Below are 142,950 nucleotides of genomic sequence, written 5' to 3' on the forward strand. Positions count from 1 at the left end.
AGGTTCAAGTTTTTAAAGCAGCTATCAACATACTAGAAAGCAGGCAGGACCCTTTTTGTTTATCAGCTGACCCCAAGTTGGGTCGTAACCCTTTGGTTGAGACACTGTGAGAAGCTGAATGCCTGGTAATTAAAAATTAAACTTAAGCCTAAATGTTTTCATTGAATTAGAAACGGTTTTGTGAACTTTGAATCTAAAGTGTCTACAACAAACTGGTTTGTAGTAACAATGTATGAACGAAACATTGATTTATAATGAAGTTAAGCTCTGAGTGTGTTATTGTTGCCAGGAAGAGTAAGGCAGACAGATGGAGGAGAAGGTTTGGGGGGTAAAGACAGAGATGTGTCACAAAGGAGATTCATCAGGTGGGCATCAGGTGCTTTCCCGCAGAGCTGGTCTGCCTCTTCTCTCCCTCTCTGTAACTGTAACTAGTTTCTCTCATTTCACAGTTCATACATCCTCTATTTGTGTCCTTGCCTCCTCTCTTCACGTTTGTTCCTCCTAAAGATCTGAAAGGAGGACGAGCCACAAGAAGAGAGGAGATGAGGCAACAGGCATTTTAACCAACTGAGACCTCCTCACCTCATTTCAAAGTGATATCAGTTAAACATGTGTGACTCTGATAGTCAAAGTCCAGAAGAGGTGATGCAGAGGCAGTTTGAAGGGTAACTTAAGTTTAGAGCTTAAGTCTTTCCTGCAAACAGGACTGTTTTAGCAAAACGTGCTAAGTGGAGGTTGTGCTGACATCAGAGCGCTGCTCAGCTTCACAACAAAGACTCGATAAGCAGGAATCCAAAGACGGCCGTTGAGCTTTGTGTTTTCTACCTTTAAAAGGATTCAAAATGAACAAAGGGGAGAAACAGAACTTCTGAAAGTAGACTCAAGGGAACTCGTAGCCATGGGGGGCTCCCTCAGCGGCGGCTGGGCTCTGAAGCTCCGCCTTTTGTTTGCCATTTGTTTACCTTTGGCCGGCCGAGGTGTGGAGGAGAGGACAATGAGCTGGTAGATCAACAGCTCGGCCTGAATGAGGCGGCACTCCTTTATCTGCTGCCCCCTGAACGCAGCGCACCTCAGAGGGCCGGTGATTAAGAGCCCAACAGGCCACCTCAGGCTCCAAGGCACAAAGGAAGCCGCTCCACTTATCCAATAAAAAAAAGTGTCCCACACAATGAGCGCAGGCGACGTCCTGCTGACATCACACTCCAGTGATCAGTGGAAGGACGGAGGATAAAGAGGGAGCACTCGAACCGACAGACTCTCCTCCTTTCAGGCCGAGGAGGGTGGGGGGTCAGCTTGTTAACTCCTCACTGAGGATACTGAGAAGCTTCAAGTGTGTCGAAGCTTTTTAACTGGCTGTTAGAGGACGAGGAGCAGAGTCAGAGCGGTTTACAGACCGAGGAGGAGGATACGCACCCATGTATCTAACATGTTAGCTCATTTAAATCCTCAATTTAACAATCACTCCCACCATGAAAATGCATCTTAATGGCATCGTTACTGTCCCTGTGAGAGGAAGGAGAACTTTAGGGAAGCATTAAAAGGACAAGGAGGCACAAGAGGGAAAGAAGGGGTCATGAGCACAGACTGTATATAAAAGATGGATGAAGCCATCCATTGGTTTGTGAAGCTTGAATTGTGATGTTGGCCACCTCTGAACTGCTTTCTTTTTTAAGGCAGAAATGACCATGTCCAACAAGGTGGAGTGCAAAGTTAAAAACACCTGCTAATTATGCAAAGAATCCAATCCAAAGAAAATCCTACAATTCACTGCACAGAAACCAGAAATCCATCCACCTGTTCACCTGTCTTCCCACCTGGGTCCTGCTATACCAGGACAGTTTTTCCTCGTCAGTCAGGCAGTTGCATGAAGGATGTTATCCTCTCTATAACTCAAGCCTTTATTTCTAAATCTAGCTACAAGTGCATTAATATGAAAGTTGATCAATGTGGATGGGTCGAAGCTTTACAAAGGAAACAAAAATCCAGAGAGCTTAAACACTTAAAATACTTTTGGATTGTAGCTGTGATGCTTTCAGTGTATGGATTTGTGACAGAAAAAGAGGCTTTCAAAAAACGAGACCTTCTGTGGTCAGGAAGAAACGATCGGCAATGACGCAACCAGAGACTGTGACACGTCAGTGAAGTTTAGCGACTTGCAGGGCTGGCAAGCCAAGTAACCATTGGGAACATGAAAAATTCAAACAGGTAAGTCATCTTTAGTGGCAGGCTGGCAAATCAGGACATTTCCTGGTGGCTTGAGGGTAATTTTGGATTGTCACGAATTTAAGCAATGTTATAAAAGCAGGGATGAGCAGAAGGACGCTCATGCTCTCCGATAGACTCCGAGCTCTCAATGCAGTATCCCCAACACCTTCAGCTCAGGCCAGGATTATACTTTCCAGCATCTGCAAGTCTGTGCGGATGTCCATGTGCCTGCCTGTTTTTAGTGTATAATTGAGGCCTTAGAGCTACACCTGCTGGTGTGGGGTGATCAGACTAGCTGGTGTTTAAGGCACGATGGCCACATTCAACTACACCCAAGATGCTACATCCCTTTGTTGAGTTTGCTTAAGTTTATCCTCCCAAACACCCTTCATCTCACAATGCTAACACACCCACATTTACACCGCTGCTATTACATACAAACACGTTATATTTAAAATAATGTTTCTGTTTTAAATCAAAGTTTTCACAATAAATGTTCAAATTTACGCTGCTGTGTCTTCTTCTATCTTTCTCACAGCCTGGAGGTTTTTAACCACGTAGGGAAAATCAGTAGATTATTTAACTATTTGCATACAATAATTTAGAGAAAAGAGAAAGAAAATGAATCATCAACAAGTTAAAAAGTCAGAAAAATGTTAGATACATAATATTTTTCCATGCTAACCTGTAAGTTTAGAAATTATAGGAAATTATAGGAAACATAAAACGATGAACGATCACATGCTGACAGTTAATTTGGCCCGAATTGTGTGGAACAAATGAAGTTTAAAACAACCGGGCTTTCTTTGTATTACCTGGCTCAACAAAGCCTGAAGCCCCAGTCAGAGATAACGGGTATCACAATGGTGCTTATTAACTTTCTGTTAACCCAGGTTCTCTGCTTCAGGCTCGGTGCACACTCACATAAAAGAGAGTGTTTCACGATCCCTATGAGTGCCACCTACTCCAATCAGAGACACAGTCAGATGATAATGATAAAATTGTGACTAAACTCTATTAAAAAAATAAATAAATAAAGTAAAATGCAGCACTGTTGCAAATAAGATGATAATAAAAATGCATTAAGCATAAGAAAATTATTAATTTGTTGATTTTGCACAAACAGCTACAAAATAAACATTTTAACTCCAGTTAATTAATCCCTGAGTTCACTCTCTACCTTTCTAACATGATGGTTGCACTTCAGTGCTCTCAAACTTTAAACTGGACCCATTTAAACATTAAAGCTTTCGGTCTCACAGCCTCATAACAGAGACGTGGAAATCTTCAACAAGTTTCATGTCTAGTCACCTATGTTCCCTACGTCTTCCCAGTTACTGTGTTAAGCTTGTGTGTCCTGAGTTTCCGTCTGTGTTTCCTGTTTTATTTTGATAATCCATGTCCTGTGTGCTCTGTGTCTGGTTTTGCTTCTCTTGTCTCGTTAGGTCTGATTTGTCCCAGCTGTGTTACTACCTGTTCCCCATCCTCTCGATGTCCTGCTAATGTATTTAAGGCCTGTGATTCTCTCTGTTAGTTGTTGTGTCATACCCTTACTCTGCTATGTTTCTTCCCTCCTTGTTCTATGTAATTCCTGGTTCCCAGTTCGTGGTTTGTCTTCTAGTGTCTTAGTTTAAGTTTCGAGTTTTGTTTTGTATTTGTAGTAGATATTTCCAGCAATAAAGTGAATGTCAGAGTCTTTAAAAACTTGTACCCTCATGCCATTTGCACACTGAGGCTGAAGGTTCTTCCAGGAGGACAGAGGAGGAGGAGTTTTCCAGCGAATCAGGCAGCAGTGACATGCCTGTTAATCTCCAGAGCAGGTTACGTAAACCAGCGAGACAGAAAAAACTGAACTGAAATGAAGTTAGTCCAGTAACCATTCTCATCCCCGCAGCACTGATGATGATGATGATGATAATGTGAACTGAGGTGAAGTTCAGAGGAGGATGAAGACCTAAAGGCGTGTCCTGGTCTTCTTGTCCTGGGTGTAATCCTGAATTGGTGGGGGAGGAGGGGGAGGCTCTGCCAGCTGCATGGCAAAATCAAAGCCCCTCCCCTTCCTGCTCAGTGCCACAAAGGATGAAAGAGCTGAGTCCCGCTGGGTGGCACCAGCTCCAGGTGACCACAGCAACCTGACCAGCTCACTGAGCTGCTCCCTAATGTGTAAAACCATCTCCCGTCGTTGTATAGAGCCCATTTAAAGTGCGGGGGTGGGAGGATTGGAGGGCGGGGGGCTCTTTCTCTTGTTTTCTAACCTGACGACATAATCTCAGCCTTGGAGCGTCCACACAATGGAGCCGGTGTGAAGGTGGCACCTCAGAGGCTGGGCTCTAACTAGCAGTTTGAGTTGTCCAGGTTCGATAATAATACGGCGGGCTCGAGTTACATATCGGGCTGAATGGGGGGTCGCCTCGCAGGACATTTCAGACCTGCTTTTTATTCTGTGTCTGTTTTCACAGGACCAATTAGAAAGGACTGAGGACGGAGGGGGGGGGAATCAGATTTACACCTCAGCATGTTGGCTTTCATTTGATTTATGCACACGCATAGCAGAATCATTCATATGCTCTTGTTCTTTGGCCACATGTTAAAGTTTTTATTTTAAAACAATTAATAACGGCTCAAAGTCACACAGATGATACGTAATGGAGCCTTTTTTTCTGCAGATCTTTTAAATCAATGAGATATTCCAGAAGCTTTCCTTCAGGAAGATCAAAAACCATTAAAAAGTAAGAGCTCATTTAAATAATTTGATTTTAATGAGTTTGATCTGTACAGTGCTCCCTCATTATAATGCAGTTAACCTTTCACGGCCTCGCTGCATGCTTTTTTTAAACCTTTTTTTTTATTGTGCCCTGTGTCCTGATTGGTTGTAGACCATTGTCAATCACTCTCCTGCCGTGTCTCCTGTACAGTACAGAATGTGTTCAGCTTGTCAAATTTGCATAAATCTTCGATCCCTAGCAGTGTGACTCTGAAGTGCTGCACTGTATGTTTGTAAGTTTGCTCCCCAACAAACACAACAATGTTGACGAAATGTTTTGCACCGTCAAAGGCAACTGCGGTAGCACCCAAACGGCAGAGGAAGATTCTAACCATCACACAAAAAATTGGACTTCCTGACATCCTTAAGGAAGGTAGAAGTTACTGTATTTTTCGGATTATAAGGCGCATTAAGCGAAACAAAACAGTCAGATAAGTCAAACTTTACTCAACTCATTCATCTTGCTTCCTCAACTTCCGTACCATTGATTCATTAATGTTGAATTCTCTCGCAGCTGCTCTATTCCCATGTTCTGGAACTGAAAAAAGGATTGAACTTTGGTTTCATTCATTAAGACCGGATTTATTTTCTACGAAGGTCTGAACTTTGAGGGTGTTTAAACAAAAGAGAAAAGTGTGAAAATGTGCATGCCTGTCTGCGAAAAGTGTATAAAGTGTGTAGTGAGGGGTTTTATGGCCTTAAATTGTAAAAAAATGAAGTTGTGGCACTATCCTGCCACAAGTGCACTGTGCCACCTACCAACAGCAAGGAAAAAATAATGTGCATATTTCCATGACAGAAATCCCACACCTGGACCGTCGTTGACCGCCGCCATGATTCTAGCCTACGTCACAGCGTCATGTGCACTTTTTACATCCAACACAAAAACTGCAGTCGTGGTGCTTTCGATTGTACTCAGAACTCAGAAATTCTGCCTTCTGAATAGGAAGATGTAGGTAACACCAGACTGCAGATGAGCTGCATACAGCGCTGGACTGGGACAAAAAATTGGCCCGGGCATTTTGACTAGAGACCGGCCCACCATTATAGGAAAAATCATAAAGCCTTTGAATGAAAACAAACGCTGTTGTGACAGTGATGTACACTGTTTTGATGGTATATATGCATTAATCTATCAATCGTTTGTTGTAAGATTCAGATAATTATTTTTTAAAAGCTAGACATTTTAAATGAGAATAAGAAAGAAAAGTATATCTTTGTGTCCCCCTCTCCCTGTTAATGCCCTACCTGCCCCCCCCCTGGCAAAACTTTGCTAGACCCGCCCCTGCACAGTTACCAGCTGTCATCTATGTAAAAAAAGGATTCTGGTGTTATTTGTCTCTCAGAAACAGTTCATAACTTCCGTTCAACTCATTCATGTCACCTAAAAGGTAAACCTGTTTCTCCATCACCTGTTCAGCTCTGAGGATTCAGTAAGAACATTTCCTGGTTTTATCTTCATGTTTCCCTCTCACCAGATAACCAAGCCGACATCATGACCAGCAGCTTTACAGCTGTGGCTCCAGCAAACATCAGCTGATACTAGAAAGTAATATTAAATAAATTCTAACAACAGCTGATCAAGCTTAAACGTGCTGCTGTTGTTTAGCGCACATTCACTGGTTTCCTCTTTCTGGCGCAAAGTGGGCGGTAAACAAACAAGAGAGAAAAGCCGATCAGCTGATCACTGATCAGTTTCATGATTGAAGCAGCAACAGGAGAGGGAGGGGAGAGAATGAGAGAAGAAGAGGCAGCTGACAGCATAAAGACAGAATAAATCCAGCTTTGTGTCTTTTATCATTCTAGCTGAAGTACGGGACAAACTGTGTTCCTTTTCAGCTCAATACGAAACGCGTAATATTTTCTCTGAATACGAGACAATTACGTTTTTTACGGGACGGCAACTCTACTAACTAACCGTATGAACAAAATAAAGTTCACTATCAGTAACATCATAGCACCCACCCAGCTGTATAGAAACTCCGTCATGCTAGTACGCAGTACGAAAAAGTCAGCACAACGAAAATAAACTCCACCTAAACTTGGTTTATATCTGACCCAGATAGACTGCAGGTCATAACTTCTTACCTGAAGTTCAGTTAACCTGACACTCGGACCGGCGGCCGCCTCGGGACTCTCCTCCTCCTGCCTCCCCTTTCCCTCATCCACCTGCTTGCCTCCACCACTTGCTAATGTTACTGAATCTGTGGAAGCTCCGCGATAGCCACCACACAAAGTAACGAATAACGAGCCTATCTAAATCCCAGTTATGATTAACGTGTTCCTGATTTCGGCATAATAACTAGTTACCGTGCTCGTTACCACAATAATAACGTAGTTACTGTAACGCATTACCTAATAACGCGACAGTCCCTACACTAACCATAGCTAACAAACGCCCTTATGGTGACATCAGCATAGACATAACGGCTAGCTAACGTGATGTCACCTGCTGATTCTGAATTTGTGTTTTGCAGCATCTATCATATTTTCATGGTACAAAAAAACTGATGTGATGGGGAAGGACAGGTCACAGTGTGAGATGTTCATTGGCTAATGATTGCGACTGGCATGTCGTCAGCCAATAAGCATGCAACTCCCTACTACAGATATCCCACCAATGTGAAACATCATATGACCAGGCTGATTCTTTAAACTCGACAGAAAGTCATATTCCCGCAGACTTTTTTTTGTAGCCATGGCTATCGCCATCTGCTGGCCTGCAGATAGAACACAGGTTCAAGGTCTCACAGCAGTTCATAAAGTAGTAAGAAATGTCATCTGTTTGTTTCTGGACACAAATTTCTCTGGGTTTTCTTAATGCTCATCCACTACTTTTGTGTCTGTATAAATACAGACATGTTACTTCCCAGAACATCCCAGATCGGCACTAGGCAAAATGAAGAAGGCGGGACATCAGAAAGAGGATCTGGTATAGTCTAAGGAGCTTGGAAAGAAAAGCGTCTGGACTTCTTTAAGTTGCTTGAAGACGTTTCACCTCTCATCCGAGAAGCTTCTTCAGTTCTTCAGATCTAAAACAGAACTGAAGAAGCTTCTCGGATGACCTGGATGACTGAGAACCTTCACAGACAGGAGCTGGTATATTTTCAAAATAAAAAACCCTGAGCAGACTAAACATCTGAAATGCTCTCAAATGTATACCTGTCTAATATTTACATTTTTTAATGATCTAAAACATTTATGTTTGACAAACATACAAAAAAAAAGAAAAGAAAGAAAATTGGGGGTGAACACTTTTTCACACCACTGTTGATGTGATAATCCTGGTATTCCAGGCAGTTTCAATGTGTCTAGCAGGAGTAACATGAATACATGCATACACTGTGATAATTAGGACATATAAATGTAATTTTGTGAAAACCGCTGTTTAACACTTGAGTCGTTTAGAAACTGTCTGACAGATCATATCCTTGAGAACAGTTAAAGACATTTTTCCTGCTTATTTAATTTATTTTGATAAATTCAGTTTTGTGAATCCTTGTTTTCTTCCATGAGTGCTAATCAGTGACACACTTTCCCTCTGTCCTTCAGTATTTTTTGTCTCCTCTGTTGCTCAAATATCAAGACAACACACTCTGAAACGGCCTCTCACTGAAGCCCTTAAACAGTAAAATGAGCCTCATTGCTTAGGCCACCAACAGTGAAAAGGTCAGAGGTCGGAGGTCGCAGCAGCCTGTGGAAGAAATATTCCTGCCCGCCCCACAATGACCATGAAAGGAGGGAAAGTTTTTGTTGTTGTTGTTGTCCTTGTAGGTCATCATTACCACCCGAGTCTAATAACTCACCATCTATAAAAACAAAAAGGCTCGTTTCATTGGCGGCTCCCCACGGGGTCGTGGGGGTGGAGCCAGCGGGAGAATTTGGCTCACCTGTCAGGCGTAAACTCTGCATCCAGCTCGCTTCACCTTCACTTTGAGCTGCTGGTCAGTTCTGATGACACAGTTCATTAGACATTTAAAACATCTAACACAGCACACCTTTACCTGAGCAAAAAAAAAAAACTGGAGAAGGAGAATATACTTAAAATAAAGGCGACACCCTCTACTAAGTATGAATAAGACAACGAGCATTACAAAAGGTGTTTCAGCACATGCTCTGAAGAGGTTTACTTTGAATTATTTGGTACTTTTAACTTTACTGAACTGTAATATTATGTAATTGCTTTTATAAATTATAAAACCACAGTAATAAAGGAAATATTCGTTTTTCATGCTCTAGTCAACATGCACGAGGTCTTTTTTGTACTGATGCAGTTTCTTTATCTTTTTCTGCTTAGTTTTGTTCAACATTAACTGGGATTTCTAAATAAACCACTCTAAAACCAGTGAAAGTGTTGACTCACATTTAAAGATCCCCTGCTTGTCCTCCAGCTGTGGGAGGAAGCTCCCTGCAGCACCATGCTGCCCTTAAAACAACTGACTTTCAAATGCATTTGAAGTCAGTCTGTTAGTGATGAAGGAGAAAGAAAAGAAGAGCGTTTAAAGATGCAAAGTGATGCCTCGTCGATCATCTCCAGCCGCCTCTTTCACATTCACGCCGTCCCTGCTGCTGCACCTCAGAGCGTCTTCAGCACAGCACTCTTCATCGTTGGCTTTTTTCGTTTTAATATATTATGTCCCACCTGACCCTGTAGAATCAGCAGATTTTTTACTAGACAGTATCTGATCAACTTGTACAAAAGTTAACCTTCATACTCCGAGTTATTTCTCTCAAATCACACAAGTGGATCAATATTTTGCAACCTGGAAACCTCAGTATTTTTCCAGCATGCTTGAGCTCTCGTCACTTTAGAAATACAGCAAATAGCCACATTCATTTTTCAGGGCAGAAAAACTACAACCAAATCAGCTTTTCTCCTACTGTAGGTATCACAAACAAAACCTAAAACATGGTTTCTGTTGAGCATGATTTTTTTTCCCTCTCTAACCGACTCTGAGCATCAGTGTGATGGGAAACTCCGTAGTTTCAGTGAACTGCACCAGTGTATTTGATGAATAGAGAAACAGTAACAGAATCACTTTTAATCTTGTTTGATTTTTGATTTGTTTTCTGATAATTCACTAGAGAAAACTTCAAAAAGTTTCTCTAAATCTCAGGAGTTTGCTTGCTGATCTGACTAACTCAACAGCTTTAAAATCGGAGTCATGATATTTTTCTTCTTTAAGGTTTGTTAAAATCATAGGTCCCCTCAGCTCAGCCAGGTCAGTCGAACAGTTAATGTTTAAAATCGTGTAGCTTGTTATGTATTAATAATCTGAATACAGACACAGAATGTGGAGTTTCATTCAGAGGCAGAAGAGCACAAGTTGTCTAAAATCACAGATCCCACAACCTCTTCTCTCTCCCCTCTGTCTCCCCTCTTCTGCCCCTCACCTTCTTCTCCTTTGGCTTTTTGCCCCCACCCTCCCTCCTTTTGGCCCGCCAGCATCACAGAACTTGCAATTACAGGCGATTTCCAGCTCCCAGTGGAACTAATGTGATAAAATCTCAGAAAAAGACACACTGGACAAAGAGACAGAGATGTAGCCGGGGGCACAAGGGGGGGTTTTGTAAGGGGGGAGGCTCAGCCAAGGCAACAAGTGCCTTTTTTGGGTTTTGGGGGGACCTAATGGGATTTTCCAAGGAGCTTTGCCAGATCTCCTGCCTACCCATTCAGAATCAGCCTTTTGGCTGCCAGGCGACACACTTCAGCCCACTGAAGGCCTCGCGTCACCCCCTCCAGACCCACCCATCACTTAGTTGTATGACCCCCCTCAGATCCCCTCAGTGTGATGGACTGCAGGCTGCAGATGAGCCAGGTGTCAGAGGTGAGATCCTGAGGAGATCTGGGATCTGTTTAGCTCCTTAATCCTTCACTTTTCCTTCCTTTGACAGAGGATTGTTGTACCTGTACGAAGGAGTATTAGGGCCACACTAAGAAAAAAAATTATCGATCATTTTGAGAATGAAGTTGACATTTCGAGATTGAAATCCTAATTCTATTACGAGAAAAAAGTTGAAATTGTATTTGGAGAAAAAATGTGGCGACTACCACTGTTGCTGTTCTTTCTGAGTGAAATCGTACTTCAGAAGGAAGGAAATTGTTTTTTTCCCCACACATAAACATATTGTGGTGACAAGCATAAGGATGTTGAAAACAAAACTCGGAAGAGTGGATTTGTTCAAAATGAAATGGCCGGACAGGTTATTGATGATTACATCCTCATGCAATAAAGAGGATGCATGCTGTTACGTGAGTTTCACAAAAAGTCAACTACGCGACGCATTTTGTAGAGCGTACAGTAACTGTGGCAGTTTGTCTTGACAACAACTGGAATCTTCGCATTTTGACTTTTTTCTCAAAATAGATTTTCAGCTTTGATCTGAAAATTTCAAATTTGACCAACTTATATTATATATTTTTTCTTGACATGGCGCTAATACTCCATCTTATACCTGATGTGCAGCTCACTGTTGTTATTTTTTAACCAGCAAACAGGAGCAGATCAGTCTGGTTCAATTAAGCTTTCAATTAACTGTCAGCTTTAATTCTGAGGCAGAAAACAGCAAGAAAGCAGGCTGGCAAGTAAGGCGGTATCTAATTAATAATTTAAGAATTATTTATTTACAATAAAACTTGTTAAAAAAACAGTGATTAAATAAAAGATTTCATAAAAAATATTTTAAATGAATAAAACAGCTGTGGGGCTAACTGTCAGCTACAGCTGAACTAAAAACCTTGAATGTACTAACTGGAACAACAGCCTCTAAATCCCTTGAGTCAGGATTCCTGAGTGGGCTTCGGTCCGAGTGACAAAAATGTCATCATAAAATGGTGAATGTGTCTGTGTAGATGTTGCAGTCTCTGTATCTTGGGACATTACAGTGCATCATCTTCGCATGCAACCAAGATGGCAAATTTCAGTGAAATAAAACAGAAAAGTGCTGGGCCTCCAGCTGTATGTGTTCTGAATATAAACTCAGCACACTGACTTTAGAAACATCCATTTGCTGCCTCTCCGTGCTGTTTACTTACTGTGCAGCGTTTTGTCCCAGTGTTGGGCTCATGTCTCTTCTTCTGACACAGGTAGGCTCTGCAAATGTAGTTCATTTTGTTAACTGGGAGATGTGGGTAGTAAATAAAATAAAGGTTGTGTTCTCATCCATAGCCTTCTCTTAAATCTGCATATAATCTTTAAATTGCGATCAGCCTGCGCCTTGATTTTCTAGAGATTTGTGGCCCTTATTGATCAGCCACGTTAGTGTGTAATGCATTTATAGCTGATATAATATATGAAGTCATAATATTAATAGGGAGCATTGTTTGTAGATTAAAACTTTTATTTTTCATACTTTAAGTAAAATGTGCCAATAACACACAGTTTATTTGTAGAGAGGTGTTTCTCTAGAATTTTATTACTATTTTTATTGAATAGTTCTTCCAGTTCCTCCAAATTCCTCCAGAACTCAGTATTGTCCGCTAAAGGTAAATATTTTGGTGACAACTACACAATTGAACATTTTTACAGTCCTTATGCCAGGAAGATGTGCAGAAAAGTGAAGAGAACCACGCATGGGGCAGCAAGATGAAGGAGGCCTTCAGCGTACATAAAAGAATCAAAGACAGTGTTGGAGGGGAGCTGCAGGGCTGAGTTTCTCAGTCCTGTAAACGTGTAAAGCATTCTCTGGAGAGTGCCGCCTTTTCTGGTTTTATTTGTTGATCTGGAGCTGAACGGTTCCCCGCTGAGGACCAATTAAAGCCTCAGTTTACCAGCAGCAGCAGGTGTCAGGTGTCTCTGAATCGATGTAGTGATTTGAGCTCGTGTTTCAGAGGTCTGAGTGATGCTCTAGGCAGCTTCTGTTGGCTGTTTCTCTTCTGTTACAATCACAGAGCTCTGCAGGAAGAAGCCTATCCCAGCTGTCATAGGGCGAGAGGCAGGGTACACCCTGGACAGGTCGCCAGTCTGACGCAAGGCTAACACACAGACAACCATTCGCACTAATAGAACAACCTTCATCTGATTTTTATTGGCACTGACCTCCTACCTAATCATTTTCTGTTCCTTGCCTGTGCAAACTCTGGTTTCAAGCATCCATCCTTCTGTGTCAGTCTGAGAGCTTCGTGTTCACGGAGCTGTGGTGCAGGATATTTACCCTTGAGCATTTAAAAGACTGAGCTCATGCTGTCACTTCACAATGATGCCAAAAGTCTAACATCCTTATATTTTTATGGCCAATTTGAGATGGTTGGATGGGAAGTATTTCAGTTTGTCCTCAAGATGCATATTTAATATTTTTCCTGTTAATCCTTCAATTGCAGTGCACTCTGAGGTACTGTGGTACCTTTACTTTAGCACAGCATGTACAGAGTATGTCCCGCAGCGCTGTCCCAGCTGCAGTCGGACTCTCAACGAAAGGCGATACTCACAGCAGTAGCTGCAGGTCAGAGAAGCGCGACCACTGCCAGTTGTTGCGTTGACCTCCGACCTCTGTGGGGAAGGGATAGGAGGGGAGGAGGAGAGTCTTTTGTTGCAGAACCACATACAGTTTTACTGCCTGGATGAATATAGCCTATAAAGGGCTCAGAGGCACGTCAGCAGCAGCTCAAGAGGAAATGACTTTATAGAATATCATTTAATCATTAATAAACATCAAAATACTCAAAGTTCTTCTCTGAAATATCGATCACCTGCTTGATTCAAGAATGAAATGTATTATATATGTTTTATTCAATAAAGGTTTTGGAACATCCTGTGTTAAGGTAACAACTGTAAATAAAACCAGCAATATAAATAAATAAAATGAATAAATCAATAAAACAAAAATAAAGATATAATAAAGTAAATATAACAAGAATTATAAATAAAATAACAAAGGAATGGTAAAAAAAAAAAAAAGTTAAATGGAAGCATAATAACTGAAAAAAATAAACAAAATACTGAAAAACAAACAACAACAAATACTAACAACATAAATAAATTAAAGCTATATTAAAGGCATAATAATAAAACAATTAAAATATTAAACAAACTGCACAAAACTAATTATTATTAATTAATTATAACAAAGGAAAATAAATAAAATGCAAAATATTGATGAAAAGAAATACACACAAAAATAATAAAAACTATTTTTTAAAAAGCACATCAGTAAGTGAAACAATAACAACAAATAAAATAAATAAATAATAATAATAACATAATAAATAAATAATGGAGTAACAATAAATTAATAAGTATGTGGAAGAGGATGTATAATAAAAATAAACATAAATAAACTGAGTTTTTCTACTCCTGCCTCATGTCTGGAGAGAAGTCCAGATTTAATAATCTGGGCTGATGGTTAATCCAGTTACTGAATCAGGTGCATCAGTGTGGTGGCTGTCAGTGTGCGCTGCCTTCAGGTTCCCTAAACTCTGACCTTTGACCTGCAGGAGGTCACACTTAGCAGGAATTGACTGTGTGGGTTCAAACGGACATGACCGCCGCTCCCTGAAGTGAGACAATTTTTATTTTTTTTTCTGTTTGAAGAGTTTGATGTCCACAGGCGACCTCCTCTTTTTCATCCTCCGTAAAACACTGTTTGTATTCTTCCCTCCACCCCATCACCCTGACCTGCAGGCCACTGTGAGCTGGTCCCTTTTAGAGCAGAGAAGAAGAATAGAGTCACTGTAGGACACTGATCTGCAGCAGGACAGTCAAAGGTCTGTGGTTGGTTCCTAAACTTCCCAGCATGCACTTTAAACTGACCAATATTCTCACACAGCCTCTGAAAAATGAAAAAGTATCTTTTATTGTCCATTGTTGAGCCGCTCAGTGAAAACGCTTACACCAAACTGCTTTTAATTGAGTCCACCACACATTAATTTATTTAATAAACCCATGAATGGATTCCTATTACAGAGGAGTTGGAAAATTATGAAGGAATCTAACAAACAGAAGCTTTTGCCTCGTACCTGATGGTTACAGCAACTACAAAAAAATCACAGTATAAATAAAGACACCTGTCCTCCATATTGATCAGTGACACACACAGGTGTGTCAAACGCAGGTGTAGCAGGAAATCCATCATCCTTTACCTGATGTAGCTGCTCTGAGGTCAGTTTATCTTATTTACACAGAGAGATAAAAGTCTGCAGCACCTGCTGAATCCTGCAGCATCACTCAAAGCACGCTGACAGTCCAAACCTGAGTGTGTGTGTGTGTGTGTGTGTGTGTGTGTGTGGTTGCTGTATCAGAGCACCCTTGTCTCCTGCACAGGTTTGGGATCTCTACAAATTATTATTACACTTTGTATCCAGTTGGTGTTTTTAAAGAAATATGTCTCAGGTTGTCATGAACCTGGGGTTTTGCTTAAAATAATATTTTAATTTTTTTAAATACTTTTATGCCCTCGCTGTTTGATGGGTGTCCTGTGTTTTTGTCTCAATAAATCTATCCTCCTGTGCTTCATTGTCTCCAGGTCTCCAGATCTGAATATCCAGTTATAAACTGGACGTCACTCATGACTTGTGTCCATCATATCAACTATCCCATTCATTCTAATTGCATCAGAAAGCTGGTATCGGCCAACAGCCAGCGGAGCACAGAGTCCACAGAGCTCACATAGTGAGTTTCCTCCTGCACAGAAGTAAGACCTCCATGTTGTAGTGGATATAACGTGACAGGAAGTGTTCAATCACATCTAGCCTGTACACCTTACTGAACCCATTAGAAGTGATGTAAGTGGTGAACAAACTGCTACGCTGTTCAGGCACCTTTAAATAATTAATTACACAGATAAATATGACTGAAATCTTCCGTAGTGGGCAGATGTGCATGCTGTTCAGGGTGATGCTGGCAAAGTCCGAAATCTGAAAAGGCATCTGCTTGAGACAGATTTGCTCAGTTCTTTTTATAAAATGGGTCATTGTATGTGAAGTCAATCAGATTTTGATAAAAAGGTCATCATCTGTCCCCCTCAAAAACATTTGATTTTTATTTGTTTGTTTGTTTGTTTGTTTGTTTGGTTGGTTGGTTGGTTGGTTGGTTGGTTGGTGCAAACTTTAACCCTCACACTATAAAAACAGAGTTGCAGGCTGATGGTCACACGTCATTGGAAATTTTCAGAGCGGAAAAACTGCAAACAAATCACTTTTGCATCCACTCAAAGCATCACAATTTAAAGTAATTATTTTATTTCAGACTAATAACTTTTTTTATAACCAACTCTGAGTATCAGTATCATGGGATATCTGCAGCAGATTAATGTTTGTGATCAGAAACCAGCATTCACCGGAGGAAACTTGAGCTAGGAGTCCCTGGATTTCAGATTCAGGGATGAGGGGCCCCGACTCCTAATCCTGTGTGTATGTGAGGATTAGATTCACCCTCCTCCTCCTCTTTGTATCTGCAGCCTGTTGATCTGACATGTTGTCGAGTCACGTGCTGTTGAACTTCTGCAGCGTGCACGAGAGCTTCAGACACATGTAGTCACACAAAAAGTGGACACACAAATAAAGAAGGGACTGCCTTTGCAGAGAGGTTTTATGGAATATCCTCTGATGAAGTGTGAGAGTAAAGGAACATCAGAGATGCTCCAGTGAAAGTGGTTTGTTTCCAGCTCGTGGATTAAATGTTCTTTGGATTTCAGGTGCAGAAAAAAACAAATGCCTACATCATCATCAAACATTAAAAACCTGCAGTTCCTCTAACGTCCACTAGAGGCTCTAGTAGTTAATTATGTTAAACATGTTTACAGCTACAGAAACACTGTTTTGGTCGGTAAGTTGTGTTTATGGCTGAATTGTTTAAGTTACTGGGGGCGTGGTCTCTTTGACTAACAGCTGGATGGTGACACAGGCAGTTGTAGTTGCTAGCTGTCTGTTAGGCTTCTCTTCAGCTAAATTGGACATCTGCACCATGTTTTTGCTGTTGGAGCCTATTGAATCATTTTTAATGAGATTATCTGACCAAAAATATGGCTGCTGTGAGGTTACTGTACTACCTGTTCAAGAGGTCCAGTTTTGGCGAGTGAAATTCTGGGATTGTGTTGCATGTTAGTGCTAATTTGCAGGTGCAGTTACTACTGGATCCAAAAAATAAAAAATGGAGGTGGGCTAAATGTTGAAGTTGAGGTTCGAATTTGAAGTGAAGAAGCTGAAGGACTCGTGTATGAATGAATGTCAACATGTGGCCTGGATGCTCTGTTGATCCAACCAGCAGATGACCTCTGCAAACACACATACTGCATGTTTATCGCTTTTTCATGTTTGACAGATCTCGTCTCTGTCTGCTTGGGAGTTGACCTCTGTGTCTCTGCACCTCCTTTAAATGGGAGCGAAAGGGTTAAAGTGTCTTCGGACGGGAGACACAAATGCACTTCTGCAGCATTAATGCTTCACGTGTGCGTTCCTTTGTTTCAGAGAAAGAAAATTTAACGTGGAGACAAACACTCAGATCTGCATCAGAAATGCTGTTAATGCATGAGTGCACATGCACAGGCATTCACTCTCCCCCCCCAACCCATCCTCCTCCTCCTCCTCCATCGACACAACAACACACTCTCAGCCTCTCATGTATTTGTGAGCATCGGATCTGATTTCAAGCCCACAGCCTCTCGTCGCTCCTCGTCTCCCTTTTGACAACTTTTTCTGTATTTCTTTCTCTTTCTGCTCTCGCGTCGTGGAGAGCTGTTAGCCGTGAAAGGAGGGCAAAGAAAACAGCGTAACGCAGTGAAAAAGCCATTAAAAGAATATTTTCCCTGCTCTTCTTTTGTGCGGCCTCTCCTCCGCCTCGCTGCAGCTCCAAACCACACAAACAAATGCAAATGGATGTGAAACCTTTCCACAGAGAGAGAGGGACCCCCGTTTGAGAGAGGAGCTGAATGGGCTCTAAAGGAGAGCCTAATTAATCTAAGTACAGCACCAATAGGCCCACTTGGAATTTTTTTTTACCCCCTTTATCTGAATGGGAGGGCAGAGGACGGGGGGAGGGGGGAATAAAGAAAAAGAGAAAGAAAGGAAAAGAAAGAAAAGAGAGAGAGGGGATCAGGCCTCCACCTTTTCTATCCAGAGACCCGCCTCATTGAGCCCCTCCATGTTTAACAGCAGCAACCCCTCCACCCGCTGGAATCAATCACAGATCACATAAGTTCATTTTTTTCCCCTCTTTTTTTCCACCCTCCTCCGAGCATCGTCGTGCAGCTTCACCTCCCTTTTTCTTTTCTTTTTTTTTCCTTTTTGCACAAAAACTTTTTCCCCCTCACGTAAGAAGAAAGTGTGCAAGTGTGTGTCGGCCCTGCGGTTGTAGCTGGTGTTGTCAGGTGCAGGGGTGGCTGCAGCAGAACAATGGCAGCAGAAGGCTGCAGATGAATGCTCCGGGTAAATCAGTAATGGAGCTAAAGGGCATACGCCTGTGGGGAATTTGCCGGCTTATAAAGGAGCTTTAAGAGGGGCCTTCATTCATATGGGCCCAAAGAGATTTGAATTGCCCCCTTCACAATCACTTGAAAGGATGAGCTCAGGGTGTTCCGAAACAAAGTGGAAATCACTCTGCCTTTCAGCGCTTCTAATAAGCTTTTAACTATTTTACATTATGGCGCTCCCCTCGTCCTCGCCCTCCTCGCCGCCATTGTGGCCCCTGCCTGGCGAGCCAGGGCCGACTTAAATGTCTGATTTATACTTTTCTTCATGGTGAATTTTGATGTTTTTTTTCTCCAGGATCTAAAAGAGAAATCCCACTGAAAGCTTTATTATTATACGTCTGGAAAAACAGAAGCTTATTATTCAGTCGGCGACCAGGACGAGAGCAGGCGAGCGGCGCTCCCCACGGGACGCGGCGTGCAAATGTTTGTTTATGTGCAGATATGATGGCTGACGGTGACTTTTTTGCATTTTAGTATTGTTTTTACTGACCTTTAGAGAATCCCTCGTCACCCTTGCTTCCACGCCAGTGACATTGCGAAAGCGTCAGCGCTCGTTGCCAAAGAAACGGTTTATTGCTCTGGAAATTGCTTCAGTCTTTTCGGAGCATCAGAGGTCAGAAGGTCAACCGGGACACGACGGGCAGAGCTGAACCCTGAAACTCTGCAGCAGCAGGAGGGAGGGATGAGGCTCGGAGCTGTGTGGGTGGAGGTTAGTGGCGGTGGTGGGGCGGGCACAGCCAGGAGCCCTCTCGCCCTCTGGATGACTCGAGTCTGAGCGAGCTGTGTGGACATTAAGAATTTCATGGTAATTGTGGAAAACAAGGAGGGAGGCTGGAGGAGGGGGACTCCTGCACTCTGCAGCCCTGATTAAGTTCTCATAACTCCTGCCCCCCCACCCCACCCCCCCACCCCAAAACATCATCACCCACACACACACACGTACAGGCAGCTCTGCAGTAATGGAAGAAGGCGTGAGGAGGAAGAGTCCAGCGATCAGCATGTGCAGACATGGCCATACTTCCTGCTACCGCTACAACGTGAAAGGAATTGCATCCAAATTCTTGTGTATTCACACTGACATCACGGATCAAAGCTATCTCAAAAAGTCATAATAACTCTAATCTATCGCATTTATGTTCCGGGAGAGGATTTTTCATCTTTCTAGCTTCATACGGACTGATTTGTGTCTGATTTGTGTCTGATTTATGTCGGATTTTATTTTTCCAGAGTGAGAGGTTGGAGGGGGGAGACCTAATATCAAATTTTACATTACAGGTCTTTTTGAAAATCAGTCCAAGCTTCAAAGGTATCGACTCCAGCAGGAGTGAACAGATCTCACATCCTGGTCTCTAAAAACATTCCTATTCAGGTTTTGAAGAAGCTCACAGATTGGTTGCTGCTTCTTTTGATGTCTTGGTTGCGTTGAAGTATCCCCACTTTGCCTGAACAGCATGAAATATTCACAAGGCCTACGCCCTCCTGATGTAAACCTTGTGTCCCCTTCAGAAGCAGAGATTTTTCATTGGGCGAATCAACTACAGAGCCAGTAATAATTATTAAAACATTACACTTTATGTTTATATAAAAATAAGTTTAAAAACCAAAGGTACATTTTATTTTATTTTTCCATAGGTTAAAATGTCTTATGTTTTATTTATTTATTTATTCATTTATTTATTGTGTTTCTCTTAACTTTTTTTTTTTTTTTACTTATACACTGTGTGCACAATTATTAGGCAAGCGAATATTTTGGCCATATCATAATTTTTATGCATATTTTCCAATTGCAAGCTGTAGAAACTTGAGTGCTTATTGGATTTAAGCATATTAGGTGATGTGTATTTGCATAATGAGGGTGAGGGAGTGGTCTAAGGAGATCAACACTCTAAATAGCAAACAGGGTCACAAGAAACTTATTGAGAAAAAAAAGATGCTAATTAACTGCCAAAGATTTGAGAAGAATCAAACGTGAAGCTACCAGGAACCCATTATCCTCCACTGCTGCCATATTCCAGAACTGCAACCTGCCTGGAGTGTCCAGAAGTACAAGGTGTTCAGTGCTTAGAGACATGGCCAAGGTAAGGGAGGCTGAAACCTGGCCACCGCTGAACAAAACACACAAGTTGACTGGGCCAAGAAATATCTGAACACAGAATGTTCAAAGGTTTTATGACTGTTGAGATGAGAGGGCCTCTTGATGGACGAGATGGATGGGACTGTGGCTGGATCAGCAATGGACACAGAGCTCCACTTCGACTCAGATGCCAGCATGGTGGAGGTGGAGTACTGGTATGGGCTGGTATTACTAAAGATGAGCTGGTTGGACCTTTTCGGGTTGAAGATGGCCTCAAAATCAACTCCAAAACCTACTGCCAGTTTTTAGAAGACACTTTCTTCAAGCAGTGGTACAGGAAAAAGTCTGCATCTTTCAAGAAGACCTTGATTTTTATGGTAAATGGTAAATGGCCACTCCATGGCTAGCCAGTAAAGGCCTTCCTCACCTGACCTAAACCCTATTGAGAGCCTGTGGGCCCTGCTTAAACAGGAGATTCACAGTGTAGGAAAACAGTACACCTCTCTGAACAGTGTCTGGGAGGCCATGGTGGCTGCTGCACAAAAAGCTGATCGTCAACAGATCAAGAAACTCACAGCCTCTGTGAATGGAAGGCTTGTGACAGTTATTGAAAAGAAGGGTGGCTATATTGGTGACTGATTTATTTTTTTTGACATGTCACAAATGTTAATATGTACTTTTTGAGTTGTTTTATTATTCTCACTGTAACAGATGAAAATAAACAAGTGAGATGGGAAAATGTTCATTTTTTCATTAAGTTGCATAATAATTTTGCACACTAATAGTTGCCTAATGATTGTGCTCATATATATATTCTCTTAAGAAAGACAAAACCTAATCTTTACTTTCTTAAACATTTAGGTTTAGGTTCATTAACATTTTTGATTGCCCGAGAGCACTGTAGTTGTTCAATAATGAAATGAATCCTCACAAATACAACTTCTCTAACAATTGTGCACACAGTGTATTATTTTTGTTGCAATGTAAATATTATAATCCTACTTCTCTTATAAACTTTATAAACTGCAAAACTTTTACTGTGAAAAGACAACACAGGAAGAAGGCTTTTTTTCCAGCAACCCACAATTCCTTTCTCTCCGGGGACACAAAATAGCCATAAATGCTGAAGTTGAGGTTTGAGCCCATCAGCTTACCAAATATTGGAAAGGCTGTCTGCTCTGCACCCTGCGGAGATGAATGAACCAGTTACAGAGGTCTGCTGAGGGTGAACAGGACGAAACTCTATTCTGCCCTGGGGTGAGGACAACAGTGAGGGGGTTACAGGTGCAATCAGTGGCACAAGGAGGAAGGAGGAGAAGCTGGAAGGGGGAGTCAGAGGTTATCATGTAGAGCAGAGAGAGCAGAGGGCAGAAAAACTCCCATCTGTTTACCTGAACAGCAGCAGCTCGCAGGCTCAGTTTCCAGATCTGTATCTGAGGAGGGAGGGGGCCATCCCCACATCTGACCCCAGCAACTCCACCTGAGCATCACTGCAGGTACATCATGTGTTCATTTCACCACAGTTAAGACAGGCAAACACTTCTTTTCCTTCCACTTAAGTTTTATCTTAGCTTAAGACCAACGAGTGTCTTCAGATCACGCACACAACCAGCCAAAATAACACAACAGTCACACAGCAGAAAACCCGGAGCACAATTTTTCATCTTTTTGGTCTCATTTGTAATGATTTATGTCCACAATGTGCAAAAAGTTATTTATGTTATGGTTTAAAATGGTGAAAAAGTCAACATTTTTGGAGGTTGGCGGAGTAAGTGGTGAAGCTGTTGACACCAGAGACCAGTTTTACATCAGGCCATGTTTAATGTTTTGGCTGCTGAAATGTTTTTAACTTCCAAAACAGCATGCATCTTCATCTTCATCTCAAGCTGTCCTATAGGTGCAGTCGATGCAACACAAACACCTGGAGTTAATAATAGAACATTCTGGTTATGGAGGAATCGCTCAGACCTTCAGTTAAACAAAGGTAGTAAGACGAATTCTGAGTTCACAGAGCCGGGAAAAAAATCGGTGGCGTGTAATCAGGTGAAAAACCTCACGGTCGCGTCTTGTAAATGCAGAATTTTCCTGCTGGGCTCAAGGTTGGAGCTTTTTCAGAGAAGTTGCGACCAACCCTGAGTTCACAGTCCAGGTTCACAGCAGTGTGTGAAAAAATAAAGGAGTAAAACCATAAAACTTGTGTTTGTTTACTAAATGAGCCACACGCAGAGCTCTGACCAGGCTCTGAATGTGCTGCAAACACAAAATCAATGAGGTTAAACTTCATGTGATAGTGTTTGCAATTCAGTTCGAAGCTAGGCATCAGAAACTGCCTTTCGTGATCCATTTGTTTCATCATGGCCTTCAGCTTCCGCACAGTAACAGCACCGGCATGAAGGAAAACATTTCTGATGATGCTTGAATGACTCTGACTTGCTGAGCAATGAACCAAAGTCTCAAACTACGTCTGGTTTCCTTCTTTTTCCAAACGCACCGCTGAAACGAGGTGAACTCGGGAGCGACATCACTCACATCTCTGAGGTTCCTCGTTAAAGTCGTCTCTGTGCAACTCCCCTGTGAAGCCACGTCAGTGTTTTTGTCCTCATGTGGAGTTTGGTGATATTCGTGATGGACTCCATTTTTAAGCTAACGTTAGCCAGTGCTGTTCAATGATAAAGACTTCGGTTAATGAACAGCTTCCTTCACAGCTTGTGTCCACACGCACCAGGTGACAGTGCACTTTATCCCTCTGTACCCCACAGCACCTGAAGCTGGCAGGTAAGTTTCTACTATAGTTTACTATTTGAAAAACATGAGAACTTGATGGTAAATCTGGAATCTGTATCTATGAAGCGCCTTGAGGCGACATTTGTTGTGATTTGGCGCTATATAAATAAAATTGAATTGAATTGAATTAAAAAATAAATAAAACTCTTTCCCCCATGAAGACGACTTTTCACGACCTGCTCTGGATGCTTAATGGAGGGTTTTAGCACCTCAGTACATATCAATAAAGGCATCCACAGTGAGATCCCTCCCACTGCCTTGATGGACACTCAGTGAATTTGCTCTGGACTGAAATATGACAAAAATGTACCTCCACTATGAAGCATCCACGTCTGTTCACAAGAGGCAGGTCAGATGTGTCCGATCTGCTTACAGTAGTAACTGCGACAGTATCTGGAATAAATTATCTTGTTTATGCACGTTTTCTTATGTCAGAGGCCTGACTTCAGTTTAGGTGAGGAGAAAACATAAATGTTTGTAAATGGTAAATGGCCTGTATTTGTATAGCACTTTACACATCCAGTCATCCACCCATTCACACACACATTCACACATGGTGGTATTTAAATTACAACAACCCTACAATAGCGACTTTTTTTTTTGAAAATCTAAATGTCAGTGTTTAGAGTCTGCGTCCGATTTCTTTCCCAGATTCCCAGGAATCTGGAGAATCCTAATGGAGTCCTGTCATGGCACAGAGGTTAAATGCTCTTTGTATGTTTTTAATTTAAAAATATTCTTCTTTTAAATAATAATAATAATAATAATAATAATAATAATAATAAAGGTGTAATAACTTCAGGTGAGGTAGAAACAAAGTCCTCTCCCCACTGGATGAAGTTTAAATCAGTGCACCTCATAAGGTGGTGTGTGTGTGGTTGTGTGTGTGTGTGTGTGTGTGTGTGTGTGTGTGTGTGTGTGTGTGTGTGTGTTCATGCTGCTTGCTCTCTTGATTGACACTTTCCTGTGACTCTGTTCTGCCTCTGTGGGCTTTTAAAGGGAAACTGACTGCCCCTCCACCACCGCCAATTACCTCCGCGACATGCCCCAGAGCAGAATGTGTGTGTGTCCTCTCAGCTGCACTCAGCCTTCCTGCATGTCTCCACTCAGAGATAATTAGCGCTCTCTTCACTCCTCTCTGAGAGCCCTTCATCGGCCACTTCTACCTGTCGACCCGCTCACCTCCGACCCTCAGCGCTGAAGAGCTGATCAGACGCCTCAAACTCGTTTCCGATCATGAAAACAGCAGTAACACACCTCAGTGTGTCCCCACATACTGTGAAATATGGACCAATAAACTTGGTGAGACTTTAATTAGGCTTTACGGTTATAGTGCCTGCTGAGTCATGGGCTACAGCCGTCAGATGGTATATAAAAAAATAACGTCTTCTTCTTCTCTGGTTTGGTTTCCATCAGGTCAGGAGTGCTCTGACAGGAGGTAGATCCCACTGTCTGTCTGTATGAAGATTTCAATAAAGCTTCAGTGAAACAAACTGTGCGTTCCTCTGTGAGCCAGCACGGCTCACTGAATGTGCGATGGCGTGAACAAGCATCTGTATAAGTGTGTGTTGAACCGCGAGGCTATGTGTGTGTGTGTTTCCTTTACAAATGAAGACAACATATCTTTACATCGCGGAGGTCAGCAAGGAGAGCTTTCTGCCTCAGGCCAGCGCGCCTCTTCTCCTTCTTTTTCAGTTTCCTTTTTCACCTTCAGATCCCTCCTGTCTTTGTTCCTTCATTCCTCCCTCTGTTATTGAACATGATTTTTCATGCATTAAAATGCCTCTTTCTGCCAGTAGATTATGATGATACTTAAAAAATGGACCTTTAGTTTTTATTTTCTTTTTTTTTTTTTAAGCTTTGTTTTCAAATCACTTTAGTGTCACTAAGTTTCCAAAGTGGGTTTTCCTATTTTAGTTTTAGTTTTCACTGATATTTTAGTCTTTTTAAATCTCATGTTACAGGGTATATTTCTCAGAACATGTTCAGTTCAGAGGATGTATAATGATCATAACTATCACGGTCCTGGGCCACTGACCCAGTATTTTGAGTTTGTTCTTGGCATATGATAAAGTTCCTCAGAAAGCAGTATTACTTATTACTGTATTACTTTCTATGAAGCTGATTTTATTTATAGTTAGTGATTTCTTATTTCATCGTGTTAGTTGTCCTTTCATGTCATGTCTGTTCTAGTCTCGTCTTCCTGTTGGTCACGTGTCTGTGTTCTGCATCTACTTTGTGTGCCTGGGTTTCCGTCTGTTGGTTTCCTGTCTTATTTTGAAAGTCTCTCATCCCGTGTGTGTTGTGTTTAGTTCTGCTTCCTCTGTCTCGTTACTCTAATCTAGGTCCGCTGGTGTGTTCTCTCTCCCTGATTACCTCATGTGTGTATTTAAGCCTTAGCGTACTTGTTGTGATTTCCCTGAAGCTGTGGAAAGGTTTCCTGTGGTTAGTATTTCTGAGTGTCTGCTTCGTGCACTTCCTAGTTTCTATTTAGTTCGTGTGTTTATTACAAGTTCAGCAGTAAAGCTGTTTTGAGCTCAGTCCTGCATATTGGGTCAGAAACTGTGCCTTCCACACAACATAAATATGACATAAACATATGTGTGTTTGTATGTGCTCTTCCAAACTAATCCTAGACGACTACCTAAGGCACCAAGATTCATTCTACATGTTGATTGTTTCAATTAAATTCTGTTTTATCTATATAGCCCCAAATCACAACAATTTGCCTCAAGGTGTTTTTTTTTTTTCGATAGAAAGCAAAACAGAGAAAACCCCAATCATCAGACGACCCAATATGAGCAAGTCCTTGGTGACAGTGGGAAGAAAAACTCCCTTTTAACAGGAAGAAACTTGCAGCAGAATCACTGGTTAAAATATTAGCCTGTTTTTAATCCTTTTTACACAAAAAAAATACAGCATAAAAGTTTGCACGTTGAAATATGCGCTACACGTTACACGTCTGTTTTAACGGTTACCAGAGCGTTTCAGTTTTAATGAGTGACCAGTTTTTATTTCCTTCCTGGTGCACCTTTAGCGTTCAATGGTGAGAGGGGAATCTCTCCAGACGTTTGCATCCCACATCCAAAGAACAATAGTCGAGGTAAAAGGCTGCAAGTACTCAGCGCAAACAGCAGGCGTGGCCATTCAACTATCGTCTTTCCTCTGAAGTAATTTCTATTTTAATTGCAATGTTTAAATTAAAAGTCCCTATTATTGATATTCACATGAGGATTGAATGTTTGACCAGTAGCAAAATGCTCAAAGTCATGTCCTTTCCCCCCTTTAAACACTGTTCAAAATCCTATTTAATAGTAATTTAGTGGTAATTAAGCTATTGAGGCTCATGATTTATAGGGAATTTCCAAAAAACTGAAAAGATATGTTGACAATCAACATAAATAGCTGGCGATAAAAGGAGCTGTGGCCATGTTCCTATTACACTTCTAATTGTTCCATATTGTTAATGATTAACCCTTTCATGCATAGCGGTCACTACAGTGGACAGCTATTCTTATATTTGTGCCAGTGTTGCTGGTATACCTGCACATAAACCACTACATTGGACACTGATGTGTCACTCCATACCAAATTCATAAGTCAAAACATGTGTTGTCCACCTAAGTGGGCATGTAAAAACTCATTGAAAAGTACATGTTTAAAAAAACAAAGTTAAAAAAATCTTTTTTTCATGCCTAAAGATGAACAAAATCCGATTGAGGTTGTCATAATTCATGCATAAAAGAGTTAAATAATGAATGTCTTCTTTAAAATTCTCAAGCGTCTCCCAAGTGTGACGGTACACATCCCAGTGTGCAGTGTTGGAGAGTAACGGAATACATGTACCGCCATTACGTATTTAAAATACAAAATATGTGCAGTGTTGGTCAAGTTACTTGAAAAAAGTAATCAGTAACTAATTACTGATTACTTCCCCCCAAAAGTAATCCCGTTACTTTACTGATTACTTATTTTCAAAAGTAATTAATTACTTAGTTACTTTTTAAAAACACGATTTACAACCTGAATAGGTGATAAAGCGATAGATCTTTCAGCCCAATTCTACTTTTTCTACATAATCCATCATACAAAATGTAATCAAATGGAAAAGTCCCTTTTTAAAACTTGTTTTATTAGTTTTAACCTTTTAACTTTATGCATCAAGCAAAAATTTAATTATATGCAACATTCTCTGACTGGAAGAAATTTGTTTAATATTTAAACCTATTTTCTGCACATTCCAGCACATAAAATAAAATATTTTTTGTGTTTACACTCACTCTTTCAAATAGATGCAAGTAAAACACAGCAGAAAATAAATAAAGTCAAAGACTCAGCGGTCCTTTTGCTCTATTTTCACCTGTAGAGCAGGTGGGCGGAGGTTTACCTTGGTGCAGGTGTGCCGCAGCGGTCAGTGGAAGAATCCGCGAGTTTCTCTGTGACTTTCCCATTACGTCATAGCGCACTCGGCGTTTGCACGGAAGTTTAGGGGTTTTTTTCGCTGTAAAAAGAAGTTTTCTTCCCACGCACAACGGACACTAATTTTTATGTCACTTTTTATGGAATCAAACTCAAAGTAAGGTCAGTACTTCCACGCTTTAAACGCTGCACGCTCATACTCTCTCCCGCACTCGATATATTATCCATTGTTGCTCTGTACACAGCTGTTTTCACAAACGTCGCACTTGCTTACGTGACTGTCATGAGACATTCTCACAAAAAATCATGGTTTTAGTAACGCAGCGTTCCTATGGGACAGTAACGGTAATCCAATTACCGTTTTTGCAATAGTAATCCCTTACTTTACTCGTTACTTGAAAAAAGTAATCGGATTACAGTAACGCGTTACAAGTACCCCGTTACTGCCCATCTCTGAATATGAGTAACTGTATTCCGTTACAGTTGTCATTTAAAAAGGTGGTATTTAGAATACAGTTACTTTGTTGAAATAAATGGATTACACGGCGATATTTTCCTGTTTCATATTGTCACGGGTCAGGATTGTTTGGGTTTTGTTTGACAGCTATGGTCTGTTGTTCCAGGCGGCAGCGTTACGGTTGCCATGGTTACAGGGTGACGCTCTCTCTCTCTGTGTTTCCTGGGTGAGAGAGCGCCTTTTTGTTGTTGTTGTGCTAAGCTAATAGGCAGAATACTACAGGCATCCTAAAGCTACATGGCTACATATGTAGCTTCATGGGCAGTGTAGTCCGTGCTGCAGGGAGAATGGACGGCCATACCCGTTATGTGTCTGTGACCGGGAGGAGGGAGAAAAAGGTGAGTGGAAAAGTACGAGCTGTCATCGAGCAGAAACGGGAGCTGGAAGCATGTAAATATAATAATAACCACTGCAGCCAAGAAGAGTGCCTGATGAGCCCAGTTGTAAGTAAGCTATTAAGACTCGACTGTACACCGTGTTCGTGTTTTCCTCCGAAACAATAAGTTCCGTTGGAGCAGCCTTTCAGCCCTCTCTCTGTCTCTTGCTAGCAAAGTTGACCCAGACAACAAAGTAAAGCTAGTTTTCGGCTACGAGCCTGACATGAACCCTACCTATTAGCCAGGGGTCCCTTTACTACGGTTCGGAGCCGCGGACCTTCAGTAATAGTAGTAACTCACACAGCAATAGTTCATTCACGTAGTTGTAAACAGCATGATAATATATTAAGTAATCCAAAGTATTCAGAATACGCTACTCTCATTGAGTAACGTAACGGAATACGTTACAAAATACTTTTTGGGGCATGTATTCTGTAATCTGTAGTGGAATACATTTTAAAAGTAACCTTCCCAACACTGGCAGTGTGTTCATTAACAATGACTAAAGACATTTCTTTTCCTTTATTTAGTCAGTATTTTAAGTACAACGTGTGTGTTAGTTTTCTGAGAAGTCTGGCTTTTAATTTGACTTCAGTTTATTACTTTGGCATCTAGTTTTGGTTTCCAGCTGTCACACAGCAGTCCCGCCTGTCTGTGTCTTCATTTAATCCTCACTCACTCAAAACACAGCAGCTGCTGCATATCTCAGAGGTTTCTGCTGAGGTGCACGCCAGGTCCCCAAAATCCAAGAAGAGTCAAGCCTTTTCACTGCTTCACCTGCTGAAAGGTGGAGTGAGGTGATCAGGTGGATTCAGCTCACCTGCTGCCTGCTCTGGATGATCCTGAGCTCTGTTTGTCGTTGAGTTTTTGCATTTTTCCGTAAAACTCAACCAAACACAGTGAAAGACACGTTTTTATATTCTTATTTTTTCTTTAAAAATGTGGATCTCAGAGACTTTCCTGTTAGCCGATAACAGAAAAAGCGAATATTCCTCGTTTTAACGTGGCTCTTTATTTTAAATATACCCGTTTATTAAAATGAGATTCAGGTGTAATTTGCTGATCACTTAATCTGCATAAATGAAATGAAGTTCTCTGTGTAACATGAACTCATCATGTAAAAGGCCCCACACATGCACAGGAAAACCTCAGTGTGTGTGTGTGCTGTTACAGGGTGGTGATTGGTGCACTTCCTGGGCTGCAGACGGACAGGTGAGTGAATGGAGGGCGGAGCAGCCTCAGGGTGGAGGCCGACCGTCTGAATGGAGGAAGTCAAGAGAAACCAAGTGGAAGTGAAGTCCTGTCATTTTCTGAAAGTTCTCTGTGCTCACAGAAACGCCACAAACAAAAGCCGAACTCTTCCTCTTCCTCCTCCTCTGTTGTCTCCCAACAATGCTCTTCAGCTTCTTCCTCGAGTGGCTGATGGAGCGTTCGAGCTTTCTCCTTCCACGCTCCGCTCACTCTGGTTTCAACATGATCCATTTTGATAAAAACAACGTTTCACATGAGCACAGATCAATAATCAACCTCCAGGTCTGAAAAGTGAAGCCAACACTGAGGCACCAAAACATGCAGTTCTTCAATGTCCAGCAGCCTGTACTGTCCTGTAATTTAGCCATTTAAATCAGCTGTGTTGGATCAAGGACACATCTCAAACCTGCAGGACACTGGCCTTTGAGGTGTGGAGTTGGAGACCCCTGCCTTAAATGTTTATGTACAGCAGTAAAAGTCTAACAGATTTAACACAAGCAGTAAGTAGTTTTAGAGGTTTCAAGCTTTATACCGAGTCACAAGAAAAGAAGTTTGATTTGGGATCAAGATGCACGTTTGGGTAGGCCACAGGTGTCGAACTCCAGGCTTCGAGGGCCGTTGTCCTGCACGTTTTAGATGTGTCCTTAATCCAACACAGCTGATTCAAATGGCTAAATTACAGGACAGCACAGGCTCACTGCTGGATCATTTGATTCAGGTGTGTTGAAACAGGGTGATATCTAAAACCTGCAGGACACCGGCCCTCGAGGCCTGGAGTTCGACACCCCTGGGGTAGGCTGAATAGACTTCTGCTCTGAAGTCTAGAGGTGACCGTGGCTACACCTGATTTGTGGAATAACCTTCCTATTGCTATCCATGTGTCTGATTCTATCCCATCATTTAAATCACGGTTAAAAACCTATTTATTTAACCTTGCCTTTCCTGTTAGTTAATGCCTGTATCTGATTTCTAGACTAGAATTTCTCTTCTATACATATCTTTTTGGCCTTGAGCTTTTACTATGTTTTTATTTGATATGCATTTCATGCTATTTCTGTGTATTAGTGACATTGACCTGTTAGCATATTTGGTACGTTGTCATGGTCTTATAATATTTATGTTCTATTTTCTGTCTTTTTTGTTAAGCACTTTGCTATGCCATTGGTTTTCAAATGTGCTCTATAAATAAAGTTGTATTGTATTGTACTTATAAGTTATGAGGGCTCAGAAATTCTGAAGGGCCAGTTTCTTCCAGGGTCTGTAACTCTGGTAAAATTTAGATTTTTTTAATTAAATTTTTTATTATTATTTTATTTTTTATTAAATATGAAATTAAATTATTGTACTTTTTTTTTTTTTTTAAAACAATCGTCTCATTCTGAATAAGTTTGGGGTGAGATGGAAACCTTTTGCAGTGCTTTTGCGTGAAAGGACTCACCTGCATCGTTACGGATGACCAGGATCTGATCAAACTCCAGAGAAATCAGGACAAGGAAGAGAAGGAGAGTGGAGTCCGTGAGGCTTTGACTGCAGGAATTCTTCCTCCAGCATTTGAGGGCATTGAGGAGAAGGAGGAGGAGGTGAACTCCACCGTAAAAAGTGTCGGAGGAGGAGGACACCGGAGAGAGCTTTAGTCCTGTCACACAAAGAGCATAAAGTGGGCCAACAAATTGAGAACAATGTGGAGGAATTTACAATGAGCTGAATGGGAGCGTGCTGCTGAGGAGCAGGCGCTCATTAACCAAACTGTTGTCTCTCTGAGAGATCAGTGAAAGAGAAACTCAGACTTCAGCTTGGAGAAGAAGCAGAAAAGCCAGATCAGAGCCAGATCAGAACCAAACAAGAATCTAAAAGTAATCAGTTACTAAGTTATAGCCCAATTTCCTTACTTCTGTTCACTAAAAATACACATGAGGTATCACTTTTTAAATCTTCTTAAATCTGCCCTCTGGAAAATTTGAAACATAAATTATTTGCATGGAAGGAAGATTTGAAAATAAAACATTTAGATGTTTGGGAGGTTGCAGAGACTGCAATGATAAAATGATTATTTTAACTAATTTACATATAAATTACATGTAAATTATCCATGTAGTTTTGTTACATAAATACAATGTATTATGTGCAGAGGCCATTTTCCTTATTGATTAATGATTTGAATAAATAAACACTTGATTTTATGTATTTTACCTGAATTTCACACAAAATTATTGTTTCATGTTTATTGAGCATAAAGTTGGAAAAATATAAAAACAGTAATAACAAACCGAGTGGTTGACACGGAAAAAGAAACTTTTAGAAACCATTTATGGATTTTCTCAAAGATATGGACCTGTCTAATATCTGAATGCATGTTTCTGTCTGCTTTTTGTGATTAGTGATTGTCAGTTTCGGTTAAATGTGTTTGTAATACGCTAAATAAAGAAAATGTTTTTAAAAACGTTAGCTCTCATATCCCTAAAACCACAGAGAGGAGTTTTGGAGGAGTAAAATTATACTCCATAGCAGATGCAGACGGAGACACGTGGAGATTCAACAGCCAATTGGGCAATCCTGTTTCTTTGTTACTTCGTTAAACTCTGCCACCTGGGACGCATGCAGAGTTGATGTAATGTAATGTAAATTTTCCTTGGATGAATTTAAGCGCTCCTCACTGTTTGCCATCACTTTCACTCGCTGATTAGGTGTCGGTTTAAACTGTCATGTCCTCTGTCACTGCTGTAACTCTGGACACCGGAATAATCCCAAATAATCTCCCTCACCGTTGTACCTGGGTTGTTGACACAACGTTTTTTCAGTTTTGGACTTTTTCCTCATTGTCTAGTATTTATCCTTCTTTATTGTGATAACCTTTTTTTCTGTGTGCATTATGTTTAGTTCTACTTCCTCTGCTCCATTAGTTAGATGTATCCCAGCTGTGTTCACATCTGTTTCTGATCCTCCTCATTATCCAGTCTATGGTCATGTCCAAATTCATGGGCTGCATTCTCCTGAGGCCGCATTTGTAGACCGATTACGTCACAGCGATGCGCCGAAGGCTGTCCAAATTTGTAGACTCCTCCGAATGCAGCCGACAAATGTGTCCTCCTTTTCCCCGAATTTGAAGGATGGGTCGGGTGTGTCCTTCGTGGCTTACCATATCCCAGAATTCATAGCGTGGCCCAGCCAAACTCCAGTTTCCAACAATGGCGGCCGCTACTAAGTTTTAAAATTACTCATACTAATCTTTCTGGGTCACAAAATAAACTTTTAACATATTTTCAGGTGAGGAAGTAGCTGTGTAAACATCAAATATCTGCTCGGTTTATCAAGATATCGCATATTTGCAAAAGTGCTTCAACGTTTTCGGAGACGTCTGCTACCCACCAGCTCGATAGCAAGCCGGGAGCTCGAGGGTCACTGAAGCCGCCGAGAACGTCACAACTCCCTGCACATCATTTTCAGATCACCGCGGACTTTCGCTACTCGGGTTAAACGTAATATATAAGTCACTTAGATAACCTAAAAATGTTATTGTTGGGCTTTTTTCAGTGTTTTGTTTGTTCCTGAGTAAATCGGTTTGGCTGAGATTAAAGTTATTAGATTAGATTAGATAAAATAAAACTTTATTAATCCCGGGTGGGTTTCTCCTTGGTTTTTACACAGCTGACTAAATGTCAAACAGAAAACTGATTAAACAGAAGTGTGAGACGGTCGAGAATTTACGCCAGTGTCCTGTTATATTTTAGATAGCAAGGAGCAGACGGCCGAGTTTATTAAACTCCACCGAGACAGCGGTGATGCTAATCAGAAGGCTAGACCGTCCAATTTCACCAGTCGTTTACTTCCGGCCTACCCGACCTTCTGAGGACCCGGCCCACGTAGACCACAAAGGCCGGGTCCTCAGAAGGATGCAGCCCATGAATTTGGACACAACCTATTTCAGTTTCTCTCAGTTCCTAGCCTCCTCGCCGTCAACTCCTTGTGTGTGTTTCCTGTTTAATTCCAATCATTCATGTTAAGTTCAGTCTCTATAATAAATCTGTGCTCTGTTCCAAACCGAGCTGCGAGCACTGCATTAGGATCCTCTCTCCTCTTCCCCCACACCTGACATCAACAACTATATGTCAAAGGTCCAGCTGCTCACAGAGGAAAGTAGGGAGGAGGATTATTCTGAGATTAAAGTTAGAATTCTAAAAAAAAAAAGACAAACCCTTTTTTTTCTAGTGGCTCTAATCCTCTTCTGTAAGAAACTCATTTCAGCTGCTTGTATCAGCTAAGTTTATGTTTTTCTTATTATCACTATCATTGGCTGAGGATTTTTAAATCACACATCTTTGTCCAATCAGCATCATCCTCCTTTCTGACACTTATGATGTTTAGTATAGCCTAAGCTGATGATCAGGCTACTGTTTACTTTCACAGTACATGAGAGCTGGGGGCCAATTTCCAATAGACTTCAAAACAACTAAAGTATTTAGGGAACTACAGGTGTCGCCCCCTGCTGGTCATCAAAGAGAATGCAGATTTAAGGCTCTGCTATGGCGACTGCACATTTCAGACCTGGAGGTGGATTTTCGGTTACACCCTCTCTCGTGTATTTTTGAAAAACTTTCTTTTTTACCCAGCTTTCCGGTTTTCTTATTTTCTATGTGAAACCATGCTCTTGTGCATTAGTCCTGTTTGAAAGGTATTGTATAAATAGAGTTTGAACTGTGTTCCCCCTTCGTCCAGACCTGGGCCCATGAAGACCAGTGATTCAGTGAGTCTGGCTCACATATTCATCGATGACTAATGATATGATCTCTGAGGCAGAGATGGGACTTGTGTTGGACAGATTTTTCTCTGCCTGTTTGCATCTTTAAGCATGACACGGCAGCAGAAGGATTTTTACTGCTGGTGAAGCTCTCGTGTCTGGCAGGCGTGCCGATGGCTGTCCTGCTGCTGGATAATGATTTGTTGATAAAACAGAAGCTTAAGCTGAGTCTAATTGGTCCTCTAAGTATGGCGGTCTGTTTGACAGACTGTCACCGCAGGGGGGGAACTGGGAGGGGCCAGGTGACAGGTAAACAGGTAAATAACAGACAGTTGTTGAGATGAAAAGAGAACATAAGCCCCATAACAAGTCGTTACCTCACACCTCATGAGTCAGGAGACCTCTCATCATGGCCCATCTTATCGGCCTCATAGTATCACCCATTAGAGCTCTTTGCTCTCAGACTGTAGGCTTACTTGTTGTTTCTAGAGTATTTAAAAGTAGAGTGGGAGGCAGAGCCTTCGGGTTTCAGGCCCATCTTCTGTGGAACCAGCTTCCAGTTTGGTTTCGGGAGACAGACACTATTGTAGTTTTAAGATTAGGCTTAAAACTTTCCTTTTTGCTAAAGCATATAGTTAGGGCTGGATCAGGTGACCTTCAATCCTCCCTTAGTTATACTACATTAGTATAGGCTGCTGGGGGATTCCCATGATGCACTGAGTGTTTCTTCTTCACTCACTATGTGTTTGTACACCGCTCTGCCTTATTTATTACTTATTCTTAATCTCTGGCTACCACAGTGTGTCTTTTGTTCGTTGTGCTGTCCTGTCCTCATCCACTCAATTGTGAATGAGGACAGGACAGCACAACGGTCATGACAGATGGGCGCCCCTCCCTGAGCCTGGTTCTGCCGGAGGTTTCTTCCTGTTAAAAGGGAGTTTTTCCTTCCCACTATCGCCAAGTGCTTGCTCATACTCATATGATTGTTGGGAATTTTTCGGTTGTGTTATTGTAGTGTCTACATTACAATAAGAAGCGCCTTGAGGCGACTGTTGTTGTGATTTGGAGCTATATAAATAAAGTTGAATTAAACTGAGGCTGCAGACTAGACTCTTTAAATTCATTGTTAATTATCACTTGGTTCATCTCAGACAAGCTTAGATTACTGCAGCAACCTCAGAGAGTTCTCAGGAGTACACATCTTTACTTAAAAGTACTGCATGCTGGATGATAGTACAAATACTGAGTATTTAGTGCATTCTGTGAGATTTTAAATGTACAGTTTGTTCACTTTACTTCACAGAGGGCTAAGCTGAATCTTCAACTATAGGCTGAAACAGATGAGGCTGTTCCACTTATAGCGGGTAATGTTTAAGAATCAGAACCATAAACTGTGGGTAACATGATTAAACTCTTTGTCTTTTATTGATAATCATAATCAGACTGAATAATAATCTTTTATCATCAATATTTTATTCTCTTAATTTAAAAATATTTTATTTTATAATTAACAATAACCAGTCAAGCAAGTCTTTATCACCTCTTAATTTAACCCACCACTCTTTTCCTGTTTGTTTTGGTTGTTTTTAATTTTAACTGTTTGTCACTTGTGACAAAGATGTGACCAGTAAAAGAGGTCCATTTATTTTTTTGTGTTTTGTGTGTGTGTTTTGCATTTCCATCTAAATAATGGAAAACATCTTAAAGGAGGAAACATTTCTGAGACTCCTTCTCTCTTCATCTCAGCAGCTCCTCCAGCTCTCTGCGCTCTTACATTTGACGGGCACATTGCTGAAAGCCAGAGGTCGAAGGTCACTGTCTAAAGGTGACACTGTGACCTTGAGGTGGCTGCATAGGCTGACCTGGGATCAGTGCTGTGTGTCTGCTGTCGCCTCGGGGTGACAACAAGGCGATCAGAACAGTCCTGCACCAAACCTGCACAAATCAAAGAGGCTTCTGTCAAATCCACAGTTTCACTTCTTAATGCAGGTCAGAGTGAACTGGAAGTTATGGTACGAGTCCACACGAGGGACCACCGGGCTCCCAGCAGTGGATGCTTCTCATTCATACAATCTCTCTACAACGACCCAATAATCAGTATCAATAGAATTTTCATTCCATGTATTTTAAAAATAAGCCAGAATCAAACAATAGTTTTTAAAACTAAACACAACTTTATTCAGAGATTATGGTTTTATCTCAAGTCCACGCTCCACTGAGAGATTTACAGGAAAGCCAAAGTTATGTTTCTCTTTTGTAAAGGGACATTTCACCGTCCCGTGTGTGTTCAATGTAGTTTGACTCCTGCACCTCCACCGTCACAATTTCAACTTGCAGGGCAACCAGTTAAAGATGGAGAGCAGGAGGGCAGGGGGGCCAGTGCCCTGCAGGCCAGCCCAGCTGAGCCCCCAGCTCTGAGTGCATCACTGTATTCATCATGTGCTCTAATCAATAAAGTTGTCTCTCCTCCTTGCTTTAACACACACGCACACACACAGTGCAAGGATTGCTGGTGGGCGGCAGCCTTCTGTCTCCTTCATCTTGTCCTGATCAATATTAAATGAGGTGATAAAGATATAAAGCTGAGACCACAACCTGAGACAGTACCGACAGGAAGTAGAATCCTGAAGTCCAGTATAAATTACAGACAGTACAAAAAGATGAACACATCCACTGTGATGTCACCCATTTTTTTAAAACATCAACATCAGCACCAGAAGTGACCATACTTGGATGAAATTGTTTTGTATCAGGCTGTTTATAAACATGTTTATTTCTTGGGGGTCTATGGGGCGTGACTCACTCCTAGCGCCTCTAGTGGATGTTAGCAGAAATGCAGCTTTTGGTGCATCTCTATTGGCTTAATTTTGGCGTATCCTTGCAGAGCTACAGTCTCACAAAATGTCGCAAAGACCTTCCATGGACAGAACTTAGACTGTGCAACACATGTGGGAAAAAGGCATCTTCCTTCCCTGCCTTTCAAAATAAAAGTGTTTTACTAGTGTAGTTTTGGACTAGTAGTAACTCCAGGTAAATAACCAACTGAATAAACTTGCAGAACTTGCAGGTTGTTGTATTAAATACAAATCTCATCAGTGGTGTTAGTAGTTAATAGACAGAAAACGAATCTTGTCTTAATATCTGAATATTTTTTCTTGTTTTTGAGATACATTTCAAAACAATCCAGCAAACCCAGTCCACTCTGGGCCCACAGTGTGCTTCAGTAACAGTGAATGGGCTCCTGAGCACCGCATTGCAGTGTAGTTACTAATAACGAGGCCTGCAGGGTTTTGATCTTCTGTTTTATTTTGTTAAACCATCTTTCAAAAACTGAAACATAAAGTAACAAAAAACTGCTGAGTTCACAGAAACTAAGATTTGCCTCTGCTGGGTGCGACTTTCAGCTAAATCCTCTTAAGGGAGGGAAGCGTTGAGTTAAAAAGAAAGGAAGAATGCTTTAGAAGCTCAGCTCCTGTTTCCTGCTGTCCTCCTCCAGGATCCCCCCCCCCCCCCCCCCCCCCCCATTTGACTGAAGGCCTGATGTCCCCCTACCCCAAATCTGGCCTATCAGCTTATTAAGTCTGATGTCATTAGCCAAACGTTGCTTCAGTTCCCAACAGACGTTCACAGCTACGGCCAATTTAGAGTCACCAGTTAGACTGATGTTCATGTCATTGGACTTTGGGAGGAAGTTGGAAAGAATATTCAAACTCCACACTGAAAGCCTGCCTGTGGATTATAAGCCAGGACCTTTCTGCTGTGAGGCATCACACCACCTCACCTCCTGTCCTCTGTATAACTTTGGAGTCTGTGTGAAAAGTCCTGATCCCACACTTCATGTGCCCACTGAAATCTGAGTGATTCATTTCTGAAAAAGCACATGAACAGAGAATGAAGAGTGAAACCCAGTATGTACTTTTAGAGTTTTATATTGTATATTTTTTTTACTGATCATAAAATAATGTCACATCACAGCAGCCCTGAAACGACACAAGACCCAAGAAATTAAAAGTTTTGGATTTTTTTTTTAAACCGTTTATTTTTTTTATGTGGGGGTGAGCTTTTTAAAGCTTATGTCTCTCAAATATAACCAGGTCTGCATATGTCTGGGTGATCAGAATTTGTTATTTAAGTTGTTTATTAAAACATTCAGATACACACAAGCTTCAACCAGGTGAAGCCAACCTGAAAGCTGTGAAGCTGCAGTTCCTCTGACGTCCACCAGAGGCTCCAGCAGTGAGTCAGTATCCATAGACTCCCATGTAAAAACTTTATAGCAGAAATATATATATTTAAAGTTGATACACAAACAGTTTGGTCTCTTATAGATAAGAGCCTTCATAACTTCTGTAAGGAGGAAAAAAATATCTCAACTGTTTAAATTGCATTAAAGCTTAAGGTTTGCATTATTAGGGGCGTGGCCTGTTTTAGTGAGATGTAATATTTTTTATCCCACTAATATTGAGGCTTCAAGAAACCAATGGATGACTTCACAGTGGCTACATCCATCTTTTATATACAGTCTGTGGTTCTCCCCTGCTTGCTTGCTTAAACTGCTGGGTACACCTGACAGCTGCTGAGGATCATGGGTATTGAAGTATTTACAGGCGTCCCCTAAACTGAAGCAAGATGAAAACCTTCAAAAGGGAGGTCAGTCTGTCATCTGCGCGCGCGTGTGTGTGTTTAAGTTCCTCCCTTTAATAATAAAAATCCTGCTGGGTCCGGGGCTGGTGTGCGTGCAGGGCGCGTGTGTTTTCCAGCCAATGAGCTTCCTGCTCGGCCGCTGAGGCAGTTGACAGATTTGGCTTCATCCTCAGCGGCCACAATAGAAATCTAATTAAAACTTACTGGACCTCATTACGGGGCTGCAGGTGCACGCGGGCCGCCGGCGGTTAATCCCGCTCAATTAGCGCACGGCCCCGCGCACACCAACAATGCAGCGGGTCGGCATCGGGGGCGCGCAATCATCGCGTTCCCGGGAGGAAATAATGGGGGTCCTGAGATGTCTGTGATCAGAAACTCAGAAACAGGATAAACTTTAATGTTTCCGGTCTTTCTGCTTTTTCTAACTTATTTTTTTTATCAGATATGTTTTTATATCATTAAATTATTGATACTGAGAAATGTCTCTGTATGCACTGGAAGGCTTTGTGATATCTCTGTGTTTGTGGGTGTGGGTGTGAATCACAGTGTGTTTACCTGCAGATGAAAGTCAGCCTGTAACTTAATCTAATCTCATGAGAGAAAAACTTTGGCACAAGGTTTACGGTGACAAATAAATAAATAAATAAAATTTATAACAAATCCACAAAATATTTAACACAACTGCTGGTACAGAGAAAGGAGGAGGGGTAGGAAGAAAAGGAAATCAAGGAGTTGGTGAGAGAGGGTGAGGTGAAGAAGAAGAAAAATTAGGCCAGAGGAGGTAAAAGAAGAAAAGTAAAGGAGCAGGAGTAAGAGAAGGAGAATGGAGAGGAAAAGGCGAACGAGGAGAATGATGATAGGAAAATAAAGGAGGATAAGTGTGAGAAAGATGGGGAGAGGAAAAGGAAGCAGAAGGAGGAGAAAAGGAAAGGAAAACAAGCAGTGAAAGACAAAGAGGAGAATTCAAAGGAAAATGAGGAGAGGTGGAAGAACCGTAACAGAGGAGAAACAGTCAGGAGGAAGATGCTAATTTGAAGGAAAAATGAGGAGGACGGGAAGAAGTAAAAGAGAAAAAGTACAAGAGGAAGAAGAGGAAGAGGAGGAGGAGGGGAAAGTGCAAGGGGAAGAGGAGAAGAAAGAGTGAGGTGGAAAAGGAGAAGCATGAATTGACGAGGAAGAGGAAAAGAAGGAGGACAAATAGATGAAAGGGTGGATGGATGAGGAAGAAGGAGGAGAATGAGGAGGTGAAAAAGACATGGAAGGAAGAGAAGAAGGAGCAGGATGTGAATAAAAAAGGGGGAAATGTAGAAGATGAGAGGGGAGAGAAGGGAGAAAAGGAGGAGAAGGTGACAGAGGAGGAGGAGAAGTAAGAGGATGAAGACGAAGAATGAGAAGAAGAAGTAACAGAAGAAGAAAACAAGGAAGAAGACTCCTGCAGTATGACTCTCGGTCAGATTACTCCTGCAGGAGGATTATTGTCACTCTATACTTCAATCTCCTTCCTCTTTTCTCCTCCTCCAGCAGTTGGTAGTACTGTGTCCTCCCTCGGGTGTTCCCTGATTGTCTGTAGATCCTCAACACGTGCAGAGACAACAAGACTGCTGTGACTCCCAGAGGAGGAAGAAGATTAAACACCTCCCTCCTCTGCCATAATATCTTTCATTATATTTTAATTTTGTATTTCACAAACACTCTTATTCTGAAGCGTTTCCAGGTCTCATTTTATTGTTTTATTTTGAAATTGGCTCTCTAATCGCTGGTACACATGCGCAGAACAACAGGCTGGTGCATCTGTAAAGCTCATTAAATCACATTAAATCCTTTAGTTGCAGTTTGCTTGTTTATGATCTTCCACCGCTTTTTATTTGTGCCTCATTAACATGACAGTCAAACTTTAAACGATCTCCGTGTCGCGTGACGTGCTTCCACCTGCTGCTCTCAGCAAACCGTTATCTTATTAATATTAATTATCATTATAATAAAAAAAAAACTCACGCACGATCCCTGAAACCATTGTCTGCGCCCGTGCACGGCGGTTAAACCCAGATTAAACTCAGATTACTGCAGCATATCTGCGCAGACTGAGGCTCGGGATCAAGGAGAAGCAGGCAGAGGCGAGTTTTATAGAAACGTTATAACTTTATTATTTAGTAGAAAAGTGGCACCAAAGCTCCAAGTAAATAGAATAAAATCTCTTTATGTACAAAATACAAATTTCACGTGACAAAACGAAACGAATAAATAAAAACACAGCAGAGAGAGGGTGTGGGTGTGTGTGGAATACATAATGAATGCGGGCAGCTCCTTTCAGTCTATTGTGGGAGCGTTGAAACTCAATTTCCACGCTCTCTTTTCTGCAGAATCACTCTACTAATTGTAAAATTGACTTTTCACCTCGGACACGAAAACAGAAAAACTGAGACTGACTGTAACCTGCAGACTCTGGGGGAGAGAGAGGGGAGAGGGGAAAGTGCAAAGGTTTTTGGAGAAATTTACAAAACCCAAAACTAATAATAAAAACAGATCAAATTCAGTTCCTCTCATTTCCAGTCCATCCGTAGAGGCACGACGACGATGGTGATGAGGTGTGAGTAAGGCAAATAGCGGCTCTCAGTCTTATTCCAGCGGGACCTCCGGGCTCAGGGATCAGTAGATGCCCGGCACGAAGCTGCGGAAGCCGTACAGGGCGTCCTGCCGCAGGTAGCTGTAGTCCTCGGGCGCGGCGGGGCTGCCCGGGCTGGAGGCGCAGTAGGCCGGGGAGGAGGAGGACGAGGAGCCGCTGGAGCTCCAGGAGCAGGCATCGCTGCCCGGGCTCGGGGCCTCGGCTAGGCACGGGCTGAGCAGCACGGGCGGCTCTCCAGCCTTGCCCGCCTGCAGGTCCGCGATGCGGATGGTCTCGGACAGCGCCCAGATGTAGTTGTGCGCGAACCGCAGAGTCTCGATTTTCGTCAGCTTCGTCTCGTCCGGGAATGCGGGCAGCACGCCGCGCAGCGCGTCCAGCGCGTCGTTCAAGTTGTGCATGCGGTTACGCTCGCGGTCGTTGGCTTTCAGGCGCCGGTTCTTCTTCACCACCTGCACCGTGGCGTCGCTGCGCGCGCGGCCGCGACGCCGCTGCTTCTTCTGCTGCTGCTCGGGCTGCGGGGACGCGCAGCGCGGGCTGCGGGACTCCTCGTCTTCGCTGTGCGGGAAGAAGTCGCAGCTGTTGCTGTCGATGTCGGAGTAGAGCGAGTCCATGACTGCGGGGAGAGGAGAGGAGGCGTGAGGGATCCACGCGAGAGGAATTCACCTGAAGTCTGTGTCAGTTCGGAGAGGCGCGCGTGTCTCTGCGTGTTTTCTGCTCTGGATCAGCTCGTGCGAGCCGGTGAGCCTGGCACACGACCGGCCTCAGCCCGCTTATATAGCGCGCGGAGGACAATGACCGGCCCCCTGCCCCCGCGCCCCCCTGTGACCCCCCCGGCCTGGCATCAGCGCGCAGGATGAGGGGATGAATGCTGCGGCAGGTCTGCCCCGTGCCGCGGGAGAAGCTCATTAACATAATGACGCCCGCGGTGTTTGTCCGCCCCGCACAGAGAAGCGTGCCGGTAATCACGGCCAGCCAATCAGAGCGCGCGGCCGGCCACGCGAACTACACGCAATGCCCCCCCGCGAGACAGAAAGGACCAAACCCACTACGAGAGTTTAAACCAAAAACATGAAAAAAGGTGGAAGAAGAAAGCAGAGGCAGAGAGACCTCCACCTCCTCCACCCCGCCGGGCTGAGACACGCTTCGGAGGATCCATCCATCCATCCTCTGCTTACTGCTCCACAAACACAGAAAGAGGAGCAGCAGCAGGAGGAGAAAGGAGCTTCATCCTAACAAAGAAAACTAGTCCTTTTTACCCGGAAGTCTTCGTCAGTGCTCGGCTTTTTTCCTTAACGTGAAGGAAACACGTCTTAAAGTTTAACTTGCACCTGTTCATTCTGTGCACCTCAGTAGCCATACAAAAAACTACTGTTCACCTTTAAATCCGACAAACGTGCAACTATGAAGCCTTTCACAATAAAAGTCTGACCACCAACAGCTTTTAAACATAAGATTAACAACTAAAGTTTCTTTCCCGTCACAGAATATATTTTTTATCTTTACTGGGAAAATGTGAAAAATCAAACCTGATTTCTGCATAAATGTCAGTTTGGATAAAACCAAAAAGTGTATCTCAAGTTTGTTTAATTTCACCAGAGATCATTATATACCCTTGTGTCCAAAAACCTAAAAGTATGTTAACAAAAATAATTACAGTCTCCACCAGAATTACAAACATGGCCTCAGAGCATGACACAGAGACACTACATTAGCATCACACTCCACAAAATACAATCAAATCATCTCTCTTCTTAAACACTTTAAAAAAATATAGAGAGTTTGGTTGATGGGGGGCTCTGCTAGGGGAACATTTGCACTTCTGACCTCGGTGTTTCTAAAACTCTGTATGGCAGCATGTAAAATAAAACGGGAGCTACAACAGCGCCCTGAGGTGCTCCAGAGTTCACCGGCAGACATCACTAAGAGAGCTGCTAGAACGCTTTGGTAAGAGATAAATAGAATGTAAACCACAACCCCAGCATCTGAACACAAGCGTTAAAAATGACCTCGATCTTTGGGTCATTTTTATCTGACACGTCGGGCTTCGGCTGAACTGTTTCACCTTGTGAAGTCTGGCTTTTTTGTCCGTCTTTTCATCCCTTCAGGCAGCAGTAAACCCATCCAGCGTGAGCGCATACAGACCAATTTTCTTTAAGTGTTTTTTAAAGACATCTTTATGAGACAGGCATACAATTTTCCATTAATTATTCCATTTATTCAGTATGCAGTCCAGCGGAGGAGAAGCAGAGACCTGCAGAGTCTTTCTGCTGCTTTCTTCTGCATGAGGAGGAGGGGGGGGGACACTCATTTATAAATAATTACACAATGTTTAGAGTCTTCAGGCATGTATAATATATCAAAGCGATTATAAGGTGAATTGTTCCATTGTGGCTGTCCGCCCTGCACTTCTTTTCACTCCTCTCCTGGTTTGTCCCTGGTCCAAATTCAGCTTCTCTCGCCTTTTGTGCTGCTTTCTTTCTGCCTCAGCCACTCTATTGGCATCATTCTTATTCAAATGGGCCCCAGCAGGAACAAAACCAAACCCAGGCTGCACACAAATCATCTCTGCCCCGGCTGCAGGGCCGGCACAAGCCTCCGTGAGGCCCCAACAACGAGCCAGCAAATCCTATTTCACCCAAAGAGGATAAAGCACGCTTAATACAAGAAGAAATCCAGTTTTCTGCATTTTACTGAAGTTTAAAAACAAATGTTTCTGAGGGGACGTGTCTGCAGAATTTTACAGACTTCATGTTTGCTTTAAGGTTGGAAACTCTTTAAGGAGAAAGAGAATAAAGGAGCCTTTAAATAAAGAACGATGAACCCTTGGGGAAGATTTTGTTGAATGCAGAAAGAAAGAGTTAAAGAAGGAAAGAAAGGGAGTGGAAAGTAGAGAGGAAATAAAGAAAGGTAAGATGAGTAGAAACCCATGAAGACGAATAAGAGATGAAATTCAGAAACAAACAATTGACTGCAACAGAGAAATAAATCTTCCAGAGGTTAGTTTTATGTCTGCAGAATACAACTCAGGGAAGTTTTTTTTTATGAAGGAAAGAGAAAAAGAGAGAAGATGAAATATTGTCAGGTCAAAAAGAAATAGTAAGAAAAAGGAGTGTAAGTGTACAACAAATCCCTTTCTCTGCAGAATTTGTCATGTTGCTTAGTTTGGTGCATGATTTTAAAATTCTGCAAATAGGAAGAAAAGAAAGGAAAGAAGGTTGAACCTTCACTGCTGAAAGAAAAGATCTGAGGACGGAAAAAGGAAAAAGTGGAGTTAATAGTAATAGTAAATAATTGAACTTAAAAATAAAGAAGAAAGTGTGGGTTTGAATGAAATAAAAGCACCTGTTTAAGAAGAAGAAGAGGAAAATGGTGTGCAAAAGAAAGAAAGGTAAACCCCTCAGTGAAGAGTTTGACTTTAGATTAACAGAAGAAAGAAAAAAAGAGTTAAAGAAGGAAACAAAGACAGAAAACAGGAAAGAAAACGATCCAGAGGAAAAGAACAACAAGGAAGGAAAGGAAGAAAGAGAGTCCGATTAATAAGAGATACAAACAGATGACTGTGAAAAACAGAAAGAAGAAATTCTTAAATCAAATCATTAAAACTCTTCAAATAAAATCAGAGGTCTGTGTCACTGACCTGACATGGACTTTATAATTTCCTCCAGGGCGCTAAACACCACCCAAACACCAGCTCTTCCCTGCAGACAGGAAACTCTCACCTTTATAGTTTTTACTTCTGATTCACATATAGTCTGTTTAATCGCAAATCAGATTAAGATTTATTTGTTAAACATAAAACACACTTTGACTAAACTCAAACAATAACAATAATCTAATAAAGCCAGAGATGGGGCATGTTTTAACCCCAAACACCATCTTTTTGTAAACCTAACTAAGACGTTTTTAGTAGGTTCAAGCAAAACAAACACAAAGATCCAAACTGAACACAGTTTCTAAACCTCCTACCTCTGAGTACACTCTTTGTAGGTTTCTAAAACAGGACTGTTATCTCTTTGTAGTTGGTACCTTCTCCGTAATGCTGAGACCAAAGACGGATGTAGTTTCCAAGTCTAAAAAGAGAAGCTAAGTGTCTTAAATCTGTTCTGTAGAAAGACTTTGGTCCTATAGAAGTCTGTGGAGAAAACAGTCCTCGGCGCTGACCTCAGTAAAACTTTCCTGATGAGTTTTTGGGCTCAGTCACTGAATAAAACATGAAGTCCATTTTCCACGTTTGGTCATTCGAAGTTTCAGAAAGGAGGATAATCCTGCTCGTTCTCGCTGGGTGAAGACTTTTCGACAACACAGTGGTGAATCTGTTTTTCATAGCAGGATGTAAACATGGCTGTAAATTTCTGTTAATACAATTTTGGAACCAGCGTCATGTGCATATTAGAGGAACTGCAGGGTCTGGGACATTTGGTTGGATAATTTGGTAGAAAAAACTAACATCTAATGTATCTGCAGCCCAATAAATACATATGAGAAGAGGAAACTGAGGGGGATCAGAGTGTAAAAGCTCACTATTGTCCCTGGAAGCAGCTTGACCAAATAAATGTACCATTTTCTAGTTTTTAACCCAGAGTCATTTCTAAAATGGTCTTTTTGATGCAGATGCTGCGCTGTCTTGTCTGAACCACACACAGAGCGGTCCTGCAGTGAGGAGGAGGAGCAGCTTAAACCCCAACAGACTGCAGAAGAAGAACAAGGTGGAGGTAGGTTTTTTATTTTACAGCCTCCATCACTTCAAAGTGATCAAACAGCTTGTCGAGCTGCAGTTAAAGTGTATGGAAACACTTTACGGCTGACATCCTTTTGACTGAGAGCTGATGGACATGTGGGTGGTTTAGATTTGCATGATGTTGTTTCTGAGTGAGGCTGAAGGATGAAGGTCATCGGTGTGAATATGGAGGTTTTTGGGGTTTTTTTGCTTTAAACAACCTGTTGAACAGCAGTCATGAAATGCAGACAGGTGGGGAGGACCTGGGTTGACCAGTGACCTCTAAAGCTATACACCTGGAGCTTCTACAGCTCACCCTGGACCACTTCCCAGCTGGCTGTTGCTAATGCACTAATGTAGCACACAAAACACACCTAAAAAGAGGTACAATGAAAACACTTACCATGCCCAGTGAGGGGATCATCACAGTACGCAGTATAAAGAAGTATATCTACTTCTAATGGGAGGAAACAGCTGTGAAAGTGACCACGATGATTATTTTATTTCAGTGGAGAGTAATTATTAAAAGACTTTTCTCTTTTCTTTCTTTAAAAAAACCCAACAAAAAACATGTTTTATAAAGGCTTGCTTTGTAAAATAACAACTAACACGGCTGCTGTAACCTGGCTGTAACTGGTACTTTGTCTGTATATCTGCATGTCGCTAAATGGTAGTCCTTGACGTCTTTAAGAAATTAAATTCTCTCGATAATCACAGTAATGTTTTGGTTTTTATTATTATTTTTCATTTTTACCGTATGGTATGATGTGTTTTATGTAAAGTGTGTTTTTTATTATGAATTTGTGTTGATTCAGAGAGAAAACAACACGTACGTTGTATTTTGTGTTGTATTTTGTATGGGAAGGTTCTGTATGAACACAGATGAGGACAGGAGAACAAAAAAGACAGAAGAAAATACAAGTAAAAACAGGAGTGAATGAAAGAAAGGGAGCAGAGTGAGAGGTCCGTCCGGGGTGAAGCTCTGACAGGATTAAGTCTCAGCGACACGAGATGTGATTGAATTTCAATGAAGAGAAACACGTGAGAAAATGACACAGAAAGAAATGAACTAAAGGACCCCCCCGACTCCCAAACACCCTCCAAAATCTATCACTTCACAAACATATTCTGGCTGAGAAAATCCTGCTCACACGACTGTGGAGATGAACACAAAACCTCTGTGTGAGTGAAAGCGAAGAGAAAGAGAAAACATCAGTGTTTTTTATTTGTTGCTGCTGCTTTCTATTTTCAGACCGAGAGCTGAAAGGATTAAAAATAAAATCACACGGAGTGGCAAAAGTTTTCACGTGACCGAGCATCAAAACTGTATTTCCTGGATTTGCCACTAGAGGCTCCAACAGCAAGGTTTCTCCCGTGACGTCATATGCACCTTGTTTGAGAGATATTCGCCAATATGGTTGCTAGGAAACATATAGGCTATTCCCATTACTGGTTGGGAGTTCGCGGTTGTACCTGGAGGTTGCTGGCTCCTGCTGGGTTAAATTGGTTTTAAAGACAGTCCTGCACCAAACACCTCACCATGATTGCCACAGTTGACAGCAGATTGCCACGGTTACCTGTAGTTTTACATTTTTGTCTGCAAATACTTGCTAACTACTCGTTGAGCGGTAGTACAGCTTAATAAAGCGCTGCATAAAAGTAGTATAAACTTGTGCCAGCATGATTCAAAGGGTGCAACTTTTACTCTGAAAGTAGATGGTCTATATTTCCGGTTTGCGTCACGCTTTTCACACCATAGAGTGGATGTATAAACTACAGGCAGTTAGCAATTTTCTAGCAATCAATGAATGATCTCAAAAAGGTTTACTCTGTTTCCCTCACGACAGTAGTTGCCAGATGGTCATGGACCAGTCTCTAGGCCTGTGCAAGGGTGAGGGTGGGAAATTTTGCTCCCAGGAACACAAATCGTAGGATTAGAGGTCTATTTCATGAACTGCTACTTCCTTCTAGTTCAAAGGTGCATCCACCTGCAGAACAAGAGAGCTTTAACCACCAAAGTTGCAACAAGTCATTAATTTTATTATTGACTTCGTATTCAGAGCCACAAACGTGCTTTTAAATGTCTCCTCGTGTTCAGCTAACGGGGACGAACTCTTAAACATGTAGTTTGCTTTGTAAAATCACAAGAAAAAAGCTGGAATCAGAGAACAGTTTATTTTACTGTTGTTTTCACTTATTTCATCCTTCAGTTGATCTGCTCCATATTTTCTGTCTGCTTTCCTTCTGGTGTCAATTATAATTTTTACTCATCTTCTTAGATTCTTCCTTGATCTCTTGCTTGTATTTCTTTATTTCATCCTGGCTCTTCTTTCTTTAGCTTTATTGACTTTTTCATTGTAATTTTCTTACGACACATTTCCAACCTCAGGACTTTGAGTTGTAGCAGTCAAAGTGAGGGGAGATCAATTTTGAGCTTCTCATTTTTAAGATTTTTCCTGATACTGTTGCAGTTTCTTTTCTCCTAAAGAAAAAGAAGAATCTCGACAGCTGAGCGAAACAAAACAAAAAAACACAACAACAGGAGCCACACATACCCTCAAACCTGATGATGCACAGAGCAGTGTGACCCTCCTCCTCCTCCTCGTCCCCCAGCCTTCAGCCCTGCAGCTTTCAGATGCAAACGAAGCAGACATATGGAGAGGAGGTCTCTCTCCGCTGTGGCCCTCCTAAAGATTCAGATTGTATGACAAATCACGTCCAGGGCCGCTCTGCCTCCTCCATACTCCTCCACCCCCTGCACTCTGCAGCACACCGCCAGACAACAGCTTCATTAGCCTGAAAGAAGAGAGTTTTCGCAGCTTTGTCGAGTCAAGACTCACAGCTCCTTCTCCCCTTCTCAATTACTCCTTTGTTGGAGCAAATTCAAGTTATTGCACTCCAAACCATATGGCCTGCTCCTTCTCCCCCTCTCAAACCTCGCTTGTTTACGTTTAACTTCACGGTTAAAATCCTTAATATTGAGTTTGTATCTTCACTTTAACTTTTATTTCCTGAAATGATTAATATTTCAAACGTTTATCTGCGACAATTAACTTAAATATTTATAAGCAGTGACATGTACAAGCTCGTATTGTTCCAGGATTTCTGCACTTATTTCTTAAAAATAATTATTAAAATATTCTTTCTGCACTACCTGAACAAAAATTTGTAGAGATGAAAAAAATAACCAGAGGGGAAAAGTAAGAAAATGTGTGAGGAATATGTGATTATCAGCAGCAGAATTACTTTTGATAAATGAAAGGTGTTTCCTCCTTCTCTATGTTTCTGCTTCTTTCAGTGCTTAAACCATTCCTATCCACATAAAAAAATTAAGCTTATTTTTTGAAATGGAGCCTGATGAGTTAACACTTTGCATCTCATACAAATACAATGCTCAAACTGATCGCCACACCCCCAAAAGAGGGTGGAGCTTTGGGTGCCAGAAACAGCATTTGTTCCTGTCACCTTCCCCTAACTGCCGGTTGATTCCCCATTAGCAGAACTTAACAGTGAGGCTCAGGAAGTGAAAATCCCATTCATATTCCCCATAAGGATTTTGGATATGATCCATAATGCTGTGACCATTCGGAGGAGACTCAATGATGAGAGAATGTGAGAGAATATTTGCATGGCATTCATTTTCATTCAGGCTTTCTTACTCAGATAAAATTGTTCAAGGCATCTACACAGATGAGCTTCCCGGTTACGTAACAGTAGTAGCAGCACTTGTGGCGCACAAAGACTGAGTATAAAACGTATGGCACTCTTGCAAGACGTGCATATATGACACTGCTGGTTTGGAATCGTTGTGCATTGCCAGCACCTGCAGACATTAGTAAAAGAATTGATAAGCTCAGACAAGACAATTCCGATTCTTTGGAAAATTTTTTATCTACTTCTCAATTTGAAGGGATGAGGTGTAACAATGCAGCAGCATTAACAATATAGGTGGCACCATCAAAAACAATTGTTCAAAATCACAATTATTATTTAACCACATTATTAATTCAATGTCATGAGAAACCAGTCAGTTAGCTAGATTTAGGCAATAAAAAACTTCTCATTAGGTTTGGTTTAACTCCACAGGTTAACATACATTTCAGTCTTTCCGCAGTCCTCTTAAATATTTTAGTTTCACAGTCATGCTGACTGTCAGGAAAGATGGAACAATTTAAGTCTATGAACATAAACAAGCATATATGGTATAAAGGTTGGGCTTTTATTGTGGAAGGAAGAAACCCATTTTGCACATGCATGCAACAGATTGGTGTATGATAAAGAAGGGACGGCTGCGAGATGTGATTTTCGACTTCTGCATATGCTTTGTCTTTATGTTTTTCACTACCTGACTCTTTATTAAAGACTCTCTATTAAAGAACAAACTGGAAAATGACCTGGTTTGGGAGAATCTAGCGATACAATCAGTTTATCTAGTTTTAATTATTAAAGTGTAATATTTGAAGATTTTTGGCTAAAACTCAAAATAACTGAATTAACTGAATGTATGGTGAGCTTTGGGTTCGGTTTGTAAAAGCTCTTTAAAAACATGCATCAGAACCTTTGTGTCTATGCTTATAGAAGCTCCAGGTCGGAGAGTGATGCTTCAGTAAACACTCTTTACACTCCTCCTTTTCCTCTTCCTCCTCTGCTCCTCCATCACGTCTCTGCGCACAAACACGATCAAATACAGTCCTTTGTCCCATCTGTCTGCTCTTATGAATATCTTCCCCTCTCCTCACAGCCGTCTTGTTGTTCAGGAAGGTTTTAATGTAATGGAACGCCGCCGTGAATCAGGCGCATGAATGCTGCTGCCGCCAGCGCCGCGCGGCCTCCACCTCCATCAATCTGCTGATGCATTCTGGGAGCAGCTTCCCTTTCACTTGTCTGCAGGCTGTTTGCTCAGGGTTATAATTTACCTCTGCTTTAGCAGCCACAAAGGGAAGCAGTTTGGATTTATCTGCGGCTGCCCGGCGTCATGACAACGTCACGACCAGAAAACACAGCACCTGAAAAGAGTCACCGGGCTGGACACCAACTCATCATGGAGCCTCCAATACAGAGTGTGAAGACTGCAGGTTTCCATAAAGAGAAGCCTTCATTTAGCATCCCAGCATCAATCAAACAGAAACACGTGAAAGAGATGTCTAATGGGTCAAACCGAAGCTCTGACAGTTATTTATAAAACCCAGTCTGCACCACACACATTATTCAAAGATGCACGTCAACACTCAGACGTCACCCTTTGGTTTGCGAAGCTTCAGTGGGAATATTTAAGCTGCACCCATGTTGTTTTTTTTCTGAAGCCAGAAGGGACCATAAGTAGAAAAGCGTTCAGACTGCTAAGTTAGCACCACAATTACCTGTGATATATGGGTAATGGTTGCTGTGGTGACGCTTACAATTAGTCTCTTTCGGTACAACAAGATGCCTGTGAGTCACATAGGCCACACCCCTAAAATGATATGAACTTTAAACTGGAATGCCATTTAAACAGGTGAGTTATAAAAGCATTCGGCCATTGTACAGATGTTATGAAAGGGAAATTGTCCGTGGAGAGTTTTGTATCAGGGTGTAAACATATTTATTTGCGCTGTAAAGTTTTATTTTAGCATGGGAGTCTATGTGGACTGACTCACTCCTGGAGCCTCTAGTGGACATTTGAGGAATTGCAGTGTTTTCCAAACGTGTTAATAAATTCTCAATGTCAAATTGTTTTCTCCAAAGTTTGAGTCAGTATGTTGAAATTTTGAGATAATAACCTGAAATTTCTAATTATGGATGGCAAAAAAATCCACAGCTTTGATTCTTTTATCCATTTGCACAATACTATGTCACTTTTAGAATCACCTGCACTGATAGCTAAGCTAAGCTATTTATTTCTCAGGATATAGTTATATTGTTACTTGTTACAGTTATTTGATATTATATTTTGCACTATCCTACTGTATATTATACATATACATATTGTATATCTTATTCCTCTGCTCCTCTGTCTCTCTTGCTGCATCGAGCATGTGTATGATGAAAGAATTTCCCTCGGGATAAATAAAGTTCTTTTTATCTTATCTTTAAAATCCTTAAATTTAAAATGGATGAATCCAGTTGTAACTGTAGCTGATAAAGTAATCTTACAATGGACAGCTAAGTGACTAAAACAGTTCCGGAGTTCTGAATGTTTACACCAACCTTCATACACTCAAGATAACATTTTACTAATAAAACCTAATAAAATCTTACAGTTTGACCATGTTAGCAGGCAGGCTAGCGTTAGCTTAGTTTAGGAAGAAGAAATATTCTTTCTTTGATCCTGAAAACAGAATAATTCCTCCACGACTTCAGCGTCCTGCTGATGTTGAACCCCGATGTACGGTAAGATGGTTTCACTGGATAGAACAACTTTTTCTTATTATTTCTGCTGCACAATTAATTAAATTTAAATCTTGATTATGATTTTTACTTGACACAGTTAAATTAGCATGATTGTGCAATGTTTAAAGTGTGTGTTTTACCAATTAACACGCAAAGGAAAAGCAAATCAACCGCTCCCCAAATCAATGCTTGATGGTGTGCCTGCATGAGCCAATGACAGCTGTTCTCTGCAAAAGTTTTATTTCCGGCACAGCTTTGATTTCGGAATTTTAGGCGTCTGGTGTGTAAAGGCTGTCCACTAAAGTTTGATCTATTTCGTGTTTTGGCTTTTTTGTGGCCCAGATCTGGAATGAGAACCACTCCTTCCATGCGGCGAAAAGGATCACACCTAACGAATGTAAGAAAAGGTCTCATCGGGTGTTTCTTTGACCAAACCCAACCGCCACGGTTCCTGAACCTGAACCTTCGTCTCGGAGGTGAAGAACAAGCAGCATGATGTTCAGACTCCTCCTACTCTTCTACCAGAGGAACAATGAGCCTCTGTTGAGGACTCCCAGTCGGACGCTCCGATGGAGATGATGAAGATGATGCTGAAGGTGATCACATGCAGATGGATGGGTGGGGATTGGGCGTCCTGACACCAACACAGGGGTCATGACCTCGCAGCACTTTGCAGACATCTGTGGCTGTTGCACATTCCCCAACATCTCCCTCTGACCAATCAGCACTCGGCGAGAATGTGTGACCTGCCACCCCTGAGGCCACGCCTCCTTTGATACACACACCCTCATCAGCATGCATGGCTGCAGTCCTGGTCTGTATCTGACCTGTCGGGCAACAATGGGGGGCTGCGGCTGATCTATGGCCGCTGCTGCTTTGTGCCTCTGTCACAGAAGAAGAGAGAGCAGAGCAAGCAGGAGGAACTTCCTGTCAGATAAATTAGTCCTCGCTCTAAATTCCTGCTCAGACAGCAGCTCTGGAGGTTAGAAACCCTGCTGAGGGCCTATAGGCTGGGCAGACTTTGTCGCCCCCTGCAGGCAGAGCTGCAAAACTCCCTTAAAACACAAGTTTTTAACTTTCAGTGAACTATTCGAGGTCAAGTGTCTAGCATATAAATAAAATATGTATATTTATTTTTAAAAAAATAGTATTTAACAATTTTAAAGAACATTCTAAAAAACGTAAAAAAATTATATATTTTTTACTTTATAAATGACCATACTTGCATAAATCATATACTGCATCTCCATGTATGTTTACGTTTTGATTGATCGCTGCACTTTTGGGGTGGTTCAAGACTTTTGCCCAGTCCTTTTTGCTCTCCTAGCTGTGTGGATGCTTTTTATTAACAAACAAACACTTTTTTTTCCTTTCATAAACATTTATTTCAAGTAGTATAAGAAAAAATAGATTTTTTTTACATTGTTTTTGTTTATATGACTTTTTATACAGTACTTTCTGTGCATTTAGAAAAAAAGTCAACACGAGTTATTTGATGTAGGCAGCAGAGCGAAGACAAGTCAGAGCTGACAGAAACGCCAAGGATGCTGGGAAAAAGAGCAAGAAACAGCAGAACAGCCAGCTAAACAAACCACGACCGGAAAAGTGCTTTTAGACGCCACGAGGCGGCGAAGGCGACCCTCTGAACAGGAAGTCGAATTTTAAAAAGAAAAAAAAACAAACAAACAAAAAACAAGCACACAGTTTGATTTCAGGTTTTATAAAAGTGCCCCAAAATAATAATTAAAGTGGAGACAGGAAGCAGTTTGTTCTGATTTAGAGTCATACAAACACTCCTCTCAGCTGATGTACATTCAGAGAGTTCACACACACACACACACACACACACACACACACACACACACACACACACACACACACACACACACACACACACACACACACACACACACACACACACACCTAACTGTAACTGTGAAGACATGCGAGCGCAGAACTTTGGCAACACGTCAGGCTGAAGGTCGAGTGGCAGCTGGAAAATACAGCAGACATCTTGGTGATGATGTCACAGTGCGGACTAGGGTTGGGGGGAGGGAGGAGCCTAGCCGGGTCACATGGCATGTTTCTGGATGCCTGGGGTGAACTCCTTGGCATTGGGGTTCAAGCTACTGGTCACCTGAAGGAGAGAAGAAGAAAAACCATCATTGTTATTTCTGTGAAGAAAATAACGAAACAGCGACCTCTGCTGGACAGATGAGGGTCAACAGTCAGAGACTAATTTAATAATCAACTAATTGGGAAGAAAAAAAACCTGAGAAACAAATGAGTGTGGAGATGTTATCAGACACGTTCAGGCACTGTGCTGTGTCTCACTTAGCAGCTCTTTCTGTATTATTGATTTCATCCTTTTTTATTGCACTATTTTACACATTGTTGTATCATATTCAGCTTTACACATGTTTCATTCAGGTTAAACGTGTTTCAGTGTTTCAGATTTTTACTGAATTAAAGGTCCTTTGTCTTTTTCCATTTGGCTATACTAAATTATTTGTGTAGTTTTTATTCTATTTTTCAAACTTTATTTTATTTTATTAGTGGTTGTTTTTAATGTTTTGGCTCCTGTAACAGGATTTACCAATATTTGGAATGAATAGAGTATATTTGCTGTAATCCTACATTTTCATAATCAGGCCTACTTAAAAAAAAAAAGAAAGAAAAGAAAAAGGTTTCATACTTAAAAGAAAGGAAAAAAAGAAGAAGTTAACACTCCAGTGAATTCTGGGAAAAATATTCATTGTTTGCCTCTTCTGCAGAGCTGACCTCAGATTTAATTATCTCTTAAAGTTTTATCATTCCTTCAAGCAAACACACCTAAACACACTGCAGATAATCGTTTTCATCTGCAGACTGTTTTTTTTATAATCTGTTGGAATAATGTCAGCTGACAGGACGCCATCTTCTGGTGTCCTTTTATTCTTATGGCCAAAACACGAGTTTTCTCTGTAACCGATGGTAAAGGTGATAAACTCACCACCACATCCAGGTCTTTGTCGCCATCGAGGACCAGGAGGCTGATCTGCTCTTGCAGCTGGCTGACGCTTTGAGAAGGGAGATCTCTAGACGGGATGAACCACTCCCACTCCTCCTCCTCATCCAGCATCTCCTGGAAACAGCGCTCGATGAACTCCTCCTCCCACAGCTCCTCCTCCACCTGCCGAAAACACAGACAGAGAAGCAACAGTCACAGGCAGTGTTGGGGAGTAACGGAATACATGTACCGCCGTTACGTATTTAAAATACAAAATATGAGTAACTGTATTCCGTTACAGTTACCGTTTAAAAGGGTGGTATTTAGAATACAGTTACTTTGTTGAAATAAATGGATTACACGGTGGTACTTTCCTGTTTCATATTGTGGCGGGTCAGGACTGTTTGTGTTTTGTTTGACAGCTACGTTCTGTTGTTCCAGGCGGCAGCGTTACGGTTGCCATGGTTACAGGGTGACGCTCTCTCTCTGCGTGTTTCCTGGTTGAGAGAGGCCTTTTTGTTGTTGTTGTGCTAAGCTAATAGGCAGAATGCTACAGGTATAGCTCTAAAGAATGTAGCATCATGGGCAGTGTAGTCCGTGCTGCAGGGAGAATGGACTGCCACACACGTTATGTGTCTGTGAGCGAGGGAGGGAGAAAAAGGAAAAGTACGAGCTGTCATCGAGCAAAACGGGAGCTGGAAGCATGTAAATATAATAATAACCACTGCAGCCAAGAAGAGAGCCTGACGAGCCCAGTTGTAAGTAAGCTATTAAGACTCGACTGTACACCATGTTCGTGTTTTCCTCCAAAAACAATAAGTTCCGTTGGAGCAGCCTTTCAACGCCTCTCTCTGTCTCTTGCTAGCAAAGTTGACCCAGACAATAAAGTAAAGCTATTTTTCAGCTACGAGCCCGACACAGACGTATTAGCCAGAGGTCCCTTTACTACGGTTCGGAGCCGCGGACCTTCAGTAACAGTAATAAATCACAGCAATAGTACATTCACGTAGTTGTAAACAGCATGATAATATATTAAGTAATCCAAAGTATTCGGAATACGTTACTCTCATTGAGTAACGTAACGGAATACGTTACAGAATACATTTTGGGACATGTATTCTGTATTCTGTAATGGAATACATTTTAAAAGTAACCTTCCCAACACTGGTCACAGGTTTGTTGGACCAACAAAGAACCAAAACTTTTAACATGTCGTCCAACCCGAGAGCGAACATCACACAGATAACACTTTAAGGAGAGACGCTACAATGTTCTTCAGGTGAATCTGCTCTGCACCCCCTTCTACTAATCCAGTTATCCTTGTTTCCTTCTCTGGCTAAGATGATGCTGGTTAGCAGCTCAATAAGTAAGCCCAGGCTTTCCTAATCTAGCAATGAGCGTGTTCACATGGCAGAGGCAGGGTTTGCAGCACCTGACCAATCACAACGAGACGACTACTCGAAACAGAGCGGCTGATTTTACAAATATAACTCGGAAACATTGAAAGAGTTTAACACAGAACAGAGTTAAAGTAACACAGCAGCTGCAGTCCTCCTTCCTTTGTGAAACGTAACGCTCTCTAAAACACAGCTCCACGGACTCTGTTTCCTTTTTCCAAACAAAACATCCTTATGGAAATTTCCAACCGGACGCCTCCCACCTACTCCTCTGTTAACCGACTCCACACGCTGTCAGCTGATTGCATAATCAGGCCACTGCCTGACCTGAATTCCAGCTCAAGGAGCCACTGCTTTGTGGTGCACACAGGCTTCAGCTGCTCAGTGTAATTTTCCTTCAAACTGTAAATTTCCACCTTAAAATCACAGCTACTTTTAAGAATGCACAATTTCTAAATGTTAACCTTCTTTTAATCTGTAAACAAAACCCTAGATTTCCACCTTAAAAACATGAATCTGTAGGCACTGACCTTTGTTTTCAGTTGAACAACACAGGTGTTGGAAATATTCTATTTAATCTGTTGACCAACATACTTTCACCTTAAAGTGCACATTTGCTGTAAAAATCACAATTTTTGAAAAACAGATTTCCACCTTAAAAACCAAAATCAGCTGAGTCCGTACATAAACATACAAAGTTTCTTTTTATCTTCAACTTAGAAGTCCAGATTTTTACCTTAAGATTTGTCATCTGTATATACAAGACGTACAACAGCACAATTTCTGCATTTAGCCTGTAAAGATAATTACAGATATCCACTTTAAAAAGTCACCCATCATGCTTTCGGATACTTTCCCTGCCTTCAAATCAAATCAACCTAATTTCACTTTATTTCTCTTAATCTCAATAAACTACAATTTAAAATTCACATTACCACCTTAAAAATGAATATGTTTCTAGATACTTCTCAAATAAATAAGTCCAAGTTAAGGCTATTTTTTTCTTGTAACATAAACCCCAGATTTGCACTTTAAAAGTCTATCTATGGAAACTGATCTTCCAAGCAAAGCAGATTGGAATTATACTGCAACACTATGACTAAAACAACAAAATTCTGACATGTAGTTTCCCTTAAACCTCCAATTCCAACCAGGAAAGTCTGTCTGCAGAAATCTACACCATAACATACTGCTTTATCCGCATATGGGCGCTTCACATCAGAGCAACGTGAGTGTAATCTATAAAAAAAAGAACAGATTTCCTCCTTAGAAGTTGACTGAGTCTGTTTGAAAATACTGATCTTTGCTTACAACTAAAAACAACCGTTTAGGTACAACTTATCTTAATCTGCAGATTTCCATCTTAGAAACAGAGCTCGCTGAGCTCATATAAAAATTAACAAATCCGCAACTTCATCTGTTTATTCCCACCTTAAAAACTTATCTTGGAGATGCCTTGTCTGTCTCCCAAAATAAATCACCCTCAAGTCAAACCTTAAAGCAGTCAGAGGAGTCTGTGTGCAGATGCTGATCTTTCATTTTAAGTAGATGAATATAGACTTGAGGTGTAATCTGTCTGGAAAATGACAGATTTCGATCTTAAAGGGGAAAGCTATATTTGTCTGCATACACAAGTTTTAGAGAACAATTTCTGGGTGTAATCTGTAAACTGAAAAACAGATTTCCACCTTAAAAGTTATCTGAGTCCACCTTACATTGGACATAATGTATCTATAAAACAATAGTTAATAAAAAAGATAATTAGTCTGTAATCTCAGGCAATAATTACTCTTTCAACATGTTATTCAAACATTAGATTTCCACCTTAATAGTCAACTGAGTCTTTCTGTAGCTACTGGTTTGAGCTATAACTTCTCTTTAAACGCCAACTCTGTTCTACCTTAAAAGATCAGCCTGTTTTGTTTTGGATGACTTTTCCTCCTCCATAATAAACTTAATTTCAGACTCTTTAACCATTTTTCCGCCTTAAACGCAGATTTTTTCACTTGCAGTCCAGGTCAGCCTCGTCCCAGCTCCTCACCTGCCTGTTGAACTCCTCCTCGTTCTCCATCCACATATACTCGGCGAACGGGTCGTCCTCAGCGTTGAACTGGCTAGTGAGGATCAACTCGGTGCCGGTGGTCATGTTCGGGCCCCCGCTGCTGATGCTCGGGTCTTTCATGTCTACAAGGAGAACCAGAGGACACAGTGAGGGAGAGGGACAGGGGTCAGCGGGAACAAACACGTAGCTTCGACCGTTATAATGCTCGCCGTCATGGCCGCTGTCTGACGGACAACAATAGCAAGCAGCTAGCGAATAATTTTTGGCGAGAACACAACAGAAACAGAAAAATATCACCGCGAAAACACCACCGCGAGCACCCAGCCGCGTTAGAGGAGCACGGGGGAACGGGCAGCTGTGTATTTATGAAGCACAATACCTTCGGGGGTGATTTATTCGACGACAGAGAAGACAAACGTCAACTCGCTGGAACTCGGTTGTTGCTGTAATGGCCGCGCTGCTTCTGTTTGTTTACATCTCCAGCGTCACCGTGCGCTCGCTCCTCATTGGTCGAGGACTTGTTGCCTTCACGGGCCTCGTGGTTTAACGTCGGAATCTAACAAGAGGACCACATAAGGTAAACGTTATTTATAACAGAGGTTAAGAATCTCCTCTGGGTCTCTGTTTCATTTTTTATTCATTCACTAAATATCACAGTTGGGTACAGAGCTTTATGTCTGGGTTTCACATTATAATTGACGCTACACTTTAGCTTGTTATTTTTTATATTTAGTCATCAATGTAAGTATATCACTGGACATCATGAATAAATACCAGCTTAGGTATTTCTCTAAATTGATGTAGCTACAGTTTCCATTCAAGAGAACAGTCATGGGTCTCTGTTGATTATTATGTTTACAGATGACATTGTGAACTGCAGTGAGAGCAGGTGGAGGAGAGGTAGTCTCTGGAGAGAAGAGAAGTAAAAGTCAGTAGAAGCAAGAAAGAATACATGCGTGTAAATGAGAAGGAAACAAGTGAAAAGGTGTACATGAAAAGAGCTCAGGTTGAAGGTTGATGAGTTTAATTAATTGGAGTCAACAATCTAAAGCAATAAACATTGCACAAGGGGAAGAAGAGCGTGCACACTGGGTGAGGTGGAGTGGTTGGAGACGAGTGTTGCGGTGGCCTATGAATGGAGCAGTCAAAGTATAAAGGTTCAGTAGGTGTAGGTGTTGTGATTCTTTTGTGTAGAAAGGTTTCAGTGTTGTCTGGATTAAAAAGCAAACGGTGAAATAACTATTTTGTGTGGGTTTACAAGTAGAGTAAACTGTTTGTAGATCTTTTACACAACTATAATCTGCCTAGGATAAGAAAGTCCATGTCTGAGCAGTCCTTGTGTAGTTGTTTTTTTTTATCTGAACATCCACTCACACCCAGCATATTTCTTTGTTTTGTAATTTGATCTAGTTCTTTAAATTTGATCTAATTCTTTCAATTTGAGAAGGGCTTTCATCACGTTAGGTGCTGGCACCTTTTCTGACCTTGAATGCAGCACTGTAGTCCAAACTGTAGTCCAAACTCTGAAAGCCCGCCTTCCTCCGAAAGTTTATAAAATCCACTGATTTAACAAGCCTAAACCCATTTTTTAAACCAAATACATATCCTCTATAGTGGTAAGAGAACCTGAGAGAAATTATTATAGAGGAGCTAAGTGTGTGTTGTGTTAATAGCTATTTTCATAGAAAACGTTTAAGCAACGAACAGAAACAAAAACACCGCCTGATGCAGGAGGAGATGAAATATCGCGATACTTCACATCCTCTAGTTTGGTCACCTGTCTCGTGCTATTTACTAATCAGCTGCGATCGGGTGTTGGAGAAAGGGTAAGAGTGTCCGTAATTACAGATAAATCATATTATACACGTAAACTCACGGTTAACAGCTTCATGCACAGTTTGCACGTTAAATATCAGATAACTAAAGGCTGTTAGCTATGCTAGTGTTAGCAGGTAGGAGATGTATGTTAGCAAAGTTAGCTGCGCAGCTTATCTGAGTCGTTTTTGGCTTCATTTTTCTCATTAATGACAGCGTACTTAATCTTTTAGTTAACATGTCAGGTTAAACAACGTAGACATAATAGCGCTGTTAGCTTAACTGTTAGCTCGACCCGTAAAGCGTGTTTGCTGCAACTTTCCTTCTCCTCTCACTGTACCTGCAAAGATGTTACTCCTGGTCTGTGTCAGGCTGTGATTCACTTAGGGGCTCGCTGTAATCTCGCAATCTTATTGATGTTTCCATGGACTCAGAGTTTCTCTTCCTCAGTGAGGAGGTCTCCATCACTCTGTTTGCATCAGGTCATGTTCCTCCTGCTGGGCTGAGGTGAATCTTTCTCTCTCTCCTCCTTTAACCGCTTCCTATGTTCCCTTTGCAGTAAAGATCAGAGTCGTGCTCCTCCGTCTGTTGGTCAGGGCCTCCACTGGCTCCTGTTTTCTTAGGAGAGGCTTTGTTTGAAGCTTTTTCTACCTCATTGTGTCTCAGCAGAAATAAGACTTGCCACCACAGAAGAAAAGGAGCTCCTGCTCACTTTGACCACATTAAGTTCCTGTCATCTTTGAAGACCTTTTCCAGCGCCTGTCTCCTTCTTTATCTTGGCTCTCTGTGCTGAATCCAGAGAGCAGGACAGACTTTTTGATATCATGTCTCAGAAGACGCAGGCTGACGGCGCTCAGAAACACTTCGCTGTGGGTCGGGGGCTCCTGGCCGCTGCAGAAACCTTGAACTTCAACATGAATGAGCAGCGTCCCAACAGACCAATGGGGGTGGGGGTGGGCATGGAGGGCCTGGACGGCAGCGGGCAGATGCCCCAATGTGGCGGCAGCACTAGCAATCTTGGCAGCACAATGAAGCTGTTTGCCAGTTTGGGGCTGTCGCCCTCTGACCTGGACGCTCTGGCTGAAATCCCTGAGGAGGAGATCAGTGTGGAGACGCTGCCACACATCCTCAGACAGCTGAAGAGTCGCAAGGGGGAAGCAGGAGAGCGGCGGGCGGCCATGTCCTCTGATGCTGCGTATCGAGGAGGAAGCTGGGAAGAGGGGCACGTGGGGAGGATGGGCGTTTCTTCTCTGGGACAAGGTTCAGCCAAGTCCTCCACAGACTTTGGGTACAGCTCCCTGCAGGACGTCTCCTCCAGCCGGGGCTACGGCTTAAATTACAGCGGTGGAGGTGGAGGTGGGAGCAGAGAGAGGCCATACTCTGAGCTTTCCCACCGCAGTGGGCTCGGCATGGGCCCGTCTGAGCCCGTCTTTATGCAGAGGAGGATGGGCTCCCCGTCAAACGGAAAAGTCCAAGACTTCTTGGGAGTCATGCCCCCCATGTTCCCCCACGTGTGCTCTCTTTGTGACTTTGACGTTCATTCCACCATGGTGAGTACGTCCAACCTGCTTCCTCTTTTCTTCTCGGACTAACTGTAAATGTTTGAGCTCCAGTCTTCCTTCAGTCAGTGACAGGCGCTGATTCAGGTCCGGTTTACTTCATATAATTTCCTTGTTGTATCTCCTCACAGCATGTTCCCTCTCTCCATTTTCTCAGCTGAAGCTCTCCAGCATTGAACAATTAGATTTGGATCTTTCCAGCGGTCATCCAATCAAACCAAAAATCTCTTTTTATAATTAGTATCTGTTCACATGAGCTGGTAAAGCTGTTAATGTTACACATTCAGTCTGATTTACTTGATCTTTTCACTTCATTAGCTTTAACAAAGTCCTGGGAGGATCTTGATTTGCTCCTTGTGTCTCCAACATGAAACATTTAAAGCTCCTCACACATTCATGGACTTATCGAATTGGCAGCTTTTAAACCTGTGAGACTTTTGGCAGCTGGGGTCTTGTGTTTGTTTTTCTTTACAGTTTATGGTGTCAGGAGTGAGAAAGAAGGATTTAATCGATTATCACTCGCATTTGGAAATTTAAATTCTCTCTGAGAAGAAATGTACACTTTTTGGCTTTAAAGCAAAAAATTTAACATGGACGCACATGGTTCTTTTCAATGCTGACAAAAACATAATTTACCAAAAGTCAACAGGAAGTTAGTAATCTACTGACCAAAGTCACACAGTGAGCAGGTTTGAAGATATGCGGGTGAGCTCTTCTTGCCTGTATGACTGTCACTGATGGCTTAAGAAAGCATCAAATACTCTCTGTTATAGTGATTATTGCACACAAAATATAATGAATTATTCGTTTTTGTAGATCTTTGTCAAGAGATTTATTCTAAAGACACTTCTTCAGCTAAGAATCTAAAGGTAGAAACACACAGACGCTGCAGCTTTTACTTGCAAGGGCTATCACAGAACGCTCACACCAGAGTGGGGGCCCTGTGATGTGCGCTCTGTTCCTGCACTTGCCTTTATTTATATACAAAAGTAATACAACAGTGAATACGTCTATTCATTAACAGAGGAGTGTTAGTATGTAGGGAGTGAAGATAAGAGTGGTTCAGGTGTGTGTGTGTGTGTTATTCTGAAGGACGTGGCCCCTCTTCTTGCAGATAAAAGTATCCAGCTCTCCTCTTCCTGGCAGGAGTGAGATAATAACAGCTTGCTCAGCTATTATCGCTGTGAGAAAGAATTTATAAAGCAAGTCTTGATTCCAACAACAGTCTAAGTCATAAAAGGGTCATCATGCAGTATTCTATAATATGCAAACTTATATCACTAAAAGATTATACAGACTACTAAGTACAATTTTATATTGACAGTCTTAAAAAGATCTTAATCATAAATTTTTGGTTTTAAAATGGAAACCTGATGAAGTGCATTTAAATTCTTAGTAAATCTGGTCCTAAGTGATTGTCTGGGTGACGCTATGAAGGTTAATAACTCTGTGAACTGTTCCTTCAATATACAGGTTGTATTTTAGGAGAAACGGCCTGTTGAGTGTCAGTAATGCTCTGTTTGTGTTTGTAGGAGTGGAACCAACACGTTAACGGACTCCGCCATGCTGAAAAAAGACGGCAGCTTCTGGACATGTGAGTTGCTCTTAATACACAACAGTGAGCCAAAACAGATTATGTTATGAATCTGTTAACAGCATGTTCACATCAGAAGAAATGTTCCTTTGAGGTCTGTTCGTCTTTATCAGATGTGTAACACTGATGATGTTGATGATGATGTTGTTTTTCAGGTATCCAGAGTGGGACCCTGGTATGGGCCCAGGCAGAGGGTAAGAGATGCTAACAATAAGCTCCTCCTTTAGTGTTTGAGATGTTAGATTTAGAGTCCTAAAGGACCTCGACGTAACCTCGGAAAAGTGTTATTACTGACAGCCATGCCCAAACAGATTGTCCTGCACTGTTTTGTCTTTCTGTTGTTTGCATTGTATGTCATGTATGGTTCACAGCAGACGAGGGAGCAGCAAGCATACTGTACACCTGACAGGCAACTTTCTGTTTGGTCAGATGGGCTTCATTAGATTAGATAGAGATTCAGAAACTCTCCTGCCTCCAGAGGGTTCACACACTGTCTCTGTGGCTTGGTGTTAACAAAGCTTTGTGTTGTGTGTTAATAATCCAGGTGTCTGATAACTGACGATCACATGTTTTTAATTCCAGTGGTCGTCCCTGGGAGACCCCCAACCTGTCTGCAGGACTGCTGGGACCAGCCCCCATGTCTTCAGGACCAATGGCAGGGATGTCCTCGAGCTGGGGTGGAGGTGAGGGACCCACAGATGTCTTATTTTATCACTATTAATACTATTAGTATTATTTTAAGTCATTTGTCACGTTCTCTCTGTGCGGGGAGTCACTATTTTATTCATAAAGATGGTTTCAGACAGCTGACGTCAAGTCTTTAACTTCCAACTGATCAAGTCTGGTTCTCCTGTGAGCTCCGTGTTACATTTATGTGCCACGCTTGCTGACTTTGGGATAAAAATGGTTAAAAGGCTCAGGTACAGTAAATACAGAGAGCCATTAAAAAGAGTGGGTGAGGGTTAAGAGACCCGGCTGTTTAGTGCCCTCAGAAAGCTGCAGACACTTTTTGAAATCTGTCTTTTCTCATGTGCGAACATCGGTGTGTTTGTGTGTCCGGAGTAGGTGGAGGACGTGGTTCCGGTCCATTGGGACAGAATAAGGTGAGTCTGACCTCCTCTGTCTCTCTGCTGTGTCTTCCTGTGGATCAGCTCATTTCTGCAGAGCTCAGCTGGTTTCAGTAAAGACTGTGTGTCGTGTCCTCAGCTGAGGAGCAGGGTGTTGGTGGTGAAATATGACAGGAAGCCTCTCAGCGACAAGACCCTGTTCGCCCTCGTTGAGCGCTTCGGCTGCCTGAGGGAGCATCTCATCCTCAAGAACAAGGTAGGAAAACTCACCTCGCTGTTTCCACCTCAGTTACTTTACTGACTTAGATGTAGACATTAGTTAAACTTTCTTTGTCATAAATGTAACTGAACAATACAATCAGCTGCCTCACACTCTTTCGTCCTGCACATGAACTCCATCTCCTCAATCTGAAGCTGCAGCTGGCAGTCCTCATTCTCCTTCGCAGCCTCGCTGAGCTGAACCCACTCACAGAGGATCTCCACACCAGGAGGAGGACTGCTGGCACCAGCTGCAGTCCAAGATGGTAGAAATGGAGTCAGACTGAGCTTGTGATAAGAGACTATAGATAGCTGGGGATTAAAGAAGTCTAAATATAATCCAGTAATAACAACATTAAATACGTGGTTGTGAAACTTAAAGCAAACCTCTCTGAGGAAAACTGAATTTCAGCATTGAAGTCTAATCTTTGTGACCATCAGGCTTTTCTGGAGATGAGCACACATGAAGAAGCTCTGGACGTGGTGAACTACTACCAGCAGCATCCACCGTCGTCGTACGGCAAACCCGTCACCTTCTACCTGTCCCAGACCCTCATGTTCATTGAGGTAACATCCCCTCGCTTGCTAAATAAAACTCACCGCTTCCCCACAGACTCAGATCCTTAGAAGTTTCTGTTTCTAACCTGCAGAAAGACGAGCAACCAATGGATCGACTGACAAAGCGGCCGGTGGACCGACCAGGGGACCAACCGATGACCCGGCGGGTGGAGCGGCCGATAGACAAACCTGAGAAAGAGGTCAAAAGTCAAGGCAGCAAGGTGGTCTTCTTCTACCATCTGCCCCGAGAGGACGAGAAGAAACAGGAGCTGCTGACCCTCGCCGAACGCTTCGGTGTGGTTGAGAAACACCTCTTCTTAACCGACCGGGTAAATAAACCAGAGCAGGAAACTCCAAAAGTTGATTTTGTTCATCTGGACGTAGCGTTTTGAGGGAGAAACATTTGGTCACTCATCCAAGTGACTTCTTCAGTCTCAGCTGACTGCAGGTTTCCCCAGCCTTATAAACAACCTTATACATCAGGGAAACCAAACAACCTCTGGCGAAGCGGATGGCACATCACAGAAGAGCTGCCTTGTCAGGCCAGGACTCTGCAGTCTATTTAAACCTACGGGCCAGTGGACACTCTTTCAATGATGGGGATGTGTACATCCTGGACAGGGAGGAACGCTGGTTTGAGCGTGGAGTCAAGGAGGCCATTTACGTGAAAAGGGAAAAAACATCTCTGAATCGAGGAGGGGGCCTAAGGGTACATCTTTCACCATCTTACAATGCTGTAATTGCAGCCATTCCCCAACTTTCTGTGAATGGTACTCATGGCCATTGATCAGTGGTCTTTGATCAGTGAGCTTTGATCAGTTGTTGTTGATCAATGGTCATGAGAATTTGCATATTTAAGATTAAGGAACTGACTTCCCAGCCCATTGTTCCTTCAGTGGGCTGGTTTCAGTCATTATGCAAATGTACTTTTTATAAGATTGGGGAAACCTGCAGTCAGCTGAAACTGAAGAAGTCACTTGGATGAGTGACGAAACGTTTCTCCCACAAAACACTACGTCCAGATGAACAGAATCAACTTTTGGAGATTTACTTACCTGGATGATTGAGCGTGCATCAAGACAGAGCAAGAAACACTGCTGCTCTTTGAGTGCTCATGTGATGCCAGCATTACTACAGAAAGTGTGGAGATCAGATTTGGCTGAGTATAGTCTGTGATAAGGTGAAATAAGTTTGAATGATGGCTGCTTTTGTGTTCGTCTGTGTGTCCAGGCGTTTATTCAGCTGGCAACTGTGGAGGACGCAGAGATGCTGGTGAAGCATTACACCCAGAACCCCCTCGTCTTCAATGGGAGAATAGTCCGTCTCAACATCTGCACCAAATACAAAACCCTCAAGTGAGTACCCGGCTTCAGACACTGCTACCATGACATGGTGTAGGAACTGTAAACACATACATGAATGAGATGCAGTGAAAGGGACAGATACACCCTTTGACTGGAGGTTGTGGGAAACAAATGAAATAAAAGACAGTTACGTGACCTGGTGACTGGAGGTTTATTCTACTGAAAGAACTAAAAGTGAATGAAACTATTAACCATTGGAGGTCATTTTACATAAGACATGTTTATAAACTCTTTCATAAGCTCCCTCAAGACCACTCAGTTATTATTTTGGACAAACACTTTAGCGTATTTAATGAAAGTGTGAATATTATGAATATTGTCAGAATTAGATGCCCTTTTATTGAAACAGACGGAATTGAAGCTAGAGGATGAGCCTGGTATCTGTCATATGCTCTAAATCAGAGATGTCAAACTCATTTTTAATCTCAGGCCACATACAGCCTACTTACATGAGCCATAAAAAACTCTCCTTTCTGCTGGTGTACAGAACCATAACTATGTATCTAATCCATGAGATATTTTAATATAAGAAAAATGGACGGGTATGGGGAGCATCTGTATCAGTAGTTAAAGCTGCAAACTTATGAAAAGACACTCAAAGATCTTCCTCCAGATGTTCCAAAGCCATCCAGTGGGCCAGATTGGAGTGTTTGCCAGGCTGATTCTGGCCCCCAGGCCATATTCAAGTTCTGCCAAGTCAATTATAAGAAAACATGCAGAGTACCAATGGTTGTTCCTGTTCCTCCGTGTCACAGACTTTAAACTGGTGCAGCACAGCTGATCCATGATATTTCAGCTTTCGTAGATCATAGCAGACGTCATGTTGAAAACAGCAGGGTGTCAGCAGAAGTAGCTCCAGATTAGCCAGTGAGCAAACCCGACTCTTTATTAAAAGTTAGAAATTGAACATCATCTCTGACCTCGTTATGAGAGGTGGTGTTAGCTGGCTAACTGCTAACACAGTGTATATATGTCAGAATACACATGGAAGCTTAAACTCATACACACTCGTTCATACAGTGTGAAGCACAAACAGGGCGGAGGAGACGGTTCGAGCCAGAAGAATAGCAGAGCCGAGTCCTCCAACTCCAAAACCTCCTCATCCAGCTCCAGGAGCAGACAGGAAAATAAGGAAGAGAAGGAGAAGGACAAAGTGAAGATGGTAACAGAGGAGGAGGACGAGGATGAGGAAGTGTCAGGAGTGATGGAAGGAAGGGAGGACGGAGAAGAGCAGCAGGCACCTGATGGCGAGGAGGAGCAGGAGCAGGCACCTGATGGCGAGGAGGAGCAGGAGCAGGCACCTGATGGCGAGGAGGAGCAGGAGCAGGCACCTGATGGCGAGGAGGAGCAGGAGCAGGCACCTGATGGCGAGGAGGAGCAGGAGCAGGCACCTGATGGCGAGGAGGAGCAGGAGCAGGCACCTGATGGCGAGGAGGAGCAGGAGCAGGCACCTGATGGCGAGGAGGAGCAGGAGCAGGCACCTGATGGCGAGGAGAAGGAGGACGAGCCTAAGGGAGCAGAGTCTGTGAAGGAGACGGTAGAGGAGTCTGAGGATGCTCGACAGGAGGAGGAGGAGAAGGTGAGAAAACAAAAAAGTTGAAACAAATATTAAAGCCAAAAGTGATTCCTGGAATTAAACCGAATTGCACACAGGTTACCGATGATGTCACTAATGACACACCTGGAGACACGGGTGAGGTCAAGCAGGAGGCGGAGTCAGAGCCACAAACAGAAGCGGCAGAAATAGAAACCTTGGCCAAGGAGCACAAGGGCAAACCGGAGATGAACATGGAGGCAGCAGAGAGCTCGGAGGCTCCGGAGGCAGCGGAGGGAGATCTACCCGAAGAAGAGGTGACGCATCTGCTCTGTCCTTCAGTCTCTAATCCAGGAGTGGCACAGGTGTGTTAATGATGTCTCTTCCAGCAGGACTTCCCAGAGAACATGGAGGACTTTGTGACGCTGGACGAGCTGGAGGAAGACAACGACGAAGCCCACGGAGAGTCGGATGACATCGGTACCTGATCAGATCAATATTTAGAGATCAAAGTTGACACTTGTACCTGTAATCTGCGGCAGCACCAGCTTTTCCTTAAAAAAGTCATTTTCCTTCATGGATGTGAGGACGATGTCTTCAATCAACAAAAAGGTGTTTGAAATTAACGCACATCTTCCTCTCTGTTTGTGTCTCCTCTTCTCTGCAGACAACACGAGGCGAGGGGTACGTACCCGAGCGCCGTCGCTCTGATACCTTTAATATTTGACTTCATGTTTCTGTGGATCACTGCATCTCAAGAATCTCAGTTTTTCACTTTATTAATACATTTGAAATATTTTCACCTTTTCTGTGGTCCATTATTTTACAACTGAAGGGTGGAGAGCTCACTGTGTATTGGTGAATTAATGACTCCCTCAAGTTGAGTAGTTCAAATGGTTTGTGAGTGAGGGGAGATTGACAAAGTTCAACTGCAATTGAACTTTTGATTCGCAGTAACTTTAGTTTTATATGAAATTGCACTACTTTCGACATTTTATGAGATTTCCAACATAATCTGTGTTCGGAAACCTGTTTTCATTCACTCTGTTTCACTGGAATTTCTCAATTCTTGCTCCTCCCATCAGGGTATGAGGGTGGTGAACATCGTCGGCTTCAGGCGAGGGTACCAGTACCTCAACGAGCTGCTGAAACTCGCCCAGCCTTTCGGGAAGGTGGTCAAACACCTGGTGCTGGACCTGAGACCCGAGGTACTCTGTTCAGTGTTAAGTGAAAGTTTAATCCTGGACATTTGTATCACTGCAGTAAAGCAGCTTTTTCAAATATCAGTTGAAAAATGATATTTTTTCATTGCATCCAATTGAAGTAGTTGGATATTTCCTGAAAAGTATTTTTAAATATCGCATTGTCTTCTCTCCCTCATCAGGCGTTCCTTCAGTTCGCCACGGAAGAAGAAGCACGGGCGATGGCCAACTTCTACAACGGGAACATCACGGCGTCGGTGTGTGGGCGGACGGTGAAGATCAGTCACTCCATGAGCTACCCCACCATCCAGGTCATTTATTTAATTTTTTTTAACCTCCATGTTATGTTTTCATCTGATTTATTAATTTCTACAAAATTTGAAACCTGAGAATAAGGTTTGTGTCTAAAATGTTCTAAATGCATACACCTTAGCCAGACTGCAGTGGTCATTGGTTAAAGCTAAAATATAAAAAATAAATAAGTAAAATTATCTTTGAGCAGTCATTTAAAACAAACCCCAGATTCAGCTGTTCCAATGTTTACGAGCTACAACCTCGAAGTGTGATCGGCTCTGGATTTACAATAAGATCATGGATCAATTAAAAGATTCTGATCAGATGATCAAACTGCTGTTTTAAGGTTTCAGCAGGTCTGCTACATAAGCAGGTGCCTGGCTGTGTTGGGCTTTATGTTTATAGTAAAACTAAAATGAATTGTGACTTACACTGGAAATCGGTGACAGGAAGCAGAATCAGAGAAGATGTGGATGTTATTAGTGTTCCAGATTATTGTGGGCCAGTAAAAATGTGATATTTGTGACATTTGTCAGATAAAAGAAACACGACTGTATGAGGACATGTCGGTGTTTGTTTTCTTCTTTGTGGGCTCATTTTCTCTGTTTGCTGTTCAGTCCGGTTCCAGCAAGGTGGTGTACATCGGGCAGATCCCCAACAGCAAATACACGGACGAGGAGGTCCTGAAGCTTGCCGAACCATACGGGAGGGTCAAGAAGTACTTCCTGAACAGGATCCGGAGAGAGGTACCGAACTGGGACAAATGCACGTCCGACCTGAATCCACATAACTCCTGCTGCTTTAAAGCCGTCCGATGCTTGTCCTCAGTGTTTCCTCGAGATGTATAATGCCGAGGACGCAGAGAAGATGGCTGCCGATTATAAAGCGAAGCCACTGAGATTCAGCGGGAAGCGCCTGACCCTCTACGTGAGCAGGAAGTACAAGCAGCTCAAACACGGGTGAGTTTCTTCTTTTTCTTCTTGTGTGCTCGCTGCACGAGTTTGATTTATTAGTTTCTCTTCACAGCAGCAGTCGTCTTCAGGCCTTTTATCTAAATGTAAACCTGGAGATGACACCTGTCTTTTACAACTTGTGGATGTACTTTGCTTTAAGCTGAAGCCTCTGAACCCCTCAATCACGTCTGTCCATTAAGCCTTAGAGTGCCGAACACCAAGAAGAGAGCGAGCGAGAGCCCGCCACTAAAATCCTCCCATGACAGCGAGGAGCCTCCAGGGAAGAAGCCCAAAGAGGAGGTCAAACCAGAGGAAGAGGAGAAAAAGGAGGAGGAAGTGCAGAGCTGTGAAGTCAGTGGTGAAGAGACGGTGATGGACGAAAATTTGGGTGCTGAGAAGCTGAAGGACAGCGAGGACGTGAGTTGTTTGTACAGCTCGTTATTGAAGCGTTCGATCAAAGACGACTTCGGTGACATCGAATTCATTTAAACATCTTTCCATCAACTGACCAGAGATTTGAGCTAATTGCTAACAATGGGGAAACTTTGTTTTTACACATTTTAATTATTTAAATACATTTTGATTAGAAATAAAACAGGTAAACAAGAGGAATCTTTTGTTTTTCTCTTTTATTTTCGCAGATGGAGACATCGACTAATCAGAATGAGCAGACAGAGGCTGTTCCTGTCGCTGTGAACAAAGCCAGCACGGCGTCTCTGCCCCTGCCGCTGTACGATCCCTCCACACCCATCGGTGAGAAAGCTTCGCCAGGTCATCGTCAGGTTCACGTCAAAAAAAACTCGCCGTCATCATCGTCATTGTTACTATTTCAGGTGTCGAACACGTGAAGGCGGGGTTTTACTGCCGCATCTGTTTCCTGTTTTACTCCAACGAAGACACGGCGAAGAAGATGCATTGCAGCAGCCAAGCTCACTACAACAAGCTGCAGGTGCCCACATAATGATATACCTTAGACCTAGCCACATTATAACATACCTGAAGTACATATGCGACACTGCCCCGCCCACATTACAGCATATGTTTGTTTTCAGAAACACCTGGAGAAGGAGCAGAGCAAAGCAGAGAAGAAGGCCGACCTGAGAACACCTGAAGCTGAGGAAGAGGCGTGAATGTCAGATTTTTTTTTTTTTTTAAGGTTTTAATTTTGTTTCTTTAGCCATGTGTGAAACACACATCTGAGTGACTTCCTGCTGCTGCTCTGTGGGCTTAAAGCCTCAAAGACTCTGTTATTGATTAGTTATGTTATTGATTAGACAAAATAAAATGTTGACCAAACAGTTTTAAAAGTATAAAAACATTTTGCCTGTGGAGGTTTTTCCTTTGATTTTTGAAACATCTGGTTTTTCAAACTAACATCTGAACAATAAATTATTTTTTTAAGAGTCATAGATGTGAATATTTGTTTAACGTCTGAAACGGACTTGACTTTGTTCTTGGTTTCTCAATAAAATGTGTTAAAATTTTGTTAAAATAGACATTTTTATCTTGTATTTTTATTTATTTAGGGTTAGCTTTTTTGTAGTTTTTTTTGTTCCAAAAATAATACGATTTTTTTTTTCATTCAAAGACATCAATTTTTCTTTGATAATTTTCAGTTTCAGTACCACATAAAGGGAAAAAAATGTACTTCGGCATGAGGCAGCATGTGGTTGGCCGGGCTTCCACTGTAATTTACCCGGTTGATCAGGTGATCCATCTACCTGGATTATTTTCTGCCAGGTAATCAACCTCACTCTCTCAACAGTTTTCCTCACTACCTTCCTCTAGTTTGACTGATGCTGCTGTACAGAAAAACAAAATGTTTAAGCAGAAATAAGTAAACCTGTGAAGCAAAAATAAATGTGAACGAAAGAGATTTATTTCCTTTCTCCTCTTATTTTTTATCCTTTTTTATCCTAAAATTACAAAAAGATGACATTCAAGATGAGAGTGTCAAGCAAAATCAAACGCAAACAAGCTTTCCCCCAGATACTACACTAACATTTTAGAGATGTTTCTAGAAATAAATCTTAATTGCCATTTATTAAATATATATTACATAAATTAACATATATGAATATTAACTGTATTTACATACAATTCATTCAAAAATGTATAATTTAAATATTAAAATAAAACTACTATTATTATATTTTATAATAATAGTTATACAAATATAAATGTTTTAAAAACGTTAAAATTGTTTTAGTATAAATTTGAATTTTTTCCTGTTGCGTTGATATCAGTTCTCAGGTATTATTTTTTGACGCTGTATTTAAAACTGGCTGCAGATTTTTGAGCTTTCATACGATATACAAACTGAACAGACACCTTTGGTTTGATCGTTACATTCAGACACGTGATCGTACTGAGACGTACCATTAAACGGAGCACGGGGGGAGAGTCCATTGTTTAAACTTTATTCACAAGCCCTAACTGTCCTTCCAGCTCTTCGGTCTTGCTGATGATAAAAGAGTAGTTTAATTAACTAGTAATAAAGACAGGAGAACTTGCCGAGCCCTGTATTTGCACTAGAAAGAAGAAAAAGAACCGCGAAGAGCAGAGAAACCTCAGTAAAACCCGCTGTGAGTTGAGACGAAATATCGCGATACTTCGTAGTGTGCGGTTGTCTCTCACGCAGGCTCATAAATAACTGATCAAAAAGGTTTTGGAGAAAGGGTAAGAGCGTCTGTGTCTACAGATTAATCCTCATTATACACATTATATATTAACAGCTTCATGTACAGTTTGCACGTTAAATATCAGATAATTGAAGGGTTTTGCCTATTCTAGTGTTAGCATGTAGCAGGCGACGTGTGTTAGCAATGTTAGCTACCTTAGCTACACAGCTTGTCTGAGTCATTGTCGGTCTGCTTTTACTCACTTTTGGACGCCTAGTTTTAATTATCTATGCTTTTAGTTAAAACATGTCAGGCTAAACAGAGTAGTGTTTATGGATGATATTAGCGCCCTTAGCTTAGTTTAGCTGTTAGCCCCTCCCCCGTAGGCGTGTTTGCTGCAGCTTTCCTTCTCCTCTCACTGTACCTGCACAGATGTTACTCCTGGTCTGTGTCAGGCTGTGATTCACTCAGAGGCTCGTTGTAATCTCGCCTCTTGTCGATGTTTTCGTGGACTCAGAGTTTCTCTTCATCAGTGAGGAGGTCTCCATCACTCTGTTTGCATCAGGTCATGTTCCTCCTGCTGGGCTGAGGTGAATCTTTCTCTCTCTCCTCCTTTAACCGCCTCCTATGTTCCCTTTGCAGTAAAGATCAGAGTCGTGCTCCTCCGTCTGTTGCTCAGGGCCTCCACTGGCTCCTGTTTTCTTAGGAGAGGCTTTGTTTGAAGCTTTTTCTACCTCATTGTGTCTCAGCAGAAATAAGACTTGCCACCACAGAAGAAAAGGAGCTCCTGCTCACTTTGACCACATTAAGTTCCTGTCATCTTTGAAGACCTTTTCCAGCGCCTGTTTCCTTCTTTATCTTGGCTCTCTGTGCTGAATCCAGAGAGCGGGACAGACTTTTTGATATCATGTCTCAGAAGACGCAGGCTGACGGCGCTCAGAAACACTTCGCTGTGGGTCGGGGGCTCCTGGCCGCTGCAGAAACCTTGAACTTCAACATGAACGAGCAGCGTCCCAACAGACCAATGGGGGTGGGGGTCGGTGTGGGCATGGGCATGGGCATGGAGGGCCAGGACGGCAGCGGGCAGATGCCCCGACGTGGCAGCGGCGGTGGCGGCAGCACCAGCAATCTTGGCAGCACAATGAAGCTGTTTGCCAGTTTGGGGCTGTCGCCCTCTGACCTGGACGCTCTGGCTGAAATCCCTGAGGAGGAGATCAGTGTGGAGACGCTGCCACACATCCTCAGACAGCTGAAGAGTCGCAAGGGGGAAGCAGGAGAGCGGCGGGCGGCCATGTCCTCTGATGCTGCGTATCGAGGAGGAAGCTGGGAAGAGGGGCACGTGGGGAGGATGGGCGTTTCTTCTCTGGGACAAGGTTCAGCCAAGTCCTCCACAGACTTTGGGTACAGCTCCCTGCAGGACGTCTCCTCCAGCCGGGGCTACGGCTTAAATTACAGCGGTGGAGGTGGAGGTGGGAGCAGAGAGAGGCCATACTCTGAGCTTTCCCACCGCAGTGGGCTCGGCATGGGCCCGTCTGAGCCCGTCTTTATGCAGAGGAGGATGGGCTCCCCGTCAAACGGAAAAGTCCAAGACTTCTTGGGAGTCATGCCCCCCATGTTCCCCCACGTGTGCTCTCTTTGTGACTTTGACGTTCATTCCACCATGGTGAGTACGTCCAACCTGCTTCCTCTTTTCTTCTCGGACTAACTGTAAATGTTTGAGCTCCAGTCTTCCTTCAGTCAGTGACAGGCGCTGATTCAGGTCCGGTTTACTTCATATAATTTCCTTGTTGTATCTCCTCACAGCATGTTCCCTCTCTCCATTTTCTCAGCTGAAGCTCTCCAGCATTGAACAATTAGATTTGGATCTTTCCAGCGGTCATCCAATCAAACCAAAAATCTCTTTTTATAATTAGTATCTGTTCACATGAGCTGGTAAAGCTGTTAATGTTACACATTCAGTCTGATTTACTTGATCTTTTCACTTCATTAGCTTTAACAAAGTCCTGGGAGGATCTTGATTCGCTCCTTGTGTCTCCAACATGAAACATTTAAAGCTCCTCACACATTCATGGACTTATCGAATTGGCAGCTTTTAAACCTGTGAGACTTTTGGCAGCTGGGGTCTTGTGTTTGTTTTTCTTTAGTTTGTGGTGTTAGGGTTTCTTCTGGGGCATTAAGTATGAACTTTTAAAAAAGGAATTAAGGTCTTAAAATATTCTATTTCCCAAGCCTTTGCTAAAGATTTGAGAAATATATACATGGTATTTTATAACCTTCTTAAAATCAGTGACACTTTTAAAGGTTACTGTTTTGTCTAGCCAGTTTAGAATCCAAAAAGATCCACATTACTCTTTTCTTTTCTTGGAAAAAAGGCATCAAATGCTGTTTTTTTTGTTTTTTAAAATCTTTTCTAAATGATCTTAAAAAGCACTATGTTAAGTTTTAAAATGGTACAGGAACCGTTTTATCATACCCTTTAAGTAACAGGTGATAACATTTTTTTTTACTTTGTTTTTGTTTTGTATTTTAAACTATTCCCTGGGTGCTTTTCTGAATGAACCACTTAAGGTTAATAACTGTTTGAACTGGACCTTTAATATAGAGGTTCCATATTAGGAAATGAAATGGTTTGAGCGTCACTCATTCTCTAGATGTGTTTGTAGGAGTGGAATCAACACATTAATGGACTCCGCCATGCTGAAAACAGACGGCAGCTTCTTGACATGTGAGTCGCTCTTAATACACAACAGTGAGCCAAAACATTGAAACCATCTGCAGTCAGTCAAGATGTGTCACCTACTTGGTTTATGCTGGATTGAACTCAGAGGTCTTTCCCTCTTTAATAGATGTTTAATATTGTGTGAATGTTTTTTTGTTTGTTTTTTCTTTTAGGTATCCTGAGTGGGATCCCGGTATGGGCTCAGGCAGAGGGTAAGAGACACTGATACTGTTAGTAAAACAGTAATTATAGTGTAGAAAATAATTCATCTGCTGCTCTCTGTAATCATAACTGAATTGTGGACTCCATTTCTAAGCTAAGTGATAGCAATGATAGCATTAGCATTTCTAAGTTAGCTTGTGATGTCATTGAAGCACTCAGAAGTGAAATCATGACATGGACTAGCAGAGTCGGCCCACATGCTGCTACAGGCAACTGAGGGGGACATTACACTTCAGTCTGTTCACACACTGGAAGTAAAAATACTTTAATACTTCAAATTAAAGTAAAATCTGTGATAGACTGCAGATGAGAATCAGACATCATATCATAAAAAAATCAAATTCTGGGGTTCACAGACTCTTTGCAGCTTCTATAGCTTGTTTGTGCTAATTGAGTAATTTTTATATTGTATTACATCATATTAGATTTTGTTCTAATAATCCAGATGTTTGATAACTGACTCACACCCTAGTTCATTTATTTCCAGTGGAGGTCTCTCAGAGACCCCCAACCTGTCTGCAGGGCTGCTGGGTCCCGCCCCCATGTCTTCAGGACCAATGGGAGGGATGTCCTCGAGCTGGGGTAAGATACATGCAGATGCCTTTTTTTTTCCTTCTAATTATTACTGTTATCATTATTGCTGGAGGTTTTAGTCCACTCCAGGACATAAATCGGTCTTAACTTATCCTTATGTATTTTTTGAAATTTGAAAGCAGGAGGGCTGATCGTGATATTTTAAATCCATATTTTTTTTAGTATAATGAACGTTTATTTGTTCATTTAATGTACTGACTTCACTTGCATCCTTAACTTAGTCTTTTTACTCAATTTAATTTAGTTACTTTAGCTTATTATAATATGGTAAATGGCCTGCATTTGTATAGCGCTTTTCTAGTCCCTAAGGACCCCAAAGCGCTTCACACTACATTCAGTCATTCACCCATTCACACACTGGCGATGGCAAGCTACATTGTAGCCACAGCTGCCCTGGGGCGCACTGACAGAGGCGAGTACAAATATACTCATTTAATTACTATGCTTATGTAATTAAAGGAATTATGTAAATTATCTTTAATTTTGTTTCAATACTTAGTTGTCTGTCTTATTTACTTTACTTATCTTACTGTACATACTGTACTTACTTTACTTACTTACCTAGTTCTTATTTTCCCTCATTTACTAGCTGTACTTGCTTTACATATCTTACTTTACCTTCTTTAGTTACGCACATTCTTTTCTTACTACACCTAGTTTTGTTACCTATAGGGATGGAAACGAGTACGAGTACTTGCATTTGAGTACTCGCCGATACCGAGTACTTAATAAAAACATGATTTAAATTTACAGGTAACAGCTTTAGTCCTATAATTTAACAAAAAAAAAAGGGACTGGTTTGGAATTACGAACATTTATTTAAAAATGAAAAGCATGTTGTATGCAACATATTACAGAATAAATAATTATGAAAAAAAAAATTTAAACAGTGACAGTGCAACTCAAGTATTGTTTTCAGTTTATTGTAAACTCTGCCGCTTTGGACAACACAAGGGGCATTAATAAACATCTTTGCCATTTAGTGCACAATATTTGAATAAACTAACAACATCCACCAACATAGAACTGTGGCAACTGAGGTATGTATTAACATCAAGTCTAAGATGACTCACTTAATGGAGAGAAAAAGTGAGTGGCAGGTTTTTTTTAAGAAAAGTAGCTTTTCTGCATTATCAGCAGTCAGACTGTTTCTGTTTTCATCTATAATGTGTGACACTGAGCTAAAAAGCCTTTCACTTTCCACACTGCTACATGGGGCTGAGAGGTATTTACTGTCTGTTTCTCTGTTTAGAAGTCTCACTAGTACAGTCACAGCTGGGATGACATCAGAGGCTAGTGCGTCGTAGCTGCTCACTTTTTTAGTTAGTTCCTCAAAGGGGGCGAGGATGGCAACAGTCGTCTCCATAAGAGCCCATTGGTGAGCGGTGAGATAGTCAGGGAGTTCATGCTCGGACACATACACGCCCAATGAGGGACTGGAGCATGTAATACGTGCTGTTCCAGCGCGTCTGTACGTCCTGCTGCAGTCTCTTTATTGGCTGGTTGAGCTGTCCCTGAATGTCCTCGAGGCGGGAGTAGGCTAAGGTGGAATGTTTAAAATGCCCAACTATTTTCCGTCCCACTGCTATAGCATCAGCTATGCTCCTCTGTGCTAATAAGCATGGGTAAATAAGGGTGGGTAAACTCTTTGTACTCGTTGTCGTGTTGGGATTTTGGCGCTTGATTAAATTACTTGTGTTAAATGCGCTACCTTTTGAGCCTCCTCTGGGCAATTTCGCTGAGCACAATTTGCAGTCCGCCTTTGTTTTCGCATCTTCGTTCACTTTGAAATAGTTCCACAAGGCTGACTTGTCTCGCCTGCCCTTCTCTCAGCTCTGAGCTGCAGCCGGGGCCTGTGATTAACCCCTTACATGCCGCTCAAACATAGACAGGTCTCAGACCGTGGTATCGGTCCCCGGTATCGGGGGACTTTTAACGAGTACGAGTACTTTAGAAAATGTGGTATCGAGGTGCACCGATGCACCGATACCGATACCGGTATCGGTGCATCCCTAGTTACCTACTTTACTTATCTGAATGAATCAGCCTAGCTTTCTTATTTTTCTTATGGACTTAGGTTTGAACAATTTGAGAACAAGGTGACACAGGATTTTGAAATTCATACCATAGGTGCATCTACTAGGAGGCTGAGAGGTGGCAGAGGCTGCCGCCAGTATTTTCTTTAATTTAGTTTTACTCTTACCATCCTTTACTTACTGACTTATTTAACTCTCTGTACTTTATTAACTTTACTTTCTTTGCTTACTTTTTTCAATTTACTCAGTGTACTTCTTTGTTTATTTAGTTTACTTGTCTTACTTAATTACTTCATTATTTAACTTTACTTTTACTATTTCTGTTTATTTACTGACTGTACATACTTACTCTATTTAAGTAAGATAAGTAGCAAAACTAAATTAACATGTTTTACTTTTGCTTTTCTTCCTGTAATTTGTTTTCTTCCTTGTCAGACTTTACTCACTTTATTAGCTGTACTTACTTTACCATATTTTCTTTACTTTCTTTACTCTTCTCACTTCATTTACTGTTTATTGTACTCACTGTATTTATTGTACTTTATTTACCTGCTTAATTTACTTACTGTGATAACTTTAGTGAGTAAAATAAATATAGTTGCTCTACTTGGCTTACTTTACTCAGCTTTCTTACTTTACTTGTTATACTTACCTTATTAATTTGGTTAGTGTACTTACTTATCTTACTTTATTTACTTGCTGACTTACCTCACTTATTAAACTTAATAATTCCTCTGAAAATGTTCGGGCACAAAAACCATCACAGATAAAAAAGAGACGTCAGGTGCTCAAAATAATCTTTAGACTCAAACATTAGAACAGGCTTTTCCCAGCAACACGCCATGTAATAAATACTCACAATGAAAATGGCAGGCATTACAGCTTCTATCTAAAAATGTATAGATTCAGGCGTTGTGTACTCCAGGTACACTTCACGCAAATCGAGTTGCCCGAGATTCACAGCATTTACAGAAAATGCGCTATTTTGTGATATGAAGCGTTATCAGGATGGGAAATGTTTTTGATCAGGATATGAGATTTTAGTCATATCGCACAACCCTAATTTAATATAATAGGAGCCTTTAAAAAGTCTATTTCTGTATAAAATATAAAAAACCCTGCACGGTCATTTTGGACACTTAAAAGACCCTAAATTGGTGGCCTAAACATTGTGTTTTTCTGTGTCAGGTGGAGGTGGAGGTGGAGGTCCTGGACAGCTGGGTCTGAATAAGGTCAGTCTGAACGCTTGTGTCACCTGCTGTGTCTCTGACCCTGTGGATTTCAGAGGGTTTCAGTAAACACATTTCCTCCCTCCGTGCCAAACACATTGTTTAAAAGTTCACGTCATCCAGAATATCTTTGAAAACATTTGTGGTGCTTCAGTGACGGTGCAGCAGTGTTAAATGTTGTGTCCTCAGCTGAGGAGCAGAGTGGTGGTGGTGAAATACGACAGGAAGCCTCTCAGCAACAAGACCCTGTTTGCCTTCGCTGAGCGCTTCGGCTGCCTGAGGGAGCACCTCATCCTCAAGAACAAGGTAAGACAGCTCACCTCGATGTTTACACTTCATTCATTTCAAATCTGAGGAAGGGAAAAAAATACCTTTTTTAATAATTTTCAAAAATCATAAGGAACAAAAAAACAAACAAACAGATTTTGGCTTTAGATTGGGACACTTATATGAATTTGATGTGGAAACCAGCTGTACTCATGAAATTAAAGTAAAAATAATAACACAAATTAAAAGTGCAAAATTCTGAGCACCCCTATGAAGTCTGAGGGGCTGTAACTGGGAATATTCATTGTGTGAAGGTAAGATATTGCTGGGCGTTGAGAGGTTAGCTGATTCTGTCGGGATTGGGTCGGAGGTAGCGATTGATTTTAAATGTGACGACTCATGTAATTTAATATAAATCAGAAAGGGAAGACTAATGAGTCGTAGGAAGGTCAGTCAGTCGAAGATGTGTCAGATGTCTGGACCTTTTCTTTTTTCTTTTTAAGAAAATGCAAAAAAAATTTTGATGTGTTGTTTGAAGTATTTGTGTTTTGCTTTGACTCAGAAGAACAATTTTCAAAATGTTTTTTAAAAAGGAGAGAAAAAGAAATATCACGTTAGCGCATCTTAAATAAAATGGTGTAATATAATAATAATAATAATAATAATAATAATAATAATAATAATAATAATAATAATAATAATAATATATGCCTCAATAAAACAAAGTGAGCTTAATAAAAATCAAACTAAAATTCAGTATAAGTTAATAACGTACTGACTGCAGCAAGTTAAAATCTACATAAGTGGCAAAAAATGATGTCTGGATCAAATATAATCAAAGTTAAAAAAAAGAACAAAATATTAACTACAAATTTTATTTAAATTAAGCTGAATATGTCACATAACTCACAAAGTTAAACGGGTCAAATAAGGGTTGATTTTTCAGAAGGATTTTTAAACAAGCGCACCAAATAAACCAAAAAAGAGAAGGATGACTTGAGGAGAAGCAAAAACTTCCCCAGAAAGTCTTTATAGGGGAAAAACTTTGACCATCGCTCAGTCCAAGCCCTCACACTTTACAGAAACGAGCCAAGCTTCAGTATCGTCGTCCTAAAGATCACAAACCACTGGATCTGACCTGTTTCCTGTTTCACGGTAAGACCTGAAGTCTAATTTCTGTGTCCATCAGGCTTTTCTGGAGATGAGCACTCATGAAGAAGCTCTGGACGTGGTGAACTACTACAAACAGCACCCGGCATCTCTGTACGGCAAATCCATCTCCTTCTACCTGTCCCAGACCCTCATGTTCATCGAGGTAACGTTGCCCTCGCCGGTTAAATAAAACTCACTGCTTTCTGACACACTCAGACCCTCACAGGTTTCCGTTTTTGACCCGCAGAAAGACGAGCGATCGATGGACCGACCGATGGATCGACTGATGGACAGACCTGTGAGGGAGGTCAAAGGTCAAGGCAGCAAGGTAGTTTTTTTCTCCAACCTGCCCCGCGAGGATGAGAAGAAGAAGGAGCTGCTGACCATTGCTGAGCGCTTTGGCGTTGTGGAGAAACACCTCTTCTTAACAGACCAGGTACTGGTGCCATCGCTGACTTTAAGCTTTAGCAAAAAGGAAAGTTTGAAGCCTTAAAAGTTGAGCAGGGATCTATCTGGATCCAAACTTCTCATCCCTTGACCACCACCCCAAAACTTTTCAAAGACACCAGTGTTGCTTAAACCTGGCATGTCAGCCATGTGGTCTGGTAGTTCTAACTAACATTCAGTTGTTCATTAATGTTTTTTTAATGCTGCTTTTCGTGATTGCGGATAGTGTGGAAAGTGTGGTTTTTATTGGTCACAAAATTGGCCTGTACGCCCTCCATGAGCTAAAATGAGTCTGACTTTCCATGTGTGCAGGCATTTATCCAGCTGGGAACTGCAGAGGACGCAGAGATGCTGGTGAAGTATTACACTGTGAACCCCCTCACCATCCGAGGAAGACGGATCCGCCTCAATGTCTGCACAAAGTACAAAACCCTCAAGTGAGTACCTCAGACGCGTGATGGCCGTGACATGGTCTGTGACCTGGTGCAGGACTCGTTCCTCTTCTGTGCAGTAGGAAACACTAACAGAAATTTGTAACTTAGATTAAGTTTAAGCAAGTAAAGAAAATAAAGTAAATTTGACAAAAAAAAGTAATTATAGAAAGTAAATAAGTAAAAAAGCTAACTTGAGTAAGAAAAGTTAAGTCAGTAATGCATTAATGCTTCTGTGCTTCACGCAGTGTGAACGCAAGGAAGGGTGGAGGAGACGCTTCGAGCAGGAAGAGTGGCAAAGCCAACTCCACCTCCTCCGGCACCGGAACCAGGACCTCCTCCAAAACCACCTTATCCAAATCATCCACCTCCAGGTCCAAAGAAGACAAGAAGAGGGAGGAGAAGGAGGAGGAGAAGAAGAAGGAGGAAGAGAAAGAGGAGAAGAAAGTGAAGGCAGAGCCAGAGGAGGAGGAAGAGGAGGAGGAGAAGGAAGTCTCAGGAGTGATGGAAGGAGGGGAGGATGGGGAGGAGCAGGCAGCAACTGATGGAGAGGGGGAGGAGCCAGAGGGAGCAGAATCTGTGAATTTGACGGTAGAGGAGTCTGAGGATGCTCAACAGGAGGAGGAGGAGGAGGAGAAGAAAGAGGAGAAGGTGAGAAAACAAAAAAGATGAAAAAAAAAATTAAAGCCAAAAGTGATTCCTGGAATTAAACCGAACTGCACACAGGTTACTGATGATGTCACTGATGACACACCTGGAGACACGGGTGAGGTCAAGCAGGAGGCGGAGTCAGAGACACAAACGGAAGCGGCAGAAACAGAAACTTCGGCCGAGGAGCACGAGAGCAAAGAGGAAGCAAACATGGAGGCGGCAGAGAGCTCGGAGGCTCCGGAGGCAGCGGAGGGAGATCTACCCGAAGAAGAGGTGACGCATCTGCTCTGTCCTTCAGTCTGTAATCCAGGAGTGGCACAGGTGTGTTAATGATGTCTCTTCCAGCAGGACTTCCCAGAGAACATGGAGGACTTTGTGACGCTGGACGAGCTGGAGGAAGACAACGACGAAGCCCACGGAGAGTCGGACAATATCGGTACCTGATCAGATCAATATTTAGAGATCAAAGTTAACACTTGTACCTGTAATCTGCTGCAGCACCAGCTTTTCCTTAAAAAAGTCATTTTCCTTCATGGATGTGAGGACGATGTCTTCAATTGGAAAAAAAGGTGTTTGAAATTAACGCACATCTTCCTCTCTGTTTGTGTCTCCTCTTCTCTGCAGACAACACGAGGCGAGGGGTACGTACCCGAGCGCCGTCGCTCTGATACCTTTAATATTTGACTTCATGTTTCTGTGGATCACTGCATCTCAGCTGCATGACACTCCCTCTAAATCTGATCCTCTGAGGTCACACTGTCACTCTAACTCTATTTAGTGCTTCGTCAGACGCGTTTACTTTGATAAATACTCTGAGTTTATAATAATCAATATATTTATAATGGTGTTTGCTCAAACCTCCACACAGAGGAAAATTTTGCATTAATAATGATTTTTGATCCATAATATCTTTGCTTTTGCATGTAATTGCGCTAGCTTCAGACATTTTGAGATTTCCAACATAATCTGTGTTCGGAAACCTGTTTTCATTCACTCTGTTTCACTGGAATTCCTCAATTCTTGCTCCTCCCATCAGGGTATGAGAGTGGTGAACATCGTCGGCTTCAGGCGAGGGTACCAGTACCTCAACGAGCTGCTGAAACTTGCCCAGCCTTTCGGAAAGGTGGTCAAACACCTGGTGCTGGACCTGAGACCCGAGGTACACCAGAACTCACTCACAGTATTTAAAATATTTAAAATTAGAGATTAGTTTTGAAAATCAGTAAAACTAAGGAGAGCTCCTTTCAGTCGCTTGTGAAGCATCTTTTAAGGTTAAGGTGTACGCGTTGCAGACATTTGTTCTGCGCCGTTTAAACACCTCTTTGTTTGTCTCCTCTCCCTCGTCAGGCATTCCTTCAGTTCGCCACAGAAGAAGAAGCACGGGCGATGGCCAACTTCTACAACGGGAACATCACAGCGTCCGTGTGCGGGCGGCCGGTGAGGATCAGTCACTCCATGAGCTACCCCACCATCCAGGTGAGCATTCAGCTGGTTTTATTTCATTACGCCACGCGACTTTGTTTGACTTTGTCAGACATGTTTGAAACTTCTATGTGACGTTCATGTGTCTGAGTCTGCTCTGTCACAGAACTGAGCCACGAACAAATGAAATGCACCGCGTGAAACATCGGCCATCTAAAATCCAAAAAACTGGCGAAGATGAAGACAGCCCCCAGTTTTAATCTCCAGCGTATATTTCTGAGCTTCTCGTAGGGCTGTGCGATATGGCCAAAATCTCATATCCCCACAGAAGACAAAGGCTGTTAATGGTCCCACAATCTCATTTTAACCCCAGATTGTGGAATGCCTTACCTCCATCTTTGCACTGTCTTGATTTTGTTGATTGTTTAAAGAAGCAGCGGAAGACTCGGACCTTTACCGGTCCGGGAGTCGTTTGGTACCGGGCCGCGAGAGTTGAGGCTCAGGTGTGAAATGTATATTTTTCAGGGTTTTTATCGGTTTTCAGTGTTATTTTCTTATCGTTTTTACCGTTTACTCGGTTTTCCTTGGTCTTTTCACGTGTGTTATGAATAAATTTTCTTTTTTTTTCGGTACCGGTACTAGTTTTATTTTGTTGTATTTATCCGCGACACCTTAAAGGCCGGTCCATGAAAATATTGTCGGGCATAAACCGGTCCGTGGCGCAAAAAAAGGTTGGGGACCGCTGCTCTTAATTGTTGTGACACGTGTTCAAAATGTAGAGAGGTGCGCTCGATTTGCCACACGGAGCAGCGCAAGAGTAAAGCACGAGGGAGGGGCTAATAATCGGCTCAGTCATTTTTAATGATCGTTGAAAGCCCAGATCGTAATCGAGATTAAAATTTGATTAATTGAGCAGCCCTAGGCTACGTCCACACGTACCCGGGTATTTTTGAAAACGCAGATTTTTCTATGCGTTTGCACCTTTTGTCCACACGTAAACGCAGTTTTTGGTCACTGAAAACGGAGATTTTTAAAAACTCCGGCCAGGGTGGATATTTTTGAAAACTCCGTTTTTGCATTTACGTGTGGACGAATAAAACAGAGAAAACGCAGCGTCAAAGGTGTGCGCATTTTTTGACGTCACACTGTGCGCCACGTTGTTTCGGTGAAATGAATTTCTACAATACTGTTACTGTTAATTGTCTCTGCAGTGTTTAAATGCTTACGTATACACATACAGTTACTGTCCCTCCACACATACGACTCGGTTCTGCTTCTATGCCCCAGCTTTGTGTACTTTTTCCCACCAACGCTTCTAGACTTCTGATTGGCCAACATTTCTGCACGGATAGAAATATATCGCCACCTATTGCTTTGGCATGTTCCTAGCAGCGTTTTCCTTCATTTCTGCCTTTACGTGTGGACGGGATTATTTTTTAAAACGGAAACGGAAAACCTCCAGTTTCAAAAATACCCATGTATGTGTGGACGTAGCCTAAGGTTCTATAAAGCTCAGTTTGCATCAGTGACGTCTGTTTTACGGCAGCCTTTAGGATTATAATGAATTAATTTTGAGACCTTTTGAATTTCCCCAACTCCTTTCTTTGATTTGATCACGTTTTCTTTTCTGCTTGCTGTTCAGTCCGGTTCCAGCAAGGTGGTGTACATCGGTCAGCTCCCCAACAGCAAATACACGGACGAGGAAATCCTGAAGTTCGCTGAGCCATTTGGGAAGGTCAAAAAGTACTTCCTGAACAGGATCCGGAGAGAGGTACAGAACCAGGGCAAACGCACGCCTGAACTGAATCTGTTTAATTACTGCTGCTTTAAAACCGTCCAACATTTTTCCTCAGTGTTTCCTCGAGATGTACAATGCTGAGGACGCCGAGAAGATGGCTGCCGATTATAAAGCGAAGTCGCCAAAGTTAAACGGGAAGCGCCTGACCATCTATGTGAGCAGGAAGTACAAGCAACTGAAACACGGGTGAGTGTCATCGTCGTCTTCTGTGGCCCCTGTGTGCATGAGTGACCGCTAACGGCTGTTCGACTGGCGACCAAATAAAAACTACAACCAATCAAGAAACACTCTTTTACCACAAGCAGCAGGAACTGTCACTGAAACATGTTTCTGCCATCAACTGCTGGAAAATCCTGTATTTCCAGAATAATCTCCAGGCTGACATCTGAGTGCATGATGTCATCACTTTGCAGGAAACCAAAAAAAATTATCACAAAACTTAAAAAACATAGAAAACCTCCAAGTAAAAATTCAGTCATGAAAACTTCGACTTGTTTGAACTTTAAATACTGTTTTTATGTTGAAGTGTCCCGAGAGCCTGCCCTCTAATGTCGGCCAGGGTTTTTCACTCTTTGGTTTGCTAATTTTGAGAAAAACGTTCAATGGTGAAAAGTCAAACAACTCTTTCTGATGTTTTATAAGCTTTGTTGAGGTTCTGTGAAAGCCTTGGGACCAGCTGACTGTCGGGTCAGACGACTATTCTGCAGTGTTGATGAAACATCACATTTTAAAGCTTTGACCAAGCGTCACGCTTTGTTAGTCCAAAGGTTCTGTTCAGTTTTATCTGTACTCCTGTTTTTGAGGCTGTGGTGAAGAGCATACAGAGGTGCATGCTGGGAGTTTGTGTTTGTGTCACATTAAACGCTCTGTCTCATCTCACTGTGTTCGCTCAGCCATCGAACGCCGAACACCGTGAAGAGAGCGAGTGACGACTCGCCACAAAAGTTCTCGAAAGATGCCGAGGAACCACCGGCCAAGAAACCTAAAGAGGAGGCCCAACCAGAGGTGGAGGAGGAGAAAAAGGAGGATGTGGAGAATCAGAAGGAGGAAAAGGAGCAGGAGGAGGAAATGGAGACCCCTGATGTGAGCGAAGAGACGGCGGTGGAAGAAAAGTCGGCCGCAGAGAAAGTTCCTGAAGTTTCTGCTGAGAGGAGCAGCGAGGACGTGAGTCGTTTCTGAAGATCTTTAATGACCGATAACGGCGTGATTATTGATTACTTAAAATACAGTTGAATTAAACAAATTCTCTCCCCTCAGGAGAAACAGGAGGAGCTGGTGGAGCAGGTGGAGACATCGACCAATCAGAGCGGGGAGACTGAGGCTCCTCCTCCTGCTGAGAACAAACCCAGCGTGGCGTCTATGCCGCTGCCACCGTACGACCCCAACACGCCCATTGGTGAGGACACTTTCTGATCGCCAGGCAGTTGGCTGGTTTATGTTTTTAAAAAAAAAAAAAAAAAAAAGGCGTCATCATCAATACGATTGTTTTCCTGCAGGTGTCGAACATGTGAAAGCAGGGTTTTACTGCCGCATCTGTTTCCTGTTTTACTCCAACGAAGACACAGCAAAGAAGACGCACTGCAGCAGCCAGGCGCACTACGACAAGCTCCAGGTGAGAACCAGGCCCGCCCCACTCATAGCTCCACCCACACATGACCTTTGAGCCTGAATCAGCTCCATACATCTGACACACCAAACTAACTGAAGTTTGTTTGTTTTTCAGAAATACCTGGAGAAGGAGCAGAGCAAATCGGAGAAGAAGGTGAAGACGACAACGCCGTGAGAACACCCGAAACTGAGGAAGAAGTGTGGATGGACTTTTTTAAAAAATCTTTGTTTCTATAGCAATGTTTGAAACACACATCGGAGCGACTTTCTGCTGCCGCTCTGTGGCATTGAACCCCGAAGGACTTGCTGTTTGTAGCCACGCCTCCTTTTTTTTTTGCTTTATTTCTGCAGGTATTGATTCGCTCTTTTATTGGTTCTTCTTTTGTCTAAACGGTCAGGAAAAGGAATACTGTGTTTAAGATCTCAATTTTAAAACTAAACAAAAAAAACCTGATACCGTACAGGTGTTTACACAGCTGTCAATCACTTTCTTTATTCATCTAAAAACATTGGATCAACAGAATCATAAGCCGACCCCAACTCCCCCTCTGCTCAGATCTTTCCCATTATTAAGCTACAGCGTCCTGAAGATGGATTCTCCTTATATATGTCACCTGAGTTCACGCAGGTCACATAAAAATGTGATTTTACCCCAGATTACCTCCGTGATCTTAAAATATTCAGAAACGTTCTGCTCCAGGCTGCCAGACACTATAATCTGGTTATTTTCAAAATAAAAGACCCAGTGTTTTGTGCTGTCACCATTGGTCTCGTGCTATTTAGTCACGGCTCGATTTTCATCTCTTTACCGCAGTCTCACCGCTACATCAGTGTTACGTTTGTAAACAATGAAGCGACAGATCAATGGCTGTGATTGTGAACTAGTCTTTGAACAAATCTATGACGGCGTCACGACTTCCTGGGTTGACATGTTGAACTGTAAGTCTCACTTTTTTTGGAGTTTTCTGTTGATGTTTTAGAAAAATAAAACCACTGTTGTTCATGTGAGATTATTTATTTGACAACACCACAGATTTTCTTAAATTATATAGTTTCTGTGAAGGTGCGGCATGAGTACAATTGACAAAAACTGATTAGAGCCCAGGGAGCTGTTAATATTCTGACATTACAGCCTCTTTAAGACATTTTTCTTAATCTGACAGCACCTGAACCTGGTGTTTGTTTCTAAATCTTCTGGGTTGACCAATCAACACCTTTTAGGACCAGAGCACGTGAGTAGGAGCTTAACAGAAATCTAAGAAACTGGATTTTTACAATCACATCTCACTCTTTCTCAAACATACAGTTTCTGTTCTGCACGACATAAAACTTAAATATTTATACATTTTTGGATTTTTCAGCAGAACTTTAAAAAAAAAAAAAAAATCTCTGTACAGAAACTCAAAGTCCAGTGGAGAACAGACAGAAATCAAATCATGTTTGGGATCTCGTTTCTGATAAAGTCAATTAATAAAATCTGAAGGTAACCAATTTCTCTGCAGATGTTCAGCTCGTCCACGGATCCCTCCCAGTCTTCTCCTGAAAAAACAAAACAAAGACTTAATTTAAATTCAGCTGAAAAATAAAAACTTAACATTAAAACCTTTTTTTTCCTCCACCTGGTATTTGCTGTAATGCGACAGGCTGCTGCAGTGCTGCTGTTTGGCTTCATCCTCTTCAGCGAAGATCCGCTGACACAGGTTACAGAAATAACCGACAACCGGTCGCACAAACTCCGTCCCTACAAAACAAACACAAACAAGCGACAGTGAATGCACCGCTGCACACTTGTTTAAACTTTATTATGCAACAGGAAGCAACAAACTAAACTGTAACTAAATGGGATTTCAAATAAGCTCAGAGGGTTTCTTACCAACAGGTTTGGTGGGTTTCTGAGGTTCAGCAGCGCCCTCTGCAGGTCCAAACTGGGGCTTCACGTCCTGAAAGTAACAAATCAGTCATGAGCTTTAATCCTGCACTTCAGAGGAGATTTTCATTTATTTATGGCCAAAAATCTTTTTCCATCATTAACCGTGTTTTTAACTGCTTCGCAATATATTTACATTTAAAGTCTATTCATCGCACAGGTAATTTTAATAAGAAATATTTCATGGCTGAGGCAATTTGAACAAAACTACATATTTAAGACTGAACTGCAGATAAAATAAATGGAGCTATTCTAACAGCTGATTCAACATTTGAGATCTGTTAAACACGATGGGAATGTCAGCCTTTTTAGAAATTTTTACGAACTGTTTTGGCGTTTTTAAACTACATGAAATAGCATTTAAGACTTTGACGTTATCCTGGGGAAACTAATATTTCTGTTGAGCTGGTATCACAGCACCTTTGGGCTTTCAGTTATACCTGTTCAGATGGTGGTTTTGAGGGCTCTGTAGAGGAGACTGGTGGATCTGGACTCTCTGCATCTTTCACATTTGGTCCTGCTTCCATACAAACATCTATTGGTGTTTCCTCCTCCTCCTGCTTGAATATGTGTGGTGTTTCCTTTTTGATATAATCTTTTTCAGGTGGTGCTTTATCAGCTGCTGGTTCCTCATTTTGTTGAGTATTTTCTTGCTTTAGTTCTTTCTTCACAGTTGTCTGAGGCACTGAATTATTGTCAGGAACTCCTTTTGGTTCCAGCGTCTCGCTGTTTGGAATCTCTGCACACAATGACCCTTTCTCAGGAGTCTTTCTCCCCGCGGATTCCTTCTCCGGACCATTTTTAAGGACCTTTTCTGGAGGCTCTTTGTCCAACGATTCCCTCTTTGGAGACTTTTTGGACTCAGACTCTTCTTCTGAAGTTTCTCTGAATGTAGACTTGTTTTCCGGAGTCTTTCTGGGTGCGGACTTTTTCGCTGGAGTCTTTTTTGTTGTAGAATCCTTACCTGAAGTTTTTTTAGATGGCAAATCTTTCTCTGGAGTCTTTTTCCCAGTGGATTTCGTTCCCAATGTGTTTTTGGCATCCTTTTCTGGAGACGTTTTGGATGTGGACTCTTTCTTTGGGGTCTTTTTCCCTGATGAGTCTTTCTCTGGAGGCTTTTTTGACCCAGAATCTTTTTCTGGAGTCTTTTTGCCTGATTTCTCTGATGTCTTCTTCGGGGACTCCTTCCTCCCTTTAGACCTCCTGTCGGTCTCGTCCCCGTCCAAGGTCTTGGATTTGCTTCGTTTCTCGCGCTTCCTGCCTCGACTGTCCTTGTCATCGCTGCCGTCCGAGTGAACAACCCATCTGCAAGAAAGGGGTAAAGTATGAATTTCATGATTGAAAGTTCACAGAAAAGAAATTAGGAAGAGTGAAGAGGAGGTTTCGGACCCGTTGTCAAGTCTGTAGTATTTGGTGGAGATGCGGGCTTTGAGTTTGGGGCAGTTGTGGATGGCTGGTTTGCTGACGAGCTCTTCAACAGCTTTCAGGGCCGCTGAAGAACTCGACATTTCAATGAAACCCTGAAACACAAAAAGAGTCTGAAAATGGTCCCAAAGGTAAAGAATCCACTCAACTCTGAACTCTAAGGGTCACAACATAAACAGGAACAAATGTAATCTACTATAACTCTTACTGCTAGGAGCAAATACCAAAGCCAACATACACAAGATAGCCTCAAGCCAACTTGGCTGGCCAATCAACTTTCATATTATTATTATTTTTTATCCAATAGGATGGAGGAGCCTGATGATGCACAGGGATTATAATCATCCTATTGCTGGGCTGAATCAACACAGTTTGGATTCCTCTATCAGCTGACAGAGGTCATGAAAATGACTGTGATGAATGATGTATATGATCAATGTATCCTTTATGCAGTTTGTATTCAGGCTCATAACTATATCAAATTTGATTTTCATTTACAGAGATATTTGTATCATGTATTTATAATCTGTATTTAAATTTTAAAAAGCTAAAAAAATATATATATATTTTTTTATCTCATCTCATTTTCTTACTGACCTCTCGTCGATTGCCAATCAGGTAATAGCGCACCACCTTCCCAAAATTTCGCAGCAGTTGGAAGAAGTCAAAGAGGGCGTAATTAGGCGGCAGGTGGCCGAAGTAAAAAACCCTGCTGGATTTCGATGTTGACTGCAAGCAAAGAAAGAACAAACTGTTAAATCAGCAACATATCAGACAAAAACTCAGCCGTTATATTAAAGGTAACACTTACCTTGGGCTCATCTGCTGATTCTCCACCTGCAACAAAATCAAACAGGAAGAATATCAGAAACCGAACAGTGAGCTTTAAAACTCAACCAAACGTGCAGGTACCACATTATGTTTTTGTGTTCAGCATCACAAGACTTCCAGGTATACCTTGGTCGTCAGAGTCATCTTCTTCCAGTTCATCCAGAGTGATGCAGTTTTCCAGGTCTACAGGGAAGTCCTCCTGAAAAAGCACATCGCTCCAACTGAATCCCTTTTTTCCACTTTATAGGTTAAAATATGTCCACACTAACATGTTTATCTAAAAAGTCTTTACCAAATCCTCCTGTAGAGGAGTCTCTGTTGCTTCCTTTGACTCCTCTACTTCCTCCTTCTCTTCCTTCTTTATCTCCTTCTCCGACGCAGGTTTCTCCTCATTGCCAGGCTCTCCACCCATCGCCTCCTTTACTTCATCTGTAAGGGAGGGTTTTTTTTAAAAAAAAGTCAAGCATTTCCTTTGTTTTCCTTTAAAGCCGGTTTTGCTGTGAAAGCTCAGCTCTCATTTTCTACCTTTTTCAGGTGCTCTCTCTTTAGGACTCTCTTTTTCCTCTTCCTCTTGCAGAGCCTCCTCATCGTCATCTGCCAGATTCTCTCCATCCTCAGCAATCACCTCCATCCCCTCGATGTCGCTCTCCTCTCCAGGCAACCTGAAGTGGCATCTTTAGTTAAGACTGTTCTAGTTTCACTTGCAGAGGCTTTTCTGCAAAAAACCCCAAAACAAAACAAAAAACAGCAACATGAGGAACTCACGCTGCCTCCCCTTCCACTTCTTCTGTGTTTGAAACTTCAGGTTTGGAGTCTTCGAGAGGAGACGGTTGTCCTTTGGATGTGGACTCTGCGTCTGTGTAGAAAAGAAGATTTAACACCAGCCTGTCTGGAGCGACTGGTCCTGGCATCGTGTTGCGTTTTCTTACCTGGTTTCTCTGGTTCTGCCGTCTTTTCTCCGTCCCGTCTGGAGGACTTGTTGCTGGATCTCTCTCTAGACCTGGATTTCTTATCTCTGCTGGATTTTTCCACGGATCTGGATTTGCTCCTGCTTTTTCTTTCTTTGCTTGACTTTTCTTGGGTTGTAGACTTGGTTTTTGTCTCTCTGCTGGACTTGTCTCTGGATGCGGACCTGGTCTTCTGGTCTCTGTTGGATTTTTCTCTCGATTCGTCTGGCTTCTTCTCTTGGGACCCTTTCTTGCTTTCCTTGTTGGATTTTTCTTTTGTTTTTTCTCTGGACCCTGACTTAGACCTGGTCCTGGTCCGCTTCTCACTAGTGGACTTATCTCTGGACCTGGACCGGGTTCTGCTCTTCCTTTTTCTATCCAACTTGTCTTGGGACCTAGACCTAGTTTTGGCATCTCTGCTGGATTTTTCTTTAGATTTATCCCTGGACCTGGACCTTGCTCTGGTCCGTTCCTCTTTGCTGGACTTGTCTCTGGATCTGGACCTTCTTTTCTTATTTTCTGTCGTTCTGTCTCGGCTCGAGCTCCTTGTCCTCTTGGTGGTACTCTTCTTCGTACTTTCGTTCTCTTCTTCGTACCTCTTGGCTTTTGAAACCCGCCTACAGGACAGACGAGACAAAAGCAGGACCATTATCACTGATCACCCCCTGGATGATAATCCGCCAGTTACCTTCCTATCGGGTCAGTCGTACTCACATGAGAGTCTTGTACTCTCCAGAGAAGGAGACACAAATCAAGTCACTGTTGATCCTCAGAGTGTTGGACAGATAATAATCCACCAGCTTCTGAGCATCAGGGGCGTTCTTCATCTCAACAAACACCTGAAAACAAACAAATAAACAATGTGTTTGTATGTGTTTTCTAAAGTCTTCTAAAGCGATTATTTAAGAAAAAACAAAACAAAACAAAGAAACTGTCTTCCTCTCCGGTATAGTTTTTTAAATGGGCTGAGCCTCACCATTGACGGCAGGAACAGGGTGTAGAGCGGCGGGCCGAAGCGTTTGATGATATTGATCAGGTCGGATTCTCCGTCTTCTCCTGATGGAGCGGGCGTGAAACTCACCACCCGTGTGCTCTGAGGAGACATCAAAGTGTGAAGAGACTTTATCAACAATGAAAACAGACGTTTTTCTAAATATTGATCTGTACAACGTCACAAAAAGGAAATACTCTCATATGGCCCGGCTGTAACACAGAAGCCCCACCTGCCTGCAATCAGGGATGTAAAAATGTAAAAAAATGTTGACACCTCTCGCTGTGTTTGTGAGACTGGAGCTTTTCCAGACTGAGATATTTTTCTTAGTAATAACCAAACGTTTGACACTGGGACTTTCTGTACTTTTCGTATGCAGGAAAAACTGGACACTGGAAGTGTTTCTCTTCTACCTGGAGAAAGTTGAAGGCGTTGGAGACGCTGAACTCGATCTGCTCTCCGTTCACAGTTGGAGGATAATTGCTGTGAAACTTCACCAAGTCTTTGGCCTGATCAACCGAGCCCATCTCCACGAAGCCCTGCAGGGTTTAAACCCACTTTAATAACGCTCAAGTGCAAAAAAGAGAAAGAAAGCTGCTGCTCGTCTTTAAATGAACGAACATGCAAATATCAGCAGTGTGATGATGAAGAACCTCGCAGACTCACCAGAGACGGAAACATGATGACCTTGATGATCTTCCCGAACGGTTCTGCGAGCTTCCTGAGGTATTTCTCATCGACAGACTGAAACGGAAACTTGACGCACACTACCTTCCCTTTCTCCAAAGTCTGACAGGAAACAAACACAAAGACTTTCAGCTGATTCAGGAGGGGCTAAACCGAACCTCATCGAGATCTTAGACACGTGTCTCTACCTTCTTTACCTTCTTCTGCTTCGACTTGCTATTCGACTGCGATGCTGCCGAACAGAAAGAACAAGTTTAAGCAGAAAAACTTAAATGTGTAAACACAAAGGCACAGCCGAGTGAGGCAGACTTACTTTGACTAGCTGCCGGGGCGCCTTTTCCTCCATCTTTCTTCTTCTTCTCTGATTTATCGTCCCTAAAAATGACAAAAAGAGGACGATCAAACAAATTCAAAACCGAGCCACTGAATGAACAACAAATATCTTATCAATAAATAAAGTTGATCGCAGCAGCTTTGGATCAATAGCAGGACCGCCAACATCTGGACCAAAAACCCGTCCTTCAATTATTAGAAAAATAAAACACTGATTCGCTGATATTGTACTTATATGTTTGAGACATTTCTGACTTTATTTTTATAAAACTTTAATAAAATTGTAATTTTATTACAAATACTTTATATGAAAAAGTAATATTACATACAACTAATTAGTAATCATTTATTCATTTTAATTTATCAGCTGTTTTTGAGATTTTTACATATATTCTGACATTTTACAAAAATACTTTAAGTAAATAAAATCAATTTATTATTTAATAAATCCAGAACTTAATTTCCATGATATATTGCACTACATGTTTCTCAACATGTTTTGGAAATGTTTCAGATTTTATAATATTCTCTACTCTATTTATAATATTTCAAAAATGTGATTTTATTTCATTTATAATTTACATTTTAATTGTTTATTCAAATATTTTTGGCAGGGTCACGGCTTTTTATTAGTTTTTTTTCCAGACTTAGTTGGCTGTGCTGAATGAACATCGCTCATATTTGCCATTCTTTCTTTTTTTTTAATTTTAGAGTTGTTGTCTCAGTTCCTTAAATTAGTTTAAAATAGCTAAGCTACACAAAAATGGCCACATTTCATCCTGGAGCCAAAAAATGCTCAATTGAAAATCACTGATCCCACATTTATCTTGACATCAACCAAAGCATTTCTGTAATGTTGGATCACTCGCCTTCAATTTGAATTTTTTATTTTATTTGTCTGCCAGGTGGCACTACTTTTTACTATTCAAAGCATGGACACAGTAACTGCAGGCTTACGTGGCGATGCTCATTTTCGGTGGTCACTAGTCAAAAAGTTAATCAATTCAAATCTGCTGGCTGCTGCTGCAAGCCCCTCTCCTCAGCAAGCGTAAGGGCGGTGTGAGTTTTGCACGAACAGAAGGAGAAGAGCCGGCAGCGCCACGTGGGAAGCTTACACGCAATAACCAGTCTGTCCATTTGCAGCCTCTGCTCCACCTCAGCTGGGGTCCCTATTCTTTAAAGAACTATATCATTAATACTTGACGTTTAGATTTCAGGCTGAAGTCGTTTTAAAAGATCGAGCAATTTAAAATGGGAAACAAATCTTACTAAAAAAATATTTTTACAGTCGTTTGTTGAAATGTGGCGCTTTGGTTAAATTATATGTCATATCCTTGTAAATTAGTCAACGTTTTTCAGGGTTCATTAACATCCACGTTGTTCAGTTGATCGTGTTTCTGGCTCGCTGATTATTTATTCAGATCAAAAAAACAACATTTCATCTTTGAGACATGCCAAAGTTTTCCACTTTGATAAAATTCAGATTTCTGTTCAGAGGCGTGAGAACGATGATGTGGTTTCGGTCACTGACCTTCGGACCGTCTGCATGCGGCAGTCCCAGTTAGGAAACCTGTGGAGGAAATGAGAGAGTGTTATTAAACCCTGCAAGCAGTAGATGGAGAAACTTGGCGTTGATGTGAAGTAAACTCACTGCTGCAGGAGGCTGAGCTGTCCATCTGCATGGTGCCTGCCGGTCACGTGCTGAATCCAAACCTAAAAACAACAGGAAGTAAACCCGTTACCATCTCTCTTTGTGGCACTCCGGTCTCGTAGGACACGTGCAGCTCCCATCATCCTTTGCTGCTGAATGCAGACCCTCACACCACCCACACAGACTGCAGAGAGAGATTCGAGGACAGGTGCACTTACCTTCTGCGACAGTACAGTGATATCACACAGCGAGCACGAGTACGGGAACGACGGCGGGACCTTCCCGTGGAAATCCAGAGCTTCTTTCCGTGTAGGCATTGAGGGCGAGGACTGACTGCTCCTCGTGGAGGACGTGTCACGGCGGCTCGCCTGAGGTTTGGACTGGTGCTCGCTAGGAAGAGGAGAAGCCGTCACCAGCGCTGATGACCTGTAATCAGCTGGTCCGGCCTCGGAGAATCGAGATGACGGCTCTCTATCTCCTCGCCTCGCTGGGCTGTAAGAAGGAACTGGACCAGCCTTACCATAATCAGAGGGGCCCTGCCTGCGGTGGAAGTCCACCGTGTACCCCAACGGCGATGATAAGGATGACGATGGTGGCAGCTCTGCTCGGCCGGAGCTCACGATAATCGGATTATTCCAGCGATCCATGAGCTTCTCCGAGGGAGGAGGTGGTGGTGGCAGGTGGTCCAGCGGGTAGTGGACCGACGTGCGATGGAGCTGGTCCCAGTCTCTAGAGGAGGAGGAGCTGCTCGTGGCAGATCGATGGGTGGAGCTGGAAGGGTAGGAGGAAGAGGAGGAGGGAGACGGAGCCCGGGGAGGGAAAGGTTTGACGGTCCCTTTCTTGCATTTGATCTGTCTGAGGATGTGTGGCAGAGACTCAATAGTGAGGACGTCTTCGGGTAGCTCGGCTAGCAGCGCCAGATCACTGGGCTCCAGACCGCAGCTGCTCAGGATGCTCAGAACACTGTCCTGCGATGACTGCAGCACTCCAGAGCCCCTGGACGAGGACGGGCAGGAGGAGGAGACAGAGAAGGAGTCTTGTGGCTGCCTGTAAAAGTCACGGTCCGCTGAGGAGTGGCGGTAGTCCACAGATCTGTAAGGCCCGGGATCAGTTCTGAGGTCGGTGTCAGACGGCGGCTTTCTGTATGGGTAATTCTGAGACATGATGGCGAGCTGTGGAGAAACGCTCTGGGCGTTTCCTGCAGACAGAAGGTGTCAGGGAAGACAGAAGACGTAAAAGGTGATGTGAAGGTGGAGGACGAGTTGCCCTGAGAGAAAACACTTAAGAGTGAACACCACGTGCTCAGGAAGTGAAGGAGGAAAAAAAACATTATTTTCTAGATGGTGTCACGTCTGCCTCGGCTACTTTATGATAGGAAATTGCTGATAATGTAAACAAAAACATAAAAAGTGTTCGTCCTGATACAGTTTTGGTGAAAGATGAAGTACACCCTCTTTCAGATGTAAGGTTTTAAGTATGAGGACATGCAGAAGCAGCGTGTGAAAAACGACACACCCAGCAGCAATAACTGAGTTATCGCAGTGGAGGAGTTCTGGTCAAACTCTTCTTGCTTCAGTTCATTGAGGTTTGCAGCAATCACTCATGCACAGCTCTCTGAATGTCCCACCCACAGCATCTCAGTCAGGCTGAGGTCTGGACCATTGCAGCATTGGGATTATTTTCTTTTTCAGCCACTGTTGGAGATTTGCTTCTGTGGTTTGGATCACCGTCCTGCTGGACAGCTGAACATCAGCTGAGCTTTAGCTGTGGGACAGGTGGTCTCACGTTTGACTCAAGAATACTTTAGTAGAGAAAAGAGTTCACTGTTCACTCAGGGACTGCAAGGTACCCAAAACATGAACCTTCCACCACCGCGCTGACAGCTCGTTTGAGGTGATTGTGCTTTGCAAACCCATGTTGTGCTGCCATGTTCTTCTCAGAGAGAAGCCTTTCTCCTGGAAAAACCTTCCAAACAAGCCACACCTGTTATTCTAATTGTGCTGTCATGAACTTTAACATGCTAACTGAGGCCTGTAGTCTGACACGGAGCTCTTGGGTTTTCTTGTAGTTGAGCATTGCATGGGCTGAGCTGGGATGTCCCCTCCTGGGAAGATTGTTCTGTTAACACACCTGAGTAATCCAGACCAGCATAATTCCGCTTCGATGAAGATCAACTAATCAGTGCGTTTGATTACCAGCACCCCGCTGCTACTTACCCTCTTCATTCCCATGTAAGCCGTAAGGATGAACTTTGTTTTTCACACTCTGCTTCTGTCTAGGTTTTTGTGAAATAAATAATGACACATGTAATATGTCATCTGTTGCTGTTCATCTGAGGTTATATTTAAATGATTTTAAGGCCTGCTAAGAATCGGATGGTTTTCATTACATCCTGATACTGAAAACCTTTGAATTTGAAGCAGGTGTACTTTTCTTTTTAACCATAGTTGTACACAGTTAACGGAAAATTACGGCTGTTCATATAACGATATATATCGGATGACGATATAAAAACATCTATCGTTTCATTTTACGCTATCGTTTGTTTAGTGGTGTCGCAAAATAAACTGTTTACGGCAATATTTTTTTCATCGTTTTGATGGTCACTGTAGTGGCTATATTAATTTCTTTAAGTTCTCTCTTTCTCTTATATTTAATATAACCACACTAAGGACGGACAAGCGCCTGTTTTATGCGTTGTTGTTAGCAACAACCACGGTAAAACCATCGCGTGTCCGCTGGTTTAGTTTGCACATAAACCTTTCACAATAAAGCTCAAGATCCTGTTGAGACTTTTCAAAATAAACTGAATCACGTGAAAGAGTATGCAGAGTATTTACGGATGAGAAGCCAAAAAGAGCCGTCAGGTGCTAAAAAAATAAACCTTAGACTCAAACGTTAGAACAGGCTTTTCCCCGCAGCACGATGTGTAATAAATACTCACAAAGCAAACGGCGGCGTTACAAATGTATCGTTTCATGCATCGGTTAAAACACTCGACTCCAGGTTCTAGAAACACTTCATGCAAGTCGAGCTGCCCGAGATTCACAGAATTTACAGAAAATTTTAAATTTTGTGATTTGTATCGTTATCGGGACAATAGATGTCTTATATCAGGCTATGAGATTTTGGTCATATCGCACAGCCCTACGTAACATTGTAGAAAACCAGAAAAGTGATAAGAATATATCCTGCTGATCCCTAAATGCTGTTAGATCAAGCTTCAATAAAATAAAGAAGAAATTAATAAAAATAAACACAGTTCTTCTTTAAACTGCTAGCTTTAGAGGTCTGTACAACAGATTATCTGCCATCATCTTCTCCTATCCCAACAGCCTCCTCTGTCACACCAACTCTCTGCATGTCCTCCTTCATTAAATCCATGAACATCTTCTGACGTCTTCCTCTTTTCTTCCTGCCTCGCAGCTCCGATATATCCACTCTCCGTCCTCTGCAAATGTCCATGATACCAGATATTCAAACCTATCTAAACTTTTACTCTCTCTGCGCTTCACATGTCCACCTCTCCACCTCTCATTCACACATGTATTCTGTCTTGCTTCTACTGACTTTCATTGCTCTTCTCACCAGAGCATATCTTCACCTCTCCACACTTTTGCTAGAGATCACAGTGTCGTCAGTAAACATTAACGTAAACAGAGACTCCTCCCTGAACTCATCTGTCAGCCTGTCCATCACCACTGCAAACACGAAGGAGCTCAGAGCAGATCCCTGATGCAATCCCACTCCCACCTTGAAACCATCTCGCTGTCCTCATTTATATCCTGCCCTTATACCTTCACTTCTCAACCACTCCTGACTTCCTCATGCAGCATCAGTTTCTCCTCTCCCTACCATATTCTTTTGACCATTTTTTATAATCAGTGTTTTGTTTTGTTGTTTTTTTTGTTTTGTTTTGTTGGGGTTTTTTTTTTTTTTTGGGGGGGGGGGGGGGGGGGGGTATCAGTTTAACCAGCTGGTATTAAGTTTAAATATAGAGACACTGACGCAGGTAGACTGTGTTTTACAGGTGGAACTATAACGCGACACAGAAACATGGAAAATGTTGGACATAGAGCAGGGAAAATGCATGTAATTTTCATTAATGTAGAGCAGGGTTTGTGCAGGATTGGTGTAACCCGGATTAATCCTCTCTGATTAGAGATGTGTTGAACGTTCAGAGAAAGAGGCTTCTAGGAAATTCAGCGCGCAGTGGTTTCATTATGGTCGAACTGAAAGTGTGATCTAAGAAAATGCCGAGTTTCAATCAGAAACATTGTCGAACAAAACCGAACCAAAAAACTCGTCTAATTTCTAACCTGTGCAGAAAAGAGCTCCGCTAACAGTTAGCTAGCGGCTAATGTAGAGGAGGAAATAAAATCAGCGGCTCACCTCAAATCACAGCTGCACCCCCCAGGTGATCCACGCAGCTCCAGGCAAAAAAAACCCCAAACAACTCGTGGACAGTGGACCTGCCGCTGGCTTCGTTTTCCACGAAAACAGATGCAGAAAGTAGACGATTGAAAGCCGCAAACAACCTAGCTGTTTCACCTGCTTCTTCTTCTTCTTCTTCTTAGGTTTACAGTCTGTACAGTCTGTACATCGACGCATTCTCGCCCTCTGCTGGTGGGGAAAAACAAGTTGAAACAAAATAGACCAATTAAAAATGTTGTCAAATTAAATTAAACCAAAATAAATTAAATTTGGAGGAAAACATATTTATTATTAAAATATAAAATAAGCTAATTTATTAATATATTACACTTGAAATTATTTATTAAAGAAAACATTAATAAACATGAAAATAATGCATAATATATACATAAATTTAAAATTCATAAAAATATATTAGGTTAGTAATATATTATATATATATATTCAATATTATATTAATTTAAAGTACAATGCAATACAATACAATATTTTCAGAGATAAAAGTAACAAAAACTAAAATTTATAAATAATTAATAAAATTAAGACATATTTATAGATTAAATGTAAAATGACATGATGTAAAAAATGTAAGTAATAAAATACAGTACATTCAAAAATGTATGTACTAAAATAATAAAGTAATAATAAGAATAACAAAACAATCATTTGAGATAAAATTAATGCAAATAAAATGTATATAATAAAAATATTAGAGAATATGGATGTAAATAAATGCTAATTAATCAAAATAACTAAAGTATAGCTTATCAACATTTTCACACATGTCACACATAATGTCTGAGTTAACTATTTTAAAAATAATGAAAAACAAGGAAGCTGAATAGTATCAGAAAACTAATTTTAGTGGACGCAAATCATGTTTTAATTGCCCCACTTGGCCTCTGTTTGAGAAGCACTGATCTATAGAAATATATTTATTGTATTTTACTGACCTTTTCACTCACTGTTTTACTGACCTGCTATATTTTACTAAAGTGAACACTTAATTTGTTGTAATTTTATGTGTTGAGCTACTTTATTTGGGGGAGGGACTTATTCTTTTATATTCTTATGGATTGTGTTTACTGTTTATATACAGTAAAAGTATATATGATCATATATGATGTGTATTATCAAATCTACCCAAAGTGATTCAGCATTTTGCTTTTAAGTACTTTTAATGTACTTTGTTTTTGTTTTGTTTTTTAATTTATTTAATTAACTTGTTTAGTTTCAATTTCTGTCCTCCAAACTTAAAAATGAAATGTTTTGGGATAAATTTGTGGAATTATGTTTGAGAAGTTCATTTGCAGTAATTTTTTTGTTGTGTTGTTGTGTGTAACCACAAGGTGGCGATCTAAGACTTCGGTGAGCTTGTTAAACGTTTACCTCTCCTCCTCCTTCCTGTGTGGATTTTTGGAAAGCTGAGGCAGATGAAGAACACAACATTCAGATTCAGAGCTGACAGTAAAAAAAATAAAAACACGATATACTTTACATATGACGCTCGCACCAAATATAACAAATTTAACTAATAACAAAAACATTTATTCACAGAACGGATTAAAAAAACAAAGTGATGTTAATAAATGTATACTAATATACCAACCAGGCGGTCTCTAATGAAACACACCAAAAATTTAAAATAATTTTAAAAAGCTAAATTAAAAAATAAATCAAGAAATAAACAATAAATAAATAATAAAATAATAATAATAAAAAAGGAAATTTGTTTTAATGCAGTAAATATATGACAGTTACAAAATATAAATAATTGTAAAATACTGCAATTAAAAATAAAATGATCACTGGGTAAATTAATATAAATAAATATTTAAATATTAAAACACGTTACATGTTTTATAAGTTAAAAAGGAACAAAACAAGGATCTATACATTTTTGATAAAACAGTGAATTATTTTAATAAAAGGTTAACAAGATAAAATATCAAAATGAAAATAAAATATAAACAAAAACGTAACACAATAAATATAGTAACAACAGAATAACATAACTGGTTTAAATACATTGAATTAATAAACTATATAATATATATATAATACACATATATATGTGTGTGTGTATTGTAATGATCCAAGACAAATCGAGATTTCACTTCACTTTCACTTCAAGATTTCAAACCAGGAGAAGAAATACATGAAAATTATAACACTTCCAAAAAAAAGGAAGAATCGTAAAAAGGAGAGAAAGAAAGAAGAAACTGAGCCTGTCTCATTTTTGTTGCCTTAAAATCAAAAACAGAAAATTTACTGTTAAAGACACAAATATCATAAGAATAAGGACAATTTATTCAGCAACATATACGTTAAAAATATGACAGTAAATTATGTTTCAGCTGAAACAAATGAAGGTGAAACACAATAAAAACAAAAACATCTCACTGAAAAATTGCTGAAATAAAAGTAAACTTGTTATTATTAGTATGAGTCATACAGCAGGTGGAGCCACAGACCACATGTTGTACATCACTGAGGCCGCTATCAGAGCTGTGAGTACAGCAGAATGTGTACTGTAAGTACCATAAGTATTTGTTCTTTTTCAAATAACTCAGTAAAATACTCTTCTTTTTGTGTCTGAACTACGCAGTAAATTCATTCACAACCTCAATAAATTTCACAATCAGTCCATTTATCACCGCTGCTTATCGACAAAATCGGAACAATTTGTAATTTGTAAAATTTGTAACAATTTGTAAATGTAACATAAAACATGCAGTATTTAAAACATTTCAGTCACAAAACCTTGCATTCAAACATTCAAACAGAGGGAAAAATCTGTCTTTAATATATTCAGGTTTTCAGGATGCATTACTGCTAAATTAATACCAATATACATATACATTTATACATAAATGATACATCAAGAAATTCTTCATTCACGGAAATGGTGATGATATAAAGAGTATTGATACTAGTCATAATAGCTGTAATAATTTTAATAATAACACATACAATTTCAATGATTATTATTATTATTATTATTATTATAAATATTCTTCCTTTGATACGAATCCTTTCCTGTGTATATATATATATCACTGTGCAGCAGTGCTGCGGGTGTAGTTTAGTTGTGTGTTGGTTCCATGCAGAGCCGTCAGCCCATCAGTTACATGTTGTAACTGTTTATTGTCACCAGGTGGAATCATGACAAACAGCCATCCTTCAGCTGCTAGAAATTTATACAAAGAGCTTTAATTAAGCACACACTGTATTGAACTTTAATTCCAATTTTGATAGCAAAGTACTCTGAGGTACTTTTCTACAGGAGCCTCGTCTTCTTAAGTCATTATCGGTTTCAGCAAATGAAAGTATTTATTTAAAGAATATAATATAATATAATATAATATAATATAATATAATATAATATAATATAATATAATAATCAGTAGTTTTTTATGTGATATTCTTGCATTCTTTAAATAAAGTAAACAGGGATAAATGTTTTGTAATTATACAGCAGCTAAGTATATATTTGTCCTTCTCTTGAACTGAACGCTAACTGGAGGTAAACAGTTGTGCTTAAATGAGCTGTTAGCCAGTGTAGGCAGCTTACCGAGCTAAAGCTACATCTGCTTGGTGTTTGCCAGCCTAATGTGTTTTAAAGCATGAAGCTGTTTTTTTCCGACTGAAATAAAGTGATTATTACAGCGTTTAGCTTTTCTAAGTGTTTTATGTTATTTTTGGTGTGTAATGATGTATTCAGCTGTTATTCAAGGAGAAAATGTTGGAGCCCACAGTGAAGGCTTACACTTACTTGAAGTTTAATTTATTTATAATGTAAAAGAAAGGAAGCTGAAAAATCTCCACAGTCAGCCTCATACATGGAAACAGATAAAAATATCCAGCAGACACTCGTCCATCGACTGATTACAAGAAGTTTGTGTCTTTAATCAGCTGATGGGGTCCAACATTTGGTCCTGAGGGGATAATTAAGATCCTGCTTCTCTGTTAGTGGGAGTCATATCTGACAGCAGGTGCTTTTAAAGGAACAATCCCTCCAAAATTAAAGCTGACTGCGGGACCACGTTGTTCCCTCTCCAAACCTCCCTTTAGATTTTTATTCTGTGATAATGACAGTAATGAGGTGATCTTTGTTTCTGCTCTCTGTCACACTCAGAGATGACAAATGGATGTTTCTACATTATGCATGGCTGTTTTGTTCGTCGGAGCACTTACTGTCCAAACCTGATGAGATCCTCTCCTTCAGGTTTCTGCCCCATTTCCCTCCTTTGGATATACATCTGCAGCAGCATTAATGTTTAAATCAAGTGTTTTGTCATTAAAATGGAGGAGCAGCTCACATCACTTCTCTCAAACACAATCCTGCTAAGTGAAATTAAAGTAAAATATTCATCAGTGAAGTTAATCTGCATTTGTGTAACAACAGCTCGAGCTAAAGTGGCTCCTGAACATCGAGGCGAGTTTTTAAACTGCTCCGAAACCATAAAACACTGTTCAATGATCCATATTTTATAAAAATAAATTAGCTTTAGTTTAGCTATTACAAAAGCAAGCCAGCAAACAAAATAAAAGTGCTACTTCAAGAACTTTGCCTGGACATCCTTGTTAAGAGTTTAAGAATTGTTTTATACGAGCTTCTAACTAATTGGAAGAAAATAACCCCCCCCAAAATACAACTTTCAGGCCCATATTTAGGTTCACCATGCAACACATGAGTCAGAATTCACAATAAATAAAAATAAATGGCCTGAAACTAATTCAAAAATCATTCTCCACTGTGACCCGTGTTAATACAAAGACACATGCATTCATCTCGTTTTTGCAATAATCTCGTTAATGTTTGGACGTCTACTACATGTTAAAACATCAGCATCTGTCCAGTGTAGTTTGCGCTGTTATACCGCACGAGATTACGCTGCTAGTTCAACGGGGTTTCCTCAGAAAGCTGATTTAAGAAATTTAATTAACCATAATAGACTTTAGACAAACTTACAAACAACCCTTGTGCTCTAAGAACTCACCCTGAAAGTTAAATCACGGTAAAAATAAATGTTAATCAGAAGTCATCTGAGGAGTCCTTATTGCTTAAAGGTCGTTTAGGAGCTTCGTAAGGAGCAGAGACCTGAAGTAACATGACATAACATCCTGTTAATCTTCACCTTTAAGCTTCAGGGGATCCAATCATCATGACATCCAAGAGAGCCAATAAAAACAAACTGACAGAACAAGGCGGAGATATTCAAGGTGGGTTAAGAAACAATGGAGAGATGGCGACTGTTTCTTGACTACTACTACTACTACTACTAATTACATTTGCAGCCTAACTTTGATTGTTTTCTGTTTTCATTGATTCCATTACTGTAGAAAGGAGTCGGATTGTGCATGCAGGTCTCTGCTGCACGCACACTGCAGAGCTTAGTCGATGATTATTCTGTCACATCATACTCAATGACAGGTTCAGCCACACTGGATTCTAGTCTTTTTAAACCACTGTGAAGGGGCGTCCACACAAGAAGCAACCAGCAGCGAGGTGATGACCAGAGACCACAGAGAGTCACTGACATGTCTGCTGAATGCTTCCCATGTGGGCAGAGCTTTGAGCTGGGAATGCTTGCTGATATTTTTAGGGTAAGCTACAAGTTCTCTGAAAGTTTGTAAATGCAGGACCAGGTGATTTTATTTCAACTTGGCAGGTGCGATCATTTTGCAATAAAAATATGACTATCAAGGCAAAGTCATGCTCCTCCCACACCTCCCTTGACCCCACCTTTCCATCCTTTTTTAAAAGCACTTCTAACTGTTAATCTAAGAAGATTTTAACGATTGTAACTGCCTCTCTACACTCTGTTAAATGTCATACCTCACTTTAATCTGCTAGCTTTAAACCACCATTGAAGGAGGCCCTCTTAGAGCGGTCTCTTATTAGCTGCTACAGAAGAATCTCCGATCCCACTGTCCTCAGCAAAACCATTAAAGAAGCTGTTCACAAGCAGTTAATGGAGTCAGAACAGGGCTTGTTTCTAGCTCAATATTTAGTAAACAATCCCTCTATGACATCACACAGAGCCAAAATAAACAAACAGTGAAACAGTGAAGTCTGAAGGCTGAGCTTTCAACTGTTGGATCTGTATGATGTCAGGCACAGAAGCCCCACCCACCTGGTGTTTAAACAATCTGTTTCAGAAGGGCAACCAATCAGAAGGAAGTTGATTGAGAGGAGGGAGGAGCTAAAACAGCATTTTTCATATAGATAATGAACCAAAACCTAATGTAAGACAAAGAAAGAACTGAAAATCATCGTTGAAATGTCAGCTATTAAGCACTGAGGCGCTATACTGAACAACAGTGCTGATATGTAAAGTGTAACATGACAAAAATGATATTGCATCAAAACATAAAAGCAGAATTAAATACAAATGTAAGTGGATTCTCTGCTGTTTAAACACAGTGACATTTACCCAGCAGCAGCAGCAGCTTCTACCCGACAACAGGCGAGTCATCAGCGAACAGATTTACTGTCGCCCAAAGTTTTTACAGTGCGACATAAAAACACGCTAAGGTCATGTTTTATTTATTTATTCCATCATAATTAGCAATTTAAATAACCCTGCTACATTCAGTAGGACTATTACACTGAATCCATCCTCTGGGACCCATCAGGCCTCAGAGAGCCCAGCAAAGGGGTCCAAACTGAGGTCTGCAGCCCTCCAGGAGGTCACAAAGGACTGATGGAGCTGTTTCCTTATCCCTCTGTTTGATAAGTGTAGTTTGTTTTATTTTAATACCAGATAACAGAATGAATGAGCCCTATGAAAACTTGCATCATAAAAAAGCTTTAACTTTTAACAATCAGTCCACCTTAACACGGATTAAGGTGGACTTTCTGGATTTAAAGTGTTTGTCATGAGCTTCTTATAACAAACCCAATAACAAAATTTTTAAACTCTTAATAAATGTACATCTCATACTCAAAAAGTTAAAGACGCTGCACTCGGGTGGAGGTCAAAGGTTGCTGCACCTCATGAATGATGTGAGTTTTATGTTGCTTTAGCGGTTCAAAGTTGCATTCTCCGATCTCCTTCACGGCTTCATGTTTCCTCCATGTTCGACAACCTGATTATTTAGTCTGATCTTCATCAACAGGGCCGCGATCAAAGTCACGTCTTCATCACTTTGAGCCGCCGTGAAACAAGCTCAGCATCATCCCCTTTGCAGTGTGACACTCTGCGGGACGGCGGCAGATCCGCCGACGTCACCGCTCGTCCCGCAGGACCACAGACGCTCCGAACACAAAGACGACTGTAATTACAGCGAGTCTCAAGGGTGAGCCAGCGCTGACCTGACAGGAAGGTTATTAATAATTTTATAATGAGAGGCATCAAAAAATGCCACCTGCTCTCACATCAGTGTCTTTCACTCATAATATTTACAAAGGAAAATACAGGTATAAACATACTTCAGACTACAGCTGACTTTGAAGCCTGGACAACATGTCAAAGCGAGACGTAACCAACAAAACGAGCACAAAATAATAAAATGTCCTGAACCTGCACTTTTTTAATGACCAGCAGGGGGCGACACACCCGCTGATCAAAGAAGTCTGATTCTATAGAAGTCTATGAGAAAATGACCCTACTGCTCACTTGATTAATGTTTTTAGTGAATGTTTTAGTGATGACTTTATGGTCTCAGTTGCTGTTTTTAACTCTTATTAAATAAAAAATAGTTTTCATTTTGTAAATTTTGACATCACTAGAGTAAAAAAAAGACGATAAAGCCGGGGACGAGCTACAGTGTCAATAAAAGGTCACTGCCATGCTCAGTTTCTCAGTCAGAGCCACCCTCGTTCATCACATCCTGTTTAAAAACACATAGCTGACAGCACAGTACTCTGTCCAACTTTTATAGTCAGTCTGTCGTGGGTTTTTACCTTTTTAATAAGGTAGCGACACTGCAAACACGTACAAAATGAACTGTAGCAACTGTGAAGTGCAGTGGTTTCTTTATCTTCACTTGGTTTTTATCAGGGGAAACGAGTGCACATAAAAACACACAGATTTAAAAAATAAATATATCTTCATACAGAACAGAACTTTTACCTGGAGTATTAAAAGTTAAGGAGCTGAGCTTCTACACGTCAAACAGGAAATCTTTATTCTCCTTTCAGCTGCTCCCTTCAGGGTCATCTTCTGCCATCTCCTCTTATCCCAGCATCCTCCTCTGTCACACCTCCTTCACTACATCCATGAACCTCCTCTAAGGTCTTCCTCCTCTCCTTCTGCCTGGCAGCTCTGGTATATCCACTCTTCCTCCTCTGCACATATCCAAACCATCTCCGCTTTCTTTGACTCTGAGCTCTCTCTGACGGATGATCTTCAACTCTTCCACCTCCATCTCAGTCTTCATAGCAGGTCTTCTAAACATTCATGGTTGTATGAGTGAAACCCACTTTTGATTCTTAGTTAGCTTTAATTATGTGACAGATCTGAACCCTACAGGCTTCCTCCCTCATCTTCTGCTTATTGATTATCTTTGCAGCTCATAACTTCAGTGTTGTCTGCTGAGTCCATCTGCATTTACAGAGAAAAAAAATCATGGAAAATTTAAAAAAAATGATAGATCAAATAAAGGATAATTTATACGCTATAGTAAACAATTGACTCTAATTTGATGACTTTTGGAGCTACAACACAAAACCCTGCATACAAAAACAGCCATGCAGGAAAACTGTACTGGAGTCTGAGGTCCTGCAGAGGAAAGTTTTGTCTTTTTTTGTCTTTTTCCAGCAGCGGAGAGGTGTACTGAGGATAAACTCTTTCTTCTCTTCAAACTTTCCTAAATTTCCATGAAACAAAGAGCAGAAATAAAAGAGTGAAGCGAGGCAGTCAATGTGGCGCTCTGATGTAATATTGATGACCCTCCTCCTCTCCTGACGACCTCTGTTTGGTCGTCTCATGTTTTATCAAATATTCATGAAGCTCTGCGTCCCCTCGCCCTCCTCCCTCAGACCCCATAATGCATCTGTAATGTTCTGTCAGGTGAGGCATGATGGGAGAAAGGATGATGGAGCAGAGATCCTGGAGGGATGGAGGAGGCTAATTCCTGATCACAGGCAGTTTTTTTCTGTCTTTTCTTCTCTCAGTTTAAAATTGCAGAAGTTTGAGGAGCTCGATGTTGAACCCAGAGGAACTCTGAGCTTCTTTTTATTCTTTTCTCTCCATTTCTCTGTCTCTGGTTTTAATCGCCGTCTCACTCTTTCTTTCTGCCTTTCCAGCTTGGGCTTTCTGAAAAAACAAATAAAAACAAAAAACATTTTTCATCTGCTGTCATCTCTCAGAACCACCAATGGGAGGAAACCTAACTGTGACCAGATGAGGAAAGGTTGGTAATGATTTGTTTGGAAACATGTTCACACTGAAATTAAATGTTGGCACTTCATACTTGGATTTCTGAGTTCCCAGTCAGAATTTTAATCAGGAACCAATCCTGTTTTGTGTTTTTCGCAATTCCAAATGTATTAGTTCGACTAATGTGACATGAATCTTTAGCACCAAAAGCACAATGAGTAGTTGTTAGCACCTAAACATGAGTGGTTTAGGTGCTCTTTTTAGGGCCTAAACCTAATCAAGTAGTATTTATTGCCTAAAACTTTCAGAATAGTTTATAACATCTAATTCTGTGTAGCTTTAAGTACATAATCTTAATTTGAACATAATCCTAACTGATACGTTTTTAGCGCCCAAAGCTAACTGAGTAGATTTTAAACACCAAAACTTTTCCAAGTAGTTTATATCAACTAAAGCTAACTCGTAGATCGTTGCATGTAAATTTCCACAATTAGTTTTTAGCACCCAAAACTTTTAAAGTAATACATGACAACTACAGTTAACTTTAAACCTAGTGCAGAAATTTTTAGTACCTAAAGCTAACTGTCTTGTAGCATATAAATCTCCCGAGTAGTTTGTAGTGCATAAACCTTTCTGTGCCTTTCTTGTAATACCAAAGTCAAAGTATAATTTATTTATGTAGCACATTTCAAACAACAACCGTTGACCAAGGTGCTGTACAATTACGATAATTGAAAGAAATGAAAACATAGGGAGATATGATAAGAGTTAACAAAAAGAATCATAAAATTAGAAGATTTGAGTGAGATATAAGGCAAATAAAAGTAATACAAACTCATTCTGATTTAAAACCCAAGGAATAAATGTGGGTTTTCAGACAGGTTTTAAAAGTGTCAAATGTTGGGGAGGTCCTGATGTGAAGGGGCAGTTCATTCCACACTTTAGGAGCAGTTACAGCAAAGGCCCGATCTCCTCCGCGCTTTAATCTGGACCTTGGGACAGCCAGGAGCATTTGATCTGTAGACCTCAGTGATCTTGCAGGAGTGTACCAATTTAAAAGATCAGAAAGGTATGAGGGTGCTAACTCGTGCAATGCCTTAATAACAAATAATAAAATCTTAAAATTAATTCTAAAACTAACTGGCAGCCAGTGTAATGATGCCAGTATGGGGGATATGTGGTCTTGCCTGCGCGTGCCAGTTAGTAACCGTGCTGCAGTATTTTGGACCGGCTGCAGACGGCTAACTGATGACAGACTAACACCAGAGTTAGTGTTACTGTAAGGAAGTTTAAAACCATCCATGCCTTAATATGTAAACTTAACGGAGAAGCTTTAAGCACCTAAAGCTGAGTAGTAACAAAGTAGGCTAGATATCAGTACGTCAAGTTAACAAGGTAGTAACTGTTTTTAGCCTGTAAAGCTAACCAAGCAAGTTTTACCGTGTAAACCTTTTGAGCAGTTTTTAGAACACAGACCTAACTTGGAAGTTTTTAGCACCAAAACCTAATTAAGTATTTGTTAGTGCCTAAATTTAACCAATTTGTTTTTAGCACCTAAACCTAACATTGTCTTTCAGTGCCTACAGCTAATCGAGTAGCATTGATAGCCTCAACCAAAAGAACGCTAGTTTTTTCGTGATAAAACCCAACTGTATACTATGTGGAGCCCAAACATAACCAATATTTGATTTCAGTGTGTAAAAATAACCAAGTAATTTCTAATTCCTAAACCTGATTTTGTAGGTTTTTTAGTGTGAAAACCTATCTAGAAAAAAAAAAACTAAATGGCTAAATTAGGGGTAATGAAGCCAAACAAAGGAAAAACATGAAGGTCCAAAGGCCATGGAAGCCGCAATAATTCGGTAACTTCCACCACCCCTTTAACCTACCTACTAGCATTGATTATGTTGGACAAAAGCATGATACTCCCACAGATACAGCAAAGACACTTTGTGTTTAATGCAGAGATGCAGGGAGCGTTTGACAAAACGGCATTATGGGATGAGAATTCGTTAGGTTTTGGTTTTTTATGGGCAGATTAGCAGAACTTTGGGGGCAATAAAATCCACAGAAGAGAAATCCCAATAAATGAAAAGGAAGGTGAGAGTATGATAATTAAGCACTAGCACTCTCTTATAATTGTTCGTGTACAGGTGGTGTTTAATGAGGAAGTTTGGGTGCACATGCAAACAAACTGAACAAAACAAAGCAGGAGAGATGTCCAGGAGGAGAAAATAAAAATGTTCCTGGGGGTTTGGTGAGAAATACAGATCATAAAAATGTGAAGGTTTTATTGGTTTTTATTAAATACATGTTGGGAGGATTGTGCAGCCTGGTGGAGGTCTGCATGGTTCAGTCTCTCTCGTCTTCTTACTTTCTTCTCTTGCTCGTCTTGCTGCATCATCCCTTCTCTCTGCCTCCTGTTGTTTTCTTATTTATCACCATCACTATTATCTCTCACCTTGCTCCCCCTCGTCGCCCCCTTGAGCCTCACCTCACTCCCTCACTCGCCCTCTTCTCCTCATTAATGGCGAGCCCTGACGGATGTCGAGGCGAGGCCGGGCTCACCCTCATTCTCGCCCCTGTTGCTCAGTGCCGGAAACCCCTCACCTCTCGGCGGGGGCTGGCAGTCGAAGTGGCCGTTTGGTTCCCTGTGGGGCCGTCGGCCATCTGCCGCCACACACCTCACCGCAGCCGCCGCCACAGAGCCCGGTGACTCTTGATGCAGCCGCCACACCGAGGTGATGATGGGAGAAAGACCTGCTGCTGCATTCATGGCCCACTGGGAAGATCGTAAAAAATAGTTTTCTAAGCTAAGAGACGCTAAAGAGCAGAAACACAGTTACAGATATATTGTGACATATTTACTAATAGTGTGTACTAACCCAGAAAGCCTGTTTAGGCGTTAAAAGTTACTGTTGGGATTTACTTTGTCAACTTTACAGCTGAAAAGAGTGGACATGAGTATTTATCTGGCTAGCTCTTATTTACAACGTACGTATTTGTACAAGTTTCCCTTTCAGCGTCTGATATTTTGGAGAAGCCTCTTTAAAAGAATCACAGAGACATGAATTTATGAGTTTTGCAGCATTAAATTTACTGCAAATTGTGCTCAATTTATTATAGACAGAAAGCTTGCCTTGCTTTGTACCCGATGTGGCTGGGGTGCCGATGTATTTGGAACGACGGGGGAGATGTTATTAGTTTGGTTGCGTAATTGGCACGGGTGGATGGCTCAAAGCTGTGAGCGTGATGCCAAAACTTTGTCCTGTAGCTGTTCAGTGAGTCCTCACTTTGCACGTTAGAGTCGAACGCCGTGTATTTCAGGTCCTCAGTGATACTCGTATATACTTTGTTTATAAATGAGCTCATGATTAGCAGAACTTTCTGCTCTAATCGGCACATTTACACGATGGTGGCATCACACAGATGTGGTCCTAAGCTGGCCCTCAGTGTGTTTTATGTTGTGTATTGTAGATTCAGCGTGTTGTGTGTTTAGTGTAGTGTGAGTATGTTGTATGTTGTATGTTCAGGGTCTTGTATAAAGCGTCTGAGTCTGGTTGTTCTTTCCTCTCTCAGTGTTCAACGGCAGCTCTTTCGGGTGCTGATCATACCAATGATGATGATGATGATGATGCAGATGACCACGCAGTCATTATCATTCACTTCACTCCCACAATCCTCTGCTCCAACTCCAATTAACGTGTGATTGTATGCTTGGCATGGAAAACATAATTAACAACCTGCGTCTCTGCCAAACTAAGCAGCCAACACGCTGTGTGTGCAGCGCATCGTCGATCTGAACGCAGGAAAGCAAACGCAACAACAACAACACAAGCAGCTCCGTGTTTTCGGGTTCAGAGCGCCGGCTCAGCGTCCCGCGAGAAAACCACCATTCACCATAATGGTGGCGGCGGCGGCTCGGCGCTCTTCTCTCTGATGGACTGCAGGCTGCTGAGGGACGGCGCTTTGTGGTGTGGACAAGAGGAATTATGGGAAAGCGCGCCAAGAAAGGCCCGAGGGGGGGAAGATGGATGTGTGTGTGTTGTTAATTCAGCCTCTTTAAAAAAACACTGAAGATTATCAGTGAATCAGAAACACAAATGTGCACGCTGGCTGCTGGAGTGAATTAAGAGACTGAGTGTGGACGTGAACACGCGTGCTTTCATACATGTGCAAGTGTGATGTCCAGCCTCACATCATGAACTGAGCAGTTCTCATTGGAACCGTTTCCACATACTAACTCCATCACCTTTTTAGAAAGGAGGCGAGTTCGTGTGAGACAAAAAATAAAGTAATATTCAAAGTTTCTGTATAACTGTAATAACCACAAGGTTAGTTTTCTACATTTGGACAAAAGAGATGCATAAATAGAAAAAGATCTGCTATAAAAAGCAAAAAAGCCTCAAATTGCAACGACTACACAAAACCTGCATGAAATGCACATATGTTTTAATAAAGGAAGACCTGAGAACAATACAATATAAAAAAGGTTCCAAAAAAGTACAACAAAAATAAGTCACAATAATTTAAAACATGACAGCACAGGAGCTTTTACTTCTTTATTTGCAATAAAGAATTTAAAGTTGTGCTCCAAATCTGCTAATGTTGGAAAACAAGCAGTTTACATCCAGGTCCAAACGCTGCAGTTCCTCTAATGTCCAGAAGAGGCGCCAGCAGTGAGTCAGTCCCCAGAGATTCCCATGTTAAAATGTCACAGTAGAAATACACGTTTACAGCCTGATTTTGGTCTAGATAACTTCCCCCTTCATAACACCTGTACAGGTGGAAAACGTGTTTATAACTGTTTCAATTTATTAAGGCTTAAAGTTTGCATTATTAGAGGTGTGACCTCTTTGACTGACTGGCGGCTGTAGCTGCTAGCTGTTTGCTAGGCTTCCCCTAACATCACTGGAGTCCCTGAACTGGACCTCTGGACTGTGTTTGTGCTGTTGGAGCATTTTTAATGCAGTTATCTGATCAATAACATGTCCTTTTAATCGTACTAACACAAAGTCCAAGAAGTCTGAGCACCATTTTTGGATGTTACTTTGCATTAATTAGCATGTATCAGCACACAGTTTATGGATGGAGCTTGCTAATCAAACTGTCTTCCTGCTCCTGAAAACCAAGATTACAGCAGCCTTAAAGCAAAGGTAGAGGGTTCAAAACTAGGCTTCACAAATCTACAGGGGACATGATGATGGATACCTCCATCTTTCATACAAAGCTTATAATTTACACAGACCACTATGTTAACCAGAATATTCTGAAATCAAAATATTAACAAATGTTCCTCAATCAGATTTTTTGGTGGTGCTTTATATTGTGAATTCAAAGATTTTTATATATTTTATCTTTTAAAAAAAATCTAATATGATCAGCACTCATATACAGCTGGGACAAAATACTACATGTTTGAATCGTGACTGAAAGCAGACACAGCTCCATGTTTCTGCTGGTGTTTTGCCCTGCATCCCTCTCACACACCGCTTCAGTGTGAAATGGATCCACACCAGCGAGTTTAATTCAGCTTCACGCACACAGACACGAACATGATGTCGTGTTCGTACAGAGAATCGTCTGGAAAACACTGAGGCAGAAATGTGTTTTCTGTGTGGATAAACTGCTGCCTGCACACACACTACATGACTAACAGCAGCGCTGCATGTGTGTGTGTTGGTCTGTATCCATCATGTCTGTCAGCACATGAGGAAAACAATGTATGCCTGTGTGTGTGTGTGTGTGTGTGTGTTTGTGTGTTTGTAGATTCAGCACAAACTGGCTGCTGCCTCTTCTTCTTCTCTTTTTATTTATCGGGTGGCAGCGAATCGGTGCTGCTTATTTACAGCAGATTGTTTCTCCAGATGTTTTAGAGGGAAAGAAATCCCCAAACGCACACACACAAACACACACACACACACACAAACACACGCACACATCTTCGTCCAGATGGAAGTCATTCTTTATAAGACTCTATAATCCTTCTCTCGGTGAGAGGAAACAGAGGAAGGTGAAGTGAAGCGTCTCCTCCTCCTCCTCGTGTTACTGATGTTCTCCAGTTGTGTCGACATGTTTTCTTAAACATGGACATTCGCCCTATCACGCTACAAACATTTGTTTTAATTCATGCATTTTTAAATACAAAGAAAAGTGATAAACATTAGTTGGTCCACAGTGATAACTGAGGCATTATGGTAATGAAGATGGAGGAGCTGACATGTGGACTGTGTTTCAACTGAGATTAACATGAGACCTTTAACAAGTTCAGGTCAGACCTTTCGGATCTGACTCAAAATTACAAGTCTAAAATCTCCTCTACTAAACCAGTTAGCTAATATAAATCAAAAATAACTAGTTAACTAACAAAAATATTAACTAAGCGTTTACCAAACAAAAAACAACATAAACTTGTTTACATAAACCTCAACTTAGCAGTTAGCTAATGTAAACAAAAACCAAACTTTTAGGTTATATAAAAGTTATAAGAAGTTAGCTAACATAAATTAAAACTGACTAGTTGACCAACAAAAAACAAATCTAAGCTTTTTGCTAACCGTAAACAAAAATGAATGGTTAGCTAACAAAACTAAAGAAAGAAAGGGTTAGCTAAAGTAAACTACAAATTATTTGTTTTCTAGAATATACCAAAACTGAGAATTAAGAAAAACTAAAACATTAGCTAATGTAGAATAGATTACAATAGCCCTTATTGATATTATACAATAAAACTGTGGGAAACTACAACTTCTGTAAACTACAACTTGCTCCTATTGCTGTTAGCTAATGTAAACTGAAATGGAATGATTAGTCGTGTCCAAATTCATGGGCTGCATCTTCCTGAGGATCCGGCCTTCACGGTCTACGTGGGCCGGGTCCTCAGAAGGTCGGGTAGGCCGGAAGTAAAGCTGTGGAATTGGACGGTCTAGCCTTCTGATTAGCGTCACCGCTGTCTCGGTGGAGTTTAATAAACTCTGCCGTCTGCTCCTTGCTATCTAAAATATAACAGGACACTGGCGTAAATTCTCGACCGTCTCACACTTCTGTTTAATCAGTTTTCTGTTTGACGTTTAGTCAGCTGTGTAAAAACCAAGGAGGAACCCACCTGGGGATTTAACAAAGTTTTATTTTATCTAATCTAATCTAATAACTTTAATCTCAGCCAAACCGATTAACTCAAGAACAAATAAAACACTGAAAAAAGCCAAACAATAACATTTTTAGGTTGTCTAAGTGACTTATATATTACGTTTAACCCGAGTAGCGATTGCCTGTAATTATTAAAGATGATCAAACAGGCTTTATAAAAGGCCGTAATTCTCGTAATAATGTCAGCCGCCTTCTCAATCTAATTCAGGCTGCTCAGCAAAGGAACATGGACGGTTTGGTGCTTTCTCTGGATGCTGAAAAAGCTTTTGACCGGATAGAATGGACTTACTTATTTTACACTTTAAATAAATTCAGTCTTGGTGATAATTTCATTAAGTGGGTAAAAATTTTATATGATAATCCTCAGGCGTCCATCTTGTCTAATGGACTGAAATCAGATAGTTTCCCATTGTATAGAGGAACGAGGCAAGGCTGCCCATTGTCACCTCTTTTGTTTGCCATTGCCATCGAACCATTAGCCGAGGCTATAAGGACGGCATCTGATGTACGGGGCTTGCAAATCGATTATGAGCACAAGATCAGTTTATATGCAGATGATGTTTTAATATTTATTTCTGATCCAGAGACATCAGTACCGGCTTTACTTAACATTATTGATATATTTAGTCAATTTTCTGGTTATAAAGTAAATTTGACTAAGTCAGAGGCTATGCCAATCGGGAGCCTTAATTCAGTGCCAACTGGACTGCTTTCTTTTCCCTTCAAATGGTCCCTCACAGGTTTTGTATACTTAGGGATATTTATAACTCCAAAATTTAAAGAAATGTATAAAGCAAATTTTGTCCCTCTGTTCGAGAAGGTAAAGCAGGATTTGGAGAGATGGAATTCCCTACCCGTTTCCTGGCTAGGACGTATAGCTTTGATTAAGATGAATATTTTGCCTCGATTGCTATATCCTGTTCAAATGATTCCAGTTATATTTTCAAATAGGGTGATGAAGGATCTGAATGGCTGCCTAAGCTCTTTTATATGGAGCAAACGCAGACCAAAACTTAAGATGGCTACACTACAGCTCCCAGGTTCAGTGGGAGGTCTAGATTTACCAAATATTAGAACATATCAATTGAGTACTCACATGTGCTATATTCATAACTGGGTCACAAATAATTCACACTCTATCTGGTTGGGAATTGAAACCTCTCTTTCAAAGCATCCATTAAGGGACTTACTGTTCTTTAAGAACTTTAAAGATATTAGATTGAGCTGTGAAAATCCAGTCACATTTAATACACTTAAGGCCTGGCGGTCAGTATGTCGAATTGAGGGAAGGTTGAAGTTAACATCTGTGTTTACCCCTGTGTTTAAGGAATGGAAGAACAAAGGAATTCAGAGACTGAGGGACTTATTCTCCGACAATGTAGTTATGCCATTTGACCAAATGGTTGAGAAATATTCTCTCCCCAAACATGACTTTTTCCGTTACTTACAGATAAGGCATTGTATTTTACATAGTGCTAACTTTAGTGAGAGTCATGAAGTCTCTCCTGTTGAAAAATTATTATTTTTAACAGATAAAGAGGTACCTGTGAAGAAATTTTATAAGGCTTTATATTCTGTACCTAAAGTGATGTCACAGAGGCTTAAAGGCACATGAGAAAAGGAGTTAGGTATAGCAATTGATGATGAAGAGTTGAAAGATGTCTGGAGTTATGCCAAATCAATCTGAGTTTGTAATCGTACCAAAGCAATACAGTTAAAAATCATACACAGAATGCATATATCTATATTTCGCAGACATCAATATAATCCTACCCTTTCACCCATGTGCCTCAAATGTAAGACAGAAATTGGTACCCTAACTCACAGCTTCTGGTCATGTTTGAAATTGCAAGAATATTGGTCTAATGTGTTATCTGAAATGGAGAAGATTTTCGGTTGTGAATTGGAGATGGACCCTCTGTCTCTTATACTGGGCCTCCCCAGCCCGCGATTAATATCCAAGAATAATAGGAGATTGTATTGTGTTCTCACCTATGTGGCGAGGAAGAATATACTACTCCGATGGATTTATGAAAAAGCACCAACTATTAAAGGTTGGCAAAGAGTAGTGTTGGATCTAGTGCCATTGGAATATCTTACATGTATACTGCACTCAAAAACAGATCAATTCTTTAAGGTGTGGGAACCATACTTGAATTATGTGGAACCTGATGTTTCTAATATTATGTTACAAGGATTCTCTTGAGGGTTCAAACTGCAACGTACTACTGGGACCACAGGTATTGTACTGTATTGTATTCTCTCTTTATTTATTTATTTATTTTTTAGATGGAACTGAGCTGGTGTTCTGTGCTTAGTTATTAGTCTGTTTGTTTTTGTTTTGTTTATTTGTTTATTTGTTTTGTTTTTTATTTATTTATTTATTTATTTTTGGTTCTGAATTGTACACTTTTATTATGTTATGTAATTATGTACTATTTGTGAAAAAGAAAAAACTAATAAAAATATATTTAAAAAAAAAACAAAAAACCGAGTAGCGAAAGGCCACGGTGATCTGAAAATGATGTGCCAGGAGTTGTGCCGTTCTCGGCGGCTCTAGTGACCCTCGAGCCCCCAACTAGCTATCGAGCTGGTGGGTAGCAGACATCTCCGAAAACGTCAGAGCACTTTTGCAAAACTTGATAAACCGAACACATATTTGATGTTTACACAGCTACTTTCTCGCCTGAAAATATGTTAAAAGTTTATTTTGTGACCCAGACAGGGTCATAAGAGTAATATTAAAAACTTAACCAACCATTGTTGGAAACTGTAATTGGCTAGGCCACACTATGAATTCTGGGATATGGTGGCCCACGAAGGATACACCCGACCCTTCCTTCAAATTCGGGGAAAAGGAGGACACATTTGTCAGCTGCATTCGGAAGAGTCTACGAATTTGGACAGCCTTCGTCGCGTCGCTGTGACGTAATCGGCCTACAAATGCAGCCTCAAGAGGATGCAGCCCATGAATTTGGACACCCCCATTATGTTCTTTCAGGTAACCTAAACAAAAGTGAAGAAGTAAGCTGACAAAAATCAAAACTAAGCTTTTACTTAACATGCCTCCAAACTATTAGCTAACATGGACCAAAACTAACCACTTAGCCAATATAAACCAAAGCGGTGTTTGATAAACTGTTTAACCAGCTAAACCCAGTTATTATTTAGGGTTTTCTAAGTTTTATTTTTAAGATTATTTATTACTGTTTCTGCTCATAAACTTTCACTTACATTTGCTAAAAGGTTAAACAGCCAGCGTTATTAGCTACATGTATTTTGCATATGTTGTGTATGTCGACACATTTTTCAGTTTGTCTGTTTGTAGCATTAACACAGGAATGTTTTCTGCTATTTTAGCTCACAAACTGATGATTTACATTTGCAGCTAATGGTTTAGTTTCATGTCTGCCTACCCTTTACTGAAAGGATACCACTTTGTTATTAAAGGAGCAAGATCTGGTTTCTTTTAAGTTACCAGCTGATGAGAACCTTTTCTTTTACAAAATATGCTCTAACTTTGAAAAACGAGCAAAACTTTGACGTGCATAACAAAGAGATTTCATAATATTCCCAGAGCTTTTATTGGAAAAACATCCACCTCTCTCAAGTCCAAGTTTCCTTTGAGATTTCAGCACAACAAGAGCTGATTTTTTAAGTGGAGTACAATAAAAAAAAAAAAACAGCTTTGTTCTGGGTCTTTGTATCGCTGTTTCTCACTCAGTGTAGGCGAGAGGGAAAAAAATAACAACCCCCCCAAAAAGGAAAGAAAAGGAAATGGCAGATTGATGAAAAGCCAAACTGGTCCCAGGATGACACCTTCTTCTCCTCTCCACAATATTAAAAACTCCCACATGTTTCAGGAGAAGAGCAGAATTAGCCTTGCCGGGATGCTCTGAAAGCTGCCGTAATGACTCATTTGTTTCATCCTGATAGATGGCTCTCTGGATGGCAGAGGACCTCGTTTAGAGGAGCTGCAGACAGCGAGCGAAGGACGACTGCATCATCGTGTAGAAGGCCTTCAAAGCTGTTCAGGCCACCGGAGGTCGCTGTGAGGGCCGACAAAGCAGGGATAAAGTCCTCTGAACAAGAAGCCAACATACACTGTGGCCGTGGCTTTGAAGCTGCTGTTAAACACCATGCAGGAGGGCAGGTGGTGCTGATGAATATTCAGCCGGGAGTCGAGCCTGCTGCCAAACAAACCGCCTGTTTGCCTCTGTCACCTTCCAGAGTCTGATAGACTGTTTTATTAGTTGTGACATGAATGCATACAGCGAGGATAAAAACATCCAGGGTTGAGGAAGGGATGGGAAGGCAGCCCGAGTCAAGTAAAAATAATAAAAAGAGTTAATAACAAAAATGTCTGTCTTTTTACATCCTGTGGATCTGTAAACAAAACAAACAAAAAACATGCAGGTTTTGCTTTGAACATTTCTTTTACACTGGAAACAATCATGCTTATATGTAGAATGAGCCTGGTGACCAACTTAATAAAAAACATGGATAACGCCACATTGGTGCGCAAAGTCACGCAAAGTCACAAAGTTTATTTCGAGATTTTTTTAAGTTGAACTTAATGTTTTGACAGTTATTGTCTTGGTGTTCTGAAACCTGATGTCATAAGCAAGTGATAGATCTGGATTAAAGGTTAGCCTCACCTTAAATCATTGCCTGTTTTATTGTCCTTTTTAATACTAATGGAGCCAAAGTGAACGTCACACTGTATTAAAGAAGATTTGGAACTAAGCTCATAAATTCATCAAGACAGTGAATCCTGAGCTCATGAATAAAGAGAGGTAGATGGCCATTTTCATACAGATTTCTACACACCCGGACTTTTTTTTTTACAATCAAATGTGTCGCCGTCTGCTGGTTATTACCGAGAATCCAGGCTTAAGATGTTGTTTAACATAGACTTGATTCAACTTTTGGGAAGTCTGTTTGTAAGAAAGACAATAATTTGAATGCTTTATAATTCAATTTTTTTGTCCCTCAGGAGGCTTTAAAATTCCTGCTGTCACATCTGAAATATCACTAACGGCTGTTTGGGTTTCAGTTTTTTCAAAGAGTGATGTAGTCTTCTGTTGGGGGGAAATTTAGCCTCCAGGATCATTGGGACACATAAACCCATCGGCACGGTAAGGTGGCGATTAACGGAGGAGTGAGGAACACACATTTTTACAATTATTACAAATTAAGTGTAAAAAACTGTGACATGTAAGACTCAAAACTGGGTATTTATAAGTGTAGTTTTTGGGGGTTTTGCCTTTTAAAAGGAAAAGAATCGTGTTCAGGGACACTAAAACAAACAAATCAATGCTCAGAAAGCAATAGATTAAACATCTGAACCGTTTCAGATAAAACTGCTTCAAATTCATCTATAAGACAACTATGGCTACTATCATTTATAACGGGACGAAATTCCTGCCTTTGTATTCTTCTTTTCTTCAACCTTTAATCATTAATCTTTCCTAACTTTCTTTTTCCTTCATTCCATCTTCCCTGATTTTCTTTCCCCTGGAATTTTCCTATTTCTTATTTCCCATCCTCTCTTTTCTTTCTTCTCCTCATCTGCTATCCCTTCTTTTTTTCTCCCATGACAAATTTATGTCCACCCCCAAGGTCACGATAATCTGTCCAAAACTACTGACTATGGAACAAATTTAAATCACCACTATTAGACCCCATTTTCAGCATCTTTGTTTTTTCTTTTTTTACTTCAACTTTAGATCATTTCAGTTAAAAAAAAAAAGAAGAAAGATGTCAAGTTAAACTCAAACACATACAGAGTCCAATATTTAATTCCAGGCTGCAGTTTGAGCTGTAAACAGATTTTTGCAGACTCTCATTAACTGTCAGCTTCAAACGGCCTGGATTGGGATTCCTCCTCGGGTTAATATCTCCTTTGTTAGGGAGTTGTTTTGTCAGTCCCGGGAGATCTCCCTCTGCTTCCCACGTTTCTCACATCCTCTCCGTGCTGTCGAAGCCTCCGTACGGACACCAGCTGGCTGTGGAGGAAACACAACCGCTTAAATGTAGTCTTTATTTCATTTTGCTGCATTTAATCTCAAATGAAGCAGCTCGTTTGTGCCTCACAATGCAGATTTGTACTTTTTTAACTGATTAAATGTGATATGTCTATTTCTGGGCTGGGAAAAAGATCCAAGGGGCCTGCAAACACACTGATTTCTGACTCTGTTTTAGTGTCTTTATTAATCACTTGTCTTAGCTCAACTTACCAGCTTGTAAACTCTGATTTAACCACAGAAAAGCAGCCAGCTGCTGAGCATTAGCACCGCCACTTTACGGTTGGACTGTTAACCTGCGGCGTGTCACAGAGGTGAAGGATAATTCGGAGTGACAAGTTACATTGAAGGTGGCAGCATGTGGGCTGCAGACAATCCTCAGCTTCACTACTACGAAAAAGACACAACCTTTGTACACATCTGCACTAGTTCACCACAACTATTAGGATTTTTTGATTTGTAAAAGCTTCTTTGGGACAGTAAAAATCCCGATGACACTTCCTGCAGCTGATCCAAAAGTTTCCCCACCTGATCAATGAATAAAGAGCCTCTTTGTGCACATTTTAAGTTGCACATAAAAAAGGAATCATCAGTGCGCCCCAGGGCAGCTGTGGCTACAACGTAGCTTGCCATTGCCAGTGTGTGAATGTGTGTGTGAATGGGTGAATGACTGAATGTAGTGTAAAGCGCTTTGGGGTCCTTAGGGACTGAGTAAAGCGCTATACAAATGCAGGCCATTAACCATAAATTGCCAAAAGTAAATGGTAGTTAGACTTCTTTGTTTTGTGCCACATGATTTACTGATGGATAAAGTCAATATTAATGAAGCTAGTGTCATGGAAATAATCCGAGTAGTCAGCTAACAAGCATTTTGACTAAGATACAGTTTTGTAGCCCTAATGTTATTTAGCCAGCTAGCTGCATCAATCTGGTGATAGCTTTTAATGTTAGCTGACCAAGTAATTTGAACAGCTAGCAACATTACAAGATAAAGCCCAGGAATTAGAATAAATTATTCAGTGTTATCCATTCACAACTTCAGGCTTCATGAGATAATACTGTTCTTTTTCTGGCTAATATTAGCTTACGTTAGCTTACCTGCTAACACAGACAAACTGCTTGATAATCACCATAGTGCTAGCTGGCTAACTTTAGCTTGCTTGCTAGCAGCTAAACCAAAGTCCTATAAACAGACTGCTTATCGTTTTTGTCCTTTTGGAGTTTGTGTTGGAGTCTGTGTTGAGGTAAAAGTCAGTTGTTTGGTGATATTGGTGAGATATCTGTTTGTTTGTTTGAAGCTGATGACTAGTCACTTGCAGATATTCCAAGATTTGGTTGCCTATTTTAATGTATTTGCTACAAAGTCAGTCAATGTTATTTGTCACTCTTGTTGGTAGTTGTTCCAATCACTCGCCTAGATGTTGAGAAAGGTTCCGCCCACTTCCAGTGGCTATTATGGTCACTGTGTAATTTCAAGTGTGGACACAGCTCATAAATCCTCTAAGGCACAGAAGCCCCACCCACCTACTGGACAAACCTCCTGGTTGTGTGAGCCAGCCTATCAGAAGAAAGTCTGTGGAAGTGCATTCTGTCTGCAGTTTCACCTGGACTAGATTAAAAACAATGAGAAGAGCAGGTACAATTATAATCGCTCCACCTAACCTATGCACAGAAATCCACCCCAAATAAGGCGTTACTCAAGAAACTCAACTGTAATCACACGACTTAAACATCACTCAGGATTCCATGTATAGGATGATGAGTTAATCATCAGTTAACTCAGGGACGAACAGAAACAAGCACGCATACACCTTATTGGTTAAAGGGTTTGGCCCTGATGTCATGCACACCTTCATTTTCGGCTAAATTTGGCCTTCTTAAGGTGTTGACTTGTGGTGAGTCTGGCTGCTTCATCTCAGTCACAGGTAAACCTGACAGAGGCCAGATGTCACATTTGGCCACATCCTGCCTACCCCACACTCACCTTATGACCTCATCAGGTCCATCTATTACATACAGTCTGTGTGTGGCACCTGAGTGAGTGCAATAAACATAAACATTAATAATACAGCACACGGTTCTGTGCTCAGTCTGCTGTTGCTGATGTGTGGTGACACATGGTGACTGTTCATGTTGATGACACAAAAAGTATCAAAATCACGGTAAAAACACTCACAGTAAGCACCAGGTAATGAACAAAAGGGCTGATGGGAAATGTGGTTTCCTTTGCAGAAACATGAGCCCTGACAAACTGTGTGTCTGTGTGTGTGCGCAGCTACATGATGTTAAAATAATAGGTGATGCTGAGCAGCAGTGGGGCCACCTTCTTCATCCAGTCCACATGGTCTGTGGTGGTCTCTGATAAATGGCTCCTCTCCTGCCAGGACCTGAAACTTCCTGCAGCTGTGGTTACTTATGATGTAATGCAGGACGCCGATTATGTGCCTCGCCATCAGCGACACTCCGCTCAGCTCAGCGTGCATTCGGCACTGCAGGAGCGCTCGCATCTGTCCAACGGTGGAGGACGGGAGGTGGATGGGAGGTGATGGAGGTCACTGAACATTCAGGGAGAAAATGTTGAACTTTAAGTGAGCTTTATTGGAGTTGTTCCTCAGAAGTGTTTTCAGGGTCCTTGACCTGTCTGCAGTCTGAATGTCATGAAACTTTGCAGAGAAGTAAAAGAAAGTAAAAGAAATAATTAAATATAAAGGACAATGCAGAGCTACTCTAACAGAGCACAGGTATCAAGACACTCAGTTCAGTTCAGTTTTATTTAGAGATTAGAGTTTGAAATGAGCATGATGAGTTCACTTTAAGGTTCCCATTAAGGGATATCTTATTTTATTTATTATAATTTATTATTAAGATAAAATCTATAACTGTTTAATAATTTAATTGCATTTGAAAATGTGGAAAGTCGTATTATCCAACCAAAGTTTCTTTTGTTTAAGTTTTCATTTGCTAACAAAACACCCATGTAACATGTCTGAGGTTATATTGTTATTTTTCACCCTTAACTGATAAATTCTGATATCTAAAATTATCTAGTCTGTGTTGTGGTGGCGTTGGAAGTTAGAAAAAATACTGCAGGCAGATCCACTCGATCAGAACAGGATCAGAACCAGATCTCCGTGACCATGACGTCCAAACTGTCCCCGCCATCCCCTCTGGGTTTCCTTCGCTTGTTAATTAATTGTCTCTGCACTAACATCTGTCGTCTCTGGAGTGCCACCGCACGCCGCTGCGATTCAACATTTATACATGACTCCTTACAGCAGCCGCACTTTTAATGATGAAGCATATGGAATACAGCCGAGCAGAAGAGGAAGTACATTTAGCCTGCGACGGCTCTCAGCTGTGAAGAGCTGCACTTCACCGAAAACAAGGGAACATGAGCTAAGGAAAAAAAAAACATGCCGTGGAGCTAAAGGAGGAAAAGTGTGCCGAGGACGTTTAAAAGTCAGAAAACGCAGCTTGAAGAATCAGTTGAAGAATTTGGAGGTAGTCCTCCTCCTTCATTGTTCCATCCACTTTGTGTAATGTACCAGCACTGGCAGTAAAACAGCCCGAAAGCATGATGCTACCACCACCATGCTTGACACCAAGTACAGTGTTCTAAGGTTTGAAAGAATCACCTTTACTCCTGCAACCTTACCTCTTGTCATTGTGGCCAAACATTCTTTGTCTTGTCTGACAATCAAACTTTTCTCCAGGAGACATTTGGCTTGTTCGTGTGGGCAGCCACACATTTCAGTAAAGCTTGAATGTGTCAGTTTTGTAGCAGGAGCTTCCTTCTTGGTCGACATCCTCACAGTCCATGGCCATGTAAAACTGGCTTCAATGTGGACAGTGCTGGTGTTCCAGCAGCTTCCAGGTCATGGCAGATTTGAGCCTTGGTGGTTCCTGGCTTGTTCCTGAATATCCCAACCGGTTTTCTTTCATATCTTGTGTCACACCTGAATAACTTCTTTTTTTTTTTTTTAGCAGAAAGAAGTTCTTCTGTACTCTAACTCCTCTACATCACAAATGTTGGCCAAAGTAGTCAGTAAGAGAAAACATAGCTGTTACAATAATAAATCATAGAAGCTTGTCTGTTGGCGAAAAGTAGCTCAGAAGAAATCTTGGCTTATGACTGATCTTAGAATAGTGAAAGCAGAGCCAATGTACACTTGCCTAGCATGCGAGTCTCCCATCACTGTTTAGGTTTAACTACAAAGTGCATGCGCAATAAACCAGAAAAAGGTTGCTGGGCTCTCATCTTGACAAGCTCTGGGCCTTGTTTTGCTGCTGATTCTTAGTATAATGAAGAATATGGTGACCAACCGTCCTCTTTTCCCCGGACATGTCGTCTTTTCACGTTCTGTGAGGGGCGTCCGGGGGGTTTTCGAGATTGATAAAAATGTCCGGGTTTTTCTATATTCCGACACAGGACCCATGTGTGTGACGTCATTCATCCCCGAGCTGCTGCTTTGTGAGCGCTTGTTCTGCGCTCACAGAGAGGACAGACAGCACCAACGCGCCTAATGATGTTTAAAAGATCCCAAAGCGCAAGTCCATCTTTTCAGACAAACTGCAAAAGAAATTTCCCTCATACCGACCATAGCTGGACTGGCCATTTTTCGTTTTTACAGCAGATGGCTTTTTTGTTGTTGTTAATTTTGTAACGGTATAAACAATGAAAGGTGGTGGATTGGCCAGATGGTGGCCGATGTGTAAAACTGAGGGTTAATAACTGAGTTGCTTGGTGGTGGCTATGGTGAGGCTTCCACAGAGGCCTGCAGGTGGATGAGAGAAAGGGGAGGCAGAAGGAGGAGAGACCCGAGGCGGCCGCCGGTCCGAGTGTCAGGTGAACTGAACTTCAGGTAAGAAGTTATGACCTGCAGTCTATCTGGGTCAGATATAAACCAAGTTTAGGTTTAGTTTATTTTTGTTGTGCTGACTTTTTACAGTCAGTTACAATAACTCGTACTGTGTGCTAGCTAGCATGACAGAGTTTCTATACAGCTGGGTGGGTGCTTTGATGTTACTGATGTTGAACTTTATTTTATTCATAAGGTTAGTTAGTAGAGTTGCCAACCGTCCCTTAAAAAATGGAATTGTCCCGCATTCAGAGAAAATATTACGCGTTTCGTATTGAGCTGAAAAGAAACAAATTTTGTTTCCGGACAAAGTGGAAACCAGCGGATGTCGCACTAAACAACAGCAGCACGTTTAAGCTTGATCAGCTGTTGTTAGAATTTATCAAATATTACTTTCTAGTATCAGCTGATGTTTGCTGGAGCCACAGCTGTAAAAGCTGCTGGTCATGATATCGGTTTGAATATCTGGTGAGAGGGAAACATGAAGATGAAACCATGATATGTCCTTACTGAATCATCAGAGCTGAACAGGTGATGGAGAAACAGGTTTACCTTTTAGGTGACATGAATGAGTTGAACGGAAGTTATGAACTGTTTCTGAGAGACAAATAACACTAGGATCCTTTTCTACGTAGCTGACAGCTGGTAACTGTGCAGGGGCGGGTCTAGCAAAGTTTTGCCAGGGGGCCAGGCAGGGCATTAACAGGGAATCTTACAACCAAAGTTTTCATCTGATGTAAAATGTATAGAAATCATACATATACCAACAAGCAGTGGCGGTCCTAGCCTGTTAGGCCCCCTGGGCGAACACCCCCTCTGGCGCGCCCCCCCCCACACACACACACACACACACACATACATATGAAGAGGGAGAGAGTATGCATAGTATGCAAACGGCTACTAAACAGACATCATACTTCGTCATACAATGAGAACAGGACAAATCAACAATTGACACTGACTAATTAATATTATATTATTGTATATATTGTTTGGAGTTTAGTCTGTTACTGTTACTATTTGTACCATTTCTTCTTGGAGGAACTGTAACCCACATAATTTCCTTAGGGATTAAGAAAGTATTCTGATTCTTAATGTTTTAGGATACATGACCTGCCATTATCCAATGACACATCTGCTTACTTGTGTCTTTTGCTCGTTCCTCCTTGTAGGAGCCATAATTAAATGTATTGAATTTTAAGGATCACTGGGTTTTTATTTGTTTGGTTGCTATGGTGATGTGTAACGGGAGTCACGTGGGTGCTAGCGGTGACATTAAGAGGGCGTTGTCAGTGTGTCATTCACTGGTTTGATTTTGACAGAGAGGAGGGCTGGGTAGCCATAGTTTTTGTTGACCACAGCACAACGAGTTTCCCCTTGTTGAATTAGAGCCTGTGATGTTTTAAGAGTTTGAATCGCGAGCCGATCACATTGCTCTGTAAACTTTTCAAGCACTTTAATAAACAAGCAAGCAATTCCACCTCTCGCATTACTGCGTAAAGTTGACAGCGCGTCAGGCAAATAGGCAGGCTCCATCCCCGGCCTCTAGCGACTGTGGAAGTCGCTACACTCCTCTTCTTTTCTCTTTTTGTAAACTTTAAAAACGGGTTGTGTGTGAGACTTTAAATAAACAAAATATAAAATATACATTTTAAATTGTTATTAATCCCTTTACCCCGAGTCCTAAAGTGTATATTTATTTTTTATTTTTTTTATTTATTTTTTTTACTCTTAAATATTTATTGTTTGTTTTCTTGCACTGCTGTAACTGGAGCCTCGTCGTCTCGTCTCTCTATATACTGGACTGTATGTAGCGGAGATGACAATAAAGTTTACTTTGACTTCAGCAGCAAGCAGGCGCTCCGAGGGCTCTCGCGCTCACTTTTCGTGTATAGACTTTTGAAAAAACATCGGTGCAAATTATAAGTCTGTATCATGATGTCTGGTGTTTTCGTGTTTGTTGTTTGTTTTTATTTTTGTTTTATTTTGAGAGTTGGTAATTTTTGCTGCTCCAGCCAGCCAGAGAATCCCCCGTCGCCCCGCCCTCTCCTCCCTGTGCCGCAAGCAGCAGGCGCACCTCGCAAACGGAAGGCGCCCTTACTCCCATGGGTGATAGAAAATCGATCGGTGCCTATGCCATTCCCAATATGGGCTCGCATGATGTCGGGGCAGCATGAGTACAAGCAATTTTTTTTTTTACCGATGCCCGTGATGCCGCCCCCCACCACGATGCCGCCCCGGGCAACCGCCCATGTCACCCGTATCTAAAACCGCTACTGCCAACAAGACAGTGTACATCACTGTCACAACAGTGTTTGTTTTCATTCAAAGGCTTCATGGTTTTTCCTATAATACCTGGTGGGCCGGTCTCTAGTCAAAATGCCCGATTTTATGTTTCTTTAAGCAAGTTCTTCACAACTGAGCCAAGTGTCCTCTTTTTTGGAAATCAAAATATGGTCACCCTAATGAAGAAGCACTGCCAACCTTGCTTGCCCCAAAGAACGCTGCTATATTTTAACAACTTCAACGGCTCATTAGGCTATATTTAGTTTGATCATGAGCTACACTCTCATTTAATAGCCACAAACCGTTAGCTACAGTAGCTTAATGGGTAGCTGACTCATCTGCTGTAGTTAGCAATGCTGTTAGCTAATGCTACTTAAGTATATAACACTGCAATGAAATAAAAAATATGGGTTAAAAAACTGGTTGCTTTTCATGTCGAGTCATTGATGTCGTGGCTAATACTGATGCAAATATTAAATGTTAAAAAAAAGTGTTAAAGATGCTCATAAAGTTTTGTTTAGTTTGACTGCTTTGACACTACAATCACAATCTGTTGTGATAGATGTCACTCACCTCTTATGTACTTTGGTTTGCTTTGATGTATTAATGAACTGAATTTATTTCTTTTACACTTAATGCTTCATGCTTCAGTCAACTAGCTGCTAATGGACGCTGCCTTGTGAGCAATTGGAATTTGTTGCTATGACCATGACAGCAGCAAAGGTAGAGCAACAGGTGCGTATAACTCTTGGCTCGGTTATGGCACCGTGAGTTTCACGCTGGTGAATGGATATGCTGGCTGGGTTACCTTTGATCCAGATGTCACAGCACACCCGACACCTTGCATGAGTCGCTCTCAGTCAGGACCAAAGGAAATTTTAGATGTGGGCCACATCTGGGCCAAACATTTACCAACCCCTGCTGCACATCACCCTGTTATTCTCTCTTCCTGAGTTTCCTGTCTCTATTTACAGTATCAATAAAGGTTAGCGTGCAGCGGTTGTCTGATGTTCATGAAATGCTGATGCTGATCTCTGCTGTGTGTCGCAGCCTCCCCCTCTTCCTCCTCCTCCTGCAGGAGATGCCTGCAGAGACTCAGCCAGAGGAGCAGATTCTTCCACCCACCTCCGCTGGCAGCCCGGCTGGCCCTCTTCCCTCAGTGTGTGTGTGTGTGTGTGTGTGTGTGTGTGTGTGTGTGTGAGACTTCCTGCGTCTCTTTATGTTTGCCCCGTTTCCCTCCAGCGAACATCAGATGTAACAAAACCAGAGGACAAAATAAGAGCATTACTTTTTAAAGACGTGTCCTGAAGTCGGGAGACGGTGATGTGCGCTGACAGCGGCTGCTAATTGGAGTAAATTAATTTACCTCGGGCGCCGATGTTCGCACAAAGCGCCGCTCGCCACGTGAATAAGTGATGATCGGCAGCGGCCGTATAAGCCCCGACTTTTTGAATCATTTAACGCCGCAATCTGCTAATTAGCAGGGAGAAAAGCCAGCTTTCAGCCACAATTAAGACGGGCCTCTGTCAGTCAGGGGGGTGGAGATGGAGAGGGAGCGCTTCATTTATTCATCCTCTGAGCAGATGCTGAGTGCAGTGGGGGTTTGGATGCAGGGATGGAGAGGGAGCGCTCAGGGATCTGAAGGGGTTGGATGGAGGAGAGGAAGGGGGGTGGTTGGCGTGCATTTGGAGAAAAAGTTTTCTAACCGAACCCCCGCCATCGCCATCACCCCCACCAGCACCACCTCTCCCCTTTTCTTCTTCTTCTTCTTCTTTTGAGCCTCTGAGGAGGCCCCACCGCCGTGCAAAACAAAAGCAAAACAAAAGAGCTGAAATGTGAGGAGGCGGAGGAGGAAGGCGGGGGTTAGCGCTTCAGCATCTAGAGGCGAACACACATACTCACACACACACACACACTCTGAGGGTTCCTGTTTGACACACCAAGTGTTAACCAGTTGTACAGCCCAAGGTCAAACATGGCGCTTGCAGGTTCCCCAACACCACCATCCTCATCATCCTCATCATCACCCCTAACCACCCCACCCCCACTCACCTAGCAGCCACTCAGCCTGGCACACATCCAACTGAGCGTGCTCACAGTGAAACCCTCAACCCCAGCTCCGTTTCCGTGTCGTGTTTTAATCTGCACACTGACGGCGTTTTGGTCAAACCGGCTCTGTCTGAGTTTTAGAGGCCACTTTGACTTTTATCAGTGTTTAGCCTGAGGAGACGGAGTCACTGCTGTTAACCCTCATATACATCCCTGATTGGTCCATTGGTGAATTGTGACAAAGGTAGCTGTGGCTGCTAGCGAACTGGACCTCTGGACCGTGTTTGTGCTGTTGGAGCCTTTTGGAGCATTTTTAATCTGACCAATAATATGACTGCTGTGAGCTTAACATCCAAGAAGAAATTTGAGCTCCAGTGTTGGTGAGTGAAATTCCAGGTTTTTAATTGGATGTTATCTAACTTATATATTATAGATTTTTTTAAACAACAAAAACTAAATTGAAACAGTCAAACTTTAAAAACTGAAAATAAAACTAAAATAACATCAAAATCAACTAAATATAAAAACTAATTTAAAGTATTGAACTATAACAAATCCAGTCTAAATGTGAGCTAACTGAGGGTCAGTGGATATTAAATCAATCAAATCTGAAGGAAAAAATCTCCTCAGATCCTTATTTTAGTATGTTTAATGAAGACTAATCAGATCTACAGACCCTTAAAGCAGATAGAAGAGGGTTAAAACTCAAAAGTCACCAGATTATAACAGAGCGAATCGGGACTAGAAGATCCTGGAGACCTTTCATATGATCTAACTTGTTCTGAGCAGCCACCTAACCCACAATGTGATATGAGCCTTCAGTGTTTACCCAGAATGCAATAAAGTCAAAATGCTCAAACTATGATATATGCCATGAAAGTTGGTTTTACATAGAAAAAACACACTGAACAGAAACAGTCTTCGAACTGTGACACTAACAAAGCTTAAATTTGTTTTCTTACCTCTGAAACTTTAATGTGGATTTCTCCTGCACTTATGAAGCTACGAGGGTCTAAAAAATGCTGAAAACACAAATTCAAAAGCATCAAATTTAATTCCACCCCAACGTATTTGGAGCACCTCAGAGGATTTTCAGAGGATGAAGCTAAAACTTTGTATGGCTTCATTAAATAAGCGTTATTGTGAAAGGGAGACTTTGTCCTGAGAGTTGAGGGTTTAAAACATTCAGAGACACAAACAGCTCCCTCATTTATCCCGTAAAGTGTTTATTGGTGAACAGCTGTCTCTCTCAGCATACCAACGCTCACTGAAGCCAAACTGAGGGTCAGTAAATGCAGACAGCAGTGAGCTACTGTCAGAGTCACGTGACTCTAATTTAAACAGTGATGGCGGCGAGCAGAGAAGGCCATAAACCCTTGAACGTTGTGGCGAACAAAGGCTGTGCGTCCTCGTAAATCAGAGGTGGTGGTGTAAGGTGTATCACGGCGAGGGTTCAGGGATCTCCACCCAACATCGTCTCACCCTCATTACGACACGCAGCGCCGACTTTCCTGAGACCCGGTCAATTTATTCATGCTCAGGCCCGCGGAGTCCTGCCCTGGACATCCGGCGCTGAGCATTATGGCTGCTTAGCACCTCCGACTTGGAAATGAGCACCGGGCTGACGGTAATGAATATGTTAAAATAGGAAGCCCCGAGGATTTATGTCTGACACGGAGCTGCGAATGTATGCATGCGAGGCTGATGTTTATGCAAACGGAACCAAACTCGCCGGTATGTCGATTATTTATTAGCAGGCGTGGAGAAGAAGTCCAACAAACAGTCAGAGTCCTGCAGAAAGGGGAAGCGCCTCACCACTGTTGCTCTGTTATTTATCAGAACATGTGACCGCCTAAAACCAATCACACTACTGCGTGGCTGCGTGGCTGCAGGACTTGAACCCTGACCGAGCACATGACGACCCCGATCCCAGTTGAACTCTTCTGGTGGAGTTTGCACAAGACCCATCTTCTTAGAACCTCCTTGGTGGTCATGTGATCATTATCTGACTTTCCTTCCTGTTAAAAGGGAGTTTTTCCTTCACACAGTCACCATCTGCTTGCTCATGGGGGTAATTTTTTTGTAGGGTCTTTAGGACCTTACATAATAAAGCACACTGAGGTAACTGTTGATGTAATTTGGTGCTTTATAGATTTAACTGAAACATGAGGAATTTAGGACCTTGAGAATTCAGCGTAGATGCCTCGGCTGAAAGACGTCAAGCTTCTCGTTGATGCTGCTGCTCAGTGGTCCTCCGATCGCTGTTGGTAGCACTTTCCTGTAGGAAACTAAAATGATGGACAATAACTTTCCATCAGCAGGTGTACTGATTAACGATTGGTTAATCATTTCAACTCAGGAACGCCTGGAGGACAGTTTTTGTCAGATTTGGTAAACCAAAGAAATAAAGACAGTAAAACACGTGTAACCTCTGTTACAATAAAGAGCCAATCAATAGACAGAAATAATATGAGCCAATCAAGCTGTTGCACAGTCTAGGGTCACAACATTTAGTGTCTTTTTACATAAAATCAGCCAATTCTGCATAAACATTCCCACCTGACCCCCTCAGAATCAGATGATTTTTCTAATATACTAAACTTTAGTAAATTTAATCAAGCTGTGCAGAATTTTACGTTCATATAATGAAGATTTTCCAAATTGGTTTCTGTGGCGGAGGTGTGGTCCCGGGCGCGGCTGCAGGGGAGGAGTGGTGCGGTGACGCAGGTGAGAACAGCTGATGGCGTTTTGGACTGATGATGGTTTCCTTCCCCTTTATAGTGATACGGGAGAGGTGTGGAGGGGGGCTGGAGATCAGCTGAGACCGACAGCTGTCAGACTGTGGTCGGTCATAACAAACAACAATAAATAAACTTGGCATCTGAAGACAAAGACCTGGGCGTGTGTGTGCCTGTGTGTAGTGCATTTCACAGTTTCTTTCAGCATTTCTGAGCTCTCATAACATCATCGGTATCCACGTGAAAATTTCAAGGCTGAAAAATAAATTCAAGCTCGGATAAATACTGGATGTTTTCAAAAAAGTACATCCTTGGTAAAATTTCAGGGCTCAGTTCAGCATGTCGAATAGTTGACTGCTAGAATAAGATCTTATTTTCACCTGCAGGTTCATCTACTAGCTGCAATAGCTGTGATTCCTGCTGGTAAATTAAAACCTCCACATTCCCACACACTGAGTGCAGCTTCTGGCTGTGAAATATATAAATAACATCAGCGTTCACATGTTCTGTGTAACAGTTTGAAGTGTTTCAAAGTTTATATCCTGGAAAAGTTCTCCCAAAACCTCAAAGGGTCGTATCATTAATAATTATCGCTGTACAAGAAGCTGATTCTGAGGAGACGGGTGGGAATGACCTGGGCATCATCATTTTTCGTTGCTTCCTTATATTTGTGTTAAACTCCTGGTGCATGAACACTCTGCACGTCATGCCGTCGGCGAAGCGCAGCTTCTGTTCCATACTGTAAGTCTGTAAACTAACTAAAGCTGTCAGATAAATGTAGAGCAGGAAAAGTACAACACTTCTGTGTGAATCCCCCCGCTGTGGTTTGGATTGGACCTCCTTTACGCCATGTTTTGGATACCTGAAAACTGAGCAGCACTCGGATTCAGCTCCTGGCGTTCCTGGATGGTTCTCACATGGCTTGGCAAGCGCGAACCCCCCCACCTCCCTCCAACCTACCCCCTCTTCCCTCATGCTTCCTTCAGAGGCTGAAGTCTTTCACTTTGATCTGAAAGTCTTTGCAGCCTCATTGACTGTAATGAGATCTAGAGAATCCGTGAGGACGGCGGGGATTTGACGCTGAGCCGAAAAACTCCGGCCGGGGAATCGGCGGCGGGCACAAACAAAATCGAAAAAGGAGAGAGAGGAGGAGGAAGATCTCAGATGGCTTGGCAAGCGGTTTGCCTTCACCCCTCCTCCATCCCAGCGTTAATTTCCCCAACGTCTGAGATTCCTGGGTAGGTTGGGGGGGGTAGGGTTGGCACTGAGGCTGCTGGATGTTTCTCTTTGCAGCGGCGTCCCCCGGCGAGGAGGCGGCATTTCTGTAATCTCACCAGCTGACTGCAGTCCAGTCCATTAATCAGTCAGTCAAGGTCTGAGAGGCCCAGAAGACCCAAACGCACCCTGAGGTGGGAGCTGGGTGAGGACGGGTGAGGTGGCGGGGGCGGGGAGGAGGAGACCGCCGCCTCTGGGTCAAGGAGACGATGTCGTGTCGCGGCACCGATACAGAAACATTAACTCTGTTGTTTAGTCCCTGAACGCACCACAGTGTCCTCACTGTCCGGAGAGCCTGCTAATCAGCTCGCCCAGCACACAGCCAATCAGCAGCCAGCTTATCCCCAGCTAACATGGCGGCGTGCCAGTGAATTCAGAGCTGTTTGAAAGCCTGAATGTGACTCCAGCAGCTCGGTTTCTTTTCAGGATGAGTTCACCTGATCGCTCACTTCTACCGTGTGACGAAATTGTGCCGATGAAACAGAAACTGATATTTTTCAATTTGTCCTCCAAAAGTAAAGATTTCTGCTTCCACGGCATTCATGGAGCCCCGAGGAGCAAAAGGAGATCATGACAATGAAGACCTGAGACATCAAACTCAAACATGTCCATTAAATAATCACATGCATTGACGCTGGTCTGTAAAGTTAACCCCTGCAATCATGACGACGAGGGGGCCGAGAAACACATCAGGATTTTAAAAAGTGATTATTTTGTGATATTTTTGGTATTGGTCACATGAAAGCTTGAGAAGGAGTTTTAAAAACTTCTCCAGGATCTAAAGCGGTTTGACTATTGTAATCTTTCCAAATTATATGCAGCATTTATTTCATAGCCCTGAAAGTTTACCCAGAGTGCACTTTTTGTAGTTTTCTCCAGTAAATCATCAGAAACAGGTCAAGCATGCAGGGTAAAACTGCTGAAGTTTACTAGGGCTGTGGTAGAGCCATCATACTGATGCTCACAGCCGATTTTATGCAAAAATACATTTTTACTGAACAGAAATCAGGTTCAGTCTTTGCTGCAGAGCTTAAATCTGTTTTCAGCCATGAAACTCTCACATTATGAAGGCTCAGAAAACAACAAATCTGGGTCCACTTTGTTCTTCACAGGCCTCTAACTCTGAACATACTCACAGTACAATTCTGCACAGCTTTGTTAAATAAAGTTATCATAAAAGAAACCTCAGCTCGTTCTCAGGGGTCCGTTTTTCAGGTTTAATTGTGTTTATATGAAGCGGCCCACCTGCTAAGTTTTCATTTTAGAGACCAGAATGTCACGGCACAAAAAATGTTGAAGATGCTGAGGTTTCTTTAACTACGACAGAAATATCTACACACATTAACAGTCAGTAAGATGAGTTAAATGGGCTATAAAACTATTCCCAGCTATTACGAACCATCTGAACCTGTAGAGCTGAAGTGTTATTTCTTACTCGTATCTCACGATCTGGACTAACTAAAAGAAAATGTGGGTTTTATTTTGTCGAGCGAAGCCTCTTAAGATGTGGGTAAAGGAAGCAGCAGCCTGAGAGCAGATTCACCCCCCGTCCTCCCAACAAATAAAGCCCTCATGCGTCACGCTGCAGGTTTTCATTTACTACTAACGAGCGTGTAAATAATGAGGGGGGTAAATCCGACCCCAAGGTCTCCGGCTGAATTATTGCGATTGTGTTTTTGGCTCTTCGGGGGTCTGGAGTCACTCCGGACTGAATCCACTCAGCTTCAACATTAACACTCGGAGACCTCACAGTCCTCATGACCTTCATCATCCTCTCATTCCAACTCTTCCACTTCTGTCACCTTTAGAGGCGTCTGTAGATCAGCCTGACTGATGGGACAGCTGCTCCAGGAACCTTTGATGAGATGCTGTCTCTGCTCCTACAGCTTATTCACTGAGTTTCTGCTTTTTACCCCTCAGACATGAAAGGCTGACTGGGTTTTGTTGTCACCTCACCAAGTGTCGTGGACACCCAACTGTGTGAAGGAGGCTACGTAGTAAAACTGATGCTATTGTTGATCACTAGGAGGCCACCAATATGTTTTTAGGCACTAAAAGGCTTTAAACAGAATTCTATGTGAATTTATTAAGTCTGCTGTTAAGTCGAGCAGACATTAGAGGACCTGTATTCGTCTAAAATGATGAGATTTGTGAAGGAAGCCTGGTGCTGTGGACGTCTTTGCAGAATGTTATCGGCGCTGCAGTTTTTAACCTCGCTGTGTTTTGTTGGCTTTTTGGTGCCAAAGGAGCGTTTAAACCCACTGACGTGGACAATTGGTGAGTCTGCTGAAAGCGCCACCTTTGCAGTCGCTGCTGGATAGATGTCACATGACCGAGTGCTGACCGTCCGCCCGTGTGAAGGCGTGTTTTCATCGTCTAATGTGTCAGTATGTTTCCAATGAACCGGAGGAGGTCTCAGGTACTCTGTGCACGCGTGTGTGTGTGGTTTAATTAAAACAGTGTATGAGTAGGAGAGGTCATTAGCAGCGAACAGATGGGGCCCGGTTGCCATGGAGGCGCTCCTCTTTGTTTGGCGGTCCTCTAAACGAGCAGCGGCACATTTCCCTGCAGCCGCCGCTCGTCCTGTGCAGAGTTCACCGCCGCTTTTGTTTCCCTAAATGTTCATGCCGTCCAACATCTGCAGGCACACACACACACACACACGTCATGCCCGATCCTGCCGCTTCTTGTGGCCCCGGCTGAGGGCTTTCATGTTAACTACCTACTCTGGTTTGATGATGTGATTACGGAGCTGGTGCGGGCGGCGGGCGAGGTCACATCCCCCGTTGCCGCCAAGGTGCTGTTGTGCCCCGCGGCCTCACGCTTGTCTTGCATTACTTGAGAGGATGCTGCAGAGTTTGGATGCCGCAGGATAAAAAGGATGTGGCGAAAAAACACCTGAGGTGAAGATTTAAGAGGTCAGAGCCGGAGTCAACCGGCCTGTTTCCTCCTCCTCCTCCTACACGCTCTCCTCCGACATCCATCTTTAATGTAAAAACCTCCAACAGAACAATGGCTCTTCCCCTGGCGAGGGCCCTGCTCGCTAATAATTAGCCGGGGGTCATCATTTTTTGATAAGGCGAGCCAGTCACAGGGACACATTTCATTTGCATCATGGTATGCTAATGCAGCCTCTCCCGCCGGCACAGGTCAGGATCGTTGGCGAGGTAATTAGCTCGAATCCCCGTCGCATCATCTCAAATATTGAACGTGGCCGGGCCGGGGCAGGCGCAGAGAGGGCGGAGCTAGATCCCTGCTCAGCTGCAGTGGTGTGGCTCAGGACGGCGAGCGGAGGAAAGTTCTGTTTGTTTGTTTGTTTGTTGCTGCGAGGTGAGCGGGCCTCGGTGGGCCGAACAAACTGCGGTAACAGAGAGTGCCTCAGGGCGTGCACACACACACTGGATGTGTGTTTGGATGTGTCAGAATTTGGAGTTTAGTTCTGCTGTAACTTCTTCTAGAAAAACTGATAAATGACCATCAGTGTTTTAAAGACACGGAGCTGGAAGTGTGCAGAAACCCTGCGATGGACACCAAACATCTGTGTTTACCTGCACTCAGGAGATAAGGTGGCCAAAACGAACAAAGTTTAGATGACCTGGCTAAGATAGGGGCTAAACCTGGTGTTTGCAACATATCTGTGTAGACGACGCTGATTCCCTTGGTCGTCATCATTTTTTATGCTGTGTTTTAGTCTTGCGAAATATTTATGAAGGTGCTTTTTCGTGTTAATCAATGAAAGGCTTTACTGATGGCTCAAACAGAAAGGTTAAGTTTGGTCTCATTCTTTCTGCTGCATCATCCTCCTACATGAACTGTGGATGAGTGAAAATTAGATAGATAACAGGAAGGAGGAGTAATAATGGATTAATAATAATGGATTGGATTTATCGCTTTTCAAGGCACCCAAAGCGCTTTACAATGCCACTATTCATTCACACACTGGTGTAGCCACAGCTGCCCTAGGGCAGACTGACAGAAGCAAGGATATCGCGCCATCCATTGGCGCGATATGGCAGCCTCCATTGGCCTCTGGCCAACACCAGTAGGCGGTAGGTGAAGTGTCTTGCCCAAGGACACAACGACCAGGACAGAGAGCCCAGGGATCGAACCGGCGACCTTCCAGTTACAGATACGCTTTCCAAACCCCTGAGCCACGGTCGCCCCACAGTAAAAATCATCGGTGTGTTGTGGGAATTTACCTGCAGTGTCAGGTGCCTTCACTCACACCAACCCAGCCTGGATTTTTAGGTGTTTAAAACAGTTAAATACACCCTACTAAAAGCTGCAGTTCCATTGTTGTCCACCAGGGGCTCCAGCGGGAGTCAGTCTCTATCCGGTCGTTAAGTGATGACTTGACGAATCCTACTTCCGGGCCTAGTCTGCGTTTAATATAGCTTTTGAGTTGTTGACATGTTTAATGTTTTGTATTTTTTTCTATTTAATCTCAAAAAGCTCCTAAAACAGTCAGTGATCACTGTTGACCTCCCTCGGCTTTTATTACCGCTAATCATATATTTAAGCTCAGTTTTTAAAACCTTAGGATGTAACTACAGCCCAGGTCATGCAGCAGTATATGAATGACTAATCTCGTATTGTGGATGGATTATCTCAGTTGTTCTCCTGGCTGAAGTTTGGTCTTTTTACAGCATCCTGCCATGCGATTACATTTGTTCCTGACCACCGAGAACACTCACGTTAACTTTTATCGAGTGGAAAAAAAGTTAGCTTGTTTATATTATGCTAACATAGCTGTGTCGCTAGCGGTCACGTAGCACATCATTATATACCAGCTAGCCAAACTTCAGTAACCCTACAAACGTCACTGCTGTTTCGTTTTCTGTCTTCATTTATGTTGGAAGTGATAACAGAGCTGTACGTTTTAATTTGTTTCCAAAACCCCGCAGTCAGGACATGCTATATTGTATTTAGATAGAAGCTAGCGAGCTAACTTCCTGCTAACTTCTAACTCCGTTAAATGTCATAAATTCCGTTTTCATGGATGCCTGGATGTTAAACTCAATTGTTACACCTGGTAGAGCAGAACGCTGATCATTTTGTTAAAGATGACAGACTTTAGACAGTTTTTCAACTCTCAGTAATGCAAAAAGGAAAGTTTTAAGCCTAATCTTAAAAGTAGAGATAGTGTCTGTCTCCCGAATCCAAACTGGAAGCTGGTTCCACAGAAGAGGGGCCTGAAAACTGAAGGCTCTCCCTCCCATTCTACTTTTAAATACTCTAGGAACAACAAGTAGGCCTGCAGAGCGAGAGCGAAGTGCTCTAATAGGGT

The 142,950-nt window shown here is 41.7% G+C and overlaps 5 protein-coding genes and 1 long non-coding RNA gene across 18 annotated transcripts; 2 read left to right on the forward strand and 4 right to left on the reverse strand.

Moving 5' to 3' along the window:
* Nucleotides 1–41,309: 41,309 nt before the first annotated feature.
* On the reverse strand, nt 41,310–42,669 carry neurog1 (neurogenin 1). Its single transcript, XM_006797607.3, has one exon. It carries the CDS (start codon nt 42,406–42,408, stop codon nt 41,821–41,823), a length of 588 nt encoding a protein of 195 aa, XP_006797670.1. The 5' UTR covers nt 42,409–42,669; the 3' UTR covers nt 41,310–41,820.
* Nucleotides 42,670–54,243: 11,574 nt separating this feature from the next.
* LOC102799145 (polyadenylate-binding protein-interacting protein 2-like) lies at nt 54,244–61,014 on the reverse strand. The gene is made up of 5 exons (XM_006797608.3): nt 60,816–61,014; nt 59,711–59,887; nt 59,311–59,453; nt 55,876–56,055; nt 54,244–55,020 (listed from the first exon to the last, which is right to left on the reverse strand). Exons 3-5 carry the CDS (start codon nt 59,449–59,451, stop codon nt 54,955–54,957), a joined length of 387 nt encoding a protein of 128 aa, XP_006797671.2. The 5' UTR covers nt 59,452–59,453; nt 59,711–59,887; nt 60,816–61,014; the 3' UTR covers nt 54,244–54,954.
* Nucleotides 61,015–61,082: 68 nt separating this feature from the next.
* LOC102800089 (uncharacterized) lies at nt 61,083–73,396 on the forward strand. Of its 5 annotated transcripts, none has more exons than XM_087847018.1 (22): nt 61,083–61,157; nt 61,816–62,696; nt 64,238–64,299; nt 64,455–64,493; nt 64,882–64,982; nt 65,365–65,402; nt 65,506–65,622; nt 66,066–66,191; nt 66,275–66,511; nt 67,413–67,537; nt 68,567–69,125; nt 69,200–69,397; nt 69,470–69,560; nt 69,748–69,764; nt 70,166–70,288; nt 70,465–70,593; nt 71,194–71,322; nt 71,405–71,535; nt 71,730–71,946; nt 72,171–72,282; nt 72,363–72,478; nt 72,582–73,396. In XM_087847018.1, exons 2-22 carry the CDS (start codon nt 61,971–61,973, stop codon nt 72,657–72,659), a joined length of 3,471 nt encoding a protein of 1,156 aa, XP_087703144.1. In that variant the 5' UTR covers nt 61,083–61,157; nt 61,816–61,970; the 3' UTR covers nt 72,660–73,396. The 5 variants fall into 5 exon arrangements, with proteins under 5 accessions (XP_087703144.1, XP_087703179.1, XP_087703153.1 ...); XM_087847053.1 differs by having other exon boundaries at nt 69,473–69,560; XM_087847027.1 differs by having other exon boundaries at nt 61,098–61,157; nt 61,813–62,696.
* Nucleotides 73,397–73,937: 541 nt separating this feature from the next.
* On the forward strand, nt 73,938–89,729 carry LOC102787272 (uncharacterized). 7 transcript variants are annotated; one of them, XM_087847103.1, is made up of 23 exons: nt 73,938–74,208; nt 74,668–74,740; nt 74,900–75,813; nt 76,814–76,875; nt 77,043–77,081; nt 77,579–77,673; nt 80,910–80,953; nt 81,140–81,256; nt 82,407–82,532; nt 82,617–82,805; nt 83,129–83,253; nt 83,496–83,898; nt 83,974–84,171; nt 84,244–84,334; nt 84,523–84,539; nt 84,935–85,057; nt 85,246–85,374; nt 86,963–87,091; nt 87,174–87,304; nt 88,012–88,282; nt 88,376–88,514; nt 88,615–88,730; nt 88,842–89,729. In XM_087847103.1, the coding sequence occupies exons 3-23, from the start codon at nt 75,058–75,060 to the stop codon at nt 88,899–88,901; spliced, it is 3,360 nt and encodes a 1,119-aa protein (XP_087703229.1). In that variant the 5' UTR covers nt 73,938–74,208; nt 74,668–74,740; nt 74,900–75,057; the 3' UTR covers nt 88,902–89,729. The 7 variants fall into 7 exon arrangements, with proteins under 7 accessions (XP_087703229.1, XP_087703220.1, XP_087703216.1 ...); XM_087847094.1 differs by having other exon boundaries at nt 74,903–75,813; XM_087847090.1 differs by lacking the exon at nt 74,668–74,740.
* Nucleotide 89,730: 1 nt separating this feature from the next.
* LOC102799433 (uncharacterized) lies at nt 89,731–102,082 on the reverse strand. 3 transcript variants are annotated; one of them, XM_006797611.3, is made up of 22 exons: nt 101,911–102,082; nt 97,737–98,716; nt 97,519–97,580; nt 97,399–97,437; nt 95,848–95,909; nt 95,732–95,766; nt 95,514–95,636; nt 95,261–95,386; nt 94,833–94,949; nt 94,571–94,695; nt 93,839–94,473; nt 93,675–93,765; nt 93,435–93,571; nt 93,202–93,338; nt 93,036–93,108; nt 92,890–92,915; nt 92,676–92,807; nt 92,043–92,173; nt 91,094–91,958; nt 90,600–90,666; nt 90,346–90,467; nt 89,731–90,265 (listed from the first exon to the last, which is right to left on the reverse strand). In XM_006797611.3, the coding sequence occupies exons 2-22, from the start codon at nt 98,679–98,681 to the stop codon at nt 90,233–90,235; spliced, it is 4,083 nt and encodes a 1,360-aa protein (XP_006797674.2). In that variant the 5' UTR covers nt 98,682–98,716; nt 101,911–102,082; the 3' UTR covers nt 89,731–90,232. The 3 variants fall into 3 exon arrangements, with proteins under 3 accessions (XP_006797674.2, XP_006797673.2, XP_087703200.1); XM_006797610.3 differs by having other exon boundaries at nt 95,723–95,766; XM_087847074.1 differs by lacking the exon at nt 101,911–102,082 and having other exon boundaries at nt 97,737–98,731.
* Nucleotides 102,083–124,240: 22,158 nt separating this feature from the next.
* Nucleotides 124,241–125,601, reverse strand: LOC118454708 (uncharacterized). Its single transcript, XR_004843858.2, has 3 exons — nt 125,555–125,601; nt 124,670–124,846; nt 124,241–124,438 (listed from the first exon to the last, which is right to left on the reverse strand). It is a non-coding gene; the product is annotated as an uncharacterized LOC118454708 (long non-coding RNA).
* Nucleotides 125,602–142,950: the final 17,349 nt, after the last annotated feature.

This window comes from Neolamprologus brichardi, chromosome 2, assembly GCF_056152115.1.
Source record: "Neolamprologus brichardi isolate AB-2024 chromosome 2, ASM5615211v1, whole genome shotgun sequence".
NCBI lineage: Eukaryota > Metazoa > Chordata > Actinopteri > Cichliformes > Cichlidae > Neolamprologus > Neolamprologus brichardi.

Bases quoted from the DNA above. Each gene is read 5' to 3' on its own strand.
- neurog1 (XM_006797607.3), bottom strand. From the start codon at position 42,408: ATGGACTCGCTCTACTCCGACATCGACAGCAACAGCTGCGACTTCTTC.
- LOC102799145 (XM_006797608.3), bottom strand. From the start codon at position 59,451: ATGAAAGACCCGAGCATCAGCAGCGGGGGCCCGAACATGACCACCGGC. The intron at 56,056-59,310 runs GTGAGGAGCTGG...TGTTTTCGGCAG, and splicing joins AGGAGGAGTTCAACAGGCAG to GTGGAGGAGGAGCTGTGGGA. The intron at 55,021-55,875 runs GTGAGTTTATCA...TCTCTCCTTCAG, and splicing joins ACAAAGACCTGGATGTGGTG to GTGACCAGTAGCTTGAACCC.
- LOC102800089 (XM_087847018.1), top strand. From the start codon at position 61,971: ATGTCTCAGAAGACGCAGGCTGACGGCGCTCAGAAACACTTCGCTGTG. The intron at 62,697-64,237 runs GTGAGTACGTCC...TTGTGTTTGTAG, and splicing joins TTGACGTTCATTCCACCATG to GAGTGGAACCAACACGTTAA. The intron at 65,403-65,505 runs GTGAGTCTGACC...TCGTGTCCTCAG, and splicing joins GTCCATTGGGACAGAATAAG to CTGAGGAGCAGGGTGTTGGT.
- LOC102787272 (XM_087847103.1), top strand. From the start codon at position 75,058: ATGTCTCAGAAGACGCAGGCTGACGGCGCTCAGAAACACTTCGCTGTG. The intron at 84,172-84,243 runs GTGACGCATCTG...TGTCTCTTCCAG, and splicing joins GAGATCTACCCGAAGAAGAG to CAGGACTTCCCAGAGAACAT. The intron at 87,092-87,173 runs GTACAGAACCAG...ATTTTTCCTCAG, and splicing joins TGAACAGGATCCGGAGAGAG to TGTTTCCTCGAGATGTACAA.
- LOC102799433 (XM_006797610.3), bottom strand. From the start codon at position 98,681: ATGTCTCAGAATTACCCATACAGAAAGCCGCCGTCTGACACCGACCTC. The intron at 95,637-95,722 runs GTAGAGACACGT...GTTTCCTGTCAG, and splicing joins AGCAGAAGAAGGTAAAGAAG to ACTTTGGAGAAAGGGAAGGT. The intron at 90,468-90,599 runs GTAAGAAACCCT...TTTGTTTTGTAG, and splicing joins GAAACCCACCAAACCTGTTG to GGACGGAGTTTGTGCGACCG.